Source organism: Notothenia rossii (assembly GCF_949606895.1).
Source record: "Notothenia rossii genome assembly, chromosome: 7".
NCBI lineage: Eukaryota > Metazoa > Chordata > Actinopteri > Perciformes > Nototheniidae > Notothenia > Notothenia rossii.
Window position 1 is genome coordinate 25568102 of NC_136905.1, and position 144179 is coordinate 25712280.

Genomic DNA, 144179 nt, shown 5'->3' on the forward strand with positions numbered 1-144179 from the left:
TGCCACGGAAGGCGGGTGGCAGCTACCGTAAACCTTCTCTTAACTCTTAACTTGTGGCATTTACTTGCCACGGCAAGTTGTGGCATATACTTGTCACGGCAAGTTGTGGCATATATAAGTTGTGGCATATACTGGCATGGTTGTGGCATTTACTTGCCACGGCAAGTTGTGGCTGTGGCATATACTTGCCACAGATACCACATCTGTGGCATATACTTGCCACAGATACCACGGAGTAGCGGCCTCTGTGGCAGATGCCGGAAGTACTTGCCACTGCCTGTAGATGCCACGAAATGAGCCAGGCCCTACTGCCCGGCGGAGCGGCGTGCCGTCTCTGTGGACATGCAACACGTTTGTGACCCGACTCCCCGCACTCAAAACACTTTACGCTCCCTGAGCTCGCATAAACCATATAAAAACCCTCTTCGTGCCTCACCCGGAAGGACACATCTAGTGTCTGAGTGGGACAATTCAGAAACATGAAAACCTGTCTCCGCAGAGATTGGACATGTTTTAACTTTTCATCCTTACACCCCAGAGCAACAGTGCGGAGATTACTGGCAAATTTACCAAAACGCTTCAGCTCCCGTTCCAGCGCCTCATTCGGGATGAACGCCAGACACAGTGATCCGCGTGGACGGTGTCGCCAGCGGTGAAACTTGAATGTATTCCTCGTTTAGCATTAATCCGCTCTCGATAAGTTCCGTCACATATTTCTGGTCTTTCAAAAAGACCACGACCGCTTTGTTCATGCGGGAAGCATAGGAGATGTTTACATGACCGACCTGATCCCCCACAGCCAGCAGCACCTGCTCCACTGTGCTTGCGGCCTGAGCCACCAGCCGCACTCCGTGTCTCAGAGACACCGGCGGCGCCCCGGAGGACGCCATCCCCGCCATGAGGCACGGAAAAACACTAAATTAACAAATTAACCGTACTTGCAAAGGGTACAAAAATCCCAACGAAAGATCATACAGTTAAAGAAACGATTGAAACAGAAACAAAAGAAATAAAGTTGAAATGCCCTCTTCCCTCTTCAAACACACCTCCACCACCGAAGAAGAAGAAGAAGAAGAAGAAGATTTTTGATTTTTAAAACAAATTTTATTTCCATTTGTTTTAACTATACACCGAAACAAAAGACAAAAAACATAACACAAATCAAATAAAGAAACAGATTTTCACGTCTACCAAATAAATGTCATTTGAAAACATCATCTTTAACACACTTTAAAAACAAAAAAATTCACCTACCCTTTAAAACTTCAATATTAGAGAGTCATTTTCCCCCAGTGAGCACAGAACCTGCCCAACAGCCCACACATCCAGAAACCCCTGTAGATGATTGATCAGCGTATAGTACGCATGCTCCACCCTCAGACGCGCTGCCACCAGCCCCCTCAGACAGAGCACTGCATCCGTCCACCCTACTCCAGCAAGTTTGTTCTTCCTACTTTTCCAGATTGCTAATTTTGCATTAGCAAACAAGAAATTGATCAATAGTAGGATTTCCTTCTTTTTCAGGATGTATTTGGGGCCATGGACAAAAAGTGGTATGGAGAAAACCTCCCCGAACCCCTCCACTCACTCCTGTAACATTTTTTTAAGACCAGCCAACCGGGGACAGGACACCACTAAATGCTCCAATGTTTCTGCCATAAAACAGAACGGACAGCCCCCCCTTGTGCCTGGGTCAAAATGAGCCCTGTATTTGTTAGTGGCTATTGCACCGTGTATAATTCTCCATTGGATGTCAGCCATCCGTTTTTCAACGGGAGATTTATACAGGATCCGCCAGCTGCCCTGAGGGGAAGAGCCCAAACCAAACACATCTGTCCACCTCGACTCTCTGACGCCTGCGAGCGAGCTGAGGTTTAGCACCTTTACGCAGCTAAGATATAGCTTCTTCCCATTGCAGGAGCTGAACATTCCAGGTGTTAGAGTCCCCAGTGATAGCAGGAGACCATCCTCCTCTCTCCATTCCCCCACCGCAGGACCCACACTCAAGGCAGGAAAAACATAATCATGTCCCTTTCTCCACTGGTCGGCCAGATCTGCATCCAGAGCAAAAGTCCGGTGGGATGGCGACAGCGACTGCCACACCTCTTCTACCAGGTTCTCCAGAACTCGAGTTGATCGAATGCCCGTCACCTAAGCCAGTTTTTCTGTGGAGATCCCTGTCAAATGGCCAAGTTTTACCACTCCCGCTTCAATGAACGCATTTTTTAGGGCGGCTGAAGAGAAAATGGTTCCGGAAAGAAAACCAGTGTCAAACAGGGGCTCCTCAAACAGCCACATCCCAGGCCGGGGGTCGGGTGGTCTGGTAAAACTCAGAGTCTTCCAGGCATTGATGACTGAGCAGTAAAAAGGTGCAAGTCCAGTTATCTTGTACGCAGGGGCCTTCAGCAGAAACAGGTGTTTATCAAAACCAAAGCCCCCTGCCCTCCAGAGCAACAGCCGGGCCATAGCCAGCCAGCAGGGAGAGGCACCATACAGCAGCCGCTGAGCTGCCTGCAGTCTAAAAACAGCAGTCCTTGCAGTAATGTCCACAAGGCCCTGCCCCCCCTCCGCCACAGGGAGGTACAGGACCGATGCTGGCACCCAGTGATGACCCGACCAGAAGAAATCCACGAGGAGCCGCTGCAGTTGTTTCATGAGGCCCGGCGGTGGGGTTAACACCTGGAGTCTGTGCCACAAAGATGAGGCAACCAGATTGTTGGCTACAAGAACTCTTCCCCTGTAGGACAGCTGGGGTAGCAGCCATTTCCATTTGGCTAATTTTGCTTGCACCTTTCCCAGCAATCCCTCCCAGTTCTGTGCCACCATGTCCTCAGACCCCAACCAAACTCCCAGGACCTTTAAACCCTCGTTTCCCCAGCTGAGGTTACCAGGAAGACTGGGCCTATTTTCTAAACTCCACTGACCTACCAAAACTGCCTCACTCTTCTCCCAGTTAACTTTGGCTGAGGCAGCCGTCCTATACAAAACTAAACTGTCCTGTAGCTCCTGGATATCTCGCTGACCCTGGATAAAAACGCTGACATCATCAGCATAAGCTGATACAACCACCGGGGGGGCCTGAGCTGACACTGGCAGACTCAGGCCCCTCAGCCGGTTTCTAAGCCTGCACAAAAGTGGCTCGATGGCAATACTATATAATAGGCCTGAGATAGGGCAGCCCTGCCTGATCCCCCTTTTAACTGGTACAGGTCTGCTCAGCCCTCCCCCCACTTTCACAACACAACATGCATCACTGTACAAACACTTCACCCAGGACAAAAAATGCTCCCCAACACCAAAAGCCTGCAATGTGGCAGCCAGAAAAGTGTGATCCACACGATCAAAGGCCTTCTCTTGGTCAATAGAAATAATACCAACATTTATATTGTACAGTTTGCAAACATCAAAAGTGTCTCATCAAAAACAAATTGTCCACAATTGATCTGCCAGGGATGCAATATGTTTGATCAGTACCAACAAGAAGTTCAATAAAACACTTCAGTCTGTTAGCTAAAACCTTTGACAGTATCTTATAGTCCGTACATAAGAGAGCCACAGGTCTCCAATTCTTCAGCAGGGTTAGATCTCCTTTCTTAGGCAACAGTGAAATCACTGCACGCCTACAGGAAGCTGGAAGAGTCCCTTTCCCAAAGGACTCCATCAATACATCCAACAAATCATGTCCTAAAATGCTCCAAAAATGTTTAAAAAAGTCTGCAGGTAAACCGTCTATGCCCGGAGCCTTTCCGGAGGCCATCTGTGTCACCGCAGAGGTCAGTTCCTCCAGCGTAATGTCAGAGCCCAAGGTGTCATTTTCGGCTGGACTCAGCTGTGGAAGACCCTGAAAAAGTTCATCAGCGGCTTCCACGTCGCAACCTTCGGCTTTGAACAGGTCCGTGTAGAAGGACACTGCATGTCTCCTCATCTCAGCAGGTTCAGAGGTTACCTGTCCATCGGGAAGACGCAGACATACCATCTGCTTCCTTTGGCCCACAGACCTCTCCAGGTTGAAGAAAAAGGTGGTTGGTGCATCAATGTCTCTCATGGAAGTAAAACGGGCTCTAATCAGAGCTCCCTTGGCCTTCTCCTGAAGAAAACAGTTAAGCTGTTGTTGTTTTAGGAGGGACTGTTCTATATTTCGAGCAGACACACTTTCTAACTCTCTGATCTCTCTCTCTAACTGCTCTATAGCTCTCCTAATGTTTGCAGTGGAGTAGGCTGTATACTGTTGACAGAACACTCTAATCTGAGCCTTTCCTACCTCCCACCACTGACTCAGGGAGGGAAAACACTCTTTCTTTGATTTCCAGTTGATCCAAAACAATTTAAAATTCTCACAGAAAATCAAATCTTGTAAAATGTTAACATTAAACTGCCAGAACGATCTAGGTTTCTCTGTGTTGGATAAAACCAAATCCAAAGAAACTAGCTGATGATCTGTAAAACCAACAGGTTGGATGTGACAGTTCACTGCACGAGTAATAAAAGAAGAAGACATGTAAAATCTGTCTAGCCTGGCTGCACTGACGCCCCCATCTAGCATTCTCATCCAGGTGTATTGTTTAACGGAGGGATGCTTCATCCTCCACACATCCACTAAGTCAGCCTCTCTTATCACCTGTGACAGTAAAAGGGACGACTGAGGATGAGGCTCCCGTCCTATTCTGTCTAAAGTGACATTAGTGCAAACGTTCCAGTCCCCCCCCAGTATAACACACTCCCCCTGTACACTAGTGTCTAGCTTGTCTTTTAATAGCTGAAACACAGATACACGTGCAGGGCCCTGATTGGGTGCATACACATTAATAAAAGTGAAACTGAACTCTAACAGTTCCACTTTCACCATGAAGGCTCTACCTGCCACTATCTCAGTGCTGGATAAAATCTTTACATTTAGAGAGGGGGAGAATAAAACAGCTACTCCAGCACTAAGGTTTGAGCCATGACTGAGTACATACTGACCCCCCCACCACATCCCCCAGTCCGTCTCATTCAGGCTATCACTGTGCGTTTCCTGCAGAAATATCAAATCTAATTTTTTCTGATTAAAGACTTCTAACACTAAAGCTCTTTTCTGTGCACTTCTACCCCCGTTCATGTTCAAGGAAGCAACCCTTAAAGCCTGCATTAGAGGAAGGAGACAGAGAGAAAGAACAGACAGGTACACACAGCAGAGAGGAGACACCCAGTGTTGCATGATCATGTTGAAATTATTTAGACCTTTTCAGTTTCTTCCCTCTTTTGCTTCCTGTCGTATCTTTTTTCACAGCAGTTACATGCCTCCTGAGACGATAACGTTTCTTTTCATCCAGCAGGTCTAACCCTACAACTTTCTGAAGAGTTCTCACTGTATGAAGAAACTTGTCAATGTCAGGGAAAAAATCTCTCACTTCCACTGACTTGCCAAAAGACTCGTCTAAAAAGACATTAATCTCTTCCAAAGAATATATCTCTGCGTTCTGAGAGAGACTATCTGCAACTGAACCACAGTCAGAATCCCCCTCACCGTCTGTGTCCATCTCTGTCACCTCATTATTGTCTGCAGCCTGTTGAAGCTCTTTTTGCCGCCCAGAGCCAGACGGCAGCTCCTTCTGTGTGCCAACAGCCTCTACCTGTCCCACAGCACCAGTCCTCACCTGTCCTGCTACATCATCTCTCATCCGTTTACCTGTTTCCTCATTTTTTCCTCTCACACTCACCACACTCTCTACAGTCCCTGTTTCATCTCTCACGATATTCATCCCTACTTCCTCCGCAGCCACCGGGGCCCCGGCGGGTGCAGCAGCAGCAGCCCCCGCGACACCGGGTCCCGCTGCCGCGGACCAGGCCGCCCCGGGCTCGGCCGCCACAGCGGCCCCGGCCGCCCCGGGCCCAGCCGCCCCAGCGGCCCCCGGCTCGGCTGCCCCAGTGGCTCCCGGCCCGGCCGCCCCAGCGGCCCCGGCCGCCCCCGGCTCGGCTGCCCTGGCAGCCCCCGGCTCAGCGCCCCCGGGCCCAGCCGCACCCGGCGGAGCGGCGTGCCGTCTCTGTGGACATGCAACACGTTTGTGACCCGACTCCCCGCACTCAAAACACTTTACGCTCCCTGAGCTCGCATAAACCATATAAAAACCCTCTTCGTGCCTCACCCGGAAGGACACATCTAGTGTCTGAGTGGGACAATTCAGAAACATGAAAACCTGTCTCCGCAGAGAATGGACATGTTTTAACTTTTCATCCTTACACCCCAGAGCAACAGTGCGGAGATTACTGGCTAATTTACCAAAACGCTTCAGCTCCCGTTCCAGCTTCTCATTCGGGATGAACGGAGGAACGCCAGACACAGTGATCCGCGTGGACGGTGTCGCCAGCGGTGAAACTTGAATGTATTCCTCGTTTAGCATTAATCCGCTCTCGATAAGTTCCGTCACATATTTCTGGTCTTTCAAAAAGACCACGACCGCTTTGTTCATGCGGGAAGCATAGGTGATATTTTCATGACCGACCTGGTCCCCCACAGCCAGCAGCACCTGCTCCACTGTGCTTGCGGCCTGAGCCACCAGCTGCACTCCGTGTCTCAGAGACACCGGCGGCGCCCTGGAGGACGCCACCCCCGCCACGAGGCATGGAAAAACACTAAATTAACAAATTAACCGTACTTGCAAAGGGTACAAAAATCCCAACGAAAGATCATACAGTTAAAGAAATGATCGAAACAGAAACAAAATAATTAAAGTTTTAAAGTTGAAATTCCCTCTTTCCTCTTCAAACACACATCCACCACCGAAGAAGAAGAAGAAGAAGAAGAAGAAGAAGCAGCAGCCAAACACTCTTACACAAGACTAGGGCTTGTTTTCAAGTTTAACTTAGACAATATACGACTTTACAAATAGCTAGGGCCAGCGCCGTATAGACTGAGAGTTATATCATCTCCGTTCACTCCAATGGACCACTTTTTTACAGCAATGGCGGATCGTGGAGCCTCTCAATCGTTCCCCGGAAGTTAGCGCCAAGGCTAGCAGAGCTGTAGAGTTGCAGCATAATAAACCGTTCGTGACGGACTTTTAAAGGTAAGAAGAAGCTTAAAGATTTATATTGCGGATATTATCAGTACATCTGATTCAAATTAACATGTGTATTAAAGGATGTCAGTGGATTATCCCTAAATTAGTAGATTTAGGGAACGTTTACAGATAACAGATTAAGCTAGGATACCATACCATAGTACCATACAATATACCATAGTGGTTGAATACACAGTATTAGGAAACACTTTATACTTACTGGACATGTTATACTCATTATATACTGTATATAAAATATGACCAAGAATGTGAGACAACTTTATAGAAATTCATATCACATCTGTTACTGATGCCATTTGTCATACTTTGTTAAACTCACAAATAATAAAGTTCCATAACTTCAGTTGGGAACAAAGACCACACCTTATCTCCCCAAGGCAATTTCCCATCCAATAGGTGTGCTATATAGGTGTGTATACCCCTTTCTCCTGTCTGTTACTCCCTCTTTCAGCACAAGAACCAGAGGGGGATTCAATGGAGCCTGAATACCTGCACTCAGACCCTCACCCTGCACCCTGAGTCTCAGCTCTGTGTTTTTCAAGCCTTTACCTGTTTTTTTGTATTAAACAAAACATTAAGCTTTCCCAATGGTGTGGTTTTCGTTTTGTGAAAAAGTGCAAATGCAGTGTTTGTATACAATAACCTAACCTCACATATTTTTTTGCTGTTGGTCATGAAATTGCTCCTGCTGACTTGAGCCAGCCATTTTTTCCTCCGCTCTGTGGGGAAGCCGTACATTCGTACTCCTTTCTCGGAGCGATTTGAGCATCCCCAGGCAGCACAGCAAACCATGGTGGCGACTAGGAGGCAGCACAGCAAACCAGGACAACCCGGAGGAAAAGGCACAGACAAACTGCATGATATGCTATTCAATGTTTATTGAATTCCATGTATTTGCAATGGATGTTCCTAAAACAACACATTTAACATCATCATCATCATCATCATGCTGCTGCTGCTGCTGCTGCTGCTGCTGCTAGTCCTTTTATAGTCACCTGTCGGTCTCCTGTCCTTTCTGAAAGCCATAAAGATGACATTAGTCATTTAGATAACTTGTGTCCTCAATTACCATGGGATTACTGAAACTACCATGAATTTAAGAAAATGGTAGAAATTAATCTAATCTGAATTTTGAAGCATTCCTTTAGATCCCCTCCCTCTAAATATATCAATAAACATTAGAAAGTGATGCTCCTGACTACTATACAAGTTTAAGAAGATAATAGTGGTTTTAAAGAATTCAAAGCTATAAATAAACAGCAACAGGCTCTTTAACCAAGGCACTGTTAGCCTAACATGTAAACTAGTTGTTCACACTAATCTTAATATTATCACTTAATATTAGCGAATTCTATTTTATTTTTTAAAACATTGATGTAAATACATACACATATCGATTTGTTGTATAAATATTGCAAATCAAAACCTTTATTCACTAATAATTACCAAAAATCGTAGTTCTATCTCCTGTTATCAATGCATTCACATTGCCCGCCATGAACTTCCGGGGAACGATTCTCGTCTGCATGAACCACGTGACGATAACCGTTGTTGGACTTCCGCTGTCGTAACTCTTCTATCTATACGGCGCTGGCTAGGGCTATAGGAAACATTTTTCCTATCAATAAAAAACTAATAAGAATCTGTAGCAATGAAGTGTAAAGGGAAGGTTAAAAACTCTAGCAGACAGACAGGAAGAATCTATTTCGTACAGACCCGAAACATGACAGAGGATAACGGTAAGGAGGAAACTTATTTTATTTGAAGAAAAAACATATCATTTTGTTTTAAAAAACTTGTTGCTTCAATGGGATGTACAATTTTGTGCAGAACTTTTATTGAAAACCAGGAAGAGTAAGCAGGTTTAGAAACCAAACTAAGGGATGGGACACACACCGAAGGCACACAGTACAAACATCAGCAAGTTATATAGGTGCAACCAAACAATCTTCAGAGGGTCGGTCTGAGTCCTCTTGACCGGGTCCGGTAACAGGAGGGGCCATATGTGTGTAATGCAACTGTGAAGTGTCAGTGGTTTAACACATCTGAACCCTCTGATCCACTATCTCAAGCAGTCACTGGCCTAAAATGATACAAGCCGCGATACGCGCTTCACCAGAAACTTCCTGGATAATTCAAACCGTGTTCCAAAGCCTCGGCTCGTCACATCACTAGCTGTCACCCTGGCTTTGCCACAAGCTATTGTTGATTGACTTGGTTAAGGTGTGCCACCTTCATGTATGTTGAAAAATAATGAAATAAATTGATATATGTTTGGTATTCACATAATATGTTTTAAAAATGTTTTAATATACTATGTCGAAATGAATTATTGTATAGAAAAATAGGATACACAAAATAAATAAGTCATGGGATAGCATAACAAAATAAAATGAAATTATTCATTATATATTATGTCCAAAAAAATAAAAAATAAAAATATTTATATATGAAAAGAAAAAGACAAAATAAAAGTATGTTAAAAATATGAAAAAAGTGTGATAAAATAAGATGTGGAAAAAATACAATCTTGTACGCTGAAAAATAAAACAAAACATCAACAAGAAAACAGTAAAAATATATTTCTAATAAAAAATAATTTAAAAGAACTCATGAAAAATGTAAGGTATGTTGAAACATTTGCTGCTACAATGGACGCAGTTTAAAATCCAGCCTGTACACGTGTCTCTCCCCTTTAACACTGTCATTATCCTTTAAAGTCTAATATGACCCAAAAATATTCTTTAAGAAGAAAAAGAAAAAAGTCATTGTATGTTATGTTCGAAACTACCATGAAAAAAAATAAAAAATAAAATAAAAAATGTGTTTAACAGTATGTCGAAAATATCTCAAAAAAAGACATAAGTCTAATAATATATAGAAAATAAAAAATAAAAAGCAGAAAAAAAAGCAGAGTGTCCAAATGGTCATGGTATAGTGTGTTGAAAATATAGAGAAAAAGAGATAAAATAATAGAATATTATGAAAATATCATGAAGGAGGTCAAAATATGAAAACGGTTATTGTATACACCAGTATGTTGAACAAATCCTAGTCATAGTATAGTATTTCATATATTTAATTTAAAAAGAGTCACAGTGTAGAATGTCTGAACATTTATTTTAAAAGTACTAGTATAGTATGTCAAAAGTATCTTGAAAAAAGTCCAAGTATAGTATGTAGTTAAGAATTATATTATATAGTTTGTCTGTAATGTCAGTATAGGATTTCTAAACATATTAAAGAAAGTCATAGTTCGTCTAAAAGATCTTGAATTAGTCATGACATTGTGTGTCTGGAAATGGTTTTGAATAAACACATCATGTTAAAAAGTCAAATTGTATCAAGTGCGTCAGACAACTCAAATTACTCCATTCAAACCATATTTCTAAATAAGTAAAGAATGGTCATAGTATATAGCCGGGCTATTTCATAGTTTTTGAATGGGGGCAGTTGATGAACTGATCCAAAATAAGGGCTCAAGAAAAATATGCCATGAAATGTGAGCAATCATGTTAATAGCTACAGATAAAGTAGTGTACTACAACAACAACATAGGATTGCTTATATTGTATGTTGTAAAAGCATGACACAAAAATCAGGGAACCACATGCCCAAGGCATTCCTACAGTACATTTAGATGACATTCAGAACTCAGTATATGTGAACCATTAACTCATTTAACTATCAACATCAATTTAAGTGCACACACCAGTGCAAACTAAACTAAACTAAAAAAACAGGCCTGTGTGCATTATGGTTTTGAATAAACACATCAGTATTTAAAAAAAAGTCAAACTATAAAGTGCATCAGAGAGCTTAAATTACTCAATTTGAACTATAGCTAGAACTTCACTATTTGTAACTAAAGGAATTTAACCTAAGTGAATCCAACCTAAGGATTGGGCACTAGTCAGGAACTAGCTTACTTTTTAACATTCTACTCAAAAGGCCTATATATTACCTCTGCCAATCGCATAACCCTGATATATGTCAAATAGTCATTATAATATTTTCGAATGTATCAACAGCAAAAACGAAAAAGTACTAGTATGGTATATCCAGGTATCATGGCCTATTTTAAGTTCTAAGTATTTGCGGTCGGGCATCTTGGATATGTCTGGACATATCGAACTACTTGAATCTTGGAACTGATGACTGACAGTGGCCAAAATGTTTAGTTTTTATGTTCTGGTGGTCACAAGTGTTTTCTAACAACATATAACATTGGGGTCTGATCATTTAGTTTGCTCTGACCTAGCTTTTATTTCTGGGGTGTTTTTATATTCACACCATACCTTTCAGTATTTAGCCAACGTTGCATAGCGTATTTAAGTTAAAAGCTTGAAAGCAATAGCTTTAAATGAGGTTGAGTTAATAATAGAGGCTAACTCTTATGGAGATTGGTGATTTAAGTTACATTTGGCTCTAATAATAGTATGGTATATCAGAATATCATAAAAATATAAATAAAAGGTCACACAAACTAGCCTTTTAGAGTCACCGTATAGTGTGTGTTGTTTCTTTTTGTGTGTTTGGTGTGTGTGTGTGTGTGTGTGTGGGGGGGGGGAGGGTACAATGGGAGACACTGTTATCTCAAAAACATTGTGAGTAAAGAAACTGTGACATGTAAAGAATTATAGGATTTTCACTAAAACTGTGATGTTACATCCCTCAGAGATGTCTATTCTTCTTCTTTTTTAAAACCCATACTGTGAGAAAGGAACTAGATTATCTGAAAGATTACTTGTTTTTGTTTAAACCAACAGTGTGGGGATACCTGCCAGAGACACAGTCACAGGGACTGACCATAAAACAGGAAAGGGATATAAAAGAAGGGGGAGGGTCTGGAGGGGAAGGTGTTTTGACTCTGGACCCTAGAGTGGGGGAAAGGAAGTGGTAGAGGATTCATTTGATAGATCTGACTTGATTGTTGTGTTGGTTGAAGGAAGAGACACGGGCGAGGAAGAAGCAGAAAAATAACTTGTTTGTAAAAAGGACAGCACGTCTTTTTCAAGAAAGATGAGTGGTTTTATGCATGAAGTGCAAAATATCCTGGAACCCTTCAAAAAAGAAAAGCAGGTACAGGTAAAGTATGTTGAAATATTTCACAAATAGCGAGTTGTATGTGGTAATAGTTGTATGTTGATAAAAATCTCAGTGATCAAAACTGTATTGTTAAATCAGTGTTAAAATCACAAACTTTCCATTTAGAGCTTGATTCTTTAAGAAACTCAATTCATTACAAAATAATTCTTATTTTACAAAGTTGTAAAGTTTTGCATCAAATCTATTCATAGTCTTAGTATAGTATTTCACATAAATATATATAATTTAAAAAGAGTCAAAGTGTAGAATGTCCGTACATTTATTTTAAAAGTACTAGTATAGTATGTCAAAAAGCATCTTGAAAAAAAAAAGTCCAAGTATAGTATGTAGTTAAGAATTGTATTATTTAGTTTGTCTGCAATGTCAGTATAGGATTTAAAAAAAAAGAAAGAAAGTCATAGTAAAGTTTGTCTAAAAGATCTTGAAAAACAGTCATGACATTGTGTGTTGACATGGTTTTGAATAAACACATCACGTCAAATTTTATCAAGTGCATCAGACAACTCCAATTACTCCATTTGAACCATATTATAAATAAGAAAAGAATGGTCATAGTGTATAGCAGGGCTATTTAATAGTGCATTTAGAAATCACAAACTTGCCTTTTAGAGTCACAGTCTTGAAGAAAATACAAGTGTTACAAAGTAATTGACAATCTACCAGTTGTAAGGTTTTACAAACTGTATCTACAAGTATCTTCAAATTATTCCCTACAACAAAAACTCCTCTTTTATGCTCACACAGAAGTCGGCCAGTGTGTGTGTGTGTGTGTGTGTGTGTGTGTGTGTGTGTGTGTGTGTGTGTGTGTGTGTGTGAGAGGGGGTGTGTGTGAGAGAGAGAGAGACAAAGAGAGAGAGAGAGAGAGAGAGAGAGAGCGGGTGGGAGGGATCATAGATATATATAAACACTACACTAGATGGCTCATGGGAGATTTTCCAGCGTAGCTGACCGGCCGCCATCTTGCTACAGTCAACAGCTACTCTGATTCGCGTTATGGTAGCTGTTGTAAGATGAGTGATCTGCACAAAAATACTCTTAACTCGCTGAAATCTTGACTGATTTACAAACGGTTTGGTTTATTATAAACATGATCAGCATGGCTATGATACAGGATGCTTGGACATGTTGAAATTGCAGCTTTTCTTTGTGTATGTTGTTGTATTTATTAGCTGGCTAATAACAAGAGGCTGTGAGTGAGACCTAGTATTACAAAGTTGACCCAGCAACTTTACACCAGTGAGAGAGGCAGAACTGCTCTTTCTTTTCAACATAACTTAAGTTACACATGATTTCTTCCAAGTGGTTTGGCTTGTTAAAAACATCTTGCATTATGATACAGGAATTTGCTGGCTTTGTGTTTACAGAAGTACCTGACTATGCCGGACTTTTGTGCAGCCTACTGTCTGCCACCTACTATGTATTTATTACATCTTCATGTTCCATGAGACGCAGCACTATGTTCCCCACATATGTTTATGTTTGCTCAGTCTAATAAACCCATAACATGGTTGTGAAAGAATACCAAAGCTGAGGCTGGACGATGATTGATTGTTGGTGTGCCATGTGTCACCGTGTGTCTTATTGGTTTTGTGTTATACTGTATTTTATTGTGTGCAGCTGGTCCTTATCTCCAACACACATTTAAAACAAATAACCTTGAACCTTGAAGCCCCATCTCTCCCCACCTGCTCCTGCTTCCTACATCCCCTCCACACCACACCAAGTTGTTCTTCTTAATAATAATAATACATTTATTTTGGGGGGCCGCCTTTCATAACACCCAAGGACACCTTACAGTGGCATAGGGGGCAATATAGGGAACAATTTAAACAGTGGATTTTGTGATATATCAGCCGGGGTGAGACAAGACAAACCACAAATGGACTACAGAAGGACACAAAAGGACACATGGTACAGTTTATATTATTCTTGGTCTTTTTTCAATAACATATTTCAAAGGTTCTGGATTTGTTTACAAATCTAGAAACTAAATAAAAAACTAAGATGATATGAAGATCTCATGTCAAAAATAATTGTGATAAATGAGACAGAACTGGCCTGTCTGTGAGCACATTTTATGTTGGTTTGGTTCTTCTGATAAAGGTGTGAATATCTAAATAATATACCACCATATGCTATTGTCATTAGTTGTGTCCCTGTTCTTCAAGCTAAGGCATTGCTAAATTAACAACATTTTTCTTACAGAGTGGTAACATGAGACCGATTTTTATATATAAAATATAAATGTATTTACATTTTATAATTTATTTTAAATATTAACAATATAATAAAATAAATGGAAATATATACACCGGCAAATATTTAATATAAATACCTTGTGTGTGTGTGTATAGCTATTGCTTTATCTGATTAATGTTATTTTCATATGAAAGTCCATGATTATAAGTATGCAGTATCATAACTACATCTTTGATGTTTATAAAAAACCAAACCGTTTGAAAATTGGTTGAACATTTAGCAAGCTATGGTTATTTAAATAGTAAACCATAATGTTATGAATGAGAGAACTGCCTGTGGCAAGATGGCGGCTAAGTGGCAACGTCGGTCTCCATTGGCCAGCAGCGTGGGTGAGTCATCTAGTGTTTATATATATATACCTATGGGAGGGATAGCAAGCAGAGGTGGAGGAAGGAAAAAAGAAAGGGGGAGATATGATTTTTATAGTTTTTAGACCCTTTTAGAGTCACAGTCTTTAAGAAAATACATTTGTTACAAAGTAATTGACAATCTACCAGTTGTAAAATGTTCCTACATAAAAGTGTATCAAAAAAAGTATCTTGGTAGCAGAATAATAACTAAAATATGTAAGATTATCAGAAAAAAACCTACATTGTTTAACTGAACAAGTGTTAAAATAAAAAAACAGCCATTAAAAGAAACCCAATTCCTTACAAAGTACTTCATATTCTACCAGTTGTTAAGTGTTGCATTGATGTTAACATTGATTGTTCCACTGAAATAGCGCCTTTTCAAGAAAATCTATTCAGACGAACTTTTAAAGAAAATCTATTCACACAAAGTATTTTTATTTTCTAGTTTTTTTAAGGTTTTGCATACATAAAAGTGCATCTTACAGTTCCTCTGTGAGAGAATTGCACACAAATCTGCAGTGTCAGTAAAAAAAAGTGTTAAAATCACAAACTTGCCTTTTAGAGAAACAGCCTTTAAGAAAATCTATTCCGACCATGTATTTCATTTTCTAGTTTGAAGGTTTTGCATACCTCAAAGTGTATCTAAAAGTATCTTGGTGAGAGAAAAAAGCCAACATATGCCTAGTGTCAGTAAATAAGTGTTAAAATCACAAACTTGCCTTTTACAGTCACAGTCTTTAAGAAAATAAATGTGTTACAAAGTGATTGACATTGGAAGATGGGTTCGTAGCGGTCTGACAGGCAGAGAGAGAGAGAGAGAGAGAGAGAGAGAGAGAGAGAGAGAAAGAGAGAGAGAGAGAGAGAGAGAGAGAGAGAGAGAGATGATTTAAGGCCCTGAAACACCAGGCCGATTTTGGCCGTTTTCGTTAGTCGGAAGACGAAGCGTGTCCTGTCGCCCAAACTCAATTTGGTGTGTCCCACACCGTGACACGCCTTATTTGGACTGCCTGACCCGATGCATGGTCGAATCAACATGTTGAATCGGCCATGCATCGGGTCAGGCAGTCGGACCAAGCAATCACTCTGATTGGCTGTTCAGCTAGTGAATCAGTGCATGAGAAGCGAAACGGAAGTGAGGGACGTAAACAAACGATTTAAGAAGGCACACACAGACTGCTATTCATTTTCATCTCATCATGGCGATCTGGAATGACGGAAACGAAGACCTGCTCATCACCTTGATCCAGGAGAGGCCAGCTCTGTACGACATCACAGAGAAAAGCTACTCGAACCGAGTAGTGAAAACCGGACTCTGGCGAGAGATTGAAACGCAACTTGGTTTCTCGGGTAAGATGATCTTTTTCATCAATTGAGCTCTTTAGCAGATACTGTTGGCTTTTTATTGTTTGCCAGCGTACAGTGACGTTAACGTGAAATGTAATTTCTTATTACAACCTTGTGTTTTGTTGTTATCTTGTTGCTAGCTGTGCAGTTTGGCACTGCATATAGATATGAATTGGACATGCTAACTAGCCACAATGCTTACATTGTTTATTTGTGTGCTTCAGAGAAAGAGCTGAGGAACAAGTGGGATTCTCTGCGAACCCAGTACACCCGGTACAGGAAACTTGCCCCTTCAGGTAGTTGTGGAGCACAAAGGACTGGCAGACAGCAGTGGATCCTGACCAGGCTGCAGTTTTTAGAGCCCTACACAAGAAGGAAGGAGAGTACTTCGAACCTCACCATCATGGTAACTATTTTATTTGTTGAGTACAAATAAGTGTTTCTTGCTTCTTCCATTTACAAAAACATTATTTTCATTCATTTGGTGGTTACAGTGGTAAATATAACAATAACAGAATAATATATATATTATTGTATTATAATTATTGATGCGCTCATCACCTTAATGTTGCAGCTGGTAAAGGAGGAGCTAATTTAAATTACATGATATACTGCTGGGTAGCTTATGAAATTCACCATGGGATCAATAACGCTTTTATCTTAACCTATAATAATATGTGATAAAATATGTCTTGATTATATTTTTGTAGTGTTCTGAATCTTCTAGAAGTATGTCTTTAGCATCTGAATAGAGCCATCACAATGTGTCTACAATGTACCTCTCACACTTGACCACACCCGAAACTAATGGCACACACATTTCAGGGTATTGTTTTGTTATGAATGCTTAGTAAATAGTTTTAAGAAGCCATGGTATTAAATCCAACTAACTGGGAATTTATTTAAAAAAAATTAAGGAACGTCCGGTGGCTGCAGAATCAACCCCCAGTGGCACCAGCAGTGAAACCTGGACCAGCACCACCGAGGAGTCCTTCCACTTTGATGCTGAGCCCTGCACTCCCCTGGCAGAATCCACCATCTGCACCACACCGGCACCACTCGGAGAGAGGCCAAGCACACTCAGTACTCGAATGCCTCCGGCGATGCGCAGGATGATGATACTAAATGAGTTTAATTTCTGCCCCTCTATTCACATGTAGCCTTTCATACGTGATGGTTTCTTCCTTCTCGAACTGTTGTGGAGCAGAACTATAAAGTTGCAGGATTAGTCTGAAGTACCTCAATATAATTATAGTATGTCTGCACTTTCAGTGCTCATTTCATCATTCATTCATGTATTTTATATTCTACTAAACCTGAATCAAACCATAAACAAGGTGGCCTGTTGGGATTACTATATATATAATATATCTGCATTATTTTATCCCACTTTATGCTTTGCTCTTGCTGCTTGTTTTACACTGATTTTATATCTTATTTCTTACTGATGTAAAGCACTTTGAACTGCAATCCCCTGTATGAAAGGAGCTATACAAATACATTTATTATTATTCAGATGGATTCTCTGCCCCTCTGTTCATTCTCCCATTATCCTCCTCAATCTCCCTAGAAGTATTTTAATGTTGTAGCTGTTACTATAACCAATACTAATGCTAGGGCTGCAACTGAGTTATGTAGGCACATTGTTATTGTTTCCTATCGCTGTGTGATTAAAATAATAAACACAAATAGCATGGTAGGCAATGGCAAAGTTTATTTCGTACCTTCATACACAAAACACAACATTAGAATGAGCTTTTATCAACGCCTACATGATAACCTGTCAACATGACAGGAAAATCCACATGACATTAATACAGAGCGGGCAGAACCCAAATCAAGCTTCAGTGCCGCACGAAACATGTTTTCGATGGACGAGAGTGAAAATGGAACACACACGCTATTTGTTTGTTTATATCACGCAGTCTGTTCTTCTTCTCTGTCTTCTGGTTGTTGCCTCTTTTGAATGATGAATACACACTACCGCCGCCTGCTGGTAAGGAGAGTTATTGCCACTCACGCACTGAAGTCTTTGCGGTGTGTTCCCGTGCGGCACATGGCCAAGACGCAGGAGAACACGGCGACGCAACAGCCGGCGTCGGCGTCGGCGAGTCCTCTGGTGACTGCTTGGTGTGTCAGGGCCAGATACACCGGCCCGAAATCGGCAGTAAATGGGAGTCAGGCCGAACATGATCGTGGGAACGCCCTATTCGGAGTGGTGTGCGCCGCACCGTCGGGTCTTTTCTGCCGACCTGACGCCTTTTCTTGCCGATTCAACATGTTGAATCGGCGAGAACACCACCGGAAGTCAGACAAAGGGATAACACTGATTGGCTGTTCAGCTAGCGTATCAGTGCATGAGAAGCGTTAACGGAAGTGAGGGAGGTAAACAAATGATTTAACACAAGTGTGAGTCCAAGAGCTGCTAGCTCCAGTACCTCCCGTTCGTCCTGCTCCTGTTCGTTCATGTTTTCAATGGACGAGAGTGAAAATGGAAAGAAAAACTCTATTTGTTGTTTGTTTGTCACGGACTCTGTTCTTCTTCTCTGTCTTCCGGTTGTTGCCTCTTTTGAATGATGAATACACACTACCGCCACCTGCTGGTAAGGAGAGTTATTGTCACTCACGCATGCGCAGTTCATACGTGCTCGGCTCGGATTTGCGGTGTGTTCCAGTGCGCGAAGTCGGCAAATACGCAGGAGAGTCCGGCGACGCAACAGTCGGTGTCGGTGTCTGCGACTTGTCAGGTGACTGGCCGGTGTATCTGGGCCTTTAGGTTTTGCGCCGAGGCTTCGGAGCGTGTGTCGAGTAATCCCCGAAGCTTTTGTGAAGCATGTATCGAAGCTTGTATCGTTTTGGGCCAGTGACGTCATCGATGACAAACGAAGCCTCGCTGCCTGACGATATCACGTGACTGCTTCAGGAAGCGATTCAGATCGGTTGAACCGTTGAACCACAATGCTCATAATAGGCTAGTTGCACAAGATGGCGTCTATCAACTTCCGGCGGCTGGGTATGAGCCCGAGTACTTCCGGTCTTCGGTGTGGAGTTGTAAGGCAGCTTTTATGTCCGCAGCTCTACTTTCTTGGAACAGTCTACAGCTAAAATTGAAATTGAGCAATTTTATTTCTCTGATTGTTTTTAAAGCACGTCTAAGTGAAACGCTTTCTGAAACTATGGGTATTTGTAAATGTTGATAAGCATGTATATATGTTGTATGATATCCTCTATTGTTTGTTTTTATGTTGTTTTATGTTTCATGTGGAACTTAAATTGCTGCAGGTCTCCCTTGTAAAAGAGATCTATGATTTCAAGGGACCAATCTGAATAAATAAAGGTTTGAAATGAAATGAAACATTAGTGTACCACACTACATCATATGTTATCATATTGTGGATTTATCATATTATATATTGTCCTATGTTATTTTTGTGTGCATTTGTTTTGAGGTTATGATTCATTAGTTATATATAATATATATATTAGTTATATTCATTAGCCGATTCTTTTGAAAATGGAAAATGAGCCAAAACGCAGCAGCATTTGGATGCACTTCAACCAAGACCCAGGCAGTGATAAAGCGCGCACCATTTGTAAAGGCAAACTATCCTTTAAAGCAGGGTCAACAAATAATCTCCATCGCCACTTAAAAACACAGTATCTAATATAAAGAGTTGCGTGAATTTCATTCAAGGCAAGACAACTTTATTTACTTAACACATACAGAGGGTAAATTCAAAGTAGTAGACATTAGGTCTTGCAATACAGTCAATCATTATCCTGGTGATTATTTCACTTATTTTCCATTCAAAGAGCCATAATTCCCATCACTAATTGCTGCCCAGGCTTGCCCATGCTTTTACCAGCGGTCCGTTCTGGTAGTTGACCAGGAAGCAAGCCACATTGAAGAGCTCCTCAATGCTTCCACACACAGACAGTGGTATGGCTTTTTCAAATAGTTTGTTCTCTTTGACTCTTCTGATGCACCTCTCCACATGGACCCTCAGACGTGCAATGGATTGAGTCTGCCTGACATCCTCCCTGCTCATTTGGGTTTTTTTGTGCAGAAAGGCAGGCCGGTACACTTTACACTCAACCAGATTGTCCACAAGGAACCCTTTGTCGACCATTATCGCCATGTCTGGTGCGAGCAGGCTCACGATGCCAGACAGCTTGAAGATCTCCCGGTCACTCATAGATCCTGCATACAGGCCAGACACAAATGTAATGGCACCATGTGGTGCCATGCCGATCATGGCCTTGAATGTAGCATGCGACTTGTATGTAGAAAACACCTCCCTCTGCAGCGGGAGAGATGATGGAGTCTGGCAGAATACTTCAGTGCAGTCAAGCACCACTTGTGTGTCAGGGAAAGCTGAAAACTCTGGTGGAAGGTGAGCTTTGACAACTTTGCGTGGGATCCACAGACGTTTGCTTCCAAGCAGTTGGTAGAGGAAGTGTGTCCAGGTGGAAATAATTCTGCTGACTGTGGTGCGGTGAATGCCAAACCGTTCTGCTAGATCCCTCAGATGTAGGCCCACTGACAGGTGCATGAGGAACAGCAGCAGCTCATCTATGGGTGGAAGTTTCTGTGAAAACAAATAAGTGTTAGGCATACTGTAGATACTGTTATAGGGGAGACCGGGTACAGTTGTAACACATTTTCATGGGGTTTGTTGTTCTGTGTGTGTGTGTGTGTGTGTGTGTGTGTGTGTGTGTGTGTGTGTGTGTGTGTGTGTGTGTGTGTGTGTGTGTGTGTGTGTGTGTGTGTGTGTGTGTGTGTGTGTGTGTTGTGAGTGATGTGATGCACTTGTTAAACGGTGGTATAGTGCGCAGCGTGCATAATTATTAATATACATCCATGCTTGTATGCTGCTTACCGTTGTTGATGGTTGAGAGGAATCCGAGCTGCTGGCAGAGGATGCCTTGGCGTTGGTGATCCGCACCATATTGGTGTTGGCTGCAGGCTCCACCAATTTCCAAAAGGCGAGGAAATGCTTGTATGTGGCAAATCTAAGAATGTAATATTGTTCATGTTAGACATAGTTTTGTTTCTTAAATTAGCTTCCCCAAATGAATAGTGTTTATCAAACTAGTGGCCATAACAACATCCTGATAGCCTTATAAACAAACCTTATAAACAAACCTGGTGTAGAAACGAATGTCCTCGTCCGACCCTGCCAGGCGTTGTATCCCAAAACGAGATCTCAGTTGAAACACTTCCAGCTGGTGTTGGAGCTCCCTAACCTGGATTTTCAAGGCTTCGTTCTCGTCGGCCACCTGATTTGCCATCACTGCCGTCGCTGGATTTACAGAGTAGTCATGATCCGGCGGCGCAAGTGTTTCCACCTGGTACTCAGCTGTCAAGTCCGGGGTGGGACTCTCTGCCCTCGGCCGACGCTCCCAAACATTACGTCTTGGTGTAGGTAGCTCCTAGTTATTCCAAGCAAAGAGAACAGGTGTAGCTCCTTTCTTTACTCTGTTCAGTCCTCCAGCTGTGACCAATAAGTCTCCTGGTCGAAAATGCCTACTACACACACAGGTATTTGTTGTGGGGCTGAAATTGTCCCTACGGACCTTGATCAGCCACCGAGACTTTACCTCAGCATCAATAGGAAATGAATGGAAACTTATCTCCCGATTATAACGGGACTTATTTGTACAAAAGGGCACACAGCAATGTAGTGCCGACTTTCTTACCTGCTGAAAGGCCAATCGCTTTTCTTTACCGCTCATCATCTATGCTATCTATCGCTGTCTGTATGCTAACTGTATGCTATGTATCTTGCTATCTATCTATCTATCTATCTATCTATCTATCTATCTATCTATCTATCTATCTATCTATCTATCTCTCTCTCTCTATCTATCTATCTATCTCTCTCTATCTATCGTATGTATATCGCTAACTCCCCAAACAACTCCACACCGAAGACCGGAAGTACTCGGGCTCACACCCAGCCGCCGGAAGTTGATAGACGCCATCTTGTGCAACTAGCCTATACCATGGATGTATAATAAGAACTGGATACAGCGTGGGAGGCGGGGCCTCATTCATTCCTATGAGAATGGCTCATTGGCGCATGATGATAAAATGGCTCAACCTTTGAGAGAGCAAAACGTCACTAAACGATTACCCGGCATGCCTGAGAAGTACCCGCATGTGCGCTCATAGCGCATGCGCAACTTTAACCAAAATGCTCGTTCACATCAAGCACGTCAATTTGCGTACACGTAACAGCACCGCACGTTCATGACAGCATGGTAATGGCTTGTTTTTATGATGGATTTGATATTAACGAGGCGGCAGTTAGCAGCTAGCGGCTAGCTAGTAATTATGCTAATGTGCACATCAATCGTTATGTATTTATATTACGCTGTAACAGGATCTAGTGATCCAAGCAACAGAGCTTCATTTAGCATGAAAGAATTATTGCACTGCATATATATATATATATATATATATTAGTGGTGGGCCGTTATCGGCGTTAACGTGCTGCGTTAACGTGAGACTCTTGTCGGCGATAAAAAAAAATATCGCCGTTAATCTATTCTCAAAGTTGGGTTGGGAGCTGGGTCTATACTACGCAAGCGATGATGACTTTCACCTTGATAATTTAGCGCGGATGTATACCTAGCCGAATTGCACTGTAGGGGGCGAGATCGAGTCTTTGACCTGTGTTTCTTCTACTGTCTATGGATCTGACCCCGGTCAAATCAGCCACATTAAACGTGACATGCTAACATGGATACAGCAGGAATGAAGCCGCGGGGTTTGCTTCAGGGGACATTTATTTTTAAGAAGCTTCCCGATGGAAACCTCGACAAAAATAAGGTTGTTTGCACCTTGTGCAATGCGGAATTAGTTTACTGTAGGAGTTCATCCAGTCTCAAGTACCACCTAAACGCAAAGCATCCCTTAGCTAATGCGGAAGATGCCGGGCCGAGCACTGATGTAGCGCGGGGGAAGACTCGTCGTCAAACAACTATGTTTGAGTGCAACCGAGGCAAGCCCGTCAGCACAGCTCTATCAGCCAAGCTAACTAGTCTCCTCGCTCAGTGGATTGCCACCAGCTGCAGGCCCATTAGCGTGGTTGAAGATGACGGGCTCGAGCTTGTTCTCCAGGCGGCCACAGGTGACCCATCTTACAAACTGCCTGCGAGGCGAACTATCATGAGGAGAATACATGACCAGCACGCAGAAGAGAAAGCTACGAAAGTTGAGAAGATGGTAGAGGCGAGGTCTGTAGCACTGACTGGGGACCATTGGACGTCCGTTAACAACGACAACTACCTCGGCGTTACAGTACACCTCATCGATGCTAGCTGGGAACTTCACTCCTTCGCTTTAGGTATGCTACGTTATGTCATTTTAAATTACATAATTTAATTTTGTAGCCTTTTAATTACCACCACGTTATGTTTGCTTCTTGATAATTGCTAGTTGTTTACTACTAGTAGTGAAATTATTCTAATTTACTTTGTCTGTCTTTGTCAGTTTGTGATGCATTTTGGAAACTGGAGATGAGCCCCTGGTCTAATGCACCACCTGGCTTGAGAAACCCGTTCTCAAAGACTTACTTTTAGTCATTATTTGGGTAGCACACATATTCTGAATGCCTTCGGCAGAATTCAAATGAGCCATTTTAATCTAGATTAATCTAGATTAATTCCAAGAATACAGTGAGATTAATCTAGATTAAAAAAATTAATCTATGCCCACCACTAATATATATATATATATATATATATATATATATATATACAGTGCAATAAGCTTCTTAGTGCAATAAGAAGCTACAGGGACGTTAATCTAACGTCGGTTATATTAACTTTATTTAATACAACATTTACGGTACAAGATTTAATCATACAGCCCATGTAGTATAATATTTTACAAATGTTGAATTACAGCAAACATGTGCAATATATCCATTATTACAGCTCCGTGGGATGGCAGTGAGACGATATGGGTCCGTTGTTATCGTGCATCCATGGGTAAAGATAAACGCATGTAGTGCTGGACCTGCTGAACACGTAACATGAACGTTCCGGGCGGCGCGGTCCCGTGGGTTAGATGCGCGTTCATAATGCAGAGGGATATAACTCTCAGAATAACGTTATTAGCACATTTTTACAACTTGAGGAACGAATGTTTTTAATAAGGGCTATACAAACATTCATACTGGGTAGTTTATTTAGTTTAAAAAAAATTATCCAACGAGTTACAGACCACTCTTTCCCAATGTAAGTCAATGGGAAAAAGTGTTTCCGGGACCAGCAACCAAACGGAAGTGTAGTACCGCCGTTTGGCCACAACGAATATTCTCATCAGACTCCGGCGCACTTCCTGGGAGCTTGGCCTATACCCATGGTGACATAACAAGAACCATATTACCCTCCTGTACCCGGGCCAGCTGGTGACACGATGGAATTAAAAGAGCTCAGACCCTCACTTATATAGAGGTTGGAACATGTCATAAGTATAAATGGATACAAGCATAAATAAATGTTGGAATAAAAACATGAATGAATAAATATAGGAATAAATATCTTAGAGTGTTTTCAGTGAGATTCAGCGTGTGTGCTGTGGCTCAGCTGGAAAGCAGTTGACTCACGACCGTAGGGTCCCTGGTTCAACGACTCATCAATATGTCTTTTTTGTTGTTTATAAAAGCTACAGCTAAATGAGATAATGTAGTTAATAAATGTATTCTTTGATATGGTTTAGCCTTTCTCAGGCTACAACATGGTTAAGTTTATGAATATTATTAAGGATTACAAATCCATCTTAGCAATGTTTAGGGTCCGTGCACGTTTTTTTTGTTTAATTTTTCGTTTAAACCAAAAGCCAAAAAACGAAAAAACCAGCCTTTTTCCGTTTTTGATTTAAAACGAAAAAACGGAAAACCAAAGCCGTTTTCCCGTTTGTGTTGTCTAAATCAAAAGACGGATAACGAAAAAACCTAATAAAAAAAAGTCTGGTCAGTGTATGTTTTGGTCATTGGATTTTCTTTTCACAAATGAATATTCAAAAACAAAAAACGACTGGATATTTGATTTTCGTTTTCAAATTGAAAAACCAAAATTGAAATACAAGGCGTTTTTCTTTATCATGGTCAAAAATGGATTTACTAAACTTAAAAAACGGGATGATTTTTATTTTCTGCTTCTTAAGACAAAAAATAAAATCACTAGAAAACAGAAACAAAAAACCCCCCGTTTTTTCATATTCTGCTACCGGAAGTTGTCTTTCAAAATAAGAGCGCAGATGAGGACGGTCAATAATCCGTGTATCTACCGTGCAATTGTTTTTCTTTATGAAACACATAAACGGAAGAGCGTCAATCCGTGTATCTACGGTCCATTTGTTTTCACAACGAAAACAGCTAAGACACATATTGAGCCCAGAAAATGAATGTTATTAACCCTTGTGTTATGTTCACATTTCGCACCCTTTGGTAATGTTCGGGTCAAATTGACCCGGAACATATTTCAGGGTTTAAAAAAAATACAGAACTAAATTCAACATGCACAATTCCTTATTGTCTTTAACTCATTCCCCAACAATATAAATGAAATATATGATTAGTTTTTGAAAATACTCTTTGCTAGATCAAATGTAACAATGGAAGTGTCCATTGCTTTTTGTGATAAAAATGTAATTTATGTTAAAAAAAAAATACTCTAATAAAAACTAGGTTTACATTTTTCTCATGCTTTTCTTGGACAAATGTAAATGAAATTTGTTTTCATTAATGTTTATTATTTATAATCCGTCATATAATAATCAAAGCCCTGAAGGAAATAAAGCAATTTATCAGCAATTGGAACACAAGAACCACACATCGTAAAGTATTTGGCTGTGAAATATAGAGAGAATGAAACATCCATATAAATAACATAGAACAGATATAAACACAAAGCAAAAAAAACAATTAACAGTCACTATTCATAAAATACAGTATATCCGAAAAATGTATTGATGAAGTGACGCTGCAGAACATCATGTGAGTCAATGGGCAAGTCCGTTTAGGAATGACGTACAGAACTTCTTTGTGTGTATAGTACAGATGTACTTGTTGCAGTTGTTGCATGTAGTCTGTGTCTTGGAGTCCTTTGAGGGTCCACAGACCTCACAGCTGGCTGTGGGGGTCTTCCAGAAGCTGACTGTGGGGGTCTTCTTGCGGCTGGCTTTGGGGGTCATCCAGCAGCTGGCTCTGAGTCAAGTTCATCTTGCAATTTGCTGTCAAATTCTGAGTTTACCTCCCAATTATCCTCATCTTCAGAAATGTCTTCCTGTTCCACTTCACCGTGTTCTTCTAATGCATTCCACTCACTCTCATCCATTATTAGCTCCAAGGCTCTCTGAGCAGAATATCTTTTGGCCATTTTGCTGGTAGATAATAATTGTAGTTCTGCACTACACTGAGGTTATGTCTCTGTTTAGTCCCTCCTCCGGCGTGCAGGTGCGAGGGGGACAGTGCGAGAAAATGTAAAATGTTTATTCATTTCTGAAAGATCTAAAATGTTTATAATGTTCTAGGATAGTTTTGTGTACACACTACAAAGGGTAAAGATCAAGGGAAAACAGGATCAAACAGCTTCTCTATGCATACAAGTGTGTAACGGTACGTCTACACTACAGGCATCAAAAAATGCTTTCAACGCTTCGCCCATTCACTTGAATGGGGTGACGTAGAAGATTTTTAATCTTCGCCGAACTGCATTGTGGGGAGCATGGCATGGCTTTGCAAGCATCACGAGCATCTATCGGCATCAAAAGTTGAACAATGTTCAACTTTTGAGGCTCGATGCTTGGCATCAGCCAATGAAATCCCGTTTATGCAAATCCCGCCAGTGGAAGCGCAGCCAATCAAACCGCGTGCAAGCTGGGAGAGCCAGACCGCAGTTAATTTCCTCATATTCCAAACGAGATATTACGGTAGCAAATCACCCGGTTCTTTACGACCGGAACTATTTACCGGGATACAAACCGGAGGAACCAGGCATGGAGGGAGGTGGCAGAGACAGTGGGTGAAACTGATCGTTTTTTCGCCTGTTTGGAGAGTTTATATCCAGTTTACTTCGTTTTAACATTGCTATTGCTTTGTATGTCGGGGGCGGGAGATTCATGTGATTGGTTGCTCGCAAAAAATCGCCAAGCTTCAGACACGCCCAGCTCCAAGAGTTTTTCATGCCTGTAGTGTAGTGTCGGACCACTATTGCGGTAAGCATGTTGTAACTTCCGGTTGTTGTTGTCATCTCCGGGTATCCCGTGTGCCTGTTCTGTTGCTGATAGCTTGTTATCTTAACTTAATCGATCGTTTTAAAACTCTTGATCACGGCAACTGCCTGACGTTGTAATCACACGTTACTACAGATTAAGCACTCACAAACTCTCCTTCTCTTAGCGACTGTAACTCCACAGTTGCCTACACTCTTTTCGGGTTTGCTAACGGTAGCTACTTTAGCTTGATAGCTAGCCATGGCTCTTTCCCCACCCTCGGGTGCTATTTCCTGCTCTAACTGTCTCATGTTTGGTTACTCCCCTACCTCCTTTACTGGTACCGATACATGTGTTAAATGTAGTATAGTTGTTAGGTTGGAGGCGGGAATCATAGCCATAGAAGCCCGGCTCCGCATCTTAGAAAATAACTCAGCTACAGTAAAGCCCATGTTAGCCGGTGCGGACCGGCAAAAGGTAGCTCCTCTTAGCCGTCCCCCGGCAACTCCCGAGCAGCAGGGAGAATGGGTGACTGTTCAGAAGGGGCATAACGCGAAACCCGCAGGTCCCCACCAACCCGTTCACGTATCTAACAGATATTCCCCACTCAGCGAGACACCCGCTGAGAAGCCAACTCTGGTTATTGGTAGCTCTATTATGAGACACGTGAATTTAGAGACCGAAGCGTCCACAGTCACATGCATTCCGGGGGCCAGAGCGGGCGATGTTGAGGCGCATCTAAGACTGCTGGCTAAAAATAAACGTAAATACAGTAGGATTGTTATTCACGTCGGTGGTAATGATGTTCGTTTACGCCAATCAGAATGCACCAAACTTAATGTGGCGTCGGTGTGTAGTTATGCTAAAACAATGTCGGACACCGTAATCTTCTCTGGTCCCCTCCCCAATCTGATCAATGATGACATGTATAGCCGCATGTCATCATTTCAGCGCTGGTTGTCTTGGTGGTGCCCAGCAAACAATGTGGGCTTCGTGAATAATTGGACAGCCTTCTGGGGAAAACCTGGTCTGATTAAGAGAGACGGCATTCATCCTACTTTGGAAGGTGCAAATCTCATTTCGGCAAACATTTCAGGGCTCTGTGGACTTAATCCATGACAAACTGGAGTTGAGACCAGGAGGCAGAGTCGCAGTCTTACACGCTTCTCTGCGCTCTCTCCTAGGCAGTCATCCATAGGAATCCCGACCCCAATAAAATACCCAATATTAACGGTGTGTGTGTCTGCCCAAGGACAATTTAAGGTAAAACCTAATAGAGGTGTCATACATAATAACCTAATAAAAGTAAATGTAACAACTACTACAGTGCAACAAGACAGGAAGATTAAATGTGGTCTCTTAAACATAAGATCTCTAGCATCTAAAGCAATACTGGTAAATGATTTAATATCAGATTATAATATTGATATATGCTGTCTCACTGAAACTTGGTTGAGACATGAAGAATATGTCAGCATAAATGAGGCCACTCCACCCAGCCATATCAATACTCATATTGCCCGAGGCACGGGCCGAGGAGGTGGAGTTGCAGCAATCTTTGACTCAAGTTTACTTATCAATACTAAACAAAAATTAAATTATACCTCCTTTGAAAGCCTCATTTTCAGTCTTACGCATCCGACCTGGAAAACTTTGCAGCCAATCTCATTTGTTACAGTGTACCGTGCACCAGGTCCTTATTCAGAATTCTTATCAGAATTCTCTGAGTTTTTATCAGCTTTGGTACTTAAAACAGATAAAGTAATTATCGTAGGTGACTTTAATATTCATGTTGACGATGATAAAAATAGCCTTACTGTTGCATTTAACTCTATATTAGATTCTGTTGGTTTCTGTCAGAGTGTAAATAAACCAACCCACTGCTATAATCACACTCTTGACCTTGTTCTGACTTATGGTATTGAAATTGAGCAACTATTAGTCGAACCGCATAATCCTGCTTTATCCGACCATTTCTTAGTAACTTTTGAAGTACTGTTACTAGACTACAAAGCATTAGCCAAAAGCTCCTGCAGCAGAAACCTATCTGTTAGTGCTATAGCCAAATTTAAGGAAGAGATTCCACCAATACTTAACTCTATAGCATGTCTGCATGTAGGGGAGGAAACTTATACAAAATGTACACCACTCCAAATTGATCATGTTGTTGATAGTGCTACAGATGCGCTGCGAATAAAATTAGACTCTGTTGTTCCTTTGAAAAAGAAGAAAATAAAACAACATAGATTAGCTCCATGGCATAATGCCGAAACCCGCAAAATAAAGCAAAAGTCGAGACAACTTGAAAGGATATGGCGTTCCACTAAACTTGAAGAATCTCGTTTAATTTGGCATATTACTCTCAATGAATATAAGAAAGCACTGCGTAAAGCGAGAGCAGCATACTACTCTTCATTAATAGATGAGAATAAGAATAATGCAAGATTTATTTTCAGCACTGTAGCCAGGCTGACAGAGAGCCACAGCTCGACTGAGCCTTCTATTCCCATAGCACTCAGTAGTAATGATTTTATGTGCTTTTTTAACGATAAAATTGTTACTCTTAGAAACAAAATCAATGACCTCTTGCCTTTGACCACTATAGTGTTATCAACAGCTCCCGGAAACGTAAGTTCTAATAATATTACACTAGATAGTAAACTAGAATGCTTTTCAGCCATAAACCTTGAACAATTAAATTCAATGATTCTCTCTTCTAAACCATCAACGTGTATCTTAGACCCGATTCCAACTAAGCTGTTAAAAGAAGTTTTTCCATTAATTAGCACTTCTTTATTAAATATTATGAATATGTCTTTATTATCAGGCTATGTTCCAAAATCTTTCAAAGTAGCAGTGATAAAACCGCTTCTTAAAAAGCACAACCTCGATCCAGAGGTTTAACCAACTATAGACCTATTTCTAATCTTCCGTTCCTCTCAAAAATTCTTGAGAAAGCAGTCGCAAAACAGCTGTGTAATTACTTAAAAAACTATGATTTATTTGAAGATTTTCAGTCTGGCTTTAGAACACAACATAGCACAGAGACAGCTCTGGTTAAAGTCACAAATGACATTCTAATAGCCTCTGACAAGGGACTTGTCTCTATTCTTGTCTTGCTCGATCTTAGTGCTGCATTTGATACTATCGACCATGATATCCTATTGCAAAGACTAGAGCAGGAAGAAAGGTGTTTCAACACTGATTCAAAATAGCAGAGAAACATGCATTCTTGTTCTCAGGAGGGGACATTGACAGAGGATTACTCAAATTACACAGTAAGCAGTAAGTACTTCATAGTACTTCTTGTGGGAGTAGTTTCACTACTAGCCTACTGAGTCCGACAGGATCGATCTCACGAAGAACTATTGGCAAAAAAGATAATAACAAACTCGAGAGACGGCTGAGCTGACCCCAGTGCAGAATCGCTATATAGTTCAAATCTCCTAACAATGTTGTCCATTTTAGACATAGGCTTATTATATTTACAGCCCTTAACAACATCAATTTGTTGGGCTCAATATGTGTCTTGGCCGTTTTCATTGTGATCACTAAATTCCCCTTGTTTATAATAATCACCGTTCCTTCAGCAGGACACTGCAGAGTTTCAGAGGCCCTGTCTCAGGGCGACTATTTTCATTTCCTCGCTCATCGATGCAGTGCATGCACTGATCTCATGCTTCTTGTTCTTGACATGAGAGCAGTACCCCAGCGGAGTGAAGAAAATAAATGAAACTCACGAGAGTCACTCCTCAGTTTAAACTGTGTTTTGTTTCAATTCATGTATCATTTAGTTACAAATATGTGATATATCTGAACAACAAAGTGGTCAAAAATCATTGTATTCATTTATTGGAAACATTTTCATGATCGCTTTTTTCGTTTTATATTTTCATTTACTGTCATTTCCATTAAGTCAGTCATTAAGTGCTATTAAAATGTTAATGTGCTACATATCCACACAAACAAACAAAGTGTGCAATCCAATGAATGTTAATCTAACTGGGTTTTGTTAGAAATTAAAATCAATGTTTTGATGGTATAATGTAGCTTAAACATACCGTCAGTTTAAACGCTCTTTTATACTGAAAAACCAGAAATTCTTGTGCACAAGCAGTTAAGCTTTTATTCTGAAAATCCTTCATCTACGGTTAGTATTTAGCATGTGGCTAATATACGATTTCCTAAAGAGGTGAATTGAGTAGCGAAATGATATGGAGTGGTGCAAATCGAAACCTACGGATTTAACACTACAACTATAGATGTCGAGGTACTACCATGTTGAATATTAAATGAAAGTACAGTTTATTTGAATACATTATTGTTTACAGACGAGAGTAGCATGTGACAACATCCGGAATGACCGGAAACCAAACGAGCCGAGAAGTATTGTTTAGAGTATTGATTACAGCGTTTAGAATGTGTTAAATGAAAAGTGATGAAAGAGAATATGAGGAGAAACTGCGTGTTAAGCATATATTGAATGTGAAAAGAACCTATCCTCTGTTGAAATGCAATAACGGACATTGGAGACGAGGTGAGCCGGCTGGCGGGGAGGAGCCAGCAGAGGATATATAAGAGCGCCGGAGGAGAAATCCGGTCTCTTCTCTTCTTGCTCAGGAGAGCCAGATCACAGCTGTTTTCTGCCGGAACAATATTCTGTCTGTAACACTACCGCGCCTTTTTTAATTAAAGTATCCCATTTGAATCTTTTCAGAGACTCCATTTAGTCTCATTTTAAAGCTTCTCTCCTGGACGCGAGAATAAAGAACATATTTAACAATTGGAGAGCTAGCCAGGATCTCGCAAAACCGGGAGAGACTACAGCAGGCTGCTTGCTGGACCCGCTGGCATCCGTTCAACACACAGAGAGCTCAAATCAACTAGGTAAGGAGAAACCTGTTATATCGAATTCTTCAATAGTTAATGTAGGACAATGTTAGTTCTGTGTGTTTGACGGCGGCCAGCGGATCCTGAAAATAGCTGTGCAATTTAAGTTAAAACAAGCCTAAATTGATAAATATTGGTATCATACCACGTGGCGTTGCTTTGTTACAGGCAGGGTGAGTTCAATTTCTTTTTTTCTATTTAACCCTGCATGCTATTCGTTTGTCTGTTATTACATGTCGGCTAGAGGCCAATCACTATATGTGTCTTTTGTTGCGTTTTACGTTTTACGTGAATGGTTTTAGGCCATTAAGCAGTCGGGACTGCTTGAGGCAAAGACACAGCCAAAGTTTGAAGCTAAGGTTATTGGAGTGAGTGTTTTGTGTAACAACAGTGTGAGGCTGTTTTAAAAAAGTCCTTTTTCAAGGAAAAGGCCTGAGGAGTTTGAAGCTTTCAGTGGTTACTCTATTTCTGTTTTTCAAGACATTGCGTTGTGGATTACGGCAGGAAGTGCGACATTCGTGCGTTAGATAGACGATATTCTTCTGATTGTGTTTGCTTAGCGTCCTATTTGTCCCATAAATAGCGTGTTTAAACAGAAGAGATGACCATACTGGCTCTTAAAGTCAAAACATTTACGTACATGGGTAGAGGGCTATGACGTAAGGGTATGAGGCCCATTTAAACAGAAGAGATGACCATACTGGCTCTTAAAGTCAAAACATTTACGTACATGGGTAGAGGGCTATGACGTAAGGGTATGAGGCCCATTTATCATTGTAAACTAAATAGAAATGTTATTTTAAACTACAGTGTTGTGTGTTGAATTTACTAGACAAAATATCACCTCACCAATTTGAACTCCAGGTGTTTTCTCAAATCCCTTTGTTCTTCAGGTCAAAGGTTGGAAAACTAGTTGCCATCTTGTCTTGACCTCATGTTCACGGTGAGCCACACGGCAGTCACCATTTCATGAAATGCTAATTGAAGTACTCTGTTTGCTTTAACACACTGAGGCTAGGCATTCCATCTTCTAAAGAACATCATACTTCTTGTTAGAGTTAGAACTATTGGAAGTACTTCTGCTGGTAAATGTGTATTGGCGGTTTTGTGAATATTCTTCTTTGCAAATGTGTTTTGGCGGTTATGTGCTGTGTTGTTTAACCATAGTGTAAATTCCTATTTTAAAGATATTTTTGAGGAAACTAAGTTTGTCCTTGTTAAAAACGAGTCAGTTTTGAAACAGCTATTCCCTAGTGGATTAAGCTGGAATTTAAAATAGCGCACTCTGGTGGTAGTACAGAATTATTACCCAAATAGCGGAAACACCATAACATTGTGAATTTGAACCAAATTCATATTTCAAAGTCAAAACCATACACGGTACAACTTTATTTTAACATTTCATATTTTAATTTTGCATATTTTTTTTCATATATTTAACTTTATTAATATTTTACCTTAAACTTAAAAAAAAAAAAAAATCTATAAAAATAATAAAACCTTGAGCAAGAAAAAAAAAAAAAAAAAGTTAAAGTTCGGACGAACAGCAACGAAGGTGCTAGTCAGAAGATTAGTGCTTCATCTTTGATAAGTTCATAAATAATTAGAGAACATGTCACCAAAACAAACTAAGTTGAGACTAGACGCAGGGCCAGGCTCAACTGCAGATATCAAGGAAAGGGTAAAAATCAGATCCGATGCTTTAACAGTTTCAAGTAAAAGACAGAGGACATGGATCAAAGCCGGACAACCCTCTTGGTATGGACCTGTAAACATTGCTATGAACAGAGCTGAAAAAAGAAAAGCTATGGTTGCAAGTCTGGTATTCCATCTGGAAGATGCCAGCCAAGGATTGACAAACAGCTTACATGTGGAAGAACTCGGCAGAATAATGAAAAAGGAACTCAACAGAGGAATGGAAGAGAGACGAAAGGCAGTTGAAGCCCATAATGACATTATTGAAGAGAGACGAAAGTCAGTTGAAGCCCATAATGACATTGTTGCAGATAGACAACGGAGAGAACAAGAAGAACGAAGAACCGGTGCATATACCTCCATGCCATTGATAGCGGCTGGAAGAGGAGGATTTCAATACAAATCATGGACTCACAGGGACATGGAAGCATTTGTGTCAAAGCTACCTCCACTCACGAAAGGAGGTCAGAAGTGGGTGAATGATCTGAAGAGATACACAGCCCAGGACCACCTGTGCTTGGGATACATGAGGGCCCTGCTCGGACGGATTGAAAGACGACTTGAAGTGAGAGCAATAGATTCCGAGGCCAATTGCACAAATGACCCAGATGACACTCCATTCAACTACATCAGGTCGAATTATTGGGCTGCTATTCGTCACATCTACCCAACAACACGGAGTTTACATGCCCTCAACAGCCTGAGAAAAGAACCGGGGGAAGACATGTATGCCTTCCTGAAGAGATGTGAAGGAGTGTGGGAGGACTCCACTGGAGAACGACATGACGTTTCACCGTCTGTCGTAATGCTGTGGAAGAACGCGGTCATTAACGCCCTTCCCCAATCAGTGCAGGCAAGCCTGGGAGATGTGGTGGCATTAGACGCTATACCCATTGAAGAATGGAGACATCTCATTTACCATGATATGAAATACCAAGCAACCCAGAGATGTCAAAGACGTTCAGAATTTCCAAACATGAACCAAATGCCGCAGACAGCCTGGTATCAACCACAACAATGAGGAAGCTTAGAGGACCAGACCATCAGGTGATGCATCTTCAGCACTAGAGTATTTGGAAATCCAGCTACATAGAGCCACATATGTCACCACAGGAGGGAGAGGTTGAATGTTATTTAAAAGATAGTGAGTAGAATATTGCATTTACACAGAGCATCCACAGATTAGAAGTAGCAGAGTAGAACATTTAGCAGACTATTTTTGTAATTATGAGAAGGAAAATACATTACGAGTGATGTTGTTCCCCCACACAGAAAACTATTGTGTCCACACAACTAGTGAGGTCAAGAAGACGGGCTTCCACCCAAAATATGCAAGGGGCGGCGATACACCTGACGTGAAGCTGTCCAGACCTGAAAACAGAAACTCGATTCTGTGGTGGTGAAGTCTGGCTACAAAGGGAGGTGTCCGATAGGGTCGCTTGTCTCAAACCAGTGAAGAAGTCAACAAGAACCCAGCTGAACTAGAGAGTGACTGTTAACGGGAGAACAGTGACGGAGCGACGGAGACTGGCCCAACATTTTCCAGCCAGTACATAGATGGACCCCGTCAGAAGACCGGGGCTGTGTTTAAAGGGGAACTTCATTTATTGTTAGCCAGAAGTGCAGTTTTTAATCAAACAATTATTTGATTTATGGAGTCAGATTACATTTTTCTCATAAACACAATTTTATAATCGGTCTGAAGTATCTGTTTTAAGGCGTGAGCTGCAGATTAAATAACATAACACTGATTGAGAGCTTGGATGAAGAAGTTGTAGGGTTTTTACAACAGTTTCAAGAATCAGTCTTTATTTATTTATTCTTGAGTAACTTTACTGATTTGTGGTGTTGTGCGTAAGGCAATATCTCATTTGAGTGAGGGGCACCAGCCCTTCATGCAGGTCACTCTCTGAGAGAATAGTTCATATTTTCCCTCCAGTTTGGAGAAATATTATTTTATCATATGTTAGTTCAGCAGTGTCAACCAATCCTCTAATCCTAGAATTATTGAGACGCATTAGCGACACCAGGGGTATTGTTTTTCGCAGCAACGATGATGCATAATACCATTACAAAAGCCATTATTGAAACAAGTAAACTATTAGAAGTGCTAATTGCTGATTTTTTTAATAGTGAATATGCATTTATACCATCAGAAAACCATAAATCATACGATATTTTTGTACCCCTTGTGGGTACACGGAGAAGTTATATTTCTTTAATGCAACGTTATGGGTTTTACATGTCCTGTTCAGAATAGGGTAATCATTGCAATATTAATTGAGCATTTTATGCTCAAAGGAGGGAGTGTCATGATTATACAGATATGTTGATTTCAGTGACGTTGTAGTTAATAAATAATAACATGTAGTCAACAAGAGGTATGCCGAAGCTCGGGCCTTCTCCAAGGAGAGAGTGGTCCAGTTTTAGATATTAGACAAATAGAAGTGGATGAATATGTCAGAACTCTGAGTAATATTATGCAAGTTTTGTCTACACAGCAGGCTAGGAAAACTACAGAGATACCAGACGAGACACCAGAAGAGACTCCTGTTCGGCCAGGTGATTGGGTGAGGGTGAAAGTTCACAAAAGACAGTGGGCTGATCCCCGGTGGACGGAAGCATGAAAAGTTGTAACGAACTTCAAACGCGCTCCGGTTTAAAGGTAAAGAAAAAGGAGCAAATTGACACCACCTCACACATTGTCACCCTTCACTGGCAACTTCCAGAACATTATTGGGAGTTAGGACTGATTTGGCAGAGCTGGAACAAAACAATAAATAGAAATAAGATAAAGATAGAAACAGCTCAAAAGACAAATTGTCTATAGATTTTTATAGATTGTACATTAATGTGAAAACCTATTTTTTGTTTTACATCTGTAAAAAGACTCCAATTTGTTATGTTATTTTTGTACTCATTATTTAAATTCTGTAACGGACACAACCAGGGATAAAATAGAGATGATGACGAGAACAAAGCCAAACCAATTGTGGGGTCCCCTAGGGATAAGAGTCAGAATAGCATTGTTGATTGTGCTCATTACACTTGGCACCTTTCTGGTTGGAAGGGGAGTACAATATTATGTAAGACATGGATCCATTAGTTCACTCATAGAATGCCCACATCACTAACAAGACTCCAGCTGGGTTTCAGAGACTTTCACTTATCCCCAGAGCCAAAAGATCAGCTGAGCAACAAGAGGAGGAGTTAGAAATACTCGGTCCCAAACAAGAGGCGGTTATAATCAAGATGATTCACCCCCTTATATGCAGTTCTTGTATCAAATGATGAGATGGGTTTAAGTGATTGGGATATGTAAGTGATGGGGATTTACAGATTAGGGGAATCTCTAAATACACTGGATCCATGTTTTAGTCCGTACCAGAAACACCCCCTGTTAAGCTATGAACAACCGATCGGTGACCTGAGCACAATTATTGAAAATGATTGTTAGACACAGGCTACTAACCCACAAGTACATCTTTGTACGTACAAACTCTATGAACAAGATTCCCCAGCAGATAGTGGCGACATTGCAGATATGTCCAGTCACAAAAGTTACTACGGTTCTAAATAACAGTGAGATTTAAAGTGATGGAGAAAATATGGAGACGTTCTTTTATAGTGTGTGAAATATGTGGTGCTTGAAACATGTAGGTATTTAAATTTATAGAAGAAAATGGTTTCCTGAAAGAGTTAATTGGAATAAACATGTTACAGTGGGTGAAGGCAATGTTTAGGGATATGGTAAAATTATTAGTAGACATGAATTGTGTTTAGATGACATTTAACAACTAAGATGGATAGTAAGATTAGGAAAATAGAGTGGAAAAGGTTGGATTTATTTTACCTCAGTGTGTTAGAATTAACTATAGATAATGCGTCCCGAGATCTCTCTCTCTCTCTCTCCACCTGTCAGAACGCTACGACCCCATCGTCCAAGCAGACAAAAGACCTCACCACGGAAGACTCCTCCTCCTCCATAGAACAGACAGAGAACCAGAGCTGAACCAACAACTCCAACGCTGCATCCCGAACTATCTCCACCTGAGGCACCAAGAACCAAAACCAGGTGACATAAAAAGGCACACTCTCATCGGTCCCCCACAGGACATGAAGTTCCAAGCTGAGCCACAAGATTTGGGCACAAGAGCAGAGTGTGGGACATGAGAGCGGAATACGCCCTCCATGCAACAAAGTAGAGACTGTAAAGGAGGAGATGAAAGCAAAGCAGATGGGACACTGAGAAGAGTTACGGCGGAAGGATCCAAGAGCAGATGGACTGAGGAGAAGGTGGACGGAGGAGAGGAAAGAACGGAGGAGTTGGCATGGTCCGGCAGAATGTGAGGGGGTCGTGGCTTGACAACCAGAGGGGGAGAGAAGGAAAACGGGAGTGAGTGAGTTTACACATAAACACACTTATTCACCAACGAGAAATACGTAAAGAAAAAGATTTATTAGCCATGAATTAATCAATTGGTGAATTTATAAAGAAAAAAGAGGAAACTATTAAATAACCCTAAAAACACACTGAGGGTAGAACATATTATTCAATCTTTTCATCATATGAACAAATTATTCTTTAAGAGTTTTTTATTCATGTGTGAATTTGGGTAAGATTTAATTTGTTACAGTATAGACCTACAGTTTAAAGCAGGGGTTCTCAAAGTGCGGCCCGCGGGCCAATGGCGGCCCTCGCAAATGTTTCTGGCGGCCCGCGATAGTTAACCTGTTAAACCCCAAGTACAGTAAAAAAAAAAAAAAAATTATTTATTTTTTATTTATTTTTTTAACAGACATTGCTCCAGATAACAAACCGTACATCAAAACATGTAACAACAAACAACTAAACAAAACGTAACGGGGGAGGGGGGGGGGGGGGATGCAAGGATGACTTCCTAAGACAGCTGATTGTGACATACACAGGACATTACATACACAATACATTATACATTACACAGGAGATGCCATATTGACAGGGTTAGATAGGAGAGCTGCGGACAGTGAACCGCAATCCTCCTGTCTCCCCTCAAAATCCCCCAGCAGAGAAGCTGCACGCTCCATGTTCAGTAGGTCCAGATACTCCCTCAGCCATGAGTCCCTAGTAAAGCAGGCTGGTTTGCGTTCCTTCCAGTTTAATAGGATGAGTCTTTTTGTGGCTAAACAGGCCAAAGTCCAGAGCCGATCGGTAGTCCTTGCAGGATTGCCATCTGGCTTAAGACCCAGTAGACATGCAATGGGACATGTAGGGAAATTAACTTTTAAAGATTCAGACAATAAGGATATTACTTCTGACCAAAGTTTTTTTACCGCTGGGCATTCCCAGAGTAGGTGCAACAATGTACCTCGCTTGCCACATTCATGCCAGCATAAATCTCTGTGTTTATTGTCCATCTTGGATTTTGTAACAGGGGTGATGTAAGCTCTATTGAGAATTTTGAACTGTATGATCCTGAATCTTACACATTTAGAAGAGAACATAGCTGACTGCCAAATGGAGTTCCATTGCAAAGCAGACAGAGAGATATTCAAGGTATGCTCCCAGGACAGTTGGACAGGAGAATAGGTATTCGGGGCAGCCCTAGATAATAATTTATAAATGTTAGAGACCACACCTGATGATATGATTGCTTTCTTGAGGCGCTGGTCCTCTTCCATACATGAAGCAGGCATGGCTTATTTATTGATGGTCCATCAATCCATTTTTGTGCAAAAATCGGAGAAACTAAATGATAGCATTATGGTAGCCACCGGAGGCTAGCGCAGCTTCCGGTTCCTCTACGCGTCACTCTCACTCCTTATTTGGTAACCTGAATCTCGCAAATCTCGCGAGTTGCAGTTAAGCGGAAAATCTGTTGTAAGTTATCAGAAACGGGAGTTAGCTAGCGATTTTAGCTAGTCACTGTCTGTAGATAACCCAACTTTGTGTCCTCTGAGAATGAAGGAGATGTTGCATTGTTTTTGTTGCCTTCGTTGTAGTTTTATGTGTATTTTGGATTTAATTTAGGTTAACTTCCAGTTCCGTTTGCATGCTTTTATTTTGAAGGCGAGATAACGTGTTTGACAGGAAGTTGTGGTGGCATCGGAGACAACTTGACAGATAAAGTAGTGTCTGCTATGTAACGGCAGAGAAAGAGTGTGTGTGTTTGCGTGTGTGGTTAAGTATATGAACGCACACAAAAGTCCGGTTATACAATAATAAAACAACAAGCTGTCTCTCCCAACGTCCACACTCAGGCACACTGTTATTTCCACTGAATACCCCCAGCGCGAGCATCCCCAAACTCACTCCCTGATTGGATGCACGTCCCAAAGGCGGCAAAGTGTTCACGTGAACAGCGGAAACAACATTTGTTGGAAGTTTTCGTTGTGTAAGCGAGATGGAGGAGCCAGGGCCGTCGCGTAAAAAACGTTTTGTCAGTGAGGAGAAAAGGAAGTTCCAGGAGAAATGGAGCAACGCTTACTTCGTTTTACCTCAGGGGTCGGATAAAGTGATATGCCTCATCTGCAAGCAGGTGAATGCAATGCTCAAGGAGTATAACATAAAACGCCATTATGATACCAATCATAAAATGTATGACAAGTTCATGGGCAAGGAGCGCAGAACTAAACTTGAAAGAGGTTTAACTGCCCAGCAGTCAGTTTTCACAAATCTTGCAAAATCCGGTGAAGCTGTAACACAGGCTAGCTATGTGGTAGCTCACGAAATTGCCAGGCGGAGCAAGCCGTTCAGTGATGGAGAATTTGTGCGAGACTGCATTTTGAAAGTGGCTGACATTGTATGCCCTGAACAAAAGTCAAAGTTCCGTGACATAAGTTTATCGAATGACACAGTGACACGACGAATCGAAGATCTGGCCAATGATCTCAAAGAGCAATTGGGACTACGTGTGGAAGGCCTAGGCAAGGGGTCCTTTTCTATAGCACTGGATGAGAGTACAGACATTTCTGATACTGCACAACTGCCGATTTTCATTCGAACGGTCACGGAGGACTTTGAAATAGGCGAGGAACTGCTAAGCATGGAGAGTATCAAAGACAGAACAAGGGGAATCGACATTTGTGATGCTGTGTGTCGTAGTCTCGATGCATACAATGTGGAGCTGACATCCATGGTTGGTGTCACAACAGATGGAGCGCCAGCCATGGTCGGGAGAAAGGCGGGCGCTGTCTCTTTGCTCAGCGACAAAGTGGCCAATAACGGAGGTGAGAACCTAATCAAATATCACTGCATAATTCACCAAGAAGCCCTTGCTGCTCATACGCTTGAAATGAAACATGTCATGGACATTGTTGTCAAGACAGTGAATTTCATAAAGTCCAGAGGTCTGAATCACCGTCAATTCAAAACTTTTTTGGTGCAATCAGAGGCTGAATTTGGTGACATCATATACTTCACTGCTGTCAGGTGGCTGAGCAGAGGTGCCACACTGAAGCGTTTTTTTAATTTGAGGAAATAAATCGCTGAGTTCATGCAATCAAAAAGGACAAGATCTGCCACAGTTAAGTGACACTGAATGGCTTTGTGACCTAGCGTTCCTTGTTGACCTGAACACCTTTCTCAGCGATCTCAATGTGAAGCTGCAGGGCCATGGGAAGCTCATTTCCACATTGTTTGAAAGCGTCAAAGCTTTCCAGCGAAAACTTCAACTAGTGCAGGGACAGCTCAGAGAGGGGAATCTAACCCATTTCCCCGCCTGCAAGGTGCTCGCAGGTGAATGTGATGTTTTACATCACCTGTGTTCAGACAAGAACCACAACCTCATGGAAAAACTCCAAGAGGAATTCCACCACCGCTTCTCGGACTTCAGTGACCACGAGAAGTCATTCAACCTATTCCAAGATCCCTTCACATGTGCACCCGAAGAAGAGCCTGCAGAAATGCAGTTCGAGCTCATCGACCTGCAGGAGAGCTCTGAGGCCAGAGCAGCATATCGAGACAAGAATCTCATCGAGTTCTACAAAGGACTTTCCCCATCTACGTACCCTGCACTTCGCCAACATGCCATCAGAATGGCCTCTCTGTTCGGAAGCACATACATTTGTGAGAAAACCTTCTCCACCATGGCCATCAACAAATCCCAGCTGAGATCCAGGCTGACGGATGCCCATCTACATGCTGTCCTTCGTATAGCAACAACGGAGATGGAACCGGACATCAAAGGAATAGTAGCCAACAGACGACAGCACCATAAATCCCATTCAAAGTAGGAAAAGGTATGTTGATGACAGGCAATAATAGCCGATTTGTGTTACAAATACAACAACAATAATAATAACAATGATGATGATGAATACTGTGTTATTGTGGTCTTTGGTAAGCTTCTATTTTAAAAGTCTCTTTCTCTCCCTCCCCCCTCTCTGTCTCTCTGTATTTGTCTTGCAGAGACTATCCTGTGGTGCTTGAGTAGCTGGAATTGGTTTTGAAACAGGGCCCTGCTGATAAGACAGGAAATCCACAGCATATCACTAACTCCAGCGCAATACTCTCTGTGTGTGTGTGTGTGTGTGTGTGTGTGTGTGTGTGTGTGTGTGTGTGTGTGTGTGTGTGTGTGTGTGTGTGTGTGTGTGTGTGTGTGTGTGTGTGTGTGTGTGTGTGTGTGTGTGTGTGTGTGTGTGTGTGTGTGTGTGTGTGTGTGTGTGTGTGTGTGTGTGTGTGTGTGTGTGTGTGTGTGTGTGTGTGTGTGTGTGTGTGTGTGTGTGTGTGCAATAAAGAAAATATTTGTTTTGGAATTTTGTGTTCCGTTTTTTCTTGGGCGGCCCTCAATCCAATATTGGGTACCTAAATTGGCCCTCACTCATCAAAACTTTGAGAACCCCTGGTTTAAAGGGATGGTTTTAGTAACCACTCTATAAAAGCAGACAAATCTTTATTTGTATGGAAAATGTTAAAGGTAGAGCTAGTACCAAGCCAAAGATGGTATTCCAATCTAGAGTATTGATTTCTCCATTGTAGCATGGTTATTACCTCAGGAGGGAAGATTAAGGTGGAAATAACATTTGTTTTTCGTCCAAGATGTAGAGTTTTAAAATGACACTGGGCAAAGAGCGAAAGCAAAGTTTAATTTTTTTTTTAAAACTAATATAATTGGGAGCAATACATGCAGGGCCTTGGAGCACTCATTGTGATGGTACATATTTGTTACAACAAACATCGTTTAGGGAGAAGGGGTCGCTCAACCCACCCTGCAGATGTTTTAAATCTTACTTGCAGCTTCAGAGGGAGCGCACGGCACCAGAGTATGAGTTTTAAAAGACAAGCGCCACCAGCTCCTAAAGGTCATCCATTCACCAGATGACCTGACATTTAGAGATGTTATTTAAAGGAGAAACATATCTGCCATTAATGTAAATTCCTGAATTAAACTACAAACCATTAATGAAATGACTTCTGTTTTTAAAAATCCTTGTTAAAGGAGGGAATAATTATCACATGCTCGGGCACCCAAGGTTCCACACACTGTTGAAGGGGTTAGCATAGCTATTTAAGTAGAACAGAATTGAAAATAAATTAGTATAATGAGTTATTGATATTCCACCGGTTTTCACACCATTTCAGGGACTTTATCACTGCATTAGAACAGACCACCCAAAGGTACTGAGTAGGAACTTTTAAGTGATGAAACTCTACAACTGTTGTAACTGACCAAAATCTTCTCCCAGAAATGACTGTCTAGAATGCCGTACCCCAGAGTAGAACGCACAACGGCCCCCTCTAGAGAACATATTACTTTCATACCTTAAATGGTATGAAAGGAGGGAGGGTAAATTTCTCAGGAGGAGACGGTTACAAATGCTAGCAGAACAAGACGACCCACCCCGTATACAGATGTGGATGACAATGATGAGTTAGTTTAAATGATATGGATGTTCGGAGATGAGATTGATCAATGAATGTCCAGCCGATGTGATTCTTTAAATGATGAAATCATGTGAAGAAGTGAGCAAAATTAAAATGGAGTGAATCCATTTCAATTTACTTCATACTATTCCAAGATAGTATATTTTTAATATTTTTATTATTCCAATTAATTTTACACTATTCTAAGATAGTCCATTTTATTTGACTTTATTATTTTATACTATTCTAATATGGTAGATTTCATGTTGTATAAATCATTGCTATTCTAAAATGGTTTGTTTCTTTTCACTTTGTAAAAACAAGTGCCTTAACACTGAGTGTGGTATGAGAACGGTTTCTGTGAAAGGAGGGAGGAAGAAATGTTCTGATACCAAGCCATTGCTGCTATTTTGAAGAATGATATTGAATGCAAACACTAGAAGTTATACACAAGGGACAACTTTTAGGTTTGAACCAGGCAAATAATTTATTTTGTATTTTTGTAAAGTTAAGCCTATTGAACCATTCCATTTAGATTGTATGTTTGTAATATGAGATATGTACTATGCGAAGTTCAGATGAAGAACTCATTGATTTCAGTATTATACACACCTTTTAGGTGTGTAAGGAGGGACTGTTAGAAATTAAAATCAATGTTTTGATGGTATAATGTAGCTTAAACATACCGTCAGTTTAAACGCTCTTTTATACTGAAAAACCAGAAATTCTTGTGCACAAGCAGTTAAGCTTTTATTCTGAAAATCCTTCATCTACGGTTAGTATTTAGCATGTGGCTAATATACGATTTCCTAAAGAGGTGAATTGAGTAGCGAAATGATATGGAGTGGTGCAAATCGAAACCTACGGATTTAACACTACAACTATAGATGTTGAGGTACTACCATGTTGAATATTAAATGAAAGTACAGTTTATTTGAATACATTATTGTTTACAGACGAGAGTAGCATGTGACAACATCCGGAATGACCGGAAACCAAACGAGCCGAGAAGTATTGTTTAGAGTATTGATTACAGCGTTTAGAATGTGTTAAATGAAAAGTGATGAAAGAGAATATGAGGAGAAACTGCGTGTTAAGCATATATTGAATGTGAAAAGAACCTATCCTCTGTTGAAATGCAATAACGGACATTGGAGACGAGGTGAGCCGGCTGGCGGGGAGGAGCCAGCAGAGGATATATAAGAGCGCCGGAGGAGAGATCCGGTCTCTTCTCTTCTTGCTCAGGAGAGCCAGATCACAGCTGTTTTCTGCCGGAACAATATTCTGTCTGTAACACTACCGCGCCTTTTTTAATTAAAGTATCCCATTTGAATCTTTTCAGAGACTCCATTTAGTCTCATTTTAAAGCTTCTCTCCTGGACGCGAGAATAAAGAACATATTTAACAGTTTTGATAGATAATATAAATCTTTTTCTTCTCTCAATTATTTTATTTCTATTGTGCACTCTAATCAATATTAATCAAACTATTGTTCGTTTATACATTTTAAGAATTGCGTTTATCTTTTTTGAGAATGATTTCTTATTTTATTTTATTTATTGGGGTCTACAACAGATGATACACATGTTTGTGTCAGTAAATGTGTGGCAGGGGTGTTTGTGAAAATCACGGGGACAGAGCTGCTGTCAGACGAACAGCTGTGCGGCGTCATCACAAACTGACGTCGCTTCACGTGACGCTCCGGAGGAAAGGACGTCCCATTGCTCTTAAAACTAACTTCCCTGCTTCTCGTGGTTTCCTTGCGTCCCTCCCTGCTTCCCTGGAGGGAGGGACTAAACACAGGGAAACGACGCAAGTGAGGGAAGCAAGGATTTAATTTAACCGACCTGAGACGGGGCCAAAGTGTGATTTTAGCAAACGAGTGCTTTTGTTTTGAAATCACTTCCATGAGTTTCGCCCCGCCCCTCGCTCCAAGGGCCATTTGACCATTTAGTAAGGTAAAAAGCAAAAAAAAAAAGGCCTCTCAGACGCTCTTCCGTTTATGTGTTTCATAAAGAAAAACAATTGCACGGTAGATACACGGATTATTGACCGTCCTCATCTGCGCTCTTATTTTGAAAGACAACTTCCGGTAGCAGAATATGAAAAAACGGGGGGGGTTTTTGTTTCTGTTTTCTATTGATTTTATTTTTTGTTTTGAGAAGTAGAAAATGAAAATCATCCCGTTTTTTAAGTTTAGTAAATCCATTTTTGAACATGATAAAGAAAAACGCCTTGTATTTCAATTTTGGTTTTTCAATTTGAAAACGAAAATCAAATATCCAGTCGTTTTTTGTTTTTGAATATCCATTTGTGAAAAAGAAAATCCAATGACCAAAACATACACTGACCACTTACCTTTTTTTAATTATGTTTTCTCGTTATCCGTCTTTGGGTTCAGACAACAAAAATGGGAAAACGGCTTTGGTTTTCCGTTTTAAATAAAAAACGAAAAAATGAAAAAAGGCTGGTATTTCAATTTTTTGGCTTAAACGAAAAATCTAACTGACAAAAAGTACACCATCCGTTTACCAGCCTCCTTAGGCTTTTCAATCACAATCAACTGGAATAAAAACAATATTGTTAACATGAACATATGATTGTATGTTCGTTGTTTAGAGTTATTCTAAGGCTTTACTCATTGGGAACTCGGTATGAGATAAAGCACACTGTTGAGATGTCCAATCTGCCTGTTTTACACACTTTGACCAACAGGGTGTTTGTGTTCAAATGAAGCCCATGATGAAGCCTCATGAGATGAACCCTTTTGCGAACCAATTGGCTGGAAAGCTTCAAAGCTTCATAAGGCTTCATCTCGCCATCACTAATGGAAGCCTGAGACAGCCTGTGGCAGGGTTCTAGCGTCCGGCGTTCAATGTGGGGTGGTGTCAGACACATACCACTAAAAGAAAGGTGACAAAAACAGCAACTGGGTGAGAAAAAAAAAATCTACGTCTTTCAGTGAACACAAACAAGTGAAAAAAGTACAGCACTATCTGTTTAAAACTATCTGCACCTCGTAGCCTACTATCGCTCAGTAAAAGTCAACAAAAGCGAGGGAAACACACATTGCCTGACTGCAGTAGCGTAGAAGTGCTTCTTCTTCTTCTCTTTAATGGCAAATCGCTTCCACTTGGAGCATATATCGCCACCTACTGTTGAGTTATTAAATGTTCATACTAAATCCTTGTCCTCAGACCAGTGCTTTTGAGGAATTTGAAGATCAGCTTGTTTGCTTCATTTTTTAGACCCTCCAGAAAAACGCAGACAAAAATCCTTTATTATGCGGGCTAAATTCCTTGATTATGCGGGCTAAAATCCTTGATTATGCGATTAAACATGCGGGGTTTTTATGTGATTTTATGCGGTGAAATTGCGGGAAGTTGCGAAATATGCAGAAAGTTGCGAAATATGCTAAATATGCGGGGAAAAATAATTTAAAAACATTTTAATATTGGGCTGTCTTATTTATTCTCTCTCACACACAACCTGCCACTAACGTTAAACCCCTTTACTATTCAATTAAACACATTCAATGTTTATTTATTGTAAAAGCAATTGGGCTTTTTTAATCTCACACACACACCCCCCCACACACACACACACACACACGCACACACAGACACTTCTCCGCCTCATTCCGTTTTCATTTACTCGTTCGTTATCTGACCAGCTTCGATCTTGTAGGCTACTCACTTTGTTTCTTGTAATAATAATAATAATAATAATAATAATAATAATACATGGGACTTTTATAGCGCTTTTCATGAAACTCAAAGACGCTTTGACAGAGAATTTAAGAAAACACAACAAAAAAAAAGACAAAGAAATACAAAAAGAGATAAACAAAACAGAAAAAATACGGGGGGAGTGGGGTGGTCAGTGGTTGAATGCAGTGTTGAACAGGTGGGTTTTGAGTGATGTTTTGAATGCTGTGAGGGAGGAAGAATCTCTGATTGGGGATTGGGGTAGTGAGTTCCAGAGGGTGGGTGCAGCAACGGAGAAGGCTCTGTCGCCCCAAGACTTGAGGTTGGTCCGGGTGGGGAGGGACAGGAGGTTGGCAGTGGCAGAGCGGAGGGAGCGAGTGGGAGTGTGTCTGTGGAGGAGGTCAGTCAGGTAGGATGGGGCCAGGTTATGGAGGGCTTTGTACGTCATCAGGAGGATCTTGTACTGAATTCTCTGGGGGATGGGGAGCCAGTGGAGCTTGATGAGGACGGGTGTAATGTGTTCACGGATTCGGGTGTGGGTGAGTAGACGGGCGGCGGAGTTCTGGATATATTGAAGTTTGTTGAGGATTTTTGCAGGTGAACCATAGAGGAGGCTATTGCAATAGTCCAGACGGGAGGTGATGAAGGCGTGGATGAGGGTAGCCCTCGAAAGGGTTTTGGAGGTTGATGCCTCGCTGAACGTGAGTTGTTTGGCTTTCTTGTCCGCAGCAGCAGAAAGCATTTTCGAATTTTTGAATGAATCAAAGTGGGTCGTCCCCGTCGATTTTCTCTTATGCTCCAACACACAGTTGCACGGGGTACAGAATAGTTTCCCCCCACTTTTTGCCCGGTCTTTAGTAGAAATGTTCGTCGGTAAATGAGATGGATTAGATTTTTTCATCTTGGTGTTTTCTCTATCGTGTGAGCTCCACACGTTCACTCTATACAGTGTTGTTTACATTCTGTGATGCGCGAGCTGATGACGTCACGTCAAGACAACTTTTTTTCTTCTCAACTTTGTGTGGAAAAATGCGGGGATTATGCGGCCTTTTGATAAATATGCGGCCTTTTAAAAATCTGCGCCATTTTGCTGATTATGCGGTCAATTCTGCGATTGCAGAATCGCGTTTTTCTGGAGGGTCTAATTTCTTGATTTACTTTCGTATATTGAATTGAAATCCATGTCCTTGACGTTGAGTTGTTCCAGTGCAGTTTTCAGAATGAATCTTTGTCTGTTATAATCCGGGCAGCTAAAAAAAACATGATGTATTGTCTCTGGTTGTTGGCAACCATCACAATTGCCATTTGGATGTTTTCCAATCAGATGCAGTGATGAGTTTAATCCTGAGTGTCCCAATTTTATCCTGCTGTTAATGCTCTGTTCTCTTCTACTACTCCCCCAAGTGCTTCCTGTTCCTACTTCCCTTTGTATCTGGTATAAATGTCTTCCTTTGGTGTTACTGTCCCATAGTTTTTGCCATTGTTGCTTGATAACCACTTTTGTAAAAGATTTGACTTCTGCTCTACTGATGGGTACCATAATATCAATCTGGTTTGCTTTCAAACCACATTTTGCCAGTTGATCCACTACTTCATTCCCTCTAATACCCACATGCGCTGGAACCCACACAAACTGCACAACAATTCCCAGATGAACTAACCTAAACATGATGTGTAAAATGTCATGTAAAATATCCTGACGACATCCTGAAGAGAAGTTGTTTATACTCTCCAGAGCTGCACTGGAGTCAGAGCAAATGACCACTCGCATTGGCTGTATTTCCTCTACCCACTGAAGTGCTAGAAAGATAGCCATCATCTCTACTGTATATACTGCAATGTGATCACTTGTACGCTTTCCCACTTTGACTTTTAACTCAGGAACATAAAATGCACAACTAGTTAGACAATTTTCTGGATTTTTGGATCCATCAGTAAATATTTGTATAAACTGCCCATATTGTTCATGTAGAACAGTGTTCACATAAGCCTGTACATTGATTTTGTTTTTCATTGATTGTAACCGTTTCAATAATAATAAATGTACTATAGGTTGAGGTAGCAACCATGGTGGAACAGCTGATAACAACACCGTTTGACTAATATTCCATTCTTTAACTTTGAATTTCTTACATATTTCCGAAACACAAACACAAAAACTTTTTATTTTTATTTTGTTACTTTCCCAACTTGTTTGTACAGTTTGTTTAGTAGGGTGAGTATCTTTATGGCCCTGTAGATCTGCCCAGTAATGAACAATTAACTGTTTTCTCCTCAAAGAAATTGGTATTTCTCCGACCTCTACCTGAAGTGCCGACACTGGTGTAGATCTGACTGCCCCACAGCATATCCTTAGTGCTTGTGCCTGGACTCTATCTAATTTTTGAAGAGAAGAATATGCAGCTGAACCATAAACTATTAGTCCGTATTCTATGGCTGATCTTATTAAGGCTGTGTATACGTTCCTCAAAGCAGCTTTATCAGCCCCCCACTTAGTGCCTGCCAAGCACCTCATAATATTTAAAACCCTTTTACATTTATCTACTACTTTATCAATGTGAGTACTCCATGTGACTCTCTCGTCCAACCATATTCCCAGAAATGTAAATGTCTTCACTTTCTTTAGATCTTGTCCATAAAGTTTTAACCTAACTTCCTCACCTATCCTTTTCCTCGTAAAAAATAAAGTTTCAGTTTTTTCCACCGACAATCTAAACCCCCATGTCAGAGACCAGCTTTCAATTTCCCTTATGGCTTCCTGAATCTTAGCTACAATATATTTTACATTTCTGCCCCTTTTCCAAATAGCTCCATCATCTGCAAAAAGTGACTTACCAATATCAGATCCTACTTGTGTATATATATCATTGATCATAATAGAAAATAAAAGAGGACTGATGACACTCCCCTGCGGGGTTCCATTTTCAACTTCATCCCTTCGAGAATATGAATTGCCAACTCGGACTCTGATGGCACGGCCAAACAAAAAATCTATAATCCAATTATATACATTACCTCCCAGACCCATAATGTCCAGTTTTATTAATAATCCTTCCTTCCACATCATATCGTAAGCTTTTTCCACATCAAAGAATACAGCTACAACACACTCCTTATTCGCTTGGGCTTTCCTGACTTCAGACTCCAGGCACAGCAGTGGATCTAAAGTACTCCGCCCTCTTCTAAATCCACTCTGATAAGGAGTCATTAGTTCATTTTTCTCAATGTAGTATGTCAGCCTTTCTGTTATCATTCTTTCCATAACTTTACACAAGTGCGATGTCAGAGCTATAGGTCTATAACTGCTTGGACTGGTTGGATCTTTCCTAGGTTTTCTAATAGGAATAATGACAGACTCTTTCCATATTATTGGCAGCTTCCCTTTCTCCCAGATCTTATTGTACATCTCCAGCAGCTTTCCTAATGCAAAATCACTTAATTTGTTCAACATTATATAACATACATTATCTTGCCCAGGAGCAGTCATTTTACACTTACTTAATGCTCTTCTCAACTCTTGAATAGAAAAAGGTATATTTACAACACTCTACGACGAATGTCTTTCTTCATAGGATGTTCATCTAACACTTCCTGCCTCCTGATCTTACCTTCTTCTGTCAAATTGTCTGAAGAATGAACTTTGACAAAGATTTAAGCTAGAATTTCTGCCTTCTCCAAAGCACCAGTGGCAATTTCCCCTCTATTCTCTAACACTGGCAGGTTACTCTGCTGTCTTATTCCCCTCATCTTCTTAACCATTCCCCATACTTTATCTAATGGTGTAGTTCTCCCAATACTTGAACAGAATCCTCTCCAACACTCCCTTTTTGCTCTTTTAACAATGTTCCTTACCTGAGCCTATGCCTTTTTATATTCTAATAAATTGTGTAATGAATGTGTCTTTCTTAGCTTTCCAGACAGCCTGATTTTGTTTCGGACTGCATCATTACATTCTTTGTTCCACCACGGTACCATCTTAACACATTTACTAAGTTTACCAGTTTTATTCCCAATAGTTTGATTAGCGCTTTTAAATTATATTTGAAGTAAATTGCTCATTTATTTCATCAATACTTCCTGCCATATCGATCTGATCAAATTCATTTTCACACAATTTAGCAAACATCTCCCAATTTGCTTTAGAAAAAGTCCATCTCATGATACCGTCTCGCTCAACCACATGACTTATATCAAACTTGATTATAATCGGAAGATGATCACTCCCAATACTGTCATTTGCCAATACTTCCCAACTACTACCAGAAGCTAATTCCCTTGTTACAAGAGTTAGGTCGATCGCAGACTTTGTTCCATCTCTAAAATTGAGTCTTGTACCTTGCCCATTATTTAAACAAACTAATTCCTTTGCCTCCATTAAGTCCTCCACCACCTGTCCGTTGTAATCTGTTGATCTCCCTCCCCACATTGTATTATGGGTATAAAAAATCACCACACCATATTAATTCATTTCCTTGGCAAAGACTGTCTAATTCCTCTATTTTGAGTTTATTACATGGATTATAAAAATTCAGGACACAAATGTTCCTTTTATTAATCCAAACTTCTACACCCACTATTTCTAAATCATGACTGTTCTTAAATGTTAGCCTACTACAGTATAAGACATTACTTCTCTGATAAAGATTGCACATCCCCCTCTCTGGCCATCATTTCTATCTTGTCTTATAGCAGTATATCAGCCATGTTTCTTGAATACAAATAACGTCTGGTTTTTCTTTTAACTGATATATATAGGTCTTGAATTATTGTCCATTTGCAATAAGGCTTCTAGCATTCCATTGCAGAATGAAAAAAAACATTAATCTATTCACTAATCTGTGAATCATCATTATTGGTGGCTAGCATATCATGTATCATTTCAACGGTTATATCCTTTATCCCCAAAAATTCACCTGCTGCTTCCACTATTGTTCTCAGTCTTGACCTCTTTTTTGTTTGTTGCAAAGCAACATTCACCACTTTTCCAATAAAGGCCACACATTTGTACTTATTAACAATCAATGCATCCTCTCCTATCACACACTGGTGTGAACACTTTGTGGAGCTTTCCTTTGCCTGTGGGAGTTTGGGAAAATCTTTTGAAGAGAACATACTTGCTGCTACTTGGGATTTCCTACATGTAGCTATGTTTAGTGAAACCTTTTCTGTTGCTTCAGCATATGAGACTTTATTTTGAACTTTGTATCTCTGCACCTCCTTGGCCTTTTTCTGAACTTCGCAGCCCTGATACGCAGCACTATGTTCCCCACCACAGTTACAACATTTCACCTTAGCACCTGCAGTACAACTACCATATTCATGTTCCCCCGCACATGTTGGACACCTGGGCTTAGTTGCTTTGCACTTGTCTGCCACATGCCCAAACCTTTGGCATTTAAAGCACCGCAGAGGTTTAGGGATGAATTCTCTTACTGGAAAGCTCATGCAACCGATCATTATCTTCTGTTGTATTGTTTCTTCAAACTGAAGAAGAACAGACAAACTATCCACTATCTTACCCTGATACCTAGTAGGAAGACGCTTAACTACAGAAACTTTTCCCCCTTTAATTTCTTTCTTGAGTTCTTCTATGTCGATTTCTATGAGAACTCCACTGATAACTCCAAGTATTTTCCGATTTGCTCCAGGAACATGGCATTTAATTCGAACTTCATTCAGGGTCTTTGTTTTCAGTAACTTTTCCTGTTGTTTTGCATTCATCAATTCAACCAACATCCGTCCTTTGCTCAGAAATCTTGCTTGCTTTATCGATCCAATTTCTTTGTGAATCGCATTAGTCAAGGCCACTGGATGTAGATTAGCTGCAGATTGCTCACCAAACTCCACGATCACTTTCCACTCTTCATTCTCAATCTTTTTCTTTACTTTCTTCAATTCATTCTGCGAATCAGATTCACTAAGACTGTCACTTGACATGTCCATCTTCTTTCTTGAAGACTTTTTCCTTACTTCATTCCACCCTCCTTCTCCTTCAGATGCACTTTCCATATCCTCCTCTCCAGGACTCAAAGACGCCATTCCACCAGCTGCTGTCAATCTTGCACTCACGTCAACGTTCACTCCAATCTCCGTCTACTATCGCAATGTCCACTCACGTTTTTTTGCCGCCAAGCAAAAACTGTGATCCAGCGCGTAGATGTGCTGCAGTTAGGTGACGTAAATCAACTGAAAACTTAATGCGGTCGCTATTAAGATCTAGATCCCTCCGCGGGCTCCATGATCACACTGTGGCATGGGCGCGGGAAGGGGGGTGCTGAGGGCGCTGCAGCACCCCCTAGCGGCAGGCTGAGGGTGCGGAGCTCCCCTGTCTGAATTATTATTTGACGGTTATTGCTGCTCCCGCTGTGCATAATCTGTGTAATATGTAGCCAATAAATTCCACATTGTTGGTAAAATAATATTTTGGCCTGCCCCAAATGTTTTTTCTGTAGCCCCGGACAATTCTACCTCAATAATATAATACATTAACCGTGCTTTACGTGAACCTCATCAAGACACTAGAAAGGACGGCAGGACTGTAATTTCCCGTGTTCAGTGAATGCAACAGATGCAAGACACCAGACCAATCAGAGAGTTGCATGGAAATAAAAGTGTGCTTGTGTCATTCAAGCTCGCGGCTCTGTGTGTGTGCGGAAATAGCGCATTTAGTGTGTGTGAGAGAGGGGGAGAGAGAGGGACCGGTGCCAGCAGCAGGGACCGTGTTGTTAGCATCTGGTTAGCTAGCTGCACTAACGGACATACGGAGCTGTTTGTTCCACAACAAGCTGGAGGAGAGCTCTCCTCTCAGACTGAGAGGCTCAGGTGAGCTAAAGGACTCTCTGAGTGTTTAGATAGTTAACTTTAGTCTAAGTTATCTCAGTGGGTCTCAAACGGTTTGGTCAAAAATTATTCAAAAGATTATTTCCGCGGCACACCCTCACATGATCATTATAGTTATAAAAAAAATAAGAGAATAAAGGAAAAACAGTTATGAAATACTATATGGCAGTAAAACAAGAATACAGTTTGAAAGGGGAGTGATTTGTAAAATATCCATAAAGAAAAAGAACATCTGCTTACAGTTGTGTTTCATCTGGGTGTTGAGAGATGTATCCATAGATCTCTTAATGTTGCTCTCAAAGTGCACCAGATTGATGCTTTTAACTTCAATATTTAAAAAAAATCTTTCCGGGGGAGCATCCCCCCGGACCCCCCTAGAGGAGGTGAGGTCCGCTCCCCACTCGTAAAAAATAGCACTTTACCCCTGCCTATATGCCGTGAGCTGATTATCGAGCCTTCATTGTAACAGTCGCGGGTTTACTGTGTGTTTGCGTGTGGGGAGTTTTTTTGTGCGTGCTCTATTGTGCCCGTAATACTGTTCACTGGAGTCCAGCACCTCAGCACCCCCACTCAAAATACCTTCCCGCGCCTCTGCACTGTGGGGATTTCCCCCCCCCCTTAATGACCACCTAGTAGCACATTATACCGCTTATTACACGGCTACATACTAAAAAACAAAACAAATTATTCATACTATAAATTTTAAAATGATTTCATTGACTTAAAAACGATCATGATGCTTCCGCCAAAATAAAAAGTCCGTTTCACGGCGCACCAACGAATGGAACTTTAATTCAGAAAATAAACGGCAGCATTATTCGAATTTACCTGTAACTGTTAAAGTCTGTTAACATTTTATTTTCCTCTAACAAGTACTTAAACAATGCGAGAGAAGCCCACACCGTGTTCCCGCCAGTTGATACTTCCTGTGGCTGTTTTACACCCAAAAGTACGAGAATTCAACCAAGCCCTGTTAGCTAAATCACTCACCAGATTCAGTAGATAAGGCAGCCGTGCAGCGTCCCTCCTTTGGAAGCGTAGACAGCGCGGTGCAAGTCCGGTGTTCAAAGTACTGCGGTCAAGCCAGCCTCCACTCGGGAAAACCTAGTCAAGCTAGCCCGCACGTGATATTGCGGTGCGCGAATATCCTATGCATTACGGTAGAGTACAACAAAAAATCATCCCTCTGTGTTTAGATGAGAATAAAACAAAAACTGTCCAGTATCAACGACTCAATTTCACTTCAGGGTGATAGCAGGACATCCCATCTAGTCACTCAGAAAAAAGCAGGACATTCTGATGTAGAGTTTCAAAATAAAAGACCTTTGAAATCTCTATTGTATGAGCTATCATCCCTGTTTTTAGATGAGAATAAAACAAAAACTGTCCAGTATCAAAGATCCATCTCACTCCAGGGTGATAGCAGGACAACCCATCTAGTCACTCAGAAAAATTCAGGACATTCTGATGTACAGTTTCAAAATAAAATACCTTTGAAGTCTCATATATGAGCTATCATCCCTGTTTTTAGATGAGAATAAAAACAAAAGCTGTCCAGTATCAAAGACTCATCTCACTCCAGGGTGATAGCAGGACACCCCACCTAGTCACTCAGGGAGAATCAGGACATTCTGATGTAGAGTTTCAAAATAAAAGACCTTTGAAATCTCTATTGTATGAGCTATCATCCCTGTTTTTAGATGAGAATAAAACAAAAACTGTCCAGTATCAAAGATCCATCTCACTCCAGGGGGATAGCAGGACAACCCATCTAGTCACTCAGAAAAAAGCAGGACATTCTGATGTAGTTTCAAAATAAAAGACCTTTGAAGTCTCATATATGAGCTATCATCCCTGTTTTTAGATGAGAATAAAACAAAACTGTCCAGTATCAAAGATCCATCTCACTCCAAGGTGATAGCAGGACAGCCCATCTAGTCACTCAGAAAAATTCAGGACATTCTGATGTAGAGTTTCAAAATAAAATACCTTTGAAGTCTCATATATGAGCTATCATCCCTGTTTTTAGATGGGAGGGATTATAGCCAATATCTGAGACTTCAAAGGTATTTTATTTTGAAACTCTACATCAGATTGTCCTGATTTTTGCTGAGTAACTACATGGGGTATCCTGCTACGGTGAAATGAGTCTTTGATACTGGAGAGATTTTGTTTTATTCTTATCTAAACACAGAGGGATGATAGCTGATATATGAGACTTCAAAGGTCTTTTATTTTGAAACTGTACATCAGAATGTCCTGATTTTTTCTGAGTGACTAGATGGGATGTCGTGCTATCACCCTGGAGTGAGATGAGTCTTTGATACTGGACAGTTTTTGTTTTATTCTCATCTAAAAACAGGGATGATAGCTCATACAATAGAGATTTCAAAGGTCTTTTATTTTGAAACTCTACATCAGAATGTCCTGATTTTTTCTGAGTGACTAGATGGGATGTCCTGCTATCAACCTGGAGTGAAATTAGTCTTTGATACTGCACAGTTTTTGTTTTATTCTCATCTAAAAACAGGGATGATAGCTCATATATGAGATTTCAAAGGTCTTTTATTTTGAAACTGTAAATCAGAATGTCCTGATTTTTTATGAGTGACTAGATGGGGTGTCCTGCGATCACCCTGGAGTGAGATGAGTCTTTGATACTGGACAGTTTTTGTTTTCTCATCTAAACACAGAGCGATGATTTTTTTTTTTTGTCTCCGGTAATGCATGGGATATTCGCGCACCGCAATATCACGTGCGGGCTGGCTTGACTAGGTTTTCCCGAGTGGAGGCTGGCTTCACCGCAGTTTCAAACTGGGGTTGCGTCCGACTGAGAAATTGCGAGCTGGAAACGTGGCTGCGGCACATTCAAAGATCCTTCTCTTTCCCATAATGCATTGCGAACATGACTAAAACTTGATAATGTAAAGTTACTTAACTTAAAATTATTGACACATTGCTTAACTAACACATATAAGTATTCTATGCTTACATTTGGTAGTCAGCAAGTAGAATATGCTTACATTTGATATTAATGCAATCAAACTTAAATAATGTCAGTAATTTGTAATTCATTATTTAATTAGATATGAAATCCGGGCTAACAGTGTATTGGTCCTCCCAGGTGTGGTTGTTGTCGTGGAAGATGAAGTGTCGGGTGAGGAAGAGCACCTCAGCGCTGGCTCACCCACTCACCGTACAGCCCCACTGCCAGGTCGGCAAGCGGGGCCAGGATGAGGGGGTGCAGCTCGTTGGAGCGGAAGATAATCCGGCAGGCGTGCAACCTAAGGACACATTTTGAATTGGGTTTATTACCAAATGATAACTAGAAAAGAAAACGAAAAAAATACATTAAATCCACTGCACAACGTTAACTAAACTCTGTACAACGTTAACTAACCACTGCAAACCGTTAACTAACCTCTGTCAGACTGTACAACGTTAACTAACCACTGCAAAACGTTTACTAACCTCTGTACAACGTTAACTAACCTCTGCAGAAGGTTAGCTACTAAACCACGTGCAGCTTTAGCGCTAAGCTAACTTGTTGTGAGCAGGTCTTTTAGCTAAGCCTCTGCAGAACGTTAACTATTACCTCTGCAGAACGTTAACTAACCTCTGTACAACGTTAACTAACCTCTGCAGAACGTTAGCTAAACTCTGCTAATATCCCCTTAAGAAGGATTTTTGACCACACTTCTCCTGGCAGAGAGGCAGCCCGAGTTCTATCCAAGCTTAAACAAGGTAATCACACTGTTGCATATGGAATGCCATTCAAGCCCAAATTAAATAAATAAATAAATACATAAATAATTAAATAAATACATATATAAATATGCCTATGAAATAAATTCTGAAATAAATAAATGAGGCAATAAATATATATACATGTACATTTAAATACACATTTATTTATTTCATGGGACTTTTATTTCATAATGACACATTTATTTATTTCAAGAGACTTTTATTTCATAATGACACATTTATTTATTTCAAGAGACTTGTATTTCATAATGACACATTTATTTATTTCAAGAGAATCGTATTTCATAATGACATATTTATTTATTTCAGATGACTTGTATTTCATAATGACGCATTTATTTATTTCAGCTGACTTGTATTTCATGATGAGACATTTCATGATGAGCTAACATTTTCTGCAGTTTGTGTTGCCCCTGAAAAACGCGATGTAGTTATTAAGGGTAAGGGTTACAAGTTGAGAGAGTTAAGTTGTGTTTAAAATCGTCAATGTAATGCACGTTAGAGATGTTTTGTTGGACATGAAGTTAGCTAACGTTAGCTAACGTTAGCTAACTCTACCAGGTTAGCATGTTAAGCTGTACTTTCTGTGGCAGCTAGCTTAATACAAAGAGGGGTTTTGTGCTTCATTGCAAACTTTTCTTTGTTAATCCACCTGAAACTTTAGGGACTGTTTGTTTCTACTCAACTATACAGACCATTGTTGAGGAGATGCAAAACATACAGTACATGAGTTAGGTCCAACATATACCTTGAGTAATGTTACTTTGCTGCTGAAAATGAAACATCATTATCAGATGAGGACATCACCAAAGTGTGTGAGTCTGCCAGGGATTTGATCTGCTCTCTGCATGTCGTGCACACTGCTCTGGTATTACTTATCTTGTAAAATGTAAGTCTCGCTCTTGTCATCGTTCAGGCTTTGCATTTGAACTCCTATGCTATGACTGGTTGCGGACTTGAAGGGAATGCCTTCCTGACATCCAGGAAAAAGGTGAGATTCTAATACATTTGAATGCCAAAAGCAAGTTATTGTTTTTAACTTTTTAAATATGATTGTTTTGGGGCATTTCTGTTTTATTGGACAGAGGCAGTAGAGATCTACTGGAAACAGTGGAGAGGGACGAGATGATATGCAGCAAAAGGCCGAGCCGGATGGTTACTGCTCCGTGCGGAACGTGTTCTATCAGGTAAAGCACTTTGGTACCCAGTTATTTATGGTATTGACTTTGAATTTAGCATTTGGAATGTCATTTCCAACAGTGCATTATAAAGACTGAAAGATGTAAAGCTTGACATGATTTGGTCTTTTACTTAAGAAGGTGTTTGTCCTCCTGTGTTGTCCTATTTCCTTATCTTTCTTTCAGGTGTAACATCTACCATTGGTTGTACATGACAGAGACCTCCTCCACCTCTTTGCTGTCTTGCTAGTCAATCCTTCTGATCAGGTCATTTCCTAAATAGTGGTAAGTTGTACAGTTCAGTGTACGTTAATTTAGCAACTTAATGCTCTACCGCTGTTGAATAAACCCGATATTGCTAGTCATTTTATTAAAACTACGATTTGTAAACTTTTTGATTCCAAATACAATAATCTTTTTGTTTTAATTGTAAAACATATCTTAACATCCATCAGCAATCAATACAACAAATCATCCAACACTAAATAGAAGAAATCAGGACCTATTTCTTTTTATACAGCAGCATGTTTTGGGACTGCTCATTGATGTCATCAAGAGCCATTGAGTTTACCTTTTGTAGTCGGCCTGTCAGAATGTTTATCATTTCTTTGTCTCTTAACATTCCTATAATCATTAGTTTTTTTATTGTTGATATATTTTTGTTCTTTATTTTTGTTGTGAGAATCACTTTGCAATTGTGTAAGTGCTATATAAATAGTTATACTAATATTATTGTTGTTACCAAAATTACTATTATTAATAATGTCTTCTTTGTTTTCTTTATTTATCGCTGCAGAAAGGATCATGCCAGCCCACATCAAACACCTGATCAAGAGCTTGTGAACCTCACGGCTGCGGACACCTGTGTGATATTCGACTCTGACTGGAACCCTCAAAATGACCTGCAGGTACGATATATATATCTGCTCTGTCTGTCCTAAAGATAGTTCAATAGGGCTACAACAACAAAAGTCTTTCCGTTTATTCCCTCGGTTCTTTAAGTGTATATTTTCCCATTTAATGCTTAGAAACGGTGAACAGCAGCTGCACATGATGCTCTTTTGACCCCTCTTTTAATTTTTTATTTCAGGCTCAAGCTCGGTGTCATCGTTTTGGCCAGTCTAAGGCGGTGAAGGTGTACCGTCTGATCACTAGAAACTATGAGAGGGAAATGCTGGATAAAGCTAGTCTGAAGCTCGGGCTGGACCGTGCCGTCCTGCAGAGCATGAGTGGGAACAAAGAAGGCAACAACAACGTGGTGAGAAAAAGAAAATCTGTCATATTTCTAGATGCCAAGTCATTTTTTGGTCAGTCGCTGTTGCAGTAGGCTTAGTTTATTTTCGAAAATTGTTTTCTAAATCCACTTGTGTAAATGTCTCTCTGCGTCGCCTTTAGCCGGTCCAGCAGTTCTCCAAGAAGGAGATCGAGGACCTCCTGAGGAAAGGAGCCTACGCCGCCATCATGGACGAGAACGACAAAGGCAATCGCTTCTGCTAGGAGGACCGCCCAGATCCTGCAGCGAAGAGCCACCATCATCACCACCACCAGGTATGTTCTTAGCAGCACTAGCCACTTGCACTTTGTGAGATACCAAGTACTTGGTTATTTGAAATGTAATATTGATGATGTAATAATTAAAACTCGGGATGGGTACCGGGTCCCAGAATTAACGGGCCCCGGTGCTGAATTATTAAAGACCGTGGTACCGTTAAGGTCCAACGTTATCGATCTTTTTATCGGTACTGGAGACATTTCAAAAATAGATGTCATATGTATTATATCTACATAAATATTATATCGCAGTCTTACTGTCGCCAACTCCGTTTCTAATATGCAATAAGACTACAAAGTGCACAAGACCTCATGAAAGACGACACACGAAGTGAGGATACCCGGCCCGGAGGAAGCCCGGGGTCCCCTTCTGGAGCCAGGCCCAGAAGGAGGACTCGTCGGCGAGCGTCTGGTGGCCGGGCTTGCCACGGAGCCAGGCCGGGCACAGCCCGAAAAGGCAACGTGGGCAACACCTCCACTTCTCCGTCCCGCGGGCCCACCACCTACAGGAAACAGCGATGGGGTCGGGTGCGCTGCCAGAAGGGTGGCAGTGAAGGCAGAGGGTCTCGAAGGACCAGACCCGGGCGACAGAAGCTGGCTTTGGGGACGTGGAACGTCACCTCTCTGGGGGGGAAGGAGTCGGAGCTTGTGCAGGAGCGTTACCAGTTGGATCTGGTTCGGCTCACCTCTACGCACAGCGTCGGCTCTGGAACCTTACTTCTGGATAGGGGTTGGACTCTATTCTTCTCCGGAGTTGCTCAAGGTGTGAGGCGCCGGGTGGGTGTGGGGATACTCACAAGTCCCCAGTTGGGTGCTTCATTGTTGGAGTTTACCCCAGTGGACGAGAGGGTCGCCTCCCTACGCCTGCGGGTTATGGGGGGGGAAAACTTTGACTGTTGTGTGTGCTTATGCACCCAACTGCAGTTCAGAGTATAGGGTCTTCTTGGAGACCCTGGAAAGAGTCCTATATGGGGCTCCTGAAGGGGACTCTTTAATCTTGCTGGGAGACTTCAACGCACATGTGGGCAATGATGGAGACACTTGGAGGGGAGTGATTGGGAGGAACGGCCCCCCTGATCTGAACCGGAGTGGTGGTTTGTTACTGGACTTCTGTGCTAGTCATGGATTGGCCATAACAAACACCATGATCGAACTTAAGGATGCTCATAAGTGTACGTGGTACCAGAGCACCCTAGGCAGAAGGTCCATGATCGATTTCGTTATCGTATCATCGGACCTGAGGCCGTATGTTTTGGACACTTGGGTAAAGAGAGGGACGGAGTTGTCAACTGATCACCATCTGGTGGTGAGTTGGGTCAACTGCTACCTCCGCGACCCGACCACGGATAAGCGGGAGAAGATGGATGGATGGATGGACTACAAAGCGCGTCTATGATTTATTTTCGATCTTTCCAATCCAGACGAGAGATCTCTCTCCCCTGTCGGTGTGCCAGGAGGTGGGGCAGTTTACACACAGAACCTGCTACATGCATGCAACACACACACACACGCGCGCGTGTGCACACAAACACATGGCGGAGAGAACTAAGCGCCACGAGGGTAGTTATGTTACCCGTCTTGAGCATGGATGTATAGTAAGAACTGGATACAGCGTCGGAGGAGGGGTCTCGTTCTTTCCTATGAGAGCTGCTCATTGGCGCATGAAGTCAAAATGGCCCAACTTTTGAGAGAGCGAAACGTCACAGATTACCCAACATGCCTGGCTGTCAGAGCAGAAGAACCCGTTTGTGCGCTCACAGAGCATGCGCCCCTTAAGCCCCGCCCCCCGAGCACACACTCTCGGCTCACTAGAAAGAATGGAGAGAGAGAATAAATCTAGATTCGGCTTTTAGTGCATTTTACAACTTTAAGGACTTAATGATTCTAGGGCTATACAATAGTTCATACTGGGCAGTTTATTTAGTTTCAAAAAAATTATCCACCGATTTACAGACGTCTCTTTCCCAATGTTAGTCAAGGGGAAAAAGTATGTCTGGGCCTGTCGACGTCACAGACTGATAAGGAAATTGTAGTACCGCCGTTTGGACACAACAAATATTTTCCTCAGAGTCCGGCGCACTTCCTGGAGGCTTGGTTTTGAGGTGGAAAATGCTCGTTGCCAAAAGTGCAATAAGAATTTAGCATGTAAGGGCGGTAACACGAGCTATTTGTCTAAACATTTAGCAAAAGTGCACCACATTCAGACGGAGGAATGCACCGGGTTCGACTGTCTTTCTAGTAGCTCTGTAGCCCCATCCACGAGTAACATTTCCACGTCAGGTATATATTATGTATGCTAGCAGCAACACACAGAGTTAACTCAATGATACAAACATGGGTTAATGATTAGAGGTAACTGAGTTATTTATTTTGTTGAAGTTACAGCTATTCTGTTTGCAGTTCTATCATCACATAATTGAATACGATTTGTTCAAACATTGTTGTATCTTATTTTCAGTTTGCTTCAAGCAGTGGCTGTACGAGAAAGACGTGGAGGACCAAGAAATGCTGGCCAGATTGGCAAAGACCGGAAGATACATAACAGAGAAGATAATGGATATTAACAAGAAAAAGAAAAATAATGTTTATAATTTCTTTGTTGCTGTTTACATTTTGAATTATATTTGTTATTTTTAAATCAAATGCATCTATTTTAGATGATATATTTATTTAGATGTAGGTTTTTTTTGTAATATTATTGTATTAAGTATAATTTATTAAATAAAAATACTGTTATGAACACTATACAATGTCTTTATTTTGATAGTTACCAGAATATATTGTATATTTAAAACTAACATAAGCTGGTGATAGATAAATGCTGGTCTGCTGGTATGCCAGCAGACAAATATTTATAAAGAAAGAAACAGAAGGGAGGAAATGATGATAGCTAGACTCAGAATAAATCACACAGCATTGAATGGTACGATGCATGTCATGGGGAAAAGTAACAGTGACTAGTGTAGGAACTGTGGAGTTAAAGAAAATGTGGAACATCTATAAAGCTGAAAGAGAAAAACTAAAGGATAACGTTTTAGAGGCAGAGAGGGAATGGAGTGTGGTTGGTATTTTGGGAACAAAAGGAGAGGGAGAAAGCTACCAGAAAGGCACTGTTGACCTTTAGTGAAACTGGGGTAGGTAAAATTATCTAACATTAGGTCAGGAAAGATCATAGATTGTTTATTTGTTTTATTTATTATGTTTTTTATTTATTTATTTTTGTATGCACCTTAAAGTTGTTTGCAATCCGCCAAAAAACAGAGAGAAGAAGAAGTCAACTGGTTTGCCAACGGACAATTTACACCGAAGAAGAAGAAGCGAACATTTCTGGCGGGTGAAATTTAGAGTATCAGATTACATGCGATGTCTGACTCTGAGAATTTAGTAGTTTGCCTTATAGTCCTTCTCCTCCATTTTCTTCCTCTTATCGAGTAGTCAGTGTGGTGCTGTTGCTTTGGTCTGGGTCTCTGGATCTGTGAGCTAACCACGCCCCGTTCATTTGCATATAAGGAATGGAAATGTCTCATCATGAAATGTCTCATCATGAAATACAAGTCACCTGAAATTAATAAATATGTCATTATGAAATACGATTCTCTTGAAACAAATAAATGTGTCATTATGAATTACAAGTCTCTTGAAATAAATAAATGTATCATTATGAAATAAAAGTCTCTTGAAATAAATAAATGTGTCATTATGAAATAAAAGTCCCATGAAATAAATAAATGTGTATTTAAATGTACATGTATACATATTTATTGCCTCATTTATTTATTTGAGAATTTATTTCATAGGCATATTTATATATATATATGTATTTATTTAATTATTTATGTATTTATTTATTTATTTAATTTTGGCTTAAATGGCACTCCATAGTTGCAGACTATGCCATTGAATTCCGCACCATAGCTGCAGATAGCGGCTGGAACTCATAACCTCTTTTTGATGCCTTCCTCAATGGACTCTCTGACCCTGTTAAGGATCAGCTGGCTCCACTAGACCTACCCCCTGATCTAGACTCGGTAATTGCCATGGCTATCAGGATTGATAATCGCCTTACTGAGAGAAGAAAGGAGAAACTCTGAGCTGTTTCCGCCAACGTCTACCACAGAGGGCACTCCACCTCGCCTCCCTCCTCTGAGAGATTCTTCCCTCGTCAATCCCCACCATCATCACAGAGGACTGCATCCCCCAGCTCATCGGAGGAACCCATGCAGCTGGGACGTGCCAAGCTGTCAGCTGAGGAGCGGCGTCGGCGTCTTCTAGAGGGGCTGTGTTTCTACTGCGGACAACGAGGTCACATGCTACCAGCCTGTCCACTAAAAGAGCAGGCTCACCAGGGAAGAGGAGGGCGCTGGTGAGCCGACTCTCTGCCTCTGGTTTCCCTTCTCGCGTCCTGACCAGCACCCAGGTACATTTTGCTACTATAACATTAACTCAAGGGGTATTAATTGATTCAGGGGCAGATGAGAGTCTGATGGACTGGGGGTTAGCTAATGAGTTAAAAGTCAAGACCGAACTGTTGACCCAGCGCCTTGGACGGCAGATTACTTTTCAAGATAACTCATAAGACTGAACCCTTAGAGATTGTCATTGATAATCATAGGAAACTCCTATCCTTTCACTTGTTTAACTCAGCTCAATACCCCGTCATATTGGGTTTTCCCAGGTTGAGGAGACACAATCCAAACATTGATTGGCGTTCTGGTAAGATTAAAGGGTGGGGGGAGGAATGCACTACTGATTGTCTCAGACAGGGAGTAAAAGATAGCTGTTGGAGGGGCTTCTTGGAATAGTGTAAGGACTGCGTCGCCAGAACCTCCAGACTTGGGATACCTACCTGCTATCATGACCTTGGGGAAGTTTTTAGCAAGGCTAAAGCCATGACTCCTCCTCCTCATAGACCTTATGATTGTGCCATTGATTTGATCCCAGGAGCGCCAATACCCAGAGGTGGGGACCAGAGTCCTGCATCGGGTCGGGTGACCCGCAAAAAAGGTGATTCGCGGGTGGTATTTTTTCAAACGCTTTTTTCCTGGTTCGGTTCTGGGTAAAACAAAGAGGATGCGGGTCGGGTCGCGGGTGTTGCATAATAAATATATTAAAATAATAATAATTTAGTTTAATGTTTAAATCCTCAGACCTCTCCCCCGCGGGACCGCGCATAATCATAACCTCTGCAGCGCATCAAACTGCTTCTGAGCGCGCCACATTCGAAATGGCTGAGGTGAAGCTCTCTAGCGGAGAATACAGCATTTTCAATAACACTTCCTCAAGAGTGAAATCCAACGGCTGGGAGGCTTTTGGTTTCATCCTAGATGGAGAAAATAACCAACATCCCATGCAACTGCGTGTGTTAATAATTGCACGTTTTCACTGCTCATATATATGCGGGTTCGGGTCGGGTTGCGGATCCTGTACCGACGGGTCGTGTCGGGTTGCGGAACTAATTGGCAATATGTGCGGGTAGCGGGGCGGGTTCGGTATTGCACGTCGCGGGTGCGGGGCGGGAGCGGGTCTTCAAAATCAGACCCGTGCAGAACTCTGGTGGGGACTCGAGTCACATGACTTGACTCGAGTCGCATATTTTTTTACTTGAGACTAGCTTGACTAATATTGATAAAAGACTTGACTTTGACTTGGTATTCATGACTTGAGACTTGACTTAAGCTTGAGATAGATGACTTGAAAGGACTTGACTGTTTAAAATTAAGGATATTCGCGTTTGTTTTTGTCGTGGGATATTACGTTTAGATTTTTCGAAAAAAGTGATTATAACGCCATGCGCGCAAACCTGGCAACCCACTAGACGGCAGGAGTGCCAGTTAACATGGCAGCGGCTAGCTTTACTCCAAAAATAGTTACGTTTGGATTCAAGGATTATTTTGTCGATGACGCTAATAAGAAGAGAACAGCGGTATGCAGGGTCTGCAGCATAAAGATCAGTGACAGGACCACCACAACAGCCAACTTCATTCGTCACTACAAAAAAAAACACAGAGAAAGCTAGGCTACGTGACTCTGTTGTGTTAGCTAGAAAGCTAACCTTAAGTTTAAGCTACGTTAGACTTGGTTTCAAATCGATTAAGCAAAGAGAAGACAAAACGGGGTAAATGAACACTAGAACCGGGATTCATTTTGACTAACCCTGATACTGACGGGCTGTCGAGAGAGAGAGAGAGAGAGAGAGAGAGAGAGAGAGAGAGAGAGAGAGAGAGAGAGAGAGAGAGAGAGAGAGAGAGGAAAAGAGATGCCTCGTTTATTCCCCCTGTGTTATTATCAGAAGTTACTGGAAACTTTTGAATAATGTAGTTCATCTACTTTAATAGTTTGTTTAAATGTTTTAATTATGTTGTTTTTGTTTGTAGAAGTGCATCATTCCTTGATTTATTTTAACATGAATCTGAACTTTTTGATCTGTTATGATGATAAACTGAAGCCATTTCTAAATTAACCCAATTAACTGAGTTTTAAATTGTCCTGCTTAGTTTATAAGGAAATTATGAAGAGTAAAAAATGTAATGGTTTGAAAATGATATCTATGTAGGTGCTGACGCTGTTGGCGGTTCTAGTGTTAACAGACATTTTAATTAAATATGTAATGGCAAATGCCATATATGATTTTCTTACCTGGAATTCTGCCTTTTTGAACAGACTTTTTGAGTCCTAGCTATATGTTCTACAGTTCTGGGGTTTATATGAATCTAATATGATTGTCATCGGTCTAAATTAGATTTCAAATGATTAAGTGTGTATTTAATGAAGATCATAGTGTGGGTTGAATCCATTTTCAAAACCACTGTCTTTTAACTGATTTAAATGCGGAAACTGGGCTTATTCATCAGAATTTTGTATGACTTGACTTGACTTGCTTGACCTGAGCAATGACTTGACTTGACTTGCTTGACTCTCACCACAGTGACTTGGGACTTGGTTGATACTTGTAGGCAGTGGCGGCTGGTGGAAATTATTTTAGGTGGGGCTATTGTAAAGGTGAATAAACCACACGGGGAACATTTTGAGAAATTACCCCTTAAATTAAATTGGCTACACTATTTCATTGTTGCTGTTGTATGATTGGTGTTTAGCTACGGTATTTAGCGTCTACAGCACCTCCGCTTTTAGGGTTGACGTTGACCCAAACGTCGCCTGGAGGTCCCCCGGTGTTGTTGCGGGAGCTGCTGCACTAGCTAACCCTCCACTAGCTAACGCTACATTAGCAAAAACAAACGCTTATTTCTTTTGCAAAAGGTGCAGCGGGCTTCAAACACGTTCCCCTCCACTGGTTTCAACCAAGCACTAAATTAGATTTTTTCCAACCAAATACGGTTGAACTGACACTTCCCCATATTAATTTGTAAGTAGATTCGAAGATACATGAGTTTCTGACTGCCGCAAGCTGAAGCTTGGTTGATAGGTTACTAGCTGGGTGTTCTCCAATAAGGGGCCGGGGGAAACAAAGTTAGTGATTACTGGTTCCATGTTGATTTAATTCAATACAAATTGTTGGGGGGAACTGAAAGGCTATTACCGTACTGGTTACTTTGCAGCCCAGACATTTCCCCCAAAACACATTTAGACGCTATCGCAACACAGAAGTACCTTTCAAATCCGATCATTTTTAAGACCTTCTAAATCATATTTAAGACCTTTCTTATTGTTTTGGTCATATTTAAGACGTTTTTAAGGCCTTACATTCAGATTATCAAATGTAAGACTTTTTAATACCCCGCAGGAACCCTGAGGAGACTAAATACGAACATTATGCAGACACAGACGTGGTTCAGAAACACAGAAATATTAGAAAACAGACCATTAAGGCAAAACATCTAGTTTGATGGATGCTGTCAAAACTCAACTACAATAATATGTGTGTGTGTGTGTGTGTGTGTGTGTGTGTGTGTGTGCGTGTGTGTGTGTGTGTTGTGTGTGTGTGTGTGTGTGTGTGTGTGTGTGTGTGTGTGTGTGTGTGTGTGTGTGTGTGTGTGTGTGTGTGTGTGTGTGTGTGTGTGTGTGTGTGTGTGTGTGTGTGTGTGTGTGTGTGTGTGTGTGTGTGTGTGTGTGTGTGTGTGTGTGTGTGTTTATTTAGCATGGGCACATAGTATCTGTCCCCGGCTGTTTGAAGAGCAAGCATGGGAAACAAAAGACATTGTTTACCTCTTTGCATCCAGCTAGTCACACACACAGTTACAATCACACTCCCTGTAATTGACATAATTAATAGATAGTTTAGCTTCTCACCATCATTTGCTGTGTCCCACTGATGTTAACGATCGTAACTGAAAGGCTGCCTGTCAAACGTAAACATTCAGCCACGTGACTCGCGAACTCTCGCCAGAGTTTTACACAAGACCGATCCTTTCTAGCCATAACCCTGCACCGGGCGCTGACATTGGCGCCCGGTGAACATCAGATTTGACAACGCTGATTGGCTGAAATTATGTTTCTGAGCCATAGCTTACACATAGCAACAGTCAGTTGCTAGTGGCTGCTGCTGCACTGGTTGAGGGCTCCTGTCTTAGCGCCCAGACGAGAGAGGGTAATGATACACGGGCAAGGCCAGGCAGGAAACATGTGACTTATTGGTCATTTTAGACATCGTAACACCATTTTAAACTAGATTTTATTGTAGATTATACATTTTACTGATACCAATTATATAATATTTACCTTGTTCATTAAAAATTAAAATAAAAAAAAAAATATATATATATATATATATATATATATATTTTTTACTTCTAATTTGTAATGTGGGAAGAGGTGGGGCGGCGCCCCTAGCGCCCCTATGGGCCGGCCGCCACTGCTTGTAGGTCAAGACTTGAGACTTGCTCATGACTTGCACATGTAGGACTTACTCCCACCTCTTCCAATACCTAAAGGGAGACTTTACTCAATCTCTGGTCCTGAAAGAGATTCCCTGAAAGAATATATAGACGCTTCGCTAAGGTCAGGGCTTATTCGTCCCTCATCCTCCCCTGCGGGGGCGGGGGTTTTCTTTGTGGGGAAAAAGGACGGTTCTCTTAGGCCCTGTATTGACTATTCCCTGTTAAACAACAAACAAACACAGTCAGGAATACATATCCTCTCCCACTCATGGTTTCAGCTTTCGAGCAGCTTCAAGATGCCAAGATCTTCACCAAATTAGATCTTAGGAATGCATATCATCTGGTCAGGATTCGCAAAGGTGATGAATGGAAGACTGGTTTCAACACCCCCACTGGCCATTATGAGTATTTAGTTATGCCTTTTGGTCTCACCAATGCTCCTGCAGTTTTTCAAGCCCTTGTCAATGACGTTTTAAGAGAATGCTTGAATCGGTTTGTTTTTGTCTACCTCAACGACATTCTGATATACTCACCCGACAAAGACTCCCACATACATCATGTACGCCAGGTTCTCCAGCGACTTCTCAGGAATCGGTTATTTGTCATGGCTGAAAAATGTGATTTCCATGCCACTACTGTTTCATTCCTTGGTTTCATCACATCCCCGGGTCTTATTCAAATGAATCCTAATAAGGTTAGTGCAGTAGCCCAGTGGAAGACTCCTGACAGCAGAAAGAAGGTCCAGCAGTTTTTGGGGTTTTCTAACTTCTATCGAAGATTTATTAGACACTTCAGCGCTATTGCACTACCACTTCATGCTCTTACATCCCCTCAGGTTACGTTTGTGTGGTCTACTCAGGCCGAGGAGGCTTTCACTCGGCTCAAAACTCTGTTCACCTCTGCCCCCATTCTAACTGTTCCTGACCCAAGCCGTCAGTTTGTGGTGGAGGTGGATGCCTCCAATTTAGGTATAGGTGCTGTCCTGTCGCAGCGGTCGGAGGAGGACAACAAGATGCATCCCTGTGCTTTCCTCTCCAGAAAACTCTCGCCGGCTGAGCAGAACTACGATGTGGGAAACTGTGAGTTACTGGCTGTAAAGATAACTCTGGAGGAGTGGCGGCATTGGTTAGAGGGGGCTCAGTTTCCATTCTTAGTATGGACGGATCATAAGAATCTGGAATACATAAGAAAAGCTAAACGTTTGAACCCTCATCAGGCTAGATGGACTTTATTTTTCAACCGCTTTAATTTTACCTTGTCTTACAGGACGGGGTCCCAGAACATGAAGCCCGATGCCCTGTCATTTGAACCCGAGCCTATTGCCAAAGAGCCTGAAGCCATCCTGCCACTGAACCTTGTGGTTGGAGCGGTGACTTGGCAGATAGAAACAGAGGTGAAGCAAGCTAACGGTGAGAGCCCTGCACCTAGTGGTTGCCCGCAAAATCGTCTGTTTGTGCCTATTACCATGGGTTCACAGGTGATCCATTGGGCTCACACCTTGCTGCTTACTTGCCATCCGGGGGTTAAGAGAACAATGTTTTTCATCAAGCAACGTTTCTGGTGGCCATCAATGGATCGAGAAGTTCGGGAGTATGTGGGGGCATGCCCTGTCTGTGCTCGGAATAAAACATCCTCCAGGGCGCCGATGGGGCTTCTCCGGCCACTCCCTATTCCCAGCCGGCCATGGTCTGAGATCTGAGTCTAAAGGTAACACCACCATACTCTGGACCGTTTCTCGAATATGGTACATTTTATTGCCTTGCCCAAGCTTCCATCAGCCAAAGAGACGGCTAACGTTTTTCGTGTTCATGGTTTTCCAAAAGACATTGTTTCAGACAGAGGACCACAGTTCATATCGCGGTTCTGGAAGGAGTTCTGTAACCTGATCGGAGCCACAGTCAGCCTCTCGTCCGGATACCATCCAGAGTCCAATGGCCAAACAGAACGCCTGAACCAGGAGTTGGAGACGTGCCTTCGTTGTTTGGTTGCTCAGAACCCTTCATCCTGGAGCAGATGCCTTACCTGGGTTGAATATGCCCGCAACTCGCTTCCCACCGCTGCTACCGGGTTAAACCCTTTCCAATGTGCCTATGGTTACCAGCCACCTGTGTTTCCGGAGACTGAGAAGGAGGTCAGGGTTCCGTCTGCCCACGCCCTGGTGAGGCGTTGTCGCCACATCTGGAGTGCCACTCGCAGATTACTTATGAGGAACTCTGAGCGAATGAAAAAGGCAGCAGATCAGAGGCGCCAACCAGCTCCCGTGTACAAGCCTGGCCAGAAGGTCTGGCTCTCGACGAAGGATCTTCCTTTTCACGTCGTCTCCCGAAAACTTGCACCTAGGTTTGTAGGTCCGTTTCCTGTGACAAAGGTTATTAATCCTGCGTCTGTCTGTTTGCTTCTTCCCAGGTCCCTGGGAGTCCACACAACTTTTCATGTGGGAAGACTGAAACCAGTGAAAGAAAGTGTATTGGTCCTCGCAGCCAAACCTCCTCCACCCCCCCGACTGATCGAGGGCGGCCCGGTTTATGCAGTCAAGGGTCTGTTGGCGGTACGCAAGAGAGGAAGAGGCAGACAATTCCTCGTTGACTGGGAGGGTTATGGGCCTGAAGAACACTCATGCGTTCCATCAAGTTTTGTTGCAGGTCAGGATCTTTTTGACGATTTCTACCGACGCCATCCACAAGTACCTGGGCCGTCAGGAGCCATCCCTAGAAGGGGGGTACTGTTACGTCTAGTAAAATCTGTTAAGTTAATTTTTTTAGTTCAGTCTTGTATCCTGTTTTATTTTGTAGTAACCTTTCCTTCTTGTTGCAGATTAGCTCACTTCCTCCCTTTGTGTGTTTTCCCTCCACTGTGATTGTCGACTCCGCCCTAATTGTCTGCACCTGTTCCCCCTTAGCCTGCCTATATATAGATTCTGTCTCCCTTGTCTTGTTGCCAGTTCGTTTCGTCCCATGTGCCTGACTGCCAGCGTAAAGTCCATGTTTTCTGCTTAGAGCTAAGACCCGAGTTTTTGGAAGTTACTTTATCTTTTGACTTTTTGATACTATGTTAACCTTTTCCTCGTAAGAGTGTTTTTTGTTGTCTTAACCTGTTACCTCTACAGAGAGCTCACAGTGCCACTATTTTTCAGTAAAGACTTTTTTTTGTACTTCGTTTGTCGAGTCATGCTTTTGGGTTCATACTGGTTTGCCTAGCCTTGACACATTTGCCTAATCCACCCCCAGGAACTCATTGCAGTGTGAACGCGATCTGCTTTAGTTCATCAGAACTAAAAGAGTTCTGATGAACTATTGTGGGAAACGAACTTGGTGTGAACGCCCCTAATGCTTTCATCCCCTCCCGCATGGACCAGTGCAATTCTCTGCTCGCAGGCCTTCCAACAAAATCCACCCAGAGACTGTTTTATGTTCAGAACAGTGCCGCCCGGATTCTCACTAAAACAAGCAAATCAGAGCACATACTATAAAAGCCACACTGACCCCACTTACCTCCAGGAATTGCTCACCAAACAACATTTACAGACATCAGGCACAGGCCTGGCAGCTCCATCTATTTGCTGTTCCATTGACAAAACTGTCCATCATGGGAGACTGTGCTCTCTCCTACCTGGCTCCACCTCTGGAATCAGCTCCCAGCAGAGGCGCCGGATTCATTTCAGAAGTGGGGGGGCCAAAAAGTGTGTGTGTGTGTATGTGAAAGAAATGCTAAATCTACAGTGGTAATCAGTCCGCCAGTGCCTCCGCCAGGGCGGAGTGGTAATCACTCCGCCTCTCTGGCTACAGAAGGTAATGCAATTCGTGAAACTTATTTAAAGAAATTCAAGAAATTGACATAAATTATTTATTCAACCGATGAACAATAGTTGTAATACAGTTACGAAAAGGACGAAGAGCCACTCGAACTGGCCTGGCTGGGGCGTAATATTAACTGTATAATAAAATAGGTCTTCCAATGAAACTATTGGTTAATAACACCTAACACAAGCTGTGATGTCATGTAATCAAAATCACATGACTCAAATGTCCAATCACAGGTGAGGGTGGAGGCGGAGCACCCTTCAAACAAATGTCCGACATTAGGCTAAAGCTAAAGAACATTTCCACGTGGCTAAATCTACACAATCTTCCTAGATTTTGCCGAAGTAAACCTCCCTTCGCTCACTGGCAAAGCAGATGCTCCGGAGCACTTTTTTGAGGTCCAGGCCGTCGGTCAAATCTTTGTGGATGTGGAGGAAGAGAAGGTGATTTAAGCGGCGCTCGGACATTGTTGAACGGAGGAACGTCTTCAACCGACGGCGGCTGGAGAAGCTCCGCTCAGCTGTTGCATTTGACATTGGCACAGTCAAATACAGCCGTAGAAGTTTATCCACTTCACTGAAGAGGGATTGCGTGCCTCGTCCCTGTGCCGCCAGCATGTCGGTGATTGTGGACACCTTTGTCACCTGCATGATGGGTCTTTCAGCGGCGGAACTACTGTTGTGTGCCTGCAAAACTGCTGGAAACAGTGACAACTGGGTGGACAGCCGTTCCATGTCAATATCACCTGTGTACATGTCGACCAGATTTTGGGGGATGTTGATGCTGCCGAAACCAGGGGGACTGTTTACTGCTGTGAGGAGTACCTGTTCCATACTCATCAGCAGCTGCAGAGTGGGTTGGTTAAACCTGCGAGTCAGCTCAGAAGTGAGCAGGTCAACTACCTCAAAAAACTGGCTCCTGAAGTAGTCCTCTGGATTTTCCCACTGATGAGACGCATCCCCATCATCATAACGGCGTGGAGCGCGCCGCCTTGGAGGAAGAGCCGGGGCCTGGACCAGGTCGCTCATGTTCGTTCTTTGGGCCTCTTCAAAGATGCTGTGGAATGCCTCTGTGGACCTCAGGTTTGTGTAGTGTGTCTGGAGCATCTGCACTGCTGACTTAACTGTCTCTGCTGAGAGGTCTTTGGACTGGAGCACCCGAGCCACCTCTTCCGCAGAAGAAAACAGTTTCAATCCGAAGAACACACTAAATTGAGTCATCAATGCCTGCAGCCCTGGTGCCTTCTTGCTTGCTTCTGTGTTCCCCCCCATTCGGATTATTTCATCCAACGTGTCGTAGACGGCTTCATAATTCGCAAGCAGGGATTTTATTGCACTGCCTCTGGCTGTCCAGCGAGTGGGGCAGAGCGGTGTGAGGCCACTGACAGTAGGAGAGGCAGCAGCTGCAGCATCCCTAATGGTATTAAAGATGGCAAGTCGTTTTGGTGAGTTGTTGATGACCTCATGTATGTCGTGAACTAAACTGAAGGCACCACGTACCATGTTGCACTTTGAAGCAGCTTCCTGGAGTATGAGGTTTAAGCTGTGATTAGTGCAATGCATTGAGATTGCTTTGGGATTGATGTCATTAAAACGTTTGGCCACACCTGATATTTGTCCCTGTAGAACAGATGCGCCATCGTAGGTTTGCCCTCTCATGTCACCAATGTCCAGGCCGCATCTCAGTAACATGTCCTTAATAGTAAGCGTTATTGATAATGCGTCAGTCTTAGGACAGTCATACATTCCTATGAAGTCTTCATGGACAACATAATGAGCTGATACCCATCGTACAGTCAGAGACAATTGTTCATGCCCGGAGCAATCGCGAGTTTCATCCACAATAACTGCATAATGTTCTGCATTGTTTTTAATTTCTGTTAATAAAGTGGTGAGAGATTCCCGATACATTTGGTTTATGAGTTCATTGATTGTCTCGTGTGATGCATATTTCCCGGTGAGCATGAAGCTTCTCAGAGTGGGGTTTTTATCAGCTACGAGTTCTACTAGCCTTTTGAAATTGCTCTCCTTATCCTCATGCCCCCTGATTGCTAGGCCCTGTCGGGTTAGAAACTGCAGACAGCGCAGCTGCTCCATCATCCCATCTCTTCTTTTTTCCTGCTCAATACGCTCCTGTTGGACAAGCTGGATGTTGACTGGTGTTTGACTGAAGAAAGCACACTTTTTTTGAACACACTCTCTGTGAACATTGGACTTTTCGTGGCTGTCCAGGAGGCTTGGGCACTTTTTCCAGTTATTACATCCGGTATTTACAAAACTGTCATCTCCAGATTTGGAGAAAGTTACCAGCCGTTTGACAGCAGCAAATCTGCAAATTTCACAGAAGGCCCGTTTAGTGGTTTTACAAAGAATTAGCCACTCTCGGTTTTTGTACCATTCTGCATTAAAGTACCTTTCTCTTTGTCCAAACGATCTAGCGGTCTCCTTTTTATCAACAATTAGCTGTGCAGCTTTACCCGTCTCGATGTCGCGACAACAAGCCTCCACGCAGTCGGAACCAGCCTGTTTCGGTTCAACGAGGCCTGCAGTTTTGACAGTCTCTGCGGCCGCAGAGCTGCTGCTTTTGGGTTTATCTGGCTGCGCTGGTTCTATAGTTGAAGGTCCAGGCTCCGGAGTTGTGGTGGATGTCAGGGATGTGACATTGAAGTGGTTGAATTTAAGTTTAGTTTGACTGTATTTCATTTTCTTATGCGTTGGTTCTTCTGACATGTTTGCGAGCTAAGTTTATCTTTCTAGGTTAACGGCTGCCACACACAGAACAACGTAACAAATAAACAAATCTCAGCTTTTTTATTGGTTGTAATGTAGGCTACTTGATACATTTGAATGGTGTGACAAAGTCCTCTTTGATTGGATTAAAATGTACATATTCTTCCTGTTATGTTTGCCTGCTTTATTTTACCTAGTGCAATATTTGAACTGCTCGCATTGACCCAAAGACACATTTTGAGTTGTATACACTGTTGGAAAGAGGAGATTCCTAGCTTTCTAATGATATCAGGATTGTTGTTGTACTCCAAATATTAAGCAAAATGTCACATTATATAATGATTGCCACCGAGTCATAATTTTGAGAAAAAGACGTTCAAAGTTTCCTCTTCTCTGGAATCCATCGATCTGATTGATTATTAGCGGGGCAAATGACCAGAGTAGCTATGGAGGGAAAATATTTTCGTTTGGATTACTTGTCTGGGGTAAACTCGCAAGTGTGTCTGTGTTAAACACACAGACGAGAAACACCGGCTGTTGTTATGCCCTGTGACGTTAAATTACTCCGTTCTCCTCTTGTAATTATGCCGTTACAAGCTTTCAAAGTTGTATTTATCATCTGGATTTGCCGAAAAAAGTTTAATATTCTGAAAGCCAAGACTTTGTTTATTTGAAATCAGATGAAACTGTCACGGACCCTGCCGTGTTATCTAGATTACTATACGGTTTACATTAATAATTTCAGTGAGAGGGAGGGGGAGGGGAGCTGCTGCTGCTGCTGCGCTGAGGGGGAGCCGAGTGAGAGCGAGGTGCCTGTCTTCCCTTTACAAGCTTCACAACTGTATTTATCGTTTGTTTTTGGAAATAAAAGTTTCATATTCTGAAAGCCAAGACTTTGCTTATTTAAAATCAAACAAAAAACTCGAACCCCGGAAAAATATTTTTTTACACAAATACACGTATATTTTTGAATTGATCCATAAAAGTGGGGGGGCCAATTGCCCCTTGGCCCCCCTGCTTCCGGCGCCCCTGGCTCCCAGAGGATATCTTGATCATTCTTTGTTTTGAAAAGCCTTAAAGGCCCTGACACACCGAGCCGATTTTGTCCGTCGATAGATGTCTGGCCGTCGATGAGTGCCCTGTCGCCCTACTCAGATTGGTGTGTCCCGCACCGTTGTGTCATTTCGGCCTTGCCGCCACCGAATCAACATGTTGAATCGGGAGGCTGTCTGCAGAAGAAATCACTCTGATTGTCTGTTCAGCGTAGCAAATCAGTATGTGAGAAGCGAAACGGAAGTGAAGAAGGCACACACAGGCGGCTATTGTTTTTCATTTTCCAGTACCGCACTAAACATGATTTCGATTATAAGTCGTTATGTGAAACAGTCTGTGATGGACGAGAATGAAAATGGAACGTGCGCTATTTGTTGTTTGTATCACGCAGTCTGTCTTCCGGTTGCCTCTTTTGAATGACGAATACACACTACCGCTGCTTGCTGGTAAGGAGAGTTATTGCCACTCACGCATGCTACTTGGCTGTCGGCTGAAGTCTTTGCGGTGTGTTCCAGTGCAACTGTTGGCCAAGACGCAGGAGACGTCATTTTCGCTTCCTACCTCTTCTGTTTTTCGTGGTTTTGTTTGTAACGTCCTTTCTAAAAAGTACCAAATCGGCTAGAGTTTATGCTCGTCAGACTCTGCTGGATATCGGTTTCTCAGCGTTATCCCCCGTGCAACACCACTATGATTTCTGGAGCGCTCATGGCGCCCTACGCCAACATCTGCCTCGGGCTGTCTGGGCTCCCTGCCCTGGCTGCACCCGGACGAAGCGTACGCGAAGACGGGGTAGACGAGCGGGCGTTTCGGTGAGACTGAGAAATCTTACCTGTGATCGTCCCTGGTCTGCACTCCTCGCCGTATCCACGGCGGCTGGCTGTACTGTGAGACCGTCCTGTCTCCGTCCAATTCTACCTGCCTCCTCGATGCAGCTCCCGGCTTTCGTCCCGGTAAGAAGACGCGCAGTGTTCTCCAGTGTGGCTTCAGTGCCTGGGTGTCTGCGTTCTCTACCTCGGGCTTCCACCATCGGGAGGGCCGGCTCCGATAACATCAGCGTGGGTCTGTTGAATGCCCGTTCAATCGCTAACAAATCGTTCGCTCTGAATGATCTCTTCACATCTAAGGACTTGGACTTTCTGTTCATCACGGAGACGTGGCAGAAGACCGAGGAATTTGCTGCTCTCAACGAACTATGTCCCCCGGACTGCTCTTACTCCTGTGTCCCGCGAACAACAGGCCGAGGCGGGGGCCTTGCCATAATAAACAGGGACGGCTTCTCTACACGTTCAGTGAGCTGCGGAACTTTCTCCACTTTTGAGGTCTCAGTCTCCAAAGTTGGTCGCGCCAACCCTTTCTACTGCATTTTGATCTATCGCCCTCCGGGCAGAAACGCAAATTTTATTACGGATTTCGGACATTTTTTAGCTTCCATCATCTGCTTTGATAGAGTTTTGATGGTTGGGGATTTTAACGTTCACGTCAACGATAGCTCGGACTCCTTTGCTGTAAACTTTTTGAATGTCACAGAATCATTTAACTTTACGCAACATGTTTCTGGTCCCACCCATGCAAAAGGTAATACGCTTGATCTTGTATTTACTACTGGTTTAAAGATTAATTCGATTTGCACTGAAGAGTTGACTGTCTCTGATCATTATTGTGTCCTGTTTAACACACTGTTTGATAATGACGTTGTTCTGGGGAAGCGAGTTAAATGCTCGCGCGTTATCAACAGCCTGACAGCGAATAAATTCGCCTCTAAATTTGACAGCAACATAGTAAACCCCTCCCATGTCGACATAGATCTCATGGTTAACTCCTTTAACACCCACTGCTCTAGTATTCTAGACGAGGTCGCCCCCATGGTTACTAGAAAGCTGTTAGCAGTTAACCACTCCCCCTGGTTAAATGAAAACATCTACAATTTTAGACGAAAATGCCGTAAAGTAGAGCGTCTCTGGAAATCTACCCATCTCCAGGTGCACCGCCTTTACCTAAAGGACCTTATGTCTGAATACAACAACATGGTTAGAGATGCCAGGGCAGCCTACTTCTCTGATATCATTACATCCAGTAAGCACAATCCTAGCATCCTGTTTAAGACCATCAACAACATTGTTAGTTCTCCTCTCCCCCCCATCCCTGTTTTCTCAAATGAGGATTGTAATGACTTTCTCTTGTTCTTTGTAAACAAGGTTGCGGATGTGAGAGCCAGCATTTCCCCCTCCCTCTCCCCCCTCCCCACCTGCCCAGCCAGGCATTCAACTTTGAACTGTTTTGCCCCTATTTCCCTTCAAGATCTCATTGACATAGTTAATTCCATGAAACGCTCTTCCAGTCCACTAGATGTCATCCCCACCTCCATCCTGAAAGAAGCAATCAACTCTGTTGGCCCCGGTTTGGTTTCCATCATTAACTTTTCTCTTGAATCTGGCTCTGTCCCTTCATATTTTAAGCAGGCGGTTGTCGAGCCCCTCCTTAAGAAACCTAACCTGGACCCCTCTCTCCCAAAAAACTATAGACCTATTTCTAAGCTGCCTTTCACCTCCAAAGTGCTTGAAAAGGTTGTTGCGAACCAGCTCAACGCTTTTCTGGCCAACACTAACACCCTAGATAAATTTCAATCTGGTTTCCCCACGAAGCATTCCACTGAGACTGCACTCCTCAGGGTCTCTAACGACATCCTGATGGCTGCAGACTCGGGTGAATGCGCTGTGCTGATCATGTTAGACCTCAGCGCAGCATTTGATACTGTGGACCACAGCATCATGCTGGATAGGCTTAGAGAGTGGGTGGGCATTTCAGGGAGAGCCCTAGATTGGTTTTCCTCATATCTCGGAGGAAGGTCATTCTCAGTGGCCGTTGGTCCGTTCACTTCTGACCCTGCTCCCCTACCCTGTGGGGTACCACAGGGTTCCATCTTGGCCCCGCTCCTCTGGGCCTTATATTTGCTCCCCCTTGGCTCTATCATCAGCAGCTTTAAGGGTGTGTCCTACCACTGCTACGCTGATGATATCCAGCTGTATGTGTCCTTCACTCCGCAAAACATGCAGAAAATTAACATCCTACTGGACTGTCTAGCTGCCATTGAGGGCTGGATGGGGAGAAATTTCCTCCAGCTAAATGCGGCGAAGACAGAGGTACTTATAATTGCCTCAGACTCCCTAGCAGCCAAGGTAAAAAACCTAATGGGGCCCCTCACCACCAACGTTCACCCCCACATCAGAAATCTTGGGGTGTTCTTCGACCAGGCTATGAACATGGACAAACATGTTTCCTCACTGACCCGCAACTGTTTTTTCCACATCCGCAACATCGCTAAACTCAGGTCCATTGTGTCTCATGCAGAGCTTGAAATGGCTGTCCACGCATTCATATCATCCCGGTTAGACTACTGTAATTCACTTTTCACCTGTCTCAGCAAAGCCTCTGTTCACCGTCTGCAGCTGGTTCAAAACGCTGCCGCCCGCTTAATCACCAGGTCTAAAAAATCCTGCCATATCACCCCCATTCTAGCCTCCCTGCACTGGCTACCAGTTCATTTCAGGATCCAGTACAAGATCCTGATTATCTCATACAAAGCTCTAAACGGCCAAGCCCCAGCCTACATCAGCGAGCTCATTCCACCACACCAAAACACTCGTTCGCTGAGGTCCTCTGACCAGGGGCTTCTGGCAGTGCCCAGGACCCGACTAAAGACCAGGGGGGACCGGGCGTTTGGGGCGGCCGCCCCTAGACTCTGGAACGCACTTACCCCGGTCCTGAGATCGGCTCCCTCCCTCAACCTGTTCAAGGGACACCTAAAGACGCACTTATTTAAGCAGGCGTTTGAGCAGTCTTAGGCCGTTCATCACGTCACTGTCCTGTCACTGTCGATCACTGGTCCTCTTGCACTTGGTTACATGTTTGTATATTGTTTTTAAGTTTTTATTCTATTTTCCTGTCATGTTATGCTTTGTTATTATTATGCCTTAGTGCCATATTGGCCTAATTGTTTTGACTGCTATATTTTGTACAGCACTCTGTGCATTCGTGCTGGGAGGGGTGCTTTAGAAATAAACTTTTACTTACTTACTTACTAGACGTGAGGCGACACAACAGTCGTGTTCTGTCGGGACGTGTTCTTGGGGGGCAGTTTGGTGTGTCAGGGCCTTAACTTGTTATGCTCTTAAACAAATACATAGCTGTTTCGACGATAATGTCTTGATCCATTGTCACCTTGCCAAATGTTACAGTCTGCAAAAATTCGCTCATGTATATCGGTAAATATACGTGAGTAAACTTACCTTAAACCACACAGCTCTGAACTCAACACTATTGTTTGGAAACCGATATCTGACCTTCATATTTCCATATCATGTGCAAAAGTATATTTGAAAGTGCTTTTTGGTATTTTACAGTTCTTCTCCCTCTTCAACTTCTTCTTGTTCTTGTGTTTCTATTCTTATTATTCTTATGATTATTTATATTATTACAGTTTTCATAATGATAGTCATAATTATAAGTCTTAATACATCTTATTCTTCAAACGGAGTCAGACATGTCTATTAATTCATATTTGTTTTATTTTCATTTTGGGGGGGGGGGGGTTGTGTAGTCAGGACAAAATTATATTTCTATTTACTGACATTCAAACTCCTACTCTACAACAATTATACAATGTTTAATGTTATAATTGTCCATGCATGAAATCTTCTATCATTACATGCATTAAGAATACAAAATCTGAAATGTACTAAATATAATTATTTTGTTTGTTATTTTTTCAACCTGGCTTTATTATTAGACATTTCAATTACGGCGTGCAATTCATCCAGATTTAATAAAGCCATTAGAGCAATATTCTTTTAAACATTTTTTTGTTTTTTTTTCTTACAATGTACAATTGGTACATTTGGTGACTCATAAGCCTGTGTAGAATCAGGAAATAATAGAAATGAAAAAAACATGTGTATAATATTTTATATAACATCTTCTTTACTTTTATTATTTCATGTCTGTTTCTTTACCACTGTACATGTCCCCGCTGTGAGACTAATAAAGGATTTCTGATTCCGATTCTGATAATACTGTAATATATTTTTTTACTATGTTCCATCTGAATTTACTTTAAAATAAAAACATCTAGATTGATTCTGACACTTCTACATCCAACTCACAGATGTAACCTTGCTTTGAGAGAAAAGATTATTAATTTACCCCTTTTAGAAGTGAAGATATAGTCTTTGCTGTGTTAGTGGCATTTTGGAGCCTGAAACCTGAAAAACAGGCTCAGGGCTTAAGAGGTTAAACAAATACATAACTGTTTCGACGATAATGTCTTGATCCATTGTCACCTTGCCAAATGTTACAGTCTGCAAACATTTGCTCATGTATATCGGTAAATATACGTGAGTAAACTGACATTAAACCACACAGCACTGAACTCAACACTATTGTTTAGAAACCGATATCTGACCTTCATATTTCCAGTAATATTTTTTTTCTTACAATGTACAATTGGTACATTTGGTTACTCATAAGCCTGTGTAGAATCAGGAAATAATAGAAATGAAAAGAAAATGTATAATATTTTATATAACATCTTCTTTACTTTTATTATTTCATGTCTGTTTCTTTACCACTGTACATGTCCCTGCTGTGAGACTAATAAAGGATTTCTGATTCCGATTCTGATAATACTGTAATGTATTTTTATGAGGGCCGGGATTCGATTAAAAAAATTAATCTAATTAATTACAGGCTTTGTAATTAATTAATCGCAATTAATCGCATTTTTAATCACATATAAATATTTGACCTGAGAACAGTGAGAAGCAATTTTTTTCACATGGATTTTAGTATACCATTGAATAATGACTGAATACATAAGCTTAAGCAACAAAACATTGTTTAATTTTTTCAAGGTGGTACTTAGCAAAGACCAACAGAAAAGTGCAATTTTTGCCATAAAGTGTAGCAATAGCATATTTAGGAATATAGTACATTTCAGAGATTCAGGTAGCCTATAGGTATACCTTCTGTAAACTATAACACTTTGTTTTTTAATTAAAACACAATACTTTCAAGTACATTCAGAACATTGGAAACCCTGACTATTAGAAAACATCTCTCTGTTGCTTCAGAGGCCATAACAGACTTTGTTGATTTACCAACAGTTGATTTAAAAGTCCAACTCTCTCAATAATCTTGGCCAAAACAATAAACAGTTCAACATAAAGTGCCAGTTGCACCAACAACGTAATAAATAGTTCAACATAAAGTGTACTATTTAAAATAAAATAAAAAAGTGCCAGTGATTGACCTCAATCCCTCCTATTCTTCCAATATCCTGATGAAAAATAAAATCTCTCTGTTGCATAGGCCACTGTTTGATCAACGCGAATTGGGTGTGGGTCCTTGTACTCCGAGTCGGGCTAACGTCCACGCTAGCTTCCACGCTAGCTGCTATATGTTTTGCATTGAGGTGATACTTGAGGCTTGATGTGCTGCGGTGATATGCAAATTCCTTTTTGCATAATTTGCAAACAACCGTGCTCTTATCGATGCTTCCATCCGTCCGTTTTTTTAAACAAAATGTCCCATCCACGGGGCCAAGCAAAGCGGTCTCATCAGCTTCTTCGTTCACGTTTGACTATTGTTCACTGTGGTTTGTTGTTGTTTGAAGTCATGAACGTTAGTTGGTGCTCCAGTATAATCGGTACCCCTGAAACTCATCCAGTGAGAAACGTTCCGCGGTGCAAAAATAAGTGCGATTAAAATGCGTTAATTTTTTTAACGCGTTAATTTTTGTGTAATTAATTAATCTTAATTAACGCGTTAAAGTCCCGGCCCTAATTTTTATCTCATAGATTCTCTTCGAAAATCATACATTCTTAATCTTTTCTTGGTGTAACTTGGTTATTTCAATGCTATGTACATGTATATGTATGTTTTGTAAGTATACACCTAAATGTGTGTGTGCGTGTGTTCCGTGGATATCCTTGTGAATCAACCAACACTTGTACTGACCGTGAGCCCTGTTCCCATTGGCTAGGGGCTGGGGGGTGGGGATGGGATGTGAGGGTGCAATAGTAGCAAGATAAAAGGAGCAAATGTCTCTCGTCCTGCTTACACACACAGACACACTCACCCTGTGCCTGCCTGTCTGTCCGTCTGATTGTCGAGGCTAAAGAAGAGGAGAGGCTCCACCACCTGAAGCTTTCACTTGAAAATGTAAGTACGCTCACACACACACACACACACACACACACACACACACACACACACACACACACACACACACACACACACACACACACACACACACACACACACACACACACACACACACACACACACACACAGGGTTTTATGTAATAGCTGGACTTTTCCCCTAAACCGGCCCGGTGGTGGTTTAGATGGGCTACCCTTTCCTGAGGTCCTACAGCTATGGGAGTTGGGTCAAAGTACTCTAAAAAATCAGAAAAAAAATCAGCTCACTTTAGATAGCTGATACACCCTTTAGAAATGTTACACACACCACCTACTTATATTGTGGTATACACAGACATTTGTCTTTTGAAAAAAGTGTGACTTATAAGGACCAAAAAATCATTATGGGGTCTTTAAAGGGACGATAAAGCCACTCCCACAACCCTCCAAATGTACTTACATACACAACCTGACAGGACACAGCATTATGGGAGCAGTCATTTTAATTGTAAAATAAAGTAGTATTAACTCTTCTCAAACCAATACATTTGTTTAAACACATTAAAGTCAAACAGCTACACAGGCAGAGACATACAGATCGACAGAAAGACAATTTACAGACAGACAAACAGCTACAGACAGAGAGACAGACAGAAAGACAGCTTACAGACAGACAAACAGCTACACATACAGATCGACAGACAGACAAACAGCTACACATACAGATCGGCAGACAGAAAGACAGCTTACAGACAGACAAACAGCTACACAGACAGAGAGACATACAGATCGACAGAAAGAAAGACAGCTTACAGACAGACAAACAGCTACACATACAGATCGACAGACAGAAAGACAGCTTACAGACAGACAAACAGCTACACAGACAGAGAGACATACAGATCGACAGACAGAGAGACAGCTTACAGACAGACAAACAGCTACACATACAGAGAGACATACAGATCGACAGACAGAGAGACAGCTTACAGACAGACAAACAGCTACACATACAGATCGACAGACAGAAAGACAGCTTACAGACAGACAAACAGCTACACAGACAGAGAGACATACAGATCGACAGACAGAGAGAGAGCTTACAGACAGCTACACAGACAGAGAGACATACAGATCGACAGACAGAGAGACAGCTTACAGACAGACAAACAGCTACACATACAGAGAGACATACAGATCGACAGACAGAGAGACAGCTTACAGACAGACAAACAGCTACACAGACAGAGAGACATACAGATCGACAGACAGAGAGACAGCTTACAGACAGACAAACAGCTACACAGACAGAGAGACATACAGATCGACAGACAGAAAGACAGCTTACAGACAGACAAACAGCTACACAGACAGAGAGACATACAGATCGACAGACAAAATATATGTATTGTCAGACAGCAACGGGATCGCCTACAACTTCCAAGTACACACAGGCCCAATCTTTCCAATGGATGGCATGCCAGATATTGGGGCTAGTGGCAACATTGTTCTGCGACTTGCGAGCATCATCCCAGGCAACCAATCCCACAAGCTGTTCTTTGATAACTGGTTTACCAGTGTGGATCTCCAGACCATTCTCCAAAAGAGAAAAATCCACTGTGTTGGAACATTAAGGCACAATCGTCTGGCAGGGTGCAGCTTCTCCGATGATAAAGTAATGAAGAAGAAAGGCAGGGGAACCTTTGAAGAGAAAGCCACAAGCTATGACGGAGTCCAACTCAGGGCAGTGAAATGGCATGACAATCTCCATCTCCTCTCAACCTTTTCCCTAAGCCAACCCAACGATCTCTGTGCAAAGATGGGATAAGAAGAAGAAAGAAACAGTGCAGGTTACCTGCCCGAGTGTCGTGCATGCATACAATAAGAGTATGGGAGGAGTGGATCTTCTAGACTCGCTGATTGCTCTCTACAGAACAAAGATCAGGTCAAGGAAGTGGTATCACAAGATGATGGATTTCACTCTAGTGAATGCGTGGCTCTTGTACCGCAGGGACTGCAAGGACTTTGGCATCCCCAAGAAAGAAGTGTACAGCCTGCTTAAATTCAAAGCTGAAGTTGCAAGTTGCCTTTGCAACGAGAGGAACGTTTTGAAGAAGAGGGGGAGACCATCTCATAATGTTGACAGAGACGTGGCTGAGAAGAAGCGCAGAGTTCTCATTCATAACTCTCTGTTCGATGTCTCACTATGGGATGCGCCTCAACGCATATGCACCAGAAGCATCAATCTCATTACGCCAATCCTGATTGGCTGGTGATCTTGACGCCAACGTCAGGGAATCCACCAACCCTATAAGTAGCTTGCGCCACGACGCAGGCGTCATTCAAACACCTCTTCTCGCTTCGGAGCACATCTCGAGAAAGATCAGTAGCTAGCTAGCTTAACGGTCCACAGACTGATTTACGAAGCTAACCTTCGGTCGACGGACGCTCGCCAGCTACTTTTGCTTCGCACGGGAATTCCCTTTATTAACACTCCAGTTAATATCAGAATCTACCCTGCCGTTTTTTTCCAACGGATAACGGTAAGGTTTTGGATTTTTTCCCGCAAACGGTAACACGCCTGTTGCTCGTTTGTCCCTTCTACGCCGCACGAAGGCTAGCTAGGATGGACTCTTCCCTCCCTCACACCAGAGGAGACGGAGTGTCGGAGGCTCGGCTCTGCGGCTGTGGGCTAAAGATATCGAGTACTGACTCACACCAGGTCTGCTCGTCTTGCCTCGGGCTGCAACATGCCCAAGAGGCTATCGACACCCCCGGCGCGTGCGGGCATTGTTCCCGCTTTACCGCCAAAAGCCGCCGCCGGCGGCTAGCGCGCCAAGCTAGCATGCCGGTCCGAGACCTCCTCATGCCTGTAAACTCGCCGGCCGGCGAGCAGGGCATGGTGGCGACCGCCACGGGTGCCGGGTCCCGCGCTGTGTCAAGCTGGGACTCGGTGGCGGCGACAGCCGCGGGAAGGGGGCCCCGTGCTGTGTCAAGCTGGGGCTCCCAACTGGACCTCACCATGGTCTCACCCGCGGAGGATGTCCTGGAGCTGGACTATGAGGAGGAGGAAGAAGAATACGCCCCGGAGTTTCTTCTTTCCGACTCAGACGAGGGCGAAGATGACATCTTCGTCTCGTCTGCCCAGGCTGCCAAGCCTGGGGCCATGTCCGCCTCCCCGGGTGAAGGCGAGCCACCGCTCCCCCGCCTCAGCATGGACCTGCAGGCCGTGTGCCAACGCGCTGCATCCAAGCTGGACATCCCCTGGCCTGAAGCGGCCGGAGAGCCCTCCAGGTCTAGATACGAGGGAAAGAACTTGCCCCAAGCCGCGAGGCTGACCAGGCAACTTCTCCCCGTATTTCCAGAGCTGCTGGACGAGGTGTCGGTCTCCTGGAGAGACCGCCCCTTCAGCAGCAAGGCCCCAATCCAGGGAGCCTCCTCTCTGGACTGTGAGGGCATGGAGAAGCTCGGGTTACTCCGCATGCCTCCTATGGAGCCGCTCGTGGCAGCCCACCTCCAACCGCGGGTGTCGGCGGCCCCGAGCAGGAACCCCACACTGCCGACAAAGGCGGACCGGTTCCAGTCCGCAATGACTGAACGGGCCTACAAAGCGGCTGCTTTGTCCGTCAGGGCGCTGAATGTCTCCTCCATGCTAACCGCGTACCAAGCGGAGCTGTGTGCGGACATGACGGTGAAGCCTGAACCGGCCGTGTGGGAGAAGATCATGGCGATCACAGACATTTGCCTCCGCGTACAGCGCTGTGCAGTCCAGGCCACAGGCAAATCGCTAGGGATGATGGTGGTGCAGGAGAGAGCCAGATGGCTGAATCTGACAAACCTCCCCGACCGGGAAAAGGAGGACGTGTTGGACATGCCAATCGTCCCTGAGGGCATATTCGGCTCCGCTCTTGCCTCCCTGCAACAACGGTGTGAGGCCAAGAAGAAGGAGGTTGAAGCTCTCCAGCTTTGCCTCCCTCGGAAAGCCCAGCCGCCGCCCCCAACGGTCCTGCGACGGACCTTCTCCCAGGCTACCCCGCACTCGGCCCTGTTCAAGGTCCCGAGATGGCAGAAGCCACAGCCCGCCCCCGGTCTCCCACCGAGACGCGAGGCGCGGACGAATTGGCCAAGAAAGTCCCCGGTCCCGGCAGCAGCCACACAGGCGCCGCCGACCCAGACTTTCAGTCACCAGGCGAGGAAGAAGAAGAGGGCAGCCTGACAGCCTTCCCTCCCCCTCTCGGGGAAAGGGCTGGAGGTTTCCTGTTCTCTTTCAGCCCTGGATCGTGTTCCACACGTATCCAGCACCCATGTGTTTCCGGGGGACAACCACGCTCCCGCCTTCCCGCCGCCTCGGGTGATGACTGCACGTCATCCTCCAGTTCGCGCCATGAGGGAAGCAGACTTCACAACACTGACAACAGTTCCTGCCAGTCGTTCAAGTCACACAAACACACACAAGGGTCTAAAAATAAAATGTTTGCCACTGTTGCTTCCAGGCTTAAAGCCAAGGGCACAGTCGAAAATATTAAAAAGACAAATAATAATGTCAATAAACAGTCAGGCGACTGCCCCGCTTCTGAGAGTGGCTATGAACGCCTCTCTCGGAATGCGGACGGTGGCCGGGTCTGTGAACGCACCATCACCGCGCGCATGCGCAGTGTCAACCGAGGTTGTCACCCTAGAGCGCCACCGTGTTCAGACACTAGAGGGCGCCATAACACAACCAATGCGGTCACAGGGTGCAGACAACAGAGATATGGTGACATCCCCGCTCGCTCTGAGGAGCGAAAGGTGGAAAATGCTCACATGCTCTGCTTGGGTTTTCAAGACGATATCACGGGGCTACAGACTCCAATTCGCTGTCACCCCCCCTCGCTTCTCGGGCATTGTTTAATCACATGCCCGGGGAGCGTCGGCTCACATTCTAGAGCAGGAGATTCTCTCGCTACTAGAAAAGAAAGCCATATCCATCGTACCCTCCAAACGGAGTCAGAGCGGCTTCTATTCCAAATATTTCCTCGTTCCCAAACGGGGAGGGAATGGAATTCGCCCCATCCTAGATTTAAGGGCTCTGAACGGGTATCTCAGAAAATACAAATTCCGGATGCTCACTCACACATCCCTACTGCGTCTCGTGCGTCAGGACGATTGGTTCACATCAATCGACCTGAAAGACGCGTATTTTCACATCCCAGTATATTATCCACACAGGAAATATCCTTTCAGGGTGTCTGTTACGAGTACAGAGTGCTTCCCTTCGGTCTGTCTCTCAGCCCACGGGTGTTTGTGCGATGTACGGAGGCAGCGATAGCCCCGTTAAGACAACAGGGGATTCGCCTGGCAACCTATTTAGACGACTGGCTCCTTCTGGCACAGTCGGAGCAGGAGGCTATTATGCAGACGAATATCCTCATGAAACACCTGCTCGACCTGGGTTTTGTAATAAACACAGAAAAGAGCATGTTGTCCCCAGCCCACTCGGTGCTCTTCCTGGGCTTACGCCTGAGCTCGGTGCCCTTCACAGCCCGCCTGTCAGCGGAGAGAGTGAGAGCCTTCAGGGCTTGCCTCGCTCGTTTCCAGCCACGCAAATATGTTCTCTTCAGATCGTGTCTGCGGTTACTGGGGCTCATGGCGTCAGCCATCCTAGTAGTACGTCTGGGCCGCTTACACATGAGGGAATTTCAGCGCTGGGTAGCTGCCCTCAGACTAAACCCCGCGCGTCATGGCGCGCGGAGAGTGATGGTCACTGTGCACTGCGTAACGGCGCTACGCCACTGGCTGCACCCGACTTTCCTGGTGCGAGGCGTGCCTATGGGTGCTGTCTTATCGCGGAAGGTGGTCACCACGGACGCATGTCTGACGGGCTGGGGGGGCATATACGAAGGTCGACCTGTGAGGGGTCTCTGGAGCAGAGACCTCCAACGGTCACACATAAATTATCTGGAGCTCTTAGCGGTGTTTCTCACCCTAAGACGCTTTCTACCTTTTCTCAGGGGACATAATGTCCTCGTGAGGACAGACAACACGACCACGATATCGTATATAAACCGCCAAGGGGGGTTGCGTTCTCTACAGTTACACATGCTGGCACGCAAACTGATCTTATGGAGCTGCGGACGTCTCCTCTCTCTGAGAGCGACACACGTACCGGGAGTGATGAACCTCGGGGCAGATCTGCTGTCCAGAGGTGCACCATTATACGCAGACTGGACTCTACATCCAACGATTGTGAGTCAGCTGTGGGTGCGTTACGGCCGGGCCGCGGTAGATCTGTTCGCATCAAAAGAAAATGCTCAATGTCAGCTGTTCTTTTCAATGCGCGATCTAAATGCACCGTTAGGCGTGGACGCGCTCGCGCACGTTTGGCCCCCGGCCCTTCTGTACGCGTTCCCACCCCTGGCTCTAATACCTCCAACTCTGGCCAGAGTGAGAGAACAACGCCACACACTGATCCTGATAGCTCCACACTGGCCTGCAATGTACTGGCTGGCGGAGATATATCAGCTGCTGTGCGGACAGCCGTGGCAGCTCCCGCTACACAGGGACATACTATCTCAGGCGGGGGGGATGATTTTTCACCCACACCCAGAGCACCTGGCGCTATGGGCCTGGCCCGTGAGTGGTATAACCTGAGTACAGTGGGGCTCCCTCAGGAAGTGATAAACACTATTCAGAGTGCAAGGGCTTCCTCCACCAGGTCTCTCTATGACTGTAAGTGGAGGGTGTTTGAGGAGTGGTGTCTTCAAAGGAAACGCATCTCTTTTCAATGCCCTGTCGGTGTGATTCTATCATTTCTACAGGATCTGATTGATAAACACAGAGCTTTCTCCACGATCAAAGTGTACCTGGCTGCTATTGCCGCATGCCATGTGGGCTTTGGGGGAAAGACGGCTAGCCAACATCCCTTGGTCTGCCGTTTTATGAAAGGGGCTCGCCGGCTCCTCCCCGTTTCCAGGTCATTGGTGCCCCTGTGGGACTTGACAGTGGTTTTAGATGGGCTCGCTCGAGCTCCATTTGAACCCCTGGAAGACGCTGACATGAAGCACCTGTCACTGAAGACAGTGTTGTTACTGGCTCTGGCATCTGCCAAACGAGTCAGTGATATTCACGCGCTCTCTGTGCATCCTTCGTGTACTCAGTTTGCCCCGGGGCAAACGAGAGTATTGCTGAAGCCCAACCCGGCCTTTGTGCCTAAGGTGGTTGGCTCATGCACTCCCATTGACCTTGAGGCCTTTCCTTCACCGCTAGGTTCCTCTGGGGAACAGCGGCCGAATTTGCTTTGCCCGGTTCGTGCTTTGCGCACTTATATGGACAGGTCGAAAGAGTTTCGGTGCAATGACCAACTCTTTGTATCTTGGGCTAACCCTCATAAGGGCAAGCCCGTTACCAGGCAACGGCTCTCCCACTGGATTGTGGAGACGATTGCTCTGGCTTATACGAGTCAGGGTTTGCAGGCACCAACGGGCCTGCGCGCTCATTCTACTCGTGGATTGGCTACATCCTGGGCTTTGTTCAAGGGTGTTTCCATTCAAGACATTTGTGCAGCAGCGAGCTGGTCCTCGCCGCTCACTTTTGTCCGCTTTTACAGGCTAGATGTTTCTGCTCCAAGTGTGGCCCGCGCAGTGCTGGGCCCCGTATTGGGACAGGATTCTACCTGTTAAGTTCTGTTTTTGTGTTGGTGATTTTCGAGATAAGCATGTCTGGCAATGCGGGAGTCTCAATATCCCATAGTGAGACATCGAACGGAGTGTTATGAATGAGAACTATAGGTTACTTACGTAACCCCAGTTCTCAGAGTAACATGAAGTGAGATGTCTCACCTGACGGCCCTTCTTGCTGAGGCGAAGCGAGAAGAGGTGCTTATTTTGAATGACGCCTGCGTCGTGGCGCAAGCTACTTATAGGGTTGGTGGATTCCCTGACGTTGGCGTCAAGATCACCAGCCAATCAGGATTGGCGTAATGAGATTGATGCTTCTGGTGCATATGCGTTGAGGCGCATCCCATAGTGAGACATCTCACTTCATGTTACTCTGAGAACTGGGGTTACGTAAGTAACCTATAGATTCTGCCTCATCAGTGCCATCAACACATGTGCATCAAGACCACACTGACCATTGGCCTGTGTGGGTGGAGAAAAAGGGCCGGTGCAAATACCTTGGCTGTAAGGGTATAGTGAAAGTGTAGTGTCCAAAGTGTGTCACGTACCTGTGCTTCACTGCTGACAATAATTGCTTCATGAACTTCCACAAGCAGTGAGCTTATTGTGTTAAATGGCAAAATAAAGTTTGATGAAAGATGCCCAGACTCTTCGCGTATTTATTCCTAAAGGTTGTTTCACAATGGTACAATGTTGCCTGCAGGCAACATTCAGACATGTAATCTTGTTGAATTATTAAAAATAACAATTTTTATATTTTAATTGGCATGCAATTTCACCTATTGAGGTTATTTAGTATTTCCCATGTGTTTTTAAATAAATGTTGTTCAAATTTGAAACAATAACTCTTTTACCATTACTTACCATTACGGTACAGTGCTGCCTCAAAGCAACGCAGCCCAAAAAGTACCCCCAAATAATTATTTCTTGAAAAATTCTTTAGATTATGTTTATTTGGTCTATTCTATGACAAAAAAACACTTCACATTTTTTTTCCCCAAATGGCATCATAGTGCGTACCATAGAGGGTTAAGTATACACCAGTCAACAGTTTATTTTTCACTTGTTTTATTCTTCATATGTCAAAAACGTTTGGTTAAACTTAAGAGGTACCCTGAGGCAGAATTATACATTTAAGGTTCATAAAAAAACACAACTAAATCTAGAGTAACTGGGCGTCTTTGAAGATGGTTTTAAAACAAAAGTATTAGAACACAAATGTGTATAGAAAGACATAAATACCACAGGGGATTGATACATGTTTGGGAGGTTAACTGAAGTTTAACGACTTTTCTATATTATCTCCATGACAACACTAGGAAACATTACCCAATTATAATGAACAGGTAGAATTCATCTGGAACAATGCATTGTGCTATATCTGAGTGATACTGCACAATATTCTTAATGCTCAACTGACCATTCACGTTATATAACGTGCTAAACAAAACATGCTGGCTTCAGTAAACAAGTTGAGCAAACCGACCCCATGAATCTATTTTATTTACAAAACATTAATAACACTAAAGGCTACGGATGCACTATACAGCTGATGCAAACAGCTAACGTTAACAGCATAATCTCAACCCGTCTGTTGAACATAGGTGCAGTATAAAATGTTAAGTTATCAGGATAACCACAACATAATACAAAACAAAACTGATGGTTTCACTGTGACTGTGACTGCCTCTTTCGAGCAATTCCGCGATTGCGAACAAAGTCTCTAACATTTTGTACTGTTTGTCCATCAAGCACTTTGCCTTCAACCAGCTTGCAGTGCTGGCACTCGGATTTGGTTGCCAGATTTTCTTTGGCAATATGACACTTAAAATGCCCCATTACTGCGGCAACCTCATCCTTGGCCCACAGTTTTTTTATTGTTCTTCTGGCATTTTCATGATCCTTTCCTGAAAGATATACAAGTTAAAAAAAAATCAGTAGAATCAAAATGTGAAATGTACTAGGCAGTCATATTTTAGTTGGAAATAACTGTAATCTGCTTTTTATCTGAAAATTGGATACGAGTAGCACATACATCCTCTTCCTGCCTGCCTCCTAGCCTTAACTTTAGGACAGCAATCCAATAAGTAAAGTGACTATTGAGAAATCTTTATAAAAAGGTCTTGGACATGTGCTGTATTTTTTATATCAGAAAAAAGGTTACTGTTCCAAACTGCTACCCGTTTTTTAATTAATTGAGGGTCAAATATTGAGGGTCATATCTACATATCATCTTTTTGGACAGCAGGGGTAGAATGATGGGTTAGATATTTAAAAAGTCCTAGGCTGGAATGCATTCTAGTAATAATTGACCACTCCCAAAAAGGAAACTAATCAATCAATTTTTGAAAATCAAAACTGTCTCAGCTAGGTCTTAACACTGTTTTGTATCTTATTTATAAGCTTATTTCAATGCCTTTTCCGAGTTCAACAACGAAACTGGCCTTACCTTCATAGGGAGGAGCAGTCTCACTCACTGTGGATGACACAGTTTCTGCTTAACACACAAATGTTTCACAAATTAGTATTCTCTATTCTGTCAGACACAACTATAAGTCAGGTAAGTGAGGCAACCTACCCAAATGGTCAATGTCTTGCTCTGTGATAACAGTTGTGGATGCAGCAGTCACAGGTTGGCTAGTTCCACACTCTGTTGCTGGTGCTGCTGCCTCATCATCATCGTCATCAGAGTCACTGTTTTCGTCTTCAGCATCACTGAATGAAATTTCATCTAGGAAAAAGTACAAGCAAAACGTGCATTAATATCTAGACACACATAAATAAAACATACCTGAATTATTTTAGCTTTAGATATATACAATTCTGTAATAGTTTAAACAATGCAAACTCAAGAAGCTTATTAGATGTAAGTGCACACTTTAAGAATCAAAAGCCAAAGTCAACCTCACTCACAATGCATTTCATTTGATTGGTTAATGTTGTTTGTGAACTCAACGTTTTCCTAGACCATTCCAGGCTGGTAAGGATGAGTGCAAGTATATTTTTGTTTAAAAAAGAAATTCTGTACAAACCTCAATATCAATCTCGTCCAGTGATTTCCCCTGAATGCTGGAAAGCTGTCCTTTCTCCATAGTTAACAGCAGTTTGGAAATCTTCGCCAGTTGTGTGGTTGGAACTGGTAATCTGTAGAAATCCCGGTGTACCCGGATATCATGACCAAGGAAATCAGCTACCTGGTCCAGTTCATTGTTTTTTAAATTAAGCACCTGGGAGAGTGTTGCGACATGTTTTCTAAGGTGTGTCGACCTGAGGTGTTCAGGGTGCTTTGCACCACACTTGCTTGAATGAAGACGCAAGCAGTCCTGTCCTCGGTAGTAGCTCATACATTTGGGTCTTGCAAACAGGAACACATTGGTGAATAAACATCACATTCAGTTCTTTTACTCACAAGAGGGGACAGGGCATCCAACATGCTTGGTGAGAGCAGAACTGCAACATTTCTGCCGCTCTTTCCCGGGATTTCAACTCGGCTGAAATAGTTGCAGAGCCTCTGTTCAGTTTTTGACAACCCCTTGGCAACATCTTGATGCAGTTCTGCGTTGTCTCTTTCATAAAAAAAATTGTGGCGCATTTTTGAAACCTCCCCAGTACGTCTTCGATTAAACACTATGATTTGTGCAAGTGCAACTTTTGCAAGTTCAGCATAGTTCTGAGGCGTCGCCTCCTCTTTTAAGTTGCAAATGGCACTTTCTGCAGATTTTTCAAGGTGCCGATGAAGGATCTGAACATCTTCGGTGAAGGGTAATGTTGATGGTTTGTTGTATTTTGCATCGCTCAGAGTGATCAGAGCACTGTGAGACACAAACTCAGACCACTTGGAGGTGTAGAGTTTCTGGAACATTTTAGTCGATTTGATCAGTTCATCATCTTCTGCCATAAGGGCCCGACAATGAACAATGTCACTTATTTTGAGTAGCGTATGTCCAAGTTTCAACGCCAGGCTTGGTGTTGAATATGTGTGGTGTTTATCATCAAATCCTGACACTTTCTTCACCGCTTGCACCACTCTTTGGAAGTTAGCAGGTTTAACAGCCTCCTCAAGGTTATAAACCGAGAATTCTGTTCGCAGACAAAGCAACAAACGTCCAACTTCACGTAGCTTCTGACGTATGTATTCATACTTAGTAGTGTCTTGACCGTGTTTGTTGTAGAGTGACTGGGCAAACTGAATAATAGAATGGTCATTTCGGACAACTTAGGCAACCTCATCCTGTCTCATCGCATTGAGTAGCTTCCACACTCCACTTGAGATCTGCTGACAAAATACTGACTCTTGAGCTGAGGCCCAACCCAGTACTTTGGTTCTTCCAGTTTTTTCTTCTTCTTCTTCTTCTTCTTCTTCTTCGTTTTTTGGCTTACAGGGGCATCTGCGGACATGTCTCCAAAGGTCTTTGCGGATGTACAATCCTTGACAGCGCATGCAGTGTATGAATTTTCCTGCCGGTGCTTCAGCCTTTGGTCTTCTCTTTACTTTTAGTGTCCCTGTTCCACTCTTTAAAACTTCAGTGTTGTTTTAAAATGTCCTTTATTCCTCATTTTTTCTATTAATATCTTTCGCTCTTTCGAGTGTTCGGGAAGGGAAAATGCATGTATCATTTCACCATGTGTTTTGTGAATTCTCAAATGGCGGGAAATTTTGCTTTGTGGTTTTCCACAAATAAAACAGTAATTTTTTGTGCTCATTGTCAGATGTTGTTTGGGAAGCTCAGCTTTAGCCTTTGGCTTTTTCTTGTACGAGTCTTTGTTGGAAATCGGTGGACCAGATTTTGTAGCATCGATAGCCATATCAAGAGGGGGCCAATCCTTTGATGTACTGGCCAATACTGGGAGGCTTGTGTCCGATGGATAATTTTTTCCGGCATCAGTTAGTGTTTCAAATTGAATCTGTCCAGCTTTTGACTGACTAGGCATTGCATCTGAATAATCATCATCATCCCCTTGTGAGTCAGGTATGTATTCCTTATCAGACATGCACTCATCTGATATTTGAACCTTTTCTGAATCTGATTGGTTTGACTGCAGTTCATCTCTGAAACTGTTTTCAGAAGGCTGTTGGAAATGAAAAAAAATGAATAATGACATTTGGTTTTGACGTATAGTTATAGACAGCTAAAAGTTCAACAAAACCTTAAGCTCATACTCACCTTAGGTAGATAATGGAGGCTATCATCTTGAATTTTTCTGAAGCAGGATTTATGCCAGACTTGTGAACACTCTGCAACATATTTTTTGTACATTATTGTACATAGTACGGGTCTATTGAAACAGTTTTGTTTGCACAATGAAATACAAAAGTGGGGTCAAAATGATCTTCAGCATTAAACCATAAAAGATAAGGAAGAAAAATAAAAGATTTGTAAGTAATCTAAACAATATACTGGAGTCTACAACTATTATAATTCAATAATGACCTCTTTTTACGCATCATTACACTAATACAGTTGATATATATATATATAAGTTATATCATTCTAAAAAGTATACCAAACTACTGCAAATTCATACATGACTATCTCACCTCTGTATTCATATCCAAGCCACTTGAAGGAGGACACAGGTCCCACACAGGAAGCACAGCTGTCCAATGAGGATACAGTTGCGATCCTCAAGCAATGCTTTTGGAAAAATGTAACAATTTTGTTTTTGAGCAGCAACAATTTCACATTGACATGTTGATATCTACTAGCAAATCCTTTAATATTAAAGATCAATGTTTAATTACATTTGCTTTTACAAGTCTCAAGACATTACATGAAAGCATCTAGGTTGTGTTTCTGAAATCCAATGCAGTTCTGCATTCACTCAACAGGCCAAATGATTACAGGTCTTAGGTTATGGAAAGTATAATCCTTAAACCTATTTTTCACTAAGGAATTCAGGATATACTAGATTTAGTATACATTATATCTTGTCATAGATGACATTAATCATTACTTAGTGGGTCGCTTTTCACCACATGTTACTGAACAACTTAACATACATGTAAAACTAACATACAGATCACATGCAGGCAGTGCAAGTATGAGTTAAACTCAGATGAATGCCACTATCAACGTCACCTGACGACATGGCCCCTTAAACAGCCAGGACCTCCTAAACCATGTCCCTGTTGTTCTCAGATTGATACACATACACTCAAGATACTGACTTACATTTTGAAAAGCATTTGAAGACAATATCCTCACATACCATTGTCTCTATAAACCATATGATATACAGACTACTGCATACACACACACAGCCCAAAGAAACATGTTGGTATGTAAATAGATCAAATCAAGTAGTATTTAAATGTAATGTACCTTTTCAGCTCTCCTGAGGGGAGAAAGCACTGGACCTGTCGTCTTCGTGTAGCTCTCAGTGCAGTCGCTGTTCTTCACCATCTGTAGCAGATAAAGCACAACGAGAAGGATCAATAAACAGTCAAAAATGTACAAGCAGAGAATATTTGGAAATGAATAAAAGAATGGTCCTACTGATGACAGAAAGAAGGAAAGGAAAACTTAGTTTAAAACCTTACTGGATCCTTTTGTAAGCCACAAAACATCAATTTGAGATATTACATCTATGTTAAATGTAAAAATACCTCTTCAATGTTCTCATTTGGAGATGTGGCCTGTGTGGCCCCACAGGTTTCCAGAGGCATCACTTCATCAAGACCCTGCAAGATGCAAACACACACACAAAAAAACATTACATGAAAGCATTTATGGTTGTGTTTCTGAAATCCAATCCAGTTCTTCTTTCACTCGACAGGCCAAATGATTACAGGTCTTAGGTTATGAAAAGTATAATCCTTAAACCTACTTTTCACTAAGGAATTCAGGATATACTACATTTAGTTTACATTATATCTTGTCATAGATGACATGAATCATTACTTAGTGGGTCGCTTTTCACCACATGTTACTGAACAACTTAACATACACGTAAAACTTAACGTAAAACATACAGATCACATGCAGGCAGTGCAAGTATGAGTTAAACTCAGATGAATGCCACTATCAACACCACCTGACAACAGTTTAAAACCTTACTGGATCCTTTTGTAAGCCACAAAACATCAATTTGAGATATTAAATCTATGTTAAATGTAAAAATACCTCTCCAATGTTCTCATTTGGAGATGTGGCCTGTGTGGCCCCACAGGTTTCCAGAGGCATCACTTCATCAAGACCCTGCAAGATGCAAAAAAAAACAACATTATTATTGGATGGTGCTTTCCCATGTACCTAAAGATTCTAAACCATTCATAGCTTGTAGTAACATGAAATTAAAGTTATTCAGATATACATTTCAATAAACAACCTGTAGTTATGTTTCACTATATCAGAAGTAACAAAAAAGATTATATTCATAATATTTATACTGAAATAATCGTGACTCGGAATAATCATAATCAAAACTAATGCATTGGACAATATGTAGCATTTACGTATGTGGTGTGATGGTTAGAGCATTTCCTTAAGAAAAGATATTGAGTACACAAAATAAAATGTTGACCACCTTGCATCTCCACGGCCAGTCTGAATCACCGTAATTATAGGTGATCTCCTCTCCTGGACTTATGTCTTGGTCAGCGAACAAACAAAGATGGGGCTTCCCTTGCACGGATAGTTGTCTCATCTTTGCAGTCGGGTTTCTGTGATCGTCATTTACAAGTCTTCCAAGAGACTCATCCTCTTTTGCTGCATTGACGCTACGAAAACACAAGTAAAACTTCATTGCAAAAGAGTTAATTAAAATACTCTGTGAAAACAGCTAGCTAAGCTGTGAAAATAAATCCAACTTCATTCATTCTGCGCAGACTTATCATTGACATAATACGCACCACCACAGTTTTCCATCAAAATGGAAATCGAACATGAACACCTTGAGCCTGACAGGATAAAGTTTCAGCCTCCTCTCACATTCTTGTTTGCTTATGAGTTCACCTCTATATTCTATCAAAAAGTCTCCTTTTTGAAATGGTATAGAGGTGAAGATGCCGCGACCTACAAGGAACACAAATAACAAATAAGTGAGCAAAATAGCACACTAAAGTCACATATTTTATGTTTATACTTTAAGTTAAATCATGGTTAAACAGTCAGAAGCAGGGATGCAAACTCATCAGTCCCCCGAACCCACGGAATGTCTGCTTCAAAATTAGGAATAACAGATGATTTTAGCAGTCAGAACAACTAAAGCAGCAGTGATAATAACAGAAATGCCAAGGAGTCACATCTAATAGAAATATATAAAAGCATTAATTTTAATTGTGTAATTGTGTAAGTGTGTCTAACAGCTGTTCACCAGGGGTCCAGTCTGTGCCACAGTGACTCTGCACAGTTACTGTTAACAAACGCTTTACTCCGGATCAACTCACCTTTGATGGCATTGATGTATTGGACGTCAAGTCCTGCTTTGTCCCCTCCAGTGTCAATATAAAATGTGGCATCATCCTTTGGATTGATGCGTCTCCGCCTTTGCATCTTGACTTTGATGGTTTATTATAGTTGTGAAAAAGAGTAAGGGTTCATACGTCCTGCCCTCAGCTCCAGTTAAATACAATGTTTACATCGCATAAATAAACCGGAGGCTCCTAAACAGTTCATACCTCCATTTAAGTAAAACGTTCCAATCAATTACTGGGACAGTCCATTCTTCATTCACATCACCTAAGATTACCGGGAGGCTCCGGTTAAATAAACCGGAGGCTCCTTATAAACTACCGGGACTACAGTTCATACCTTCCGTCCTCAGCTCTGGTGATTGAAATTCATGCATTACTAAAAAAGACAGGAGTCTAATCTTGCCTTGTTTTTTCCCCAAACCAGGCTGCTTTCTACATTAATTAATCTTCAATCAAAAAACAAACAGCTGCCGACATTATTTCTTTAGCATTACTCTTAGCTAGCATTTACACATGCTGCACGATTACATCAGCCGTTAGCTGTTAGCCCTCAGAGCTCAAAGCTCCTTATATCTGTTCAGAAACTAGACAAAAGTTAAACAAGTACAAACCACAGACTGTCTGTGTCATGGCGAATACAGTCGCTGGTTTATTTATGTCTGTAGGCCGTTGTTGTGAGTGTGGACGGTCGGAGCATATACAACGTTAGCTTAGCCGATCTCCATTTAGACAACACGCATTTTAAAAGGTTTTTCGCCTGCCGTCTTGTCTGCAGACTTGTCAAGCATTAATTCATGGTTTTTACTAACCGGTATCAGTATGTTGTTACTTCGGCATCATTTAGAAACGTCAATTACAATTTAATCACGGTAAAATATGTTAATTTTGTTGTAGTTGTAGTAGCTCCCGACACAGCTGACAGCCGCGGTGAAACTCGAGCGATTAGAGCGAAGCGAATATTCGCATCGTGTCCGGTGTGAACGCAGCATTAATCATGTAAAATAAGCAATATCGACAAGTATGCAAGCTTACCTGTTTGTGTTTAATTGAGTAGGCTATTGTAGCTAGCTCCGTAGTCTTCTGTCTTTCCATGAGCTGAGTGAACGCAGCTGCAAGTATGCACGTGACGTGACCACGTTTTTTTAAGGACCGCCCACACAGGAAATTACACAGTGTATGGAACTGCAAAAATGTGTACGGACCTGCAATCGAAAAACCACCTGAGCGGCGCTGTTCTATACACTGAGATACACTCAAAAAACAAGTTTAGTGGTATAAACTGACTTTTCAGAAAATGAGGATTTAAGTTAGTTAGTCACTAACAAACATGGATACACTCTTAAGTTTTAAGCGGATATCAGCATAGGGTACAAAAGGACTTTGTCAGAAATGAGGATTTATGTTAGTTAGACACTAAAAAACATGGATACACTCTAAGTTTTAAGCGGACTTCGGCATAGTCCATGTATACCACCAAGGTTTGCGTAATGCTGGTGGGTAGTCAGGTAAAATGGTAGGGTATACCAAATTGACCAACACACACACACACACACACACACACACACACACACACACACACACACACACACACACACACACACACACACACACACACACGCACACGTGTAATCCTATTTGAGATAAGGCTGAGGATAAGGGTTCTGCTTCTTAACAAGGGAGAGAGACATGCAGGGTAAAACACTTGTTGAACAACACGCCCTGGTGTAGTAAAAGGGACAATGTTCACATGTTTAAATTTGAATAAGCACCGCTAACAATTTGTAAAGAAATATTTTCAAAGTGTTTTTCTACAACACAATTAACTTAGTGTTGTCGAACTGCAACAGGATTTTTCTTCAATACAATGTATAGCATGCTTTTTTCGTTAACAAAAAACTGAGAGTAATTGTATTTTCCGTTGATGTGATCTTGATAAGACTATTAACCGGGTTTATGTGACTGTACTTTGGCCCATTTTGTTATATGAGAATTAGTTTATAACAGTCAATAAACTATAAACTTGAGAAAATTTATATTTTTATGCCAATCTGTTCTGTTTGCATATAAATTGAAAGAAAACTAAGGGATTATCACACTGGCTTAATGTGTCGGTAAGAGGGTCAAGGGTTCATCCATTCATTTATATTGTGCAAGGCTTTGGGTTTTTGTGTGTTTGTGTGTGTGTGTGTGTGTGTGTGTGTGTGTGTGTGTGTGTGTGTGTGTGTGTGTGTGTGTGTGTGTGTGTGTGTGTGTGTGCGTGTGCGTGTGCGTGTGCGTGTGCGTGTGTGTGTGTGTGTGTGTGTGTGTGTGTGTGTGTGTGTGTGTGTGTGGCCTAGCATTACTATTAGGGCCGGGACTCGATTAAAAAAATTAATCTAATTAATTACAGGCTTTGTAATTAATTAATCGCAATTAATCGCATTTTTAATCACATATAAATATTTGACCTGAGAACAGTGAGAAGCAATTTTTTTTTCACATGGATTTTAGTATACCATTGAATAATGACTGAATACATAAGCTTAAGCAGCAAAACATTGTTTATTTTTTTCAAGGTGGTACTTAAAGACCAACAGAAAAGTGCAATTTTTGCCATAAAGTGTAGCAATAGCATATTTAGGAATATAGTACATTTCAGAGATTCAGGTAGCCTATAGGTAGGTAGATCTTCTGTAAACTATAACACTTTATTTTTTAAGTAAAACACAATACTTTCAAGTACATTCAGAACATTGGAAACCCTGACTATTAGAAAACATCTCTCTGTTGCTTCAGAGGCCATAACAGACTTTGTTGATTTACCAACAGTTGATTTAAAAAATCTAATCAATTTCAGTCCAACTCTCTCAATAATCTTGGCCAAAACAATAAACAGTTCAACATAAAGTGCCAGTTGCACCAACAACGTAATAAATAGTTCAACATAAAGTGTACCATTTAAAATAAAATAAAAAAGTGCCAGTGATTGACCTCAATCCCTCCTATTCTTCCAATATCCTGATGAAAAATAAAATCTCTCTGTTGCATAGGCCACTGTTTGATCAACGCGAATTGGGTGTGGGTCCTTGTACTCCGAGTCGGGCTAACGTCCACGCTAGCTTCCATGCTAGCTGCTATATGTTTTGCATTGAGGTGATACTTGAGGCTTAATGTGCTGCGGTGATATGCAAATTCCTTTTTGCATAATTTGCAAACAACCGTGCTCTTATCGATGCTTCCATCCGTCCGTTTTTTAAAACAAAATATCCCATCCACGGGGCCAACCAAAGCGGTCTCATCAGCTTCTTCGTTCACGTTTGACTATTGTTCACTGTGGTTTGTTGTTGTTTGAAGTCATGAACGTTAGTTGGTGCTCCAGTATAATCGGTACCCCTGAAACTCATCCAGTGAGAAACGTTCCACGGTGCAAAAATAAGTGCGATTAAAATGTGTTAATTTTTTGAACGCGTTAATTTTTGTGTAATTAATTAATCTTAATTAACGCGTTAAAGTCCCGGCCCTAATTACTATACTTGTGGGGACTTAAATCTGTTTACACAGTCACGTGTGGGGACTCGCCTCCTTTATGGGGACAAATTGAAGGTCCCCATGAGGGGAATCATTACAGTTTTTCTCAATTGCAAAACCCACTATTTAGAATCAAAATTAGTTTCTTCAAAACAAGAACATAGCCATCTAAACAGAAACACACTTGCCATAACTCTGAATATCTTTTGCAAAATGCACTTACATGACCAAAACTGAAAATACTGGTCACAAAAAAGAATAAGTCGATCGAAACAGAACAAATTGTCCTCTAATGAGACAAATGTGTTTTCATAACTGAAACTCCGGTCACCATAATAACACATTCTACCATAACAATATACATTTCTTGCAAAGTGCTCTAAAGTACTCGAAACTAAAAATACCCCTTCCAAAACCAGATACCTTCTCCAAAAACAAACATTTGTCAGCTCATTAGAAGACTATTTGAACAGTCATTACATGTCATTTGTTAGACGCTTTTATCCAAAGCGACTTATTCAGTACTGTAGACAATCCCCACAGGAGCAATTTGGGGTGAAGTGTCTTGCCCAGGGACACAACGACAAGCTGACTGCAGTGGGACTCAAACTGGCTATCCCCTGATTTGAAGTCCAGCACACTAACCACTGAGCCACAGCCTCCTCATTACTAAGTGGCATACTAAATACTGACTACAATCATCAATACACAAACCTCAAGCTATCGATATTGGAAACTGAACGGGAAATTGACAAGTTTGGAGAAACAAACTTACATATAGGAAAAACAGTATGTTACTGAAACTACACTGAACAAAAATATAAACGCAACACTTTTGTTTTTGCTCCCATTTTTCATGAGATGAACTCAAAGATCTAAAACATTTTCTACATACACAATATAACCATTTCTCTCAAATATTGTTCACAAATCTGAAAAAAATTATGAAAATGAGCACTTCTCCTTTGCCAAGATAATCCATCCCACCTCACAGGTGTGGCATATCAAGATGCTGATTAGATAGCATGATTATTGCACAGGTGTGCCTTAGGCTGGCCACAATAAAAGGCCATTTTTGCTTTATTGGGGGGGTCTGGGGGGGTCCGAAAACCAGTCAGTATCTGGTGTGAGGGTTAGGATTAGGGGTAGGGAATGTTCCGGTTTTGGACAAAATTAACATGGGATCACTCCGGTCAATGTACGTACTTCGTCTCACTGGAATATTAATGGCCAGATTGAATACAACATCGACCCAAATTCTCCGGTCAATGACAGGAGAGTTTTGAAAGTGACAAAACACTGTTCCACACATTTAAAAACACTTAATCAATGTTTACCCAGGATCGGGCAGGTGCTGAACCCCAGCCTGTCTATGTGGAATACAAAAACAAACAAAGACAAACACCTTTAAGGTCACCAGGGGCGTGAGGTTCTGGTTCTGGCGGTGTGCATGGAGGGGTTTGACCTGGCCCCCTGACACAATGCACACAGCCTGGAGCAGTGGAGCAGCGGCTGGGTCGTGTTCCCCCTTTTGTCCATTTGCCTATCAGTTTGTTAACCAGATGATGGACAGAGGCTGCGTTTTCCCCCTAAAAGTGACTTTTAATGGTGGCCCTTGCGTTTAAATGATGGGTCTTATCATTCACAAGGGTCCCCGACACAATGCACACAGCCTGGAGCAGTGGAGCAGCGGCTGGGCCGTGTTCCCCCTTTTGTCCATTTGCCTATCAGTTTGTTAACGAAATGGACAGAGCCTGTTTTTTCCCCCTAAAAGTGACTTTTAATGGTGGTTTTTGCATTTAAATGATGGGTCTTATCATTCACAAGGGTCCCCGACACAATGCACATAGTCTGGAGCTCGCTGGGGTCCTGCATATGCTTTAATCACACTTTTGTCCATTTGCCTATCAGTTTGTTAACCAGATGGACAGAGGCTGCGTTTTCCCCCTAAAAGTGACTTTTAATGGTGGCCCTTGCGTTTAAATGATGGGTCTTATCATTTACAAGGGTCCCCGACACAATGCACACAGCCTGGAGCAGTGGAGCAGCGGCTGGGCCGTGTTCCCCCTTTTGTCCATTTGCCTATCAGTTTGTTAACGAAATGGACAGAGCCTGTTTTTTCCCCCTAAAAGTGACTTTTAATGGTGGTTTTTGCATTTAAATGATGGGTCTTATCATTCACAAGGGTCCCCGACACAATGCACATAGTCTGGAGCTCGCTGGGGTCCTGCATATGCTTTAATCAAACTTTTGTCCATTTGCCTATCAGTTTGTTAACGAAATGGACAGAGCCTGTTTTTTTCCCCTAAAAGTGACTTTTAATGGTGGTTTTTGCATTTAAATGATGGATCTTATCATTCACAAGGGTCCCCGACACAATGCATATAGTCTGGAGCTCGCTGGGGTCCTGCATATGCTTTAATCAGGCGTTTTAACACTTTTCCCCACGAAAATGATTTTAAATCATTTTTTCGGGGCTATATAAATCAAATTCCGGTTAATGCAGAGCACAATTGTACCTTTTACTATTTTAATGTATTTGCATTATATATCTTTGGGCTATAAAAGCGATATAATTGGATGACTTTGTCAGTTTATGGAGCTTATTCCACAAATCCCGGAGGATCCGGGCCAAATTTGGGAGCTCATAAGCGGCCTGCTATAGGCCCCCACCCGTGGAAAGAAAAAAAATGAAAGAAAACGGTCAATTATATGTTAAAATAATCAAAAAATGAACTTTTGAAATTACAACGGAGAAGGGGCTCAGAAGAATGGGCTCCGATGCTCAAGTGTTCGGCGCTTCGGGACGAAGCCCCGAACACTTTTCCCCTCCCCCGTTGCAAATTACAACGGAGAGGGGAATCCAGACTTCCCCTCCTCCGTTGTAAAAAACCGTTCATGTTTTCCAAGCTACTGTCTGCAGGAAATCGGAAACCCGGTTTTTGAGAGGACTCAGAAAAAAAACGGCTGTGTAACTTCATGGAGGAATTCATCCGCTGTATGTGCACTCTGGCTCGGATACATTTTGTTGCCCGGAGACCCCCCAGCATGGTTCTTACCAAACTTTAAGTTTTTGAACTGGGCTCCGGAGGAAGGCAAGGGGAGTTGACAGGGGACTCAATCCGCCTCATGAGGCACTATTCTCGGATACATTTCAACACTTTTAGCCATTTTTGATGGTTCTCCAAAAAATAACTCTGACTTTTTCAGAGTGTGGAGGAATGCAAGGGGAGTTGACAGGGGACTCGATCCGCCTCATGAGGCACTATTCTCGGATACATTTCAACACTTTTAGCCATTTTTGATGGTTCTCCAAAAAATAACTCTGACTTTTTCAGAGTGTGGAGGAATGCGAGGGGAGTTGACAGGGGACTCTACCCGCCTTATGGGGCACTATTCTCAGATACATTTCAACACTTTTAGCCATTTTTGATGGTTCTCCAAAAAGTAAAGTGTTACTTTGTGAGTGTGGAGGAATGCGAGGGGAGTTGACAGGGGACTCTACCCGCCTTATGGGGCACTATTCTCGGATACATTTCAACACTTTTAGCCATTTTTGATGGTTCTCCAAAAAGTAAAGTGTTACTTTGTGAGTGTGGAGGAATGCGAGGGGAGTTGACAGGGGACTCTACCCGCCTTATGGGGCACTATTCTCGGATACATTTTTTCATTTTCACCCATTTTTTATGGAACTCCAAAAAGACAAGTTAGTCTTTTTTTCCCCCTCCTCTTCTGATTTCTCACTGATTGAATGGCAAACGCGACCCGCCATCGGAGGGCCTCCGCCGGCCCGGCCTCGTGCCGGTGCTCTGGCGGTCGGTTCCTCCGAACTGCGGGTTCGACTCTGATGGCCGGGAGGGACGAGGGAAACGTCGGGGGGGTCTGCTGGAGGCTCCTGCTGGAGTCTTGCGTTTCACTGGGACCTGGCTCGAAAAACTCGAAACCCTGACTCCAGTGCGGTGTTGCCGCCATGCGCCTCCGGGTACCAGACTCCCCTGCCTCCTCCGTGTTGCGTGGGCTGCGTGGGGGTAACCCTGCGTGTCCGTTACCCTGCGTGTCTTTTACCTCCCAGGCCGACCGATATGAAGCGTTTCCAAGACGAACCGTCTGACTCAGGGGTCCCACCACGGGTTCCGTAGCGGGGTGGAAGTTCCACCTCCCCACTTCGCCGCGGAATGCAAGACAAACACCTGTTTCTCTCATCCTCCACTGTGGCATAGCGGCCTTAGTCGGCTGCGGCATTCAGCAATTGGCCTTGCTCCGGGCACAGGACCCTACTTCATCAAACTACCTGTTTGATCCTGCGTAACAACCACATATATGCTTGTCTGCAAAGACATTGATCGAATGGCAAACGTGACCCGCCATCGGAAGGCCTCCGCCGGCCCGGCCTCGTGCCGGTGCTCTGGCGGTCGGTTCATCCAAACTGCGGGTTTGACTCTGCTCCTGGTGCGGACAAAGTCAGCGGCGAATGCCGGAGCGCATATATGCTTGTCTGCAAAGAGGGACATGCCTGGTCCCGCCCAGGTGTTCTTCTACGGCTAGTGTCCAGCCAGCTGCGGTATCAGCAAATTTGACCCGCCATCGGAGGGCCTCTTCCCCGGGTCCAGCTTCCGGTGCTTGGCGGTCAGTTCATCCAAACTGCGGGTTTGACTCTGCTCCTGGGGCTGACAAAGTCAGCGGCGAATGCCGGAGCGCACATATGCTTGTCTGCAAAGAGGGACATGCCTGGTCCCGCCCGGGTGTTCTTCTACGGCTAGTGTCCAGCCAGCTGCGGTATCAGCAAATTTGACCCGCCATCGGAGGGCCTCCTCCCCGGGTCCAGCTTCCGGTTCTTGGCGGTCGGTTCATCCAAACTGGAGCGGAAAAAGATAGGTGTATTTGCCTGAAGGATGGAAATAAACAAAGAATGATATTTTACAGGACATGACGGATATGTGTTTTTTCCAGGCTTTTGGGAAATAAACCAAATGTGATATTGCAGGGCATTACGTAGCTCATTTTACCCATGTGATGTTGTGCAGTACATTACTGAGCTCATTTAATGATATGGTGTACCAGGCGAAGTGGGATGCTGCCATGTCCCAACTGGTCTCCGGAGGAATATAAGGAGAGTTGACAGGGGACTCTGCCCAGTGCTCATGAACCAAATGAGGGGTGTGTTAGAGGGGAAGGCTCTGGCTGTTTCTGCAGCCTCTGCTTCTACCTTCTCTCCCCACCCCGATACCAGCGCGTGCCTGCTGTAAAAGGCAGGTGCACGGGCTCTCACTGCCACTTACTCTGAGCCTGGCTCCCGAGCAGCACGTTCTCCCCGGCAGTCCGCCAGCAGATGAAAAACACCCACCTCTCCGCCTCTTCCGAGGGACGAGGGAACTGTGCGGGGGGGTTTGCTGGAGGTTCCTGCCGGGTGCTCCGTACTGCGTTTCACCGGGACCTGGCTCGAAAAACTCGGAACTCTGACTCCAGTGCGGTGTGGCGGTCTCGCCCTGGCCGTCCACCGTGCGCCTCTTGGTACCTGATACCTCCGGGGGCAGGTGCGAGGGGTTCAATGCACCAAATGAGGGGTGTGTTAGAGGGGAAGGCTCTGGCTGTTTCTGCCGCCTCTGCTTCTACCTTCTCTCCCCACCCAGATACCAGCGCGTGCCTGCTGTAAAAGGCAGGTGCACGGGCTCTCACTGCCACTAACTCTGAGCCTGGCTCCCGAGCAGCACGTTCTCCCCGGCAGTCCGCCAGCAGATGAAAAACACCCACCTCTCCGCCTCTTCCGAGGGACGAGGGAACTGCGCGGGGGGGTCTGCTGGAGGTTCCTGCCGGGTGCTCCGTACTGCGTTTCACCGGGACCTGGCTCGAAAAACTCGGAACTCTGACTCCAGTGCGGTGTGGCGGTCTCGCCCTGGCCGTCCACTGTGCGCCTCCGGGTACCTGACTCCCCTGCCTCCTCCGGGGGCAGGTGCGAGGGGTTCAATGCCTCCTCCCCCCACTGCGGCGAAAGCCGGAGTGGGATGGAGCGCCCGGAGGTACTGTTATCCCCACGTTTTTGTACCCAAAACTGTCTTGTGAGCTCGTGGCAGAACCATGAAACAAAAAACAATCAATGTATCGGACCCATCACCAGCCCCGCGTTGGTGCGGAGGTGGGACCATTTTAACTAGGTGGTAACCCAAGTCCTCCCCTTGGTCCGTGTTCCCTGCATTGAAGCATCGGACCCATGGTTGCAATCACCAGTTGGCTAACGCATATAAACGGAGAAACAGAAAACCATTTAAATATAATTCATTGTGTGTGTTTTGGGAAGGATGTTGACCGAATGCCCGGTGTGCAGTCTCCGCTATCTGGCTTTGAATAAGCACCTTAAGCACAAACATGCAGTGCGGAACCTGGAGGAAAGAGGCATCATTCTTAAAATGGCCAGTGGTAGAATAAATGTTCGGACCAAACCCTGTCCCATCACAGGGTGTTCGTATGCTGGGAAGAAACTACACCGTCATGTAACTCGTGACCACCCTGAGTTCTCCCGAGATGAGGCACATCAGGTCATGGCAAGGCTGAAGCATAGTGTGGCCATGCAGTTGCTCCATGACCTCCGAGAGACTAATCCCATCATTGGAATGGCTACATTATTGGATATAGACAATGAGGAGGAATACCCGGTGCACCCTCCACCCTTCTCCCCACATACCGAGTGTGACGAAGAGGACTGCATGCAGGTGAGGCTGGACAATGTGGCATTGAGGGCTCAGAAAGATGCCCTCATTGATGAGGTGAAGACCCTGCGCTCCAGGCTAAAACAGGGTCTAAAACCCAGGAAGCAGAATGCCACTGCTGCTCTGCTTGAGGAAGACGAAGAATGTATACGATTTAAGGGCATAGCAATCTCAAGTACCCCCGGCATGAACACAGTAACCTCCGGCAGCAATACCCCTCTCAAGACCCCGGTGAAGACTGTCATGCGGTCCATAGAAGCCTCTGCGAGTGAGACCCCTCTCAAGTCTGTGATGCGGTCCCCAGAAGCCTCCGGAAGCAAGACCCCGGTGAAGACTGTCATGCGGTCCCCAGAATCCTCCGGAAGCAAGACCCCGGTGAAGACTGTCATGCGGTCCGACAAAGCCTCTGGTAGTGAGACCCCGGTGAAGACTGTCATGCGGTCCCCAGAAGCCTCCGGTAGTGAGACCCCGGTGAAGACTGTCATGCGGTCCCCAGAAGCCTCCGGAAGCAAGACCCCGGTGAAGACTGTCATGCGGTCCCCAGAAGCCTCTGGAAGCAAGACCCCGGTGAAGACTGTCATGCGGTCCCCAGAAGCCTCCGGAAGCAAGACCCCGGTGAAGACTGTCATGCGGTCCGACAAAGCCTCCGGAAGCAAGACCCCGGTGAAGACTGTCATGCGGTCCCCAGAATCCTCCGGAAGCAAGACCCCGGGGAAGACTGTCATGCGGTCCATAGAAGCCTCTGCGAGTGAGACCCCTCTCAAGTCTGTGATGCGGTCCCCAGAAGCCTCCGGAAGCAAGACCCTGGTGAAGACTGTCATGTGGTCCCCAGAAGCCTCCAGTAGTGAGACCCCGGTGAAGACTGTCATGCGGTCCATAGAAGCCTCTGCGAGTGAGACCCCTCTCAAGTCTGTGATGCGGTCCTCAGAAGCCTCCGGAAGCAAGACCCCGGTGAAGACTGTCATGCGGTCCGTAGAAGCCTCCTGTAGTGAGACCCCTGTATGCCAGAAGACCCGTGCGTCTGTCTCCAATAAGCTGAAAGCTAATCTGGCTAAGGACTGGCCCTCTCCCCAAAATCAATGGTCCACTGGGAAGGGACGGGGGAATACCATGCGCGAAATCACGTTGCCTAAAACATGGAGACGTACATTCAGACATACAGAGGTCATTGTGAGGGTCTCGCACTGACAGTAAAACGGAAAGAGAATTGTATGTCCAATGTCAGCCGGATAAAGAACTTCCTAGTATTCATGGCCCATGGTGTTGACCGGCTGTCAGACTGGCTGTTTCTAAAAGACACAAAGAGGGTCCGTGGCTGGAGCGAGTATATTTCAGAGTCGGGCTGGACAGTCACAACATCGCTGTTGTTCCTGAAGACTGTGAACCATTTCCTGAGGTACATGTCTGCATCAAAGCTCCGGGGGTGCAGGCTCACCCAGTCTGATATGACCCACATCATCAGAGAGGTGAAAGCCAACATTAACGATTTGAAAAAGTCTGTCACTCTCCACCAGTTTAAGGTGAAGAGGGACAAGCTGGATCGTCTGCCGAGCCAGGCGGAGCTTCTCGCCGCCATGGCGGCCGCTGAGAAGCGCATCCCTGATCTCCTTGACCTGATGGCGAGCAATCCGACCTCAATCACCCAGTACCTGCTATATGGCTATCTAACCCTCCATTGGAGCCTCCTGTATGGCCACCGTCCGGGTGTGTACGCAAACATGACCAACACGGAGGTCTTTGAGGCGGACAGAAGGGGCACTGCTGAGGGCTACATCATCCACGTGCAGGATCACAAGACTGCCAAGACATTTGGTGAAGCACAGCTGGTGCTTACAATAAAGGAGTTTAGCTGGGTCATGCGGTGGATGGGGATAAAAGAGGGCTTGTCGGGTCCTCAGAGTGAATTCTTCCTTTTCACATCGGGGAAGCAGGCTTCCAAGAACCTGAACGCTCACTTGAAGAGGGCTTGGGCTGATGCTGGGCTAGAAACAGCCGTCACCTTCACCATCTTGCGCACTGCCCTGGCTGACAATATCAAGCATCACCAAGATCCAGAAAGCAGGTTGATTCTCGCTAGGTTTATGTGCCACGACGTAAGCACTGCAGACCGGTTCTACGCGAATACGCCTGGAATAAAGGAGGCATTGAAGATCCGCTCCATGTTCAGGGCGGCGGCAGCAGCTGCAGCAGCATCATCATCAGAAGGAGGTCTACCACCGTCAGCTACCTCCGAAGAGGACTCAGGGGCGGAGAGCAGCGATACCTCTTCTTCAGGACCGATTGATACTCCTGATGAGGGGAAAGGGGCCGTGGACTCAACCTTTTTTCCCCGGTGCACTGTACAAGTTAGACGGCTAATATGGCCCCCAGGCCCATGTTAATCATGTTGTAATCATGTTGTTATTATGTTTATTTTGTATACTGTTTTTGTAAAAATGGTGTGATAATTAAATAAATAAAAAAACATTAGTATAACCTTGAAGGTTCCCAGGGGCAAATACAGTGCCAGGTATCAGACTATTTAAACAATGTGTACCAATGATTAAGACACCTTCCCTGGCTTGTAAAATGCGGTGATGCGCCCTGGATGTATCAGACTATTTTAAACAACTTTTCCCTGCCTTTCAAACACGTATCCCTGGGTGTTTTAGCCTGTCATTTTGCAGGATATCATTTAACATTGACCCTCTCCTGAAAATGGACATATTCTGTGCATTTCCGGGAGAGGTTACATGTTAAATTATATCCTGCAAAATGACAGGCTAAAACGCTCTTCCATACGTTTAAAAACACTTTTCCGACTATTTTAAACAACTTTTCCCCGCCTTTCAAACACTTGTTCCTGGGTTATAGCCTGTCATTTTGCAGGATATCATTTAACATGGAATCTCTCCTGGAAATGGACATATTCTGTGCATTTCCAGGAGAGGTTACATGTTAAATGATATCCTGCAAAATGACAGGCTACAACTCTCTTCCAGACGTTTAAAAACACTTTCCCCGACCATTTAAACATTATCTCTGGCTTGTAAAGTGCGGTGATGAGCCCTGACAGTATCAGACTATTTAAAGGGTTACCAGGAGCATGAGAATATCCTCCAAAGAAGGGGTGGTAGTGGCATGAATAAGGCCGAATATGGATGCCGATGTGCGGACGGTAAAGCACCGCAAAATCCACCCCCTTTAGGGTAACCAGGGGCATGAAGTTCTGTAGGGTGTGAACATCTGGGATTAGTCCGTGGGGGAGTGCTTAAGTCTGGGGGCCCGGGGTCTCATGGTGCACGAGGTTATGGAAGTACCACTGTTGCCGGAGGTCCTCAGTCCGTCCTTTGGGGCTCTATCAGGGGCTACAGAGAGGTGGTTTTCCCGGTCCCTCTCCTGGAGGTATGAAATAACCTGAGCTCCATGTGAGGGAGAGAGGAGGTCATTAGGCCGTCCTTTGGGGCTCTGTGAGGTGCCCAAGAGAGGTGCTTTTCCCGGTCAATTTTAATGGAAGTCTGACATGAGCAGAGTGTGCATGTGAGGGAGCCGTGCTGGAGCTGCTTAGTCCGTCCTTTGGGGCTCTGTGAGGTGCTTTTCCCGGTCTATTTTAATGGAAGTCTGACATGAGCAGAGTGTGCATGTGAGGGAGCCGTGCTGGAGCTGCTTAGTCCTTCCTTTGGGGCTCTGTGAGGTGCTTTTCCCGGTCTATTTTAATGTAAGTCTGACATGAGCAGAGTGTGCATGTGAGGGAGCCGTGCTGGAGCTGCTTAGTCCGTCCTTTGGGGCTCTGTGAGGGGCTAAATAGAGGTGTTTTTCCCGGTCTATTTTAATGTAAGTCTGACATGAGCAGAGTGTGCATGCTTTGAAACTAATCCACCCACGCTTAGCATGCTATTTTAGGGTATAAATCGTACCTTGTCACCATGCACTGTGCTCCCTGGGACGACGCGCCCTCCTGTGGGGACACATGAGAACTGCACTCAAATAACTTTGTGCTTTTTAAACAGTTTAACATATTTTTTTCCACATTTAAAAACCGCTTTCTGCCCTGGAAATCATTTCTAATCATTATTACCGTTATGGAGGGGCTGCAGGAACACTTTCCCCGCCTTGCAAACATTTATTCCTGGTTAAAATAATCAATTTGTTCCGCCTGCTTTCCGTCAGCACCTCTGCGGCTGTCGGATTAACACAGATGAATGCACTTTTAACACTCACGCAGCCAGAATTCCTGCTCTTTTCCTGGGTTACAAAGTGAGGTGACGCAGCCTGTCCTCTGAGTCTCCCCGCCTCTCAGAGACTTATTTCTGGGTAAAAAAAGCCATGTGCTCCGCCCCCTGGATCTCTGCATGTGTGTGTGCCTGTGAGTCTCTGGCTACTGTCCACATGCCCGCATTATGAGGCACTATTTTCGGATACATTTTCTCATTTTCACCACTTTTCATGTTTTTATTATGTATATTGTTATATTATTATTATTATTGTATATATGTATACTGTGTATACTGTTTTTGTAAAAATCATGTGATTATTAAATAAATAATAAAACATGAATATAACCTTGAAGGTTCCCAGGGGCAAATACAGTGCCAGGTGTCAGACTATTTAAAATATGTTTACCCAGGATTCAGACACCTTCCCTGGCTTGTAAAATGCGGTGATGCGCCCTGGAGGTATCAGACTATTTTAAACAACTTTTCCCCGCCTTTCAAACACTTGTTCCTGGGTTATAGCCTGTCATTTTGCAGGATATAATTTAACATGGAATCTCTCCTGGAAATGGACATATTCTGTGCATTTCCAGGAGAGGTTACATGTTAAATGATATCCTGCAAAATGACAGGCTACAACTCTCTTCCATACGTTTAAAAACACTTTTCCGACTATTTTAAACAACTTTTCCCCGCCTTTCAAACACTTGTTCCTGGGTTATAGCCTGTCATTTTGCAGGATATCATTTAACATGGAATCTCTCCTGGAAATGGACATATTCTGTGCATTTCCAGGATAGGTTACATGTTAAATTATATCCTGCAAAATGACACAGCCGGAAAAAATCTGCCACTTCCTTACAGAGCTCCTCCTCCAACACACACGAATGTGCACATGACCAATGATGGCACGAGATAAATGTGTGCACAGATGGAAGGCTGACAGGCAGGTAGGCCATCCAGTTATTTTAGCCGGGCCAGCTAAAATGATTGGTCATGCTTTTTACAGTACTACGGCTTCCACAGATGACATTTTAAGAGCATTCCATGGAATATAACAAAAAGTGTATCTCGAGCCGGTTTCTCAAACTTACCTGCCCCACCTTTAAGTGCTTTGACAAAAAATCCACAATCAGCTTTCATCTGTGGAAGCCTTAGTACTGTAAAAAGCACGACCAATCACATATTGATTGGTCGTGCGTTGGAGGAAGGGCTCTGTAAGGGAGTGGCAGATTTGTTCCGGCTGTGTATTTTCAAATTCTAGCGCACTCGAGCTGGTTTCTCCAAAATGACCTACCCCACCTTTAATCTCATACATTCATGGAATTTATGTAACAGTAAAACAGAGAATAAGTGTGCACCCACATGCAGTATTTTAGTTTTTATATGCTAGCCTGTTCAAAATCATTTTTTTGATGCCACATTCAGGACATTCAGTGTCCTTTTGTTAACAGAAGATCGTTGCTAGAAGTATTGTTTTTTGTTTTTGAGGGTGGAACAATTTCACACACAGATATAGGGAGGCTAGACCTATACAATTGAGATGGAGGTTATAAATCTCCAAAATCATGTTCCTCTTAAGTCTCAGCAAAACTTTTCTGGAGCCTTGTAGACCCAGAAAACTATTAGAACATTCACCAAGCACTGAAAATGTCTGCTTTATTTGGCTCTACATACCTTTGTGAAGAAGCTTTTTATTTTTCATGAAATCTAAATACAGAACAAGACTGACTGATGAACATTTAAATGCCTCTATTAGAGTGAACCTAAGTGGGTACACTCCAGCATACACCTCTATGGTGGAGTCCATGCAGTGCCAGTCATCTCACTAACTGTAAAAAAGAGTGAATGCACTTATTTTCCACATGTGCCATAAGATGCTTGTAAGGTGGTGATTAGGGTGATGTATTTAATATGTGGGCCATAATAAGAAGTGAAAACATTGTCGTTTTCTTTGACCTTGATGTGAAGTTAAGATTTTTTATACGTTTTGGGTATTGCAATTTCACACGTGTACAAAAGTAGCTTCATTCAACTGATGAGTGCTATGTGAATAAATGTAAGCGATGTGATGCAAGTAGCTCTTGGCCACTTTCATTTTTCAAAGTAGCTCTCAGATGAAGAAAAGGTTGGAGACCCCTGACCATTCCCCCATAGACTATTAAGATTTGAAACTGTCATATGAATAAACAAATGTGTTTTTAAAATTCAAGTTTTCCACATATTTACATGCAATACAATGTTACAACATGTTACAGATTTTACATGAAATGTGTCGATGCTGCTACACATTTTAAACTTAGCTGCACATTTCAGTGTAAGCAAGTATGACTTCATTTCCTTTAACCTCACTTGGCATTACAAAACTGGATAGATTTTACATCGATCAACTCATCCGTTGTGTAGAAATGATTCAGATATTTAAGTAAAAATAATCTACAGTATCAACATTATTTATTACAAGTAAAAGTCCTTGATTCAAAATAAAATGAAATTGCCCTCTGAATTTAAATGAAGCAAGATTCATTACTCATAAAAAAAGTACACTTCAAAATTGTAAAATGTGCTTGAGAAGTTTTTTTGTACTATTTTCCAGTGTTACCATGGAAACAGCAGAGTTCCGGCGTAGGGGGAAGGAGATGGTGGACTATGTGGCCGACTACCTGGAAAACGTGGAGCAGCGACCGGTCTACCCAGATGTGGAACCAGGGTACCTCCGTTCTCTGATCCCCGCTGAGGCCCCTCTGGAGCCTGAGACATATGATGATATAATGACAGACGTGGAGAGGGTCATAATGCCAGGGGTGAGATCATGCTTCGGTTGAATTGTTGATGCGCTCTATGGCGTTGGTGATAAACATATTCCCTTGTGCTTCTTCTGACTGTGTAGTTCAGATTAGCTCGTTTAGAAAAGTTATACTGGTATAGAGAAGACAGTTATTTTATTGAATCATGACAACATATTTTGAGATTATATCAAGTAATCTAATTACATGTTTTTAGGTGTCCAAAGCTTTCTATTGGACTCAGAATTGTGTGTCAATGTATTGGCTTTGGAGGAAGGCCATAAAGGAGGGGCTGAGATTTTAGATTTTAAAAAAAAGTGATACATTTCATGAAGTGCTATTTTTTAGGATTAGCAGAACCAAAGTTGTTTTTTTGGCTTTATGAAGACATATTTAAAGGACATTCATACAGCAAACCAATCCATCTGGGGGGGATTTCTCCCAATTCATTACATGTATTAGTCTCATTGTGTCCTTGGCTTTCTAAACAAATTATAGGAACCATAGAAAGGTAAAATACGTTTTTTGAAAAAATAATGACAATGACAAATGACAAACGAATGACTATCCAATGTTTTTTTCCAGGTCACTCACTGGAACAGCCCATACTTCTATGCCTACTTTGCATCTGCTTCCTCTTACCCTGCCATGTTGGCTGACATGCTGAGTACAGCTATTGGATGCATTGGATTTTCCTGGGTAAAAAACACTTTGCTGTGTCTCCGATTTACAATGTTATGAATATATGGAAACACAGAACATTTGAGAAAATTGTTTTATATTTTGGGTTTGTTTTCCAGGCTGCCAGCCCAGCATGTACAGAGCTGGAGACAGTGATGTTGGATTGGCTGGGCAAGATGCTGAACCTGCCTGAGGATTTTATCGCTGGGACAGAAGGCCAAGGAGGAGGAGTCATCCAGGTAAAGGTTTTTTGTGTTTTTTATGCTTCCCTGTAAACATTTTCCCAGGCAGTCCAAGAAGTAAACCTACGTTTTATAATCTACCCTGGTTTGAGACAAGCCAAGTCAAAGGCTTAGTTTTATAGGCTTAAAAGAACCGTGACTCACAACTGACCCCCGCTGAAATCATATTCACCAGGAATGTGGGTACTTTTGATTGTTGCTTTTTCTCCCCCTGGTTCACTGACAATTGGCAGGAAATTGCCTTTAATGTGTCATCAACAGGCAGACAGAAATGACGATGCTGGGATTATTTCGTGTGGCAAAAGGCTAAGCGTTAGTTTAGTGTTCCATCGACAGAAGTGCAGTAGCAGCAGAGGATGCTTTCTATATACGTGTGTGTGTGTGTGTGTGTGTGTGTGTGTGTGTGTGTGTGTGTGTGTGTGTCTGTGTGTGTGTGTGCGTGTGTGTGCGTGTGTGTGTGTGTGTGTGTGTGTGTGTGTGTGTGTGTGTGTGTGTGTGTGTGTGTGTGTGTGTGTGATGGTGAGTAGTGGAGCATGAGAGTGCACTCTGATGACAGATCATTTCATGCCTCTTCTATTGTGACCACCTGTGTGTGTGTGAGTGTGTGTGTGTCTTGCCACTCTCCTTTTTAAGTGCAGCCTACAAGCTCAATATGGCAACCAATGGGGCTCTTCTCCCCGCAGCAGGGCTAATGAGGGTTGTGACAGCACATTGCCAGCCTATTATTATAAACCTTATGCCAACACAAAGAGGAACGGGGATTGTTTCAAAAGGACCCTCGTGACCTTAGATCTTCCTTTCTATGCCTGTGTGGGTCATTAGATTTGACGGCAAAAAAAAACAGTTTGCCTATGATTAAAATAAATTACAAATGACAAAAGAGTATGGAGATTAATTGACAACAATGTGCTACTTAAATATGTTAAAGACATAAACTTGCACTTTCTCTTTACATTTTTACTTTACGATAAAGACATGTATACTTAAAAGCAGTGTTTATAATTTCAGCTGCAACAGGTTTCAATTATTTTGTGCTAAATAGTATATTTGGTTATATTTGAAGCAGAAATGGCTCTAGTTCACTATTACAGGTGGTAGCTAGGAGGGTGGATGAGCGCTGGTAGACTTTTGCAGAGGAAGGACATAAAGCCCAGTTTGGTATGTTTGGAATACTTGAGGTTATTTGCTTTTTGCATTTATAAAAATGTATTTTCTTTGGTAATTTCATCTGAGCTAGTGCCATGTTTACATCATTGCAGTGAGTTGATGGATTTGTTTATTGATCTTTTGAGTCTCTGATATCTAAAATTGGCTTAATTTTACTCTTCCTGTCTATTTGTTTCGACGCAAATGAAATAGCCTATATTGCCTTGTCTGGGGTGAGATTTGTGCTTATTGATTAAGTAATTTGATAAATGTAATGATGTTTTTGTGGTAATGACCCAGATACCTGAGAAGCCATGACTCATTATGTTGCCTCAAACAATTGTCAGACTGGGTGATGACTCAAGACATTGAGAATTGTATTCTCTATTAAGGAAGTGGATGTGTCACCAGCTTCATATCAGTGGGAATAGCACAAACTGTTTACTTAATGTCCTGCTTTGTATGAAGGTGTTTGCAAATGGTTTGGTATCTGTCAATTAACATCAGTGTATCTGCCAAATAAAATCTAGATATGGATTGTTTACACCTTTCATTCTGTTTAAAAGCAGAGATAGGTACACAATGCCTAGGATAGATGACTTTTCTGTAAGCATGAAAATCAACTCTTTCCAAATATATATATTTTTAGAGATCTTGCAGAAAAAACAAGTGCTCTGGATTCCTTGAAGACTCCATGTATTTCATGCTTGCTTCTATAAAATGTAAAGATGCTTATCAATTTCCTTCTTATTCCCACAGGGCACAGCCTGTGAGGCTACCCTGGTGTCCATGCTCGCCGCCCGCTGTAAAGCAGTCCGCCGCATTCAGGCCTCCAACCCTGAGAAATCAGAGGCTGACATCCTCTCTAAACTGGTGGCTTACACTTCAGAGCAGGTAAGCACACATATTTACAATCTTACATACCTCCTGTTTAATGCACAGGCCAAGTGTGTATGCTACTTATACAGATTTCATATTTATTATATCTACAAGTGCAACAACCTTGACTTCTGTAGGGTTTTACTCAACATATTGTTCTTGTAAACTTCCTTTATTAAAGGTTACCTCAGGAACAGTAAAAGAGATTTTCAGTGATTTAGCGAGACAGAGGGTCAAGGCAGTAGCTAACTCTGATCAGGTTTAATACCAGGCTGACTGTGATTGGGTTAGGGAGTCGCCTGAGGGCCACACAGACCTTTACAGGGACAGCAGTTTGTGTTTCTACTGAAGAACACCATCCTTATATCTAGGTGTACATGTCTAATCTATGTGTGTATTTATTTCTGCACACGTGTTGTGAAGTTAAGATGGGTTTATCTTCTAAAAGCTGAAGGAGATTCATCTGGTGTACAGTGCATTTCTACAACATGTTGCATTTACTTCCTCCTCAGGCTCATTCTTCAGTGGAGCGTGCTTCTCTGATTGCTGGAGTGATGATGAAGAAGATTCCTGCAGACAACAACTATGGTGTAGAAGGAGCCATGCTTAAGAGGATGCTGGAGGAGGACAAAGCAGATGGACTCATCCCTTTCTTTGTAAGAAAATCAAACACTATTTATTCATCCCATTTGCACAGAACACATGGAAATAAAATACATTTCAACCTTAGATATGGGTGATTTTACCATTGAGCTACACACATCTGTCAGTACATAGCTTTGCAAAACATGTACATCTAACAAACACACACAACTGAGGGAAAAGCTGCAATGATACAAAGTGTGTGATGATGCTATGCACACCCTGAGGCTTCTGCTGTTTGTGGTGAATTGAATGTATGTCTATCAGGTTAAGGACAATAATCCCTGTCTCAGCTGGTCTCACCGATCACTATCAGTGAACAACAGTAGGCTGAAATGGTCCAGGAGCACTGAACCATCAAAGATATCCAGATTTAGATTTAGGATATAAAAGGGATTAGATAAAAGTGATATTGCACAGTAGCTGAAATTGTGTGAATTTGTCATTTTTACATTTATATTATAGAGAGTGCCATTGTTGTGACAGTAAAAATGAAAACATTTTGTACCAATTTTTGAAATTGCTACAGGTAACAAAGCACTTCGGGACGTTAATGATTTGTATGTCTGTGTATTTTTCAGTTCTGTGCGACCCTTGGCACCACGTCATCATGTGCTTTTGATCACATCACCGAGCTGGGGCCAATATGTGAGTCAAGCTCACACACACCATTTCCTTTTGTTTCACAACAGGAAATGGATTGTAAGCTTTTGTGTGTGTGATTTGAGAAACAGACAGACAAAAAATTATTTAGTCAGTTTACCAAACATCCTTCCATCAGAATTCAGTACAAATTATATGCAACTCGTTTCCAAATATATATTTGGAAAATTCATGAATCATATTTTTTATATCTCATGTTATTAAATCTTGAGACTGTCAAAAGTTGTTATTTTTAAAACATTAATAGCCTCTCTGTTTTGTGTCTGTTCCAGGTAATGAAGAACAGATGTGGATGCACATTGACGCAGCATATGCAGGGAGTGCATTCATCTGTCCTGAATTTAGACCTCTGTTGAATGGCATTGAGGTGAGTGGCATATAAAATATCAAAGCGATCCTGTTCAATTAGTAATTATGTTTAGTTACTCAGTTTTGACATGGTTTAAATCTCGATCCTCCCAATATGTGCAGAACAGACTTGATATCGTGTGGTCAAAATTTGAAGTGTGCATCCACCTAAATACATGCTGAAGGAGAAAACAGCCTATTTCTGTAAATTAGTTGTAAAATATCTCTCATAGCATCTATAAAAGGCAACACTAACTAAATGCTGATTATATCCAGCTGCTTTATTTTTGTTTCAAAATGTCATGACGTTAATGTCAAGGAGGAAGCATGCACGAGTGAGTAATAGGCCGAACAATCGGCATTGGCGCAGGAGCATCAATCTGCCTTTTGAAGCTGCCGAGGAGGCTGTTGCTCCCCGAGCCGTGCAGAGACGCAGAGATAAGGACAGAGTAATTTCCTGAGGCAGCGTTAGACCTTTATATATCACTGTTTATTAGACACACAAGTTCAAACAATGTTGGTGGGAAGACTCAGAAATCGACTTGACTGTAAAGACCAACTGTGGTTGCATCTAAAATAATATATTGGAACACATTTCCCTCTTATACTTGCAATTTTACATTTTATTGGAATTAGTATTTAGGGTCCTTCTATGAGGAAGTGGTGAAGGGATTACTTATAAGAAAAACCTACTAATTTTATCCGCATGCTGTTATATACTGTATATGGTGGAAGCCATAAAGTATATTGTAGTTATAATATAAACATTTGGAGCCAAAAAAGGTGAATTTGAATTATCCAATGAGAAGATGGTGTGTGTTTTAGGATGAGAGTGCAGCCCTGCTGGAGGGCTGGTTGCTAGGATATGACTGATGGGCGAGCAGGAAACCAGCCCCCTTTGAATCAGTCAGCATGGCAACAGTCAGCCAGGAGTCTGCCTCACATTGTCTCTCCACGCTGTGTTATTGCATTTGTGGAGGTAGAGAAAAGGATATTACAAAAGATAGCCAACATAGAGATGAGAACATATTAGGAAAGGTTTGTTTCTCTTTGAAGAAATGCTGCCAGGAAAGGGTTACTTTCCCTGCGCTCTGCAAGCTGTCGGCTGAGTGTTCCTCCTTTGCATTTCAAATAAACTGAGGATGCTTTAGTCCAGATAACGCTGTTGGTGAAAGGGTGTCACTGCGTCAGTAATGGTAAAATAAGATGTAGTAAGATGTGTGTTTTGGTCAACACACATTTTTTAAGTTGAACTAAAGATACAGAAATAATATTAATACTTTTATAACTATTGACTTCATGTATTTTGTTTTACTTCCGAAAAATATCAAGCAGTATATGCACACAATGAAAGACACTGATATTTAATGAAATCATAAATTCTTTTTTTTAATTTTCATTATTTCATACATACATGTTAAATCAAACTTGATTCCTTACTATTGTTTATTCTCTTTCCTTCTAAAGTTTGCAGACTCATTCAACTTCAACCCACACAAGTGGCTTTTGGTCAACTTTGACTGCTCTACAATGTGGTAAGTTATACATTTCATTATAGCGTGTGACACTAAACCCTGAGATTTATCATCCCTCTTTTTAGCATTTAACATGGTGTGTTTGTGAGTGTCCAAAAAGGACAGAACTTAAATGTGTTATAAAAGGCCACAGGGCTCAAATTACCTTTGTCACATTTAAAGAAAACATACAGATATGAGGGTGTCTGATACAAAATGATAACCAATGACGTCAACAAAAAGGAGGTTGTTCAAGTCACACTATTATATACTGATGTACTGAAATGAACAGTGTGAAGAATAAGACATTTAAAAAGGGCATATGAGTAAGCATTTTTTACATAATGTCAGTATATTTGTCATATCAGTAAACGTATTATAATAAACTCAATTGAGGATCAGTGTGTCATTTGCTTTGATGAAAATATTACAAAGATGTGGAAGATCCTGTAGACTTCTGGCCCAGCTGCAGGTCCATGGGCCATGACAATAGTACCTTCTGTATTTTGTCAGATTATTTACCAATTTAGCTCAGAGTGACTCATTGCCCCATGAAGTAACAAAGAGTAAACCATTTGAAACCGGTTTCCATCTACACCTCAATCATTCGTAGAGTAAAAATAGAACTACGCCTCCCATCTGCCCTTCTGTCAGCAGCAAACAAAACGAGACAAGATGCAAACAGGTGAATCAAACCTGACAGAAGGGGATGGGAAGAGGGGATAAACCCTTTTTCCATCAGCTCTGGCTCAGCCTGTCACTGCTCACAGGATAACTGTTGACTTCTGACACATTTTCATATTTACTTATTTAATGCAGTATATTTAGACACTAAGAATACCCTATACTGTGTAAATCAGCACATCATACTAATAATGTAGTGTATTACTATCAGGTTATTTAAGACACATGTCATATGTAAAATACAAGGGGAACACTAAACTATTACTAAACATAATATATGATGCCACATCTATAAGATTCCTTTGCCCTTATTAAATGGTCAGTTAATATTTGATGTAAACATTATCTCTGCTTGTCAAAACCTATCAACAGGGTAAAGAAGAGAGAGTCAATTATTGGAGCCTTCAAGGTGGAACCTCTTTACCTGAAACACGAAAACCAGGAGTCAGGTAAGGTCATTCACTTATAGTATTTGAATCAATGATTACAGATCAGGTTGAATTGACTTTGGCCTTTACAGCAGAACCTGACAACAATGAACACCTTTTACCTTGTTTACTGTTTAGTTGTGAATAGGGCAGTTAGTTTGAGCCATCTTTACGATTAAACATTAACTGCTGAAGCATGCACCAACCTCTTAAAACGCAGTGTTGTGAAGCCTATCCAGCTTAAATAGGCATGAAGGTGAATGTCTGACAACCAGACAGTTGTACAAGAGTGTTCTTGTAAACCTATGTTTGTGAGAACATTTTCATAACTCGATGCTACAGTAGCTGAAGTTAAGTTGTTACCTTTGTGACCTCACATAATATATATACAGCCCAAAAACATAATCTCGAACAATTTCAACAAGACCTAACATAGAAAAGAATGTATAATATGCATCAATGTCTGCATGTGTGTTTGTCTTCTGTGTGTATTCTTTACATGCTATTAGCTTGCAGATGGGCTCAGAGCTGCTCTGTAATTTGTCTGTCACACAAGCACACAGAGGGAAAGACAAAGCTACCTCACCAAACTGAGGCCTCACGAAAAGCCATTCACTTACACAATGTGGGTTCTTCCATCTAATGAGTGGTTCCTAACTCCAGCTAAAAAGAGATGAGCTATCTGTATCTGCAGCCAGTAGCCTGTGTGGACTGACTGAGATGTGGGAGGGGGGCACGATGACACAACACCTGGACGGTGGAAGGCAATGCCAAATACAGCACCTGACAATAGATCCTTTTCTAAAGCGAATAATGTTAAATGTCAACTCTTGTTCACTTCACTTATACAATAGGTGCCAATTGTTGTTGTCTGTTGTTCTCAATATTTTTGTTCGGATGTCGTGACCAGAACACTAATCCCTAAATATCTTTTTATAACAAGTTGCTTTTAAAATGTAAACTATAAGTATATGAAGTGAACTTTTTAACTGAAATGTGTATTCTTTCACAGGGGTGATCACAGATTATAGGGTAAGATAACAGTTCTTTAAATAAGTTATTTCCACAATTTACAAAATATAACATTTTCCAAATTACCCAAAAACATGCAGAGGGTTAAACCTATATTGGACTCTCTACCTCCTGTGCCCTGTAGCACTGGCAGATTCCCCTTGGCAGAAGATTTCGCTCACTCAAGTTGTGGTTTGTCTTCCGTATGTACGGGCTCCAAGGCCTACAGGATCATATACGCAAGGTAGGACACCAGCTGAATAATCCATCATGTATCATTGCTCTTACATTTCTTTAATGGTCAAAATCTTAACATTTATCTCTGAAAGTATTAAGAGAAATTCAGTTGATAGGTTCTGTTGATTCATTACCTTTAACATATTATATTTTCATTACTCTAACCCAGGGGTTCCCAAACTTTTTCAGCATGAGACCCAAAACAGAAATGTTGTGGTCCTAAGGGACCCAAGCTCGAAAAATGTCATGATTTTCCATAATATCTACAGTTATAAACAAAGAATGCAACACACCATGAATTTAAAATGTAAATGAAAATATTTATTTAATTATAAAAGTGCATCGCAGCAATTAGGTTTCTCACCATAACAACCTTCCCTTTGAGCTTGCCCAGAAAAAATAAGGATCAAAGCAGAAAGACGAAACATGGGACGTGCAGTCAAGTATATACAGTACAAATCAAATTTAAATTATACAATTATCAAAAGTGCAATATTAAGTTTGTCGCTAGCTCAAAAACTATGTACACACCATTTTAAACTATTTTAAATGAACAAAGAACAAACATGTTGTAAACAGAAAGGGACAAAACACTAACTATAGGAAGTGCAGTATACAGTACATCACAGGTGAAACCAAATATAAATTATCAGAAGTGCAACATTAAGTTTGTCACTAGATGAAAAACTGTGTACACACATTTTTAAAACACTTTTAAATGAACAGAGCTGTTTTAGAACACTCTGAGAGACAAATAAACTCCAACACTTGGCAACTGATTAACTTTTTTTTGTGGAGGCTGACTTGATAGGATGCCCTCAGTGCCCCTCTATTATTGGGTGATTTTTAACACCAGCCGGCGTACGCTGTATACCCAATGTGGACCTGGCAACCGCATTTATAGCGCATTACATTACATGTTACTTGTTAGACGCTTTTATCCAAAGCGACTTACATACTCAATACTGTGGGGAATCCCCACAGAGGGATTTTGACAGGGTTGTTGCACAAAAGATCCAAGCGCGCACAGAAGAAATCTGAGAGCAGACATTTCACGAGCGCACAGAAACAGCCTGAGTGCGAGGAGAAGGTTTTAAGCTGGAACACAGGAAGTCTGTAAGCAGAAATATATCTGAGTACAAGCGTACAGTTTGAGCAGAAGCGGAGCAAATCTAAGCGCAAGCAGGCACTATTTGAGTGTGAGGACAGGGTTTGAGGGAAAGAAATGCATATTCTGAACGTAAAATCAATAAAGTATTCTCTCAAATTTAAAGACCACGCTCTTGAATAAAGATAGGGAATAACCCCCATATGTATTCCTATGTGCATCACACTGCAGCAGTCACGTCCGTGCGGCTGATACTTTCTCTCGCTTTCCTTCTCATACTGCCTGTCACTTTCCCTCTAATCTTCCTGTAGTTATTGTTTCTCCGTTTTTCTCCCGGCCATTTTAAAAACATTTCAGGCTAGTAAAAGTTGAAACATCGCTCTGTGCCGCTGCAGAATGTAGTGGACTCGCGGGAGCGAGTAGAGGACGCGTGAGAGCGCGCAGCTGGCGGTCCGCTCCGGGGCTATGTCTGCATTTCATCCAACTTTGCATTAATGAAACAATTTCACAACAGACACTGACAAACTCACAAAAACACAAAAATGATTAAAATGAGTGACTTACTTTTCCGCCGTCAAAACACTGCTTCTTGAAAGACTCTTCTTTGCAGATGAAAAAATCCTTCGATTTGTCCCGATGCAGAGGATGTTTTGTTTGGAGATGCCGGTCCAATTTATTCATTGTCAAGCTTTCGTTACTGAGCACCTCTCCACATAAAACACACTGAGGCCGCTCCTCTCCATTCCTAACAGCTTTTTTGAAGCCAACGTTTAAAAACTCCTCTTTGTATCGTCTTTTTGCCATCATGTACGATCAGGATTAATCAACAGACAATAAACAGACAGCGCGAAAACTTTCACGGGGGACGCGTCAGAGCTGATACAAATACAATCTTTTATTTTTAGTTTATTTGTATTTAGAAAATTAAATCATTAAATATACAATGCTATATTGCATAATTTCATTTTCAAAATAAAAAATAAAATACAAAAATTATAAAATAAATTATATTTGCAACGCAGCCATCAGCTCTGACTGTGTGTGTGTGTGTGTGTAGCAATGCATTTAACTGGCAACCCAATCAAAACGGGTCCGCGACCCATTTTGGTTCGCGACCCTGAGTTTGAGAAAGGCTGCTCTAACCAGTTAATTGAGGTAGTTGTATGCATACAATAGTTTTATAATAAATGCCGTCCCATCCGTCCATCAAACGCCTCACCCAACATAATCTTCCTTAGCACTAAAGTCTATTCCCTGCCCTCATCTCTGCCTCCATCAGCGCATCCTGTCAGTCTTATACGTCTGGTCTGCATCTTCTTTTTATAGCAACATTTCTCCTCCAATGCCCATCCTTTTCCCATGCCTCTCTCTCCCCCCTTTCATATTCCTCTTCCTCCCTCCAGTCAACTCTGTCAATCAAATGAGACTGTTTTGCATTTACTTCCATTTAAAATGAAGCGGCAGCAGCAGCAGTGAGCCCTGCGGCCATAACCCATGACACACTGCTCCACTGTGCATCCATCCTCTTGATTAGATAAAACCGTTTGATCTGTATTTTTTATCCTTTAAATCTAATCAAACAATATTTAGCCTTCAAATTGAAATACAGAATGCAAAAGAAACTGAAGTGTCTTCTTTCCCAGTGGAGGAAAAACATTTACTTTGTTTCTTACGAATACCTAATGAATCTTCTTTCCCTGAGAAAAAGTTGTAAATTAAGCATTTTAATGTCAAAGGCATGTGGAATGTGAGTCTAACTAGCGTACAGTAATTATAAATGAGGTCATTATAGTATATTGGCTTGTAAACACCTCTGAGTGATGGTGAATTACTGGCTGGGAATGAGAAAACAAGGTGGTGGTCAATCCGTTGGTCATTCACTGCTTTCATCAGCTTTATAGAGAAGCAGGAAAGTGGAGTTCCTCCTTGTTATTTTGATCAGATGCAAGAATACAGGTTTAGTGTTTCACCATTCTTTGATCATACGTGAATTAATGATGTTTGTGTTGTATGTATGATCATACTTTGCCATTTAGAAATGTGTAAAAAGGAGGGCACATTATTTGATGGAAGCAGACTATTTCATGGTTAATGGCAGTGCTTCCTATCCTGCAAAAAACCCTTGAATCAATGGGGTTGTTTATCAATCGTTTCAAATGGTTCCATTGAGATTATAGTAAGGATGTTACACTATAAGGTATAGAGTAGACTGAACCAGTTGGAAACCGTTTTCTTTTCCAGTGGGGAAAAAAAGGCTCTGATCTGTATGACTGAAAGCCATTATAATACAGCACTGCCATCTAGTGAACATCATTGAAATGACAACATTTAGCAGAGTTGCTTCTCAAATATTGTCTTGTTGAGGTTATCTGATATACTTTAATCTACATGCACAGTCAATTATAAAGGTACATGTACCAACCTGCATGAGTCATAGCAGATTACAGTTCTGTATTCTCTTTACAGCAAGTGACCTTGGCCAAAGAGTTTGAGAGTCTGGTGCGGGCAGACAACAGGTTTGAGATCTGTGCAAAGGTCGTCATGGGACTGGTCTGCTTCAGGCTCAAGGTAAGCACATCCAACATCTAAGGACCAAGTTTACTTGATCCATATGTTCCTCTTCTGTTTGTGAAAGTGTGGCTGTATTGTTGAATGTTGAATATATATTATTCAACATTGTTCTGAGACCTCCCAGTTATCAAAGAAATTGCAACATGATACATATTTTAACCCAGTAACCCAGTGTTTAGGCAAGACCCAATTCCAGACTTTGGTATATCTTCTCACTGTGATAGGCATGTTCTTCCTTCCCCCTTCTTTCAGGGCACCAATGGGTTGAGCGAGCTCTTGCTGAAAAGGATCAACAAGTGCAGAGAGATCCACCTCGTGCCTTGCCAGCTCTCCGCCCGCTTTGTCCTGCGCTTTGCCATCTGTGCACGCAGTACTGAATCAAGACACATCCAGCATGCATGGAAGCATATCACAAAGCTCACCTCTGAGATATTGAAGTACAGCCATTAATCAAAAAAGATTCTGAAAGGAGGACCAAAGTTAGTTCAAAACATCCAAATAATTTTGCAGGTATAATATTTCATAAAGGGAATGAACAATGCTTCATAACTCGCTTAGCAGTCAGGTTCTGTTCTTCGGAATTTTGAAAATGATTGTATGTGAAAGTAATTGTATTAAATCTAAAAAAATAATAATGCACATTCAAATAACATTTTCAATCTGCAACTTCTCCCTCCATTGACTTCGCTTTAAATGTCACTGTTTAATGAATATGTTATGATCCTCGTCATAATGCAGCCATCCTGAGATAGACCTGTTTTAACTGTTGATGCCGCTTCTGTGTCTTCTACATACAAAAAAGGTGATTGGAATGGAGAAAGGTTTTGTGTTACTATTGCACATTTTTTGTTTGATTGAGTTTTTTGAGTATGTCTATAATTTTCTATTGGTGGTGGTTTTTGATGTGGTACGCTACAAAATAAGGAGTTGTTATGGTTTGAAAGAGTTATTTGATCACATTGCTCATGTTATATGGCGATATATTTTATGGAGGACTTCGAAAAGCCTGTAAAGGTAAAGAAATTGTTGCTCCTACTAATCAGGTAAAACGCTTTTACAAGTGCATTCATTTATTCATGACCTTATTGGCAAAAGTACCTACGTGTGTAATAGATGATGATGGGCAAGGTTTTATCATTTTATTAAAAAATATTCTATTCTATTATTTCAATAGTGTCTTATGCACAGTGTATTACTGAGTGTATTCCCAAACATTACAGTGAGACAGGGAATTTATTTGTGACACAGATTTAACATAATCGGCATGTACTGTATTGTGTGTTCCAGTAATTTAGGATCCTTCAACACATCCACATGTATCTCTCCCTAAATACTGCTTGTGTAAGCCTCAAGATAAAAAAAAGATTGTCATGATTTACAAATGTAAAACTTCTAAAACAAGGCTAGTCTCCTGTCTGTCAATAAAACGTGTCACCATGGTGTCTCGGTTGCTATTCCCTCCTATATGCCACCTGCATACCTGTGGTGTGACCTCATCGAACCTTGTTGTCAATTCATTTGAATGTTTCAAAGTATACTACTTTCTGACGTGGTGGTGCAATGGTATGGGTTTGTTTCAATAAAGTCTTCTCTATTCTGCGAAGTGTTTGAATCTCTCTTTTTAAATAATCATCAAAGGTTTATAATATATCAGGGTAGCTATGTAAATATTGAAAAGGGGTGTTGTGGTGTTTTAAAGTTTTGGGAAAAATCTGGGCTACATTATATGGTATGAAAAGGTTCTGTCTGCACATATAATAATAATAATATAATAACTGTTACAACCCCTTAAATTAATAATGGCTCAAACAGAGAGCATAACATGTTCGGCACCACCAACCAGTGTTTATGTTTCCTGGTAGTCACTAAAAGACTGGTGAATACAAATTCAGCGTGATACTGTAGGAAGACGCTTAACTACAGAAACTTTTCCCCCTTTAATTTCTTTCTTGAGTTCTTCTATGCCGATTTCTATGGGAACTCCACTGATAACTCCAAGTATTTTCCGATTTGCTCCAGGAACATGGCATTTAATTCGAACTTCATTCAGGGTCTTCATTTTCAGTAACTTTTCCTGTTGTTTTGCATTCATCAATTCAACCAACATCCGTCCTTTGCTCAGAAATCTTTCTTGCTTTATCGATCCAATTTCTTTGTGAATCGCTTTAGTCAAGGCCACTGGATGTAGCTTAGCTGCAGATTGCTCACCAAACTCCACGATCACTTTCCACTCTTCATTCTTAATCTTTTTCTTTACTTTCTTCAATTCATTCTGCGAATCAGATTCACTAAGACTGTCACTTGACATGTCTATCTTCTTTCTTGAAGACTTTTTCCTTACTTCATTCCACCCTCCTTCTCCTTCAGATGCACTTTCCATATCCTCCTCTCCAGGACTCAAAGACGCCATTCCACCAGCTGCTCTCAATCTCGCACTCACGTCAACGTTCACTCCAATCTCCGTCTACTATCGCAATGTCCACTCACGTTTTTTGCCGCCAAGCAAAAACTGTGATCCAGCGCGTAGAAGTGCTGCAGTTAGGTGACGTAAATCAACTGAAAACTTAATGCGGTCGCTATTAAGATCTAGATCCCTCCGCGGGCTCCATGATCACACTGTGGGGATTTCCCCCCCCCCCCCTAATGACCACCTAGTAGCACATTATACCGCTTATTACACGGCTACATACTAAAAAAAAAAAAACATTATTCATACTATCAATTTTAAAATGATTTCATTGACTTAAAAACGATCGTGATGCTTCCGCCAAAATAAAAAGTCCGTTTCACGGCGCACCAACGAATGGAACTTTAATTCAGAAAATAAATGGCAGCATTATTCGAATTTACCTGTAACTGTTAAAGTCTGTTAACATTTTATTTTCCTCTAACAAGTACTTAAACAATGCGAGAGAAGCCCACACCGTGTTCCCGCTAGTTGATACTTCCTGTGGCTGTGTTACACCCAAAAGTACGATAATTCAACCAAGCCCTGTTAGCTAAATCACTCACCAGATTCAGTAGATAAGGCAGCCGTGCAGCGTCCCTCCTTTGGAAGCGTAGACAGCGCGGTGCAAGTGGTGCAAGTCTGGTGTTCAAAGTACTGCGGTCAAGCCAGCCTCCACTCGGGAAAACCTAGTCAAGCCAGCCCGCACGTGATATTGCGGTGCGCGAATATCCTATGCATTACGGTAGAGTAAAACAAAAAATCATCCCTCTGTGTTTAGATGAGAATAAAACAAAAACTGTCCAGTATCAAAGACTCATTTCACTTCAGGATGATAGCAGGACATCCCATCTAGTCACTAAGAAAAAAGCAGGACATTCTGATGTAGAGTTTCAAAATAAAAGACCTTTGAAATCTCTATTGTATGAGCTATCATCCCTGTTTTTAGATGAGAATAAAACAAAAACTGTCCAGTATCAAAGATCCATCTCACTCCAGGGTGATAGCAGGACAACCCATCTAGTCACTCAGAAAAATTCAGGACATTCTGATGTAGTTTCAAAATAAAAGACCTTTGAAGTCTCATATATGAGCTATCGTCCCTGTTTTTAGATGAGAATAAAACAAAAACTGTCGAGTATCAAAGACTCATCTCACTCCAGGGTGATAGCAGGACACCCCACCTAGTCACTCAGGGAGAATCAGGACATTCTGATGTAGAGTTTCAAAATAAAAGACCTTTGAAGTCTCATATATGAGCTATCATCCCTGTTTTTAGATGGGAGGGATTATAGCCAATATCTGAGACTTCAAAGGTATTTTATTTTGAAACTCTACATCAGATTGTCCTGATTTTTGCTGAGTGGGCTGTCAGGAGAGAGAGAGAGAGAGAGAGAGAGAGAGAGAGAGAGAGAGAGAGAGAGAGAGAGAGAGAGAGAGAGAGAGAGAGAGAGAGAGACTTTTGACTTTTAATAAAACCTTTATTTAAGTCATTTTAAATAAGAACTTACAAATTCATCATATTCATGACTTTCTTTTTTTTTTTTTTTTTAAATATTCATATCAAAGCTCACACATAAAAAACCCACATTTTTTTTTAAATTTCAGCTCCAGCGTACCATCTTCCCTTGCCGTACATGGAACATGATTGACCCCCCAAAGAGTCCTGAAAGCAGGCAGGTTGTTTGTCACACTGTAAAAGGCATGTTCTACTTTTAGCTGAGCAGCCACCAAACCCTTCACACTCTGAACAACATCTGTCCAGCCCTGCCCTAGCATCTGGTTCTTCCTGGTCCTCCAAATTGCTAGCTTAGCAGTTGCAAAAATAGCATTAATCAGAGAGAGAGTTACTCCTCTTTTTGCCACATATTTAGGCCCATATACAAAGAAAGGAAGTGAAAACACTTCCCCTAACCCTTCCACCCATCCTTTCAGTAGCCCAAATAAGCCTGCTAGCCGGGTGCAAGAAACTACCAGGTGCTCAACTGTTTCACTCTGCTGGCAAAAAGGGCACTCCTCCCCAGCACTTGGATCAAGGTGAGCTCGGTGTCTGTTTGTAGCTAAAGCCCCATGTATAATCCTCCACTGGAGGTCAGCCATCCGTTTTTCAACAGGACGCTTATACAGGACCCTCCACCTGCCTTTAGGGGTAAAGTCTGAAGGGAAAAACTCGTTCCACCTTGACTCCTTGACCTCAGCTAGAAGACGGATGTTAAGCGTCTTGACACAGCACTGGTACAGCTGCTTTTTCCCACAGGAACTGAAACTGCCCAGAATTTGAGTTTTTAGCGAGAGAAGTTTGCCACGCTCCTCTTGCCACTCTCCGACAGCAGGACCAACGGTGAGTGAGGGAAACTCGTAGTCATTTTCCTCTTTCCAAGTGTCCAATCTAGCAGGATCCCCAATGAATGCCCTCTCTGGCGCCGACAGGGACTGCATGATGTCTTCAACGATCCTCTGTAGCACTCTGGAAGACCTGATGTTTATGGTGTTACAAAGAGTTTCAACTGACGTTCTTTTTAGATGACCCAGCTTGGTGATTCCAGCCTCAACAAACTTTGTTCCCAAAGCTGCAGATGAAAAGGTTGAAGTTGGGAAGAGGTCATTCTTTTGGAGTGGCTCCTCAAACAACCACATTCCCGGTCTCTGGTCCGGGGTCCGTGTGACCTTTAGTGTCTGCCAGGCATTAAGAACGGATCTGTAGAAGGATGTAAGTCCCGTCAGGTCAGCTTCAGTCGTCCTGATTAGGAAAAGGTGTTTATCCATCCCAAGCCTTCCAGCCTTCCTGAGGAGCAGCTGAGCAGGACCCAACCAGCACTGCCCGCTGCCGTACAGCAGTCTCTGAGCAGTCTGCAGTCTAAAAGCAGCTGTTCTGGACTGAATGTCTATCAGCCCTTGCCCTCCCTCTGCCACAGGGAGATACAGGGCCGAAGCCTTCAGCCAGTGTTGTCCAGACCAGAAAAAGTTTATAAGGCACCGCTGTAGTTCTTTCACCAGCCCTGGTGGTGGTGCCAACACTACGAGCTTGTGCCAAAGAGAAGAGAAGAGGCAACGAGATTATTCACAATCAGAGCTCTTCCCCTGTATGACAGCTGAGGTAGCAACCATCTCCATTTAGACAACTTAGCTTCCACCTTGTCAAGCACTCCCTCCCAGTTCTGTTTTTTAAACTCCTCAGTCCCTAACTGCACCCCTAGGACTTTAATCCCTCGTCTACCCCACCTGATGCCGCCAGGAAGACTAGGAACGTCCCCTACTCTCCACTGGCCCACTAAAACAGCCTCGTTCTTTCCCCAGTTGACCCTGGCTGAAGATGCTTTTTCGTAAAGGGCAAGGCTTTCTTTCAGTTCCTGTACATCTGTGTGACCCTGGATAATTATATCTATATCATCTGCTGACACAACAACAGGAGGGCTGTGAGACATCTCTGGTAGACAGAGACCCCTCAATCGGCTCCTCAACCTGCAGAGAAGAGGCTCAATGGCAATACTGTAAAGCTGACCTGAGATAGGACAGCCCTGCGTGGTCCCCCTCCCAACCGGCACAGGAACACTCAACCCTCCCCCCACTTTTATTACACAAAACGCTTCATGGTACAGAATCCTTACCCAGCACAGGAACCCCTCCCCAACACCAAAAGCCTGCAGTATTGTAAAGAGAAACTTGTGATCTACACGATCAAAAGCCTTCTCTTGGTCAATTGATATGATGCCAGCATTGTTATTATATAATTTACATATGTCAAAGACATCCCTCATTAAAAACAAACTATCAAGCATAGACCTATCTGGCACACAGTACGATTGATCCACAACAATCAATTGACCAATAAAAAGTTTTAATCTGTTTGATAAAACCTTTGAGAGGATTTTGTAGTCCGTACATAAAAGAGCCACTGGTCTCCAGTTTTTTAAAGAGGTCAAGTCTCCTTTTTTAGGAAGCAGAGAGAGAACTGCACGCCTGGAGGAAGCTGGGAGCATCCCTTCTTCAAAACATTCTTTAAAAACATCCAAAATGTCCTGTCCCATAAGACTCCAAAAACGCTTAAAAAAGTCTGATGATAATCCATCTATTCCAGGAGCCTTTCCTGACGCCATCTGAGACACAGCGGCAGTTAGTTCATCAAAAGTCAGCTCAGAGCTGAGCGTCTTCTGTTCCTCTGAGCTCAGCTGAGGAAGTCCCTGCAGCAGCTCTGCAGCAGAATCCACATCACATTCATCGGCCTTGAACAAATCTGTGTAGAAATCTACTGCATGCTTCCTCATCTCAGCCGGCTCCGTGGTCACCTTTCCCTCAGGAAGCCGCAGACACAACGTCTGTTTTCTCTTTACCACTGATTTTTCCAAACTGAAAAAGAAGGCAGTGGGTGCGTCTATGTCCTGGAGTTTGGTGAAACGGGCTCGGACTAAAGCTCCTTTGGCTCTTTCTTGCATAAAGGAGTTAAGCTCCTGTCTTTTTCCTTTTAAACTGGCATTATTCTGTGGATCAGCATATGAGACACTTTCCAAATCTATTATCTCTCTTTCTAAACTCTCCACTACTCTCTTAATGTTGGCTGTTGAATAGGAGGTGTATTGTTGACAAAAAACCTTAATTTGGGCTTTTCCTACCTCCCACCACTGAGTAAGGGAAGAAAAACTATCTTTCCTAGATCTCCAGTAAGCCCAAAACATTTCAAAATGTTCACAGAAATTCAAATCATGTAATAATCTTTTATTGAAATGCCAAAAAGATCTGGGTTTTCCGTTGGAAGATAAGATCAGCTCCATCAAAACTAAATGATGGTCTGTGAAAGCAACAGGGATGATCTGACAGTTTGTAACCCTAGCAGAAAAGGGCTTGGGTAAATAACATCTGTCCAATCTGGCTGCACTAACTCTACCATCTGATATTTTAACCCATGTGTATTGCTTGCATGTAGGATGCATCATCCTCCACACATCCACTAAATCACTTTTCTTTAGAACATGAGACAATACAGAGGAAGACTGAAGATGTGGCTAAACTCCAGTCCTATCCAAAGTAAAGTCAGTGCAACAATTCCAGTCTCCACCCAAAACAATAAACTCCCCTTGACCAATATCACTTATTTTCTGTTCCAATACTTTAAAGACCTCTTCACGCTCAGAGCCTTGGTTTGGTGCATACACATTAATAAAGCTAATCAGAAAATCATCTATTTCAGCTCTCACTAGAATAACTCTACCCTTCACTACCTCTGTGCTGGATATTATTTTTATATTTAAAAGCGGTGAGAATAGAATAGCTACTCCTGCACTCAAATTTGTCCCATGGCTAAGGACGTGCGGCCCCCCCCCACCATAGACCCCAGTCAGTTTCATTTCTGCTGTCACTGTGAGTTTCTTGTAGAAATATTACATCTAACTTTTTCTGTTGAATAACTTCTGTTACTAAGGCTCTCTTTTGAGCGTCTCTGCCCCCATTCATATTTAATGAGGCTACCCTTAAACCCTGAATGTGAGGAGAAGAGAGACAGGCCATTAAGAAAAAAGATAGAAAAAGACAGTAAGGAGGAAACACCCGGTTTTGTATGATCATATTCAATTATTTACGACTCCTTTTTTTAGGCACTTTGGTCTTTTTGTTTAAAGCTTTCCTCAGTGTATGTGTTTCTTGAGGCGATACCGTTTTTTTTCATCAAGTAATTCTAGCCCAACAACCCTCTGAATTGTCTTGGCTGACTTAATAAACTTTTCAACATCTGGGAAATAATTTTTTACATTTACTGATTTCCCGAAAGTTTCCTCCAGAAACTCCTGGATTTGTTCAAAAGAGTAGAGATCCTCACTCTGAGAAGCACTGTCAGATACGGAGACACTATCCGATTCAGAGTCATACTCCATATCTGCTCCATCATAACCAGCTGATTTGCCCCCCTGCTCTGCCTCACTGTCCAGTTTTTGTGACAGCTGAGCCTGTTTCCCAGAGACAACCTGCAGCTGCAGCTCCTGCTCTGAGCACTCCATCACACCCTCTCTGCATCCAGCCCTGACCTGAGCTTCAGCCTCCACAACTGCTTTCATCTGAATCCCCGCAAACAACGGCTTAACACCCACAGACATTGCGGCTTTAACGGCCATCATGGGACCAAACACAAAACCGCCTGGCACCACTGCTGCGGGCAACACAGGCACAGGCACGGCTACACTGGGCACAGCGAGTGCGGGCACGGCGGCCACGAGCACGTCTGCACCGGGTGTGGGTACAGCGGAAGCGGGCACGGGTGTAGCAGGAGCGGGCACCGCGGCCCCCGGCGCTGCAGCCGCGCACACGGCTGCACCGAGCGCGGCGGGCACGGCGGCTGCAGACACGAGAACGTCAGCTCCGGAAACAGGGGCCGTAACTCCGGTAGCTCCCCGCACGGGCCTAGCAACCCCGCTGGTTCCCTCTCCACTCTCATTCACAATATTTCCTTCCAATAGAAGTGCTGCTATCAGTCTCTGCGGACAAGCGATCTTCTTGTGCCCCACATCACCACAACCAAAACACTTGACACTGCCAGCACTCGCATACACCATGTAGAAACCTTCCTCATATTTAATACGGAAAGACACATCCAGTGTTTGTGATGTGCAGTCCAAAAACATAAACACCTGTCTCCGCAGAGACTGAACGTGCTTCAGCTTGGTGTCTTTACAGCCCAGACTCACCGTGCGGAAACCACTCGCCATTCTCCCGTAGCGTTTGAGCTCTTTCTCCAGCGTTTCGTTGGGAATAAATGGAGGGACTCCCGATATGGTAATCCGGGTAGAAGGCACTGCCAGCGGGGACACTTGTATAAACTCATCATTTAGGTTTAAACCACTTTCAATTAACTGGCTTATCAACTCCTGCTTCTTTACAAAAACCACCACAGCTTTATTCATGCGGGATGCGTAGGAGATGTTTCCGTGTCCCACCTGTTCCCCCACCGCCAGTAGCACACTCTCCACCGTGCTGTTCTCCTGAGGGATCACCCCCACCCCGTGCCGCAGGGACGGCATCTCACAGGAAGCCATCCCTGCAGAGAAACACGCTTCCCTCACGTAAGAAAAACTAAACTACACTCACAACAAACAAGACCAATGAACAATCATACAATGAACAAAGTAGAGGAAGAAAAAAGAGAAAACTTTTACGAAAAGTTACCATCAAACCTCACCACGCTCTCAGCTCACCACCACCGAACTCCTCACACACTCACTCTCAGAGAGAGAGAGAGAGAGAGAGAGAGAGGAAAAGAGATGCCTCGTTTATTTCCCCTGTGTTATTATCAGAAGTTACTGGAAACTTTTGAATAATGTAGTTCATCTACTTTAATAGTTTGTTTAAATGTTTTAATTATGTTGTTTTTGTTTGTAGAAGTGCATCATTCCTTGATTTATTTTAACATGAATCTAAACTTTTTGATCTGTTATGATGATAAACTGAAGCCATTTCTAAATTAACCCAATTAACTGAGTTTTAAATTGTCCTGCTTAGTTTATAAGGAAATTATGAAGAGGAAAAAATTAAATGGTTTGAAAACGATATCTATGTAGGTGCTGACGCTGTTGGCGGTTCTAGTGTTAACAGACATTTTAATTAAATATGTGTAATGGCAAATGCCATATATGATTTTCTTACCTGGAATTCTGCCTTTTTGAACAGACTTTTTGAGTCCTAGCTATATGTTCTACAGTTCTGGGGTTTATATGAATCTAATATGATTGTCATCTGTCTAAATTAGATTTCAAATGATTAACTGTGTATTTAATGAAGATCATAGTGTGGATTGAATCCATTTTCAAAACCACTGTCTTTTAACTGATTTAAATGCGGAAACTGGGCTTATTCATCAGAATTTCGTATGACTTGACTTGACTTGCTTGACCTGAGCAATGACTTGACTTGACTTGACTTGCTTGACTCTCACCACAGTGACTTGGGACTTGCTTGATACTTGTAGGCAGTGGCGGCTGGTGGAAATTATTTTAGGTGGGGCTATTGTAATGATGAATAAACCACACGGGGAACATTTTGAGAAATTACCCCTTAAATTAAATTGGCTACACTATTTCATTGTTGCTGTTGTATGATTGGCGTTTAGCTACGGTATTTAGCGTCTACAGCACCTCCGCTTTTAGGGTTGACGTTGACCCAAACGTCGCCCGGAGGTCCCCCGGTGTTGTTGCGGGAGCTGCTGCACTAGCTAACCCTCCACTAGCTAACGCTACATTAGCAAAAAAAACGCTTATTTCTTTTGCAAAAGGTGCAGCGGGCTTCAAACACGTTCCCCTCCACTGGTTTCAACCAAGCACTAAATTAGATGTTTTCCAACCAAATAGAGAGCCGCACTGACGCGTCCTTAAACCCGGAAGTAAACTTCTTCCGGTTCCTTCGTCTAAAACGCAATGCAATTTCTCCATAGGATTTTGGAAAATAGCTCGAAATAAGGTCTGTGGTTGACACATATTTAAGAGATGGATCACGTTTTGTTCAGCCGGATAATCTCCACATGTCAACCCTACTTTTATCATTTTTGAATAATAAATCTAGTCGGCAGAAGCAAAATGCTAACGTTATGCTATAAACGAACTACAAGCCAGTACAGCAGCAGGGTCGCACGACTTCAACGTCACGCCAACTTAAGATCGTTTCAACTGACTTGCACTGAAACTGCACTTTGAAAACTTTAAATATATTAACATTTTAAACTGTATACCCCGGTTATCTAGGCCCGTTTTGTTTAATGTATACCACGTTTATCTAGGCCCTTTTTGTTTTATGTATACATGTCACACTGTGGGAAACGATATTTCGATATTTCTGGATGTATAACACATGTAGAATTTTTGACAATAAAGCTGAATTTGACTTTCGCGTGCTTGCATATTTTAACAAAGCTTTTCATTTTAGCCACACTGAATTTAACTAGAAGTCATGGCTGTGTCAATTACCAGTCTGATATCGTTTTACAAAGATGACAAGAAGAGTGTAGATAGAGGAGAGAACCACTACAAGTCAGGACACGTTACAGTGCAGCCTAGATGAAGGTGTGCTTACCGGTGTTGTCAGGGCTAGCATGAGGGACAAGGTTTATAGTGTCGGTGAGTAGTGATAGCAAGAGTACCGTTAACCTTTTAAGACCGAGTTAATTTATTCACATTAATTCCCATCAACAAATCAATTTTATGTGTCACATGAAATCTTTATTAGGCAAGGCAAGTTTATTTATATAGCACTTTTCAACACAAGGCAATTCAAAGTGCTTTACAAAAAATGAAAGACATTAAGAAAATGGCATTTAAAATCAGTCATTAAAAAGAAAAGCTAATAAAATAAACATTAAAAGAAAAAATACATGGATAAAAGTTACAGTGCAGTCTAAGATATTAATAGTTCAATTAAGAGCAGCGACAAAAAGAAAAGTCTTCAGCCTGGATTTAAAAGTAGTAAGTTGCAGCGGACCTGCAGCTTTCTGGGAGTTTGTTCCAGATATTTGGAGCATAATAACTGAACGCTGCTTTACCATGTTTAGTTCTGACTCTGAGGACAGAAAGCTGACCAGTCCCTGAAGACCTGAGAGATCTGGATGGTTCATCATTTAGCAGGAGGTCAGAAATGCATTTTGGTCCTAAACCATTCAGTGCTTTATAAACAGCAGCAGTATTTTGAAATCTATTCTTTGACACACAGGAAGCCAGTGTAAAGACTTCAGAACAGGAGTGATGTGATCCACTTTCTTAGTGTTAGTGAGGACTCGAGCAGCGGTGTTCTAAATCAGCTGCAGCTTTCTAATAGATTTTTTAGTGAGACCTGTGAAGACACCATTGCAGTAGTCCAGTCTACTGAAGATAAAAGCATGGACACGTTTTTCCAAATCCTGCTGTGACTTTAGTCTTTTAATCCTAGATATGTTCTTTAGGTGATAGTAAGCTGATTTAGTAACTGGTTTAATGTGACTGTTGAAACCAATAACTAATTTAACCCGCTGACAAGAGAGCCTACAGTACCTCCGAAGATCGTGACTGGCTGAGGGACAGACTCGGGGGCAGGTTCTCAGGAATTTCTTGGCTTCTCTCCCCCGAGCCAGAAGAGGAACACTACAGCTTGGAAACACTTACTGTTCCTGAAATTATCAAATCTGTTGGGCATCAGGGACCTGAGGCAATTGTGGCAAGCATGGCATTGTCTGAAGAGCAACAGAGGGCAATTCAGGTAGCTACCACTGGTCAGCGAACCAAACCAAACTGGCATTTGTTCAGGAAAGGAAGGTTGACTGCCAGCAACTTTGGAGCTGTCCTGAGGTCAAAGCGTGTGACTGCTTCCTTTATTGCCAGGGTGCTAGGGCAACAACAGGCCCTTGATGGTGTTTTGTCTGTACAGTGGGGGACTAGGAATGAATGTGAGGGCGTCAGGGCATTCACCACTGCAACTCAGATGCAGGTCCATGAGTCAGATTTGTGGCTCTCCCAATCAGGAATGTTGGGGGCATCTCCAGATGGTCTGGTAGGGTCTTCCGCTGTGCTTGAGGTAAAGTGTCCCTACGGAGCAAGGGAAATGACAATTAGTGAAGCATTGCAAATCAAGGGCTTCTTTGTCAGTAAGGAAGGAGAAACATTCAGCCTGCGTGAGGAACATCCTTACTGGCACCAAGTTCAAGGTCAGCTTCACCTCACTGCAAGAAAGAAGAAGAAATAATAAAATTGTGAATTGTTTGTAATTTACATTTACTCGCCTTTGCAATGTTGTGGTTGTTAGAGTGTTAGGTTTTCTGTCAGCTCGTCTGTTGGGAAGATATAAAATATAGTTTCATGGAAGTCACACCGTCACATATACTGTAAGAGCATTAAGACATACAGTACATAGGCTAAAACAAAACATCTAAAGATATAACCTTGCACTTTGATAAGTCTCGTGAACATTTTCACTATTTTGACATTTTTATAGATGAAAATTGAACTAAAGAAATAAATGGTAGATTAATCCATATTGAAAATAGGTGTCAGCTGCTACACTAATTATAATAGTTATATTTCTTAATTAATTAAGATAAGATATTACTGTATTGATCCCAATTTGGGAAATGTTTGTGTTGCAGCAGCATAACAAGAAAAACAAAATATAAGTTATTATATATACAAAAGTATGTGAGGGATGGAATATTAAATTGATTATAAATGTAAAATGTACATGTGATTTTACGTCCAAGAGAAGCTATGGAGCAGAGAGTTCTCTGCCAGCCAGAGGTGATTTGTTATTAGTTCAATATGTCAAACTGATTTCCCTGACTACAATCTTTAGTTACATGGTGAAACGTTATGCTGCTTGTACTAATAAGACTTATCATATAAGCCAAACAGGTTTTAATAGGATGTATTCATTATCTTTATTTGTGTTGCGGTCTTTTCAGCAGCGCCATCTCTATAACGGCGATACAGTCACTACCCATTATTTACATTTCACAGTGACATGGACAAAAATGTAACGTCAGCTTACCTCATGGCACGAATCCAGACTCTCCTTTGGAAAACATTGGCCGGGAAACGATAGAACAAGCACGTTTCATGCGAAGACCTGTGGCTGCAACCCGGAGCAAAGCAACAAACCATTGCGTAGCTAACTAGTAGCGCTAGCTTTAGCTAACGAACTGCCGAGTAAAATTGGAAAACACTGGTAATTAATTATTCTATAATTTGTAAAACTACGGTGTTAAAAACGACAATTTCAAAAATACAGATTCTAATGGTCAGATATAGATATACAGATACTAAAGATAGGCAGGTACTTGCTTTTAAGCAGAACACAGGGGAAAACAAACTTAGCGGGAGTGTTTACGTGTTCGGCGTAATGACGTACAACGGCCTCGACAATTTCTGTAGTCCTATTCAGCCATTCGG

At 42.4% G+C, this 144179-nt stretch overlaps 4 protein-coding genes and 1 long non-coding RNA gene across 8 annotated transcripts; 3 read left to right on the forward strand and 2 right to left on the reverse strand.

Annotated features, from left to right (window-relative positions):
• Positions 1-15861: 15861 nt before the first annotated feature.
• On the forward strand, positions 15862-17778 carry LOC307046835 (uncharacterized protein). Its single transcript, XM_079693490.1, has 3 exons — positions 15862-16129; positions 16351-16532; positions 17044-17778. The coding sequence occupies exons 1-3, from the start codon at positions 15979-15981 to the stop codon at positions 17284-17286; spliced, it is 576 nt and encodes a 191-aa protein (XP_079549616.1). The 5' UTR covers positions 15862-15978; the 3' UTR covers positions 17287-17778.
• Positions 17779-17825: 47 nt separating this feature from the next.
• LOC307046833 (uncharacterized protein) lies at positions 17826-55591 on the reverse strand. 2 transcript variants are annotated; one of them, XM_079693486.1, is made up of 4 exons: positions 55320-55591; positions 21273-21559; positions 21007-21139; positions 17826-20715 (listed from the first exon to the last, which is right to left on the reverse strand). In XM_079693486.1, exons 2-4 carry the CDS (start codon positions 21416-21418, stop codon positions 19957-19959), a joined length of 1038 nt encoding a protein of 345 aa, XP_079549612.1. In that variant the 5' UTR covers positions 21419-21559; positions 55320-55591; the 3' UTR covers positions 17826-19956. The 2 variants fall into 2 exon arrangements, with proteins under 2 accessions (XP_079549612.1, XP_079549611.1); XM_079693485.1 differs by lacking the exon at positions 55320-55591 and having other exon boundaries at positions 21273-22246.
• A 1505-nt stretch (positions 55592-57096) lies between these two features.
• On the forward strand, positions 57097-63565 carry LOC307046837. The gene is made up of 8 exons (XR_013810245.1): positions 57097-58073; positions 59014-59088; positions 59183-59284; positions 59462-59560; positions 60072-60183; positions 60366-60533; positions 60671-60823; positions 63285-63565. It is a non-coding gene; the product is annotated as an uncharacterized lncRNA (long non-coding RNA).
• Positions 63566-84363: 20798 nt separating this feature from the next.
• LOC307046831 (aromatic-L-amino-acid decarboxylase-like) lies at positions 84364-131450 on the forward strand. The gene is made up of 14 exons (XM_079693478.1): positions 84364-84457; positions 117508-117715; positions 118283-118396; positions 118498-118617; positions 120526-120660; positions 121158-121301; positions 121869-121935; positions 122223-122317; positions 123766-123833; positions 124869-124945; positions 125937-125956; positions 126081-126179; positions 129747-129848; positions 130104-131450. The coding sequence occupies exons 2-14, from the start codon at positions 117515-117517 to the stop codon at positions 130299-130301; spliced, it is 1440 nt and encodes a 479-aa protein (XP_079549604.1). The 5' UTR covers positions 84364-84457; positions 117508-117514; the 3' UTR covers positions 130302-131450.
• LOC307046834 (uncharacterized protein) lies at positions 93143-101638 on the reverse strand. 3 transcript variants are annotated; one of them, XM_079693489.1, is made up of 10 exons: positions 101540-101638; positions 99944-100106; positions 99619-99811; positions 99216-99290; positions 98699-98773; positions 98415-98495; positions 97631-97727; positions 94670-94822; positions 94541-94567; positions 93143-93998 (listed from the first exon to the last, which is right to left on the reverse strand). In XM_079693489.1, the coding sequence occupies exons 2-10, from the start codon at positions 99976-99978 to the stop codon at positions 93760-93762; spliced, it is 975 nt and encodes a 324-aa protein (XP_079549615.1). In that variant the 5' UTR covers positions 99979-100106; positions 101540-101638; the 3' UTR covers positions 93143-93759. The 3 variants fall into 3 exon arrangements, with proteins under 3 accessions (XP_079549615.1, XP_079549614.1, XP_079549613.1); XM_079693488.1 differs by having other exon boundaries at positions 94541-94585; XM_079693487.1 differs by having other exon boundaries at positions 94541-94588.
• Positions 131451-144179: the final 12729 nt, after the last annotated feature.

Excerpts from the sequence above, each read along its gene's own strand:
- LOC307046835 (XM_079693490.1), top strand. The coding sequence starts at position 15,979 with ATGGCGATCTGGAATGACGGAAACGAAGACCTGCTCATCACCTTGATC. Across the intron at positions 16,130-16,350 it reads AACGCAACTTGGTTTCTCGG|AGAAAGAGCTGAGGAACAAG; the intron begins GTAAGATGATCT and ends TGTGTGCTTCAG. Across the intron at positions 16,533-17,043 it reads CTTCGAACCTCACCATCATG|GAACGTCCGGTGGCTGCAGA; the intron begins GTAACTATTTTA and ends AAAAAAATTAAG.
- LOC307046833 (XM_079693486.1), bottom strand. The coding sequence starts at position 21,418 with ATGGCAAATCAGGTGGCCGACGAGAACGAAGCCTTGAAAATCCAGGTT. Across the intron at positions 21,140-21,272 it reads GACATTCGTTTCTACACCAG|ATTTGCCACATACAAGCATT; the intron begins GTTTGTTTATAA and ends TTACATTCTTAG. Across the intron at positions 20,716-21,006 it reads CCTCTCAACCATCAACAACG|AAACTTCCACCCATAGATGA; the intron begins GTAAGCAGCATA and ends TTGTTTTCACAG.
- LOC307046834 (XM_079693487.1), bottom strand. The coding sequence starts at position 99,978 with ATGTTCGATTTCCATTTTGATGGAAAACTGTGGTG. Across the intron at positions 97,728-98,414 it reads CCCTCAGGAGAGCTGAAAAG|CATTGCTTGAGGATCGCAAC; the intron begins GTACATTACATT and ends TTTTTCCAAAAG. Across the intron at positions 93,999-94,540 it reads GACTGCTCCTCCCTATGAAG|GAAAGGATCATGAAAATGCC; the intron begins GTAAGGCCAGTT and ends TATATCTTTCAG.
- LOC307046831 (XM_079693478.1), top strand. The coding sequence starts at position 117,515 with ATGGAAACAGCAGAGTTCCGGCGTAGGGGGAAGGAGATGGTGGACTAT. Across the intron at positions 122,318-123,765 it reads CTCTGTTGAATGGCATTGAG|TTTGCAGACTCATTCAACTT; the intron begins GTGAGTGGCATA and ends TTCCTTCTAAAG. Across the intron at positions 129,849-130,103 it reads TGGTCTGCTTCAGGCTCAAG|GGCACCAATGGGTTGAGCGA; the intron begins GTAAGCACATCC and ends CCCTTCTTTCAG.